Here is a 144,179-nt window from a genome sequence, read left to right as displayed (position 1 = left end):
TAATTTTCCATTGTCCCTTTCTAGAAGTTTTTTCTTAGTTTCCTATCTATATTGTGTTTGACTTCCTTTTGTAGAGGGAGACATGATAATTGGTAAGTCGATATGGCTGTTAAAACTAATTTAATTTCAGTGACTCCACCTACTTTGGTTAGCCATTTACTTTTCTATCTTTTGATTTTCCTTTCCATTCTTTCAAAAATGGGATCCTGGGATTTTCTATCTCTAACCCCTTCATCCATATGAATACCCAGAGATTTATAGGAGAAGGATCCCTTCCTGAATCCTATCAAATGGTAGATTTTTCTTTCCAATTCTGGGTTAGTGTTTAAAAAGATTTTTATTTTTATTTTTCAATGTTGACCTTTTGCCCTGAAGCTTCCATATATGTATTACTAATCTATTTGTGATTTTGGGCTTCTTCTAATGTACTCTCTCTAGGTAGGATTGTATCATCCATTAAGTGTTGATGTGTGATATTAGATATATCTTTGATTATTGAAACTCTTTAATCTTACCATCGACCTAGACCTTATTTATGGCTTTACCAAATGATTCTTCCATAATAATAAATAAAATGGAGGAAATGGGATCTCCTTGTCTAATACCCCTAGATGTGTTGAAAAAACCTTCAGGTATACCATTGATTAAAAGTGAAAATTTAGGGGCTGACATACAATTAAAGATGAGGTTAGTTTATTGACAAGAAAAATTGAAAGCTTCTAGAGATTTACATAAAAATCTTCAGTCCACTTTGTCATATGTCTTTTGAATGTCTAGTTGCATTAGCATGCGTGCTTCTTTTTTTGTTTGGATTGAGTGAATCAATTCTTGAATAATGATAATTTTGTCTAAATTTGACCTATTCAAGACAAATCATGTTTGTTCTTCTAAGATTAATTTGGGTAGTACCTTTTAAAGCCTATTGGCTAAAGCTTTAGTCAATATTTTGTAAATAGTGTTACATAGTGTTATTGGGTGAAAATCACCTAGATCTTCATGTTCAACTTTCTTAGGTATTAGTGATATGAAGGTATAATTTATTTCAGCTAGGAGTGAACCTAAGTTTTTGGTTACTTCTAGGGCTTACCAAAGGTCCTCTCCCATAAATGACCCACATTTTTTAATGAAGAATGCTTGGAAGCCATTAGGCCTCGATAATTGGTCTTGATTCATGCTAAATAGGGCCTCTTTAATTTCTTTTATTGAGAAACCCTTATTTAGAAATTTTTTATACTCCTCTGTTATAATCTTAGGAATTGTGCTTAACATAAGTTTTTGTGTTGTTAAGTTCGAGTATTCATAATTGTTGAGTATATTTATATAGTAGTTACCAAATACTTCTACTATTTGTAACAAAATATCTATCACTACTCCCTCATTGCTTTTTATTTTTGTTATTCTATTAATGTTTCTATTATTAATCATGCAATTATGGAAAAACGTTGTGCTTCAATCCCCTTCCAGGAGCTAATCTTCTTGTGATTTTTATTTCTAGAATACTTCTTCTCTTGTTAGGATGGTTCCATGTTTTGACATAAGCTATTTTTATTTTATATATTTATTATTATCCATTCCATGTTTAATGACTTCTTCATTGAGGTTTTTTAGTTCTTCTTCTTTATCTAATTTTTCTTTAAAGATGTTGTTGAAGTGTTTTTTGTTCCATTTAAGTAATTTTTCTTTCAATAATTTGAGTTTAGATACAAAACAATACATACTTGAACCCTCAAAGTCACCTTCTTGCCACCATTGTTTAATATTTTCCATAATTTTTTCATCCAAGAACCACACCTTTTCACATTTGAAGGGGTTACTTGATGGTTTTTGTTGTTCTATTATTTCCAAACTGACTGAAAAGTGGTATGAACTAGCATTGGGGACAATGGTAAACTGCACCATATGATTTAAAGTTGGTAGGTCTCCCTTGAAGATAAATTTGTCTAATCGTTCTACAATCTGATTAAAAACCTTTCTTCTATTAAACCAAGTAAATAACCCATTAGTTGGTGAGATATCAATTAAGTTGTTATGAAGAAACTAATCTCTGAAATATGTCATTGTTTGTGAAATAGTGTGCATTCTGCTACTCTTTTCCTCTAATTCTAAGATGGCCTTGAAGTCTCCCCTAATCCAAAAGTTCTTTGTATGGTTTGAATTGATAAATATTCTTATATAATTCCAAAGTGTTTTTGTTTTTTTTTCTTTTGTCTGACTTGGGCCATATACACTAATAATGATGAATTGAATATATGGTTTGTAGCACTTGATGCTCCCCCATCCAATTGTTATTAGTGACCAAACTATTAATTTCTATCTTCATGGGGTCCTAGATAATTCCAATGCCTCCTGAGGCCCTTGCAGATTCTACCAAAAGTGTTTTCCAATAACCCAATTTTTTACTCAATTTATTTCCCTTTGATTTTCTTAGTTTGGTTTCTTGAATCAAGATAAGTTCTAAATTAAATAAAGATATATTTCACTTCAATAAGTGCTTCTTGTAAGAGGTGTTTAGACCCCTAACATTCCATTTGGTAAGCCTCATTGTGCACTGGGAAGGACCTTCACCTTCCCTACTTTAAGGATATATTGTATCTTTCTCTGATCTTCAGCTTTACTTGTTACTATTCTTAATTCTACTAGGGATTTTCTCCCTCTTTTCTTTTTTGTTATTTTCCACATCTTGGCTCTATTATTCCTTCAAAGTTTCATGCTAAGTCTAATTTATCCAAGTGCTCACTTTCTCGATGTGTGCTACCCCTAACCGATTCTTCATTAGGTTCCTCATTGTCTTGTGTAATTTCTTCTAAAATTCTTTAACTAATACATGTTTCCTCTTTCTCTGGTGTTATACTTTCCCTTTCGAGTTCTTTAGTGGTGATTTTTTTGCTTAAGTTCATAATCTTTTCCATTAGGTCTAAAACCCCAAATTCTTCCCAAAATTCTTTGGAGGGTATCTATAATTTGTCCTTGTTATCCAACTCTTTTGTTGTTGAAGGTTCTGCTATTCAAATATCATTCAAAAAAGTGTCTACATCTATAGGGATATGACTTATGCTATGATCTTTAAATTTCACCTATTCAAATTCATTTGCTTCAAAAGGATCCTTCCCACTAAGTGGTGTTTGCCAAACTTTGTGTGATTTCTTCATGTTTTCCTTTGCTCTTTTCCTAATGGTGATGAACTCTATTTTTATAGTTATTGTAGGAGGGGGGAATTTTTTACTCAACTCTATTTAACTAAAATTATTATCCTTTTTCTATATTTTTGTAGATTCCTTATTTTCCTTATTCATGGTTGTTTCTCTTGTCCCTTTTGGACTTGCTCCATATACTTTATGTAGACTATGTTCAAGACCATCCTTATACCCTTCTAGTTGACTCTCATTCCCAAGTATTGATCAAAAGAATAGTCTTGACGATTGAGTGTCAACACACTTAACTATTTTCACTATATATGTTGAGTACACAATGTATGCCGAGTGATCCAAAATAGTTCAAATGCCAAGTGATCCAAGAACATTCATGTGTCGAGCAATACAAGATATAACAGGTGTCGAGAAAAACAAAATATAACAAGTGTCGAGCAAACCAGAAATGTAGTAGATGCCAAGCAATCTAGAAATAGTATGTGCCAAGCATCAGGAATACAATATGTGCTAAGTAACTCAGGATTAGCATAAGAGTTTGTGCCATGACAAACTAAGATGTGAAACAATTTTTGCATGACTCACGAGAGGATAAGAAGATAAGATTGAATCCTTGCAATTACGTATGAAATCAACATGCAACTAATCAAAAAATTAGAGACAACATGAAACCAATAGGTGAAAACAAAGGATTTGAACGGGAATTTCAAGTTTGTGAATGCATAGCAAACCCTAAGTCCACAATATCTTTATAAGGAGACCACGACACCATATTGAAAGAGTTGAAGAAGTTGTTGAGATTGCTAAGATAAGAGTTGAGAAGGTTATTGATGGAGTTGTCAAACTGCAAAATAGAGCAATTAGCAAAGGTGTCAAGGACTTAGTGAAATGGACTACAAATATACATCCAGTTGATCAGAATAGAGCAGGGGATACATTCAGAGATCAAATCAAGCAGGGATGAGAATGAGAAGAGTAGATCTAGTACCTAAATCTAGCAATTTGAGATTGCATTCAATCAGGTCAAATGTTCTAATACTCTCTCACAATTGTATTAGAGGTTGAAATCCTATGTTGATAGGTTAGCTTAACAACTAGGTAGGAGAACCTTTGGAGAAGGTCATGAAAGTCCTATTAAATTAGGTGGGTTTAACAACCTATTTTAAATCCTTTACCAGGGTGGCACTTCATGTAAGTGTTTGTAAATCCTCTAACCAGGTCACTATTGACACAATGTATAGCCTTTAACAGGGTAGGCCTTTCACAGGGCGGACCATTAGAAGTGGTTGAACATTGATTGCTACAATGATTTTTGTGGGTATCATCCCCACCCCAATTTTACCTTCTTATTCATGGAGGGTTTATGGGTTATCAATTCTGGTGTTGTGTTATTGCATGTGATTGACTTTATGTTCTTTTATATGTTTACATGCACGCAATTTATTTTTTCAGTTATATGTTTAAATGATTAAAAAATAGGTTAAAAAGGTGTGGTACTTCTGATTCATTCCCCCCCCCCCCCCCCTTCCCCCACCTCAGAAGTACTCGTCCCATTTGAATATTCCAACACCAAGTGCATTATCCAAATTTTCTATTTCTATATTTTCTTCTTCAATGTTTGGATTTATGGTCTCTCCCTTTAAGGTGTTCTTCTACTCAAACTCTATGGTTTTTGGTTTCTCCTCTAAGCTTTTCAATACCAACATGGAAGCTAGATTGAGATCATCTTTTTCTATTTCATGTTCTAAATATAATGTGCTTTCTGGCCTGTTTACCTCTACTAATTATTTTCTCTTTGGATCTCTTATGCATGATGGAACCTTATGTGCTCCTCTCGATTCAACATCTTCTTTGTTTCCTCCCTATCATCTTGGATATAATTATTTTGTTGCATTATGAAGCTGGTTCCAATGAGCCTCTTCCCATAAAGAAAATTGATCATTGATATCACTCTTTTTCAGCATGATGTCATGAGTTAATTTGTCTATAGTGATCATGTTTCTCTTTATGTCATCCGTAAATAGATTATGATGTTTAGATTGGTTACACCATTGTAAACATGCAATTTTTCGTTCTATATTGACTCTTTCCTTGGCAACTATTTCAATCATTATTTGAAACTCATTTCCTTCTCTTGACAAATCATGTTTTGTTTGTGGGTCCTTTGTCTATTTCCTTACCTTATTTGATCCTTCCTCCATAATTATATCCCTATTATCCATAGCTATTCTTGAGTCAGGTTTCTTTTTTGGTGCCCTTCTTTCCTTTTGCTCTGATTATGGTTGTGCTTTATCTTTTTTTGCCACCTTCTTTTTTTAATATATGCTAGCGAAAATATTTCCTTCAAGGATGAATTATTCTTAATTTATATAGGTTTTATGGTTATGAGTGAATTTGTTTTTATAATATATTTGATTTGTCCATCAAATTTTGATATTTTTAGTTCATAAATTGATATGTTTGTTATTAGTTTAAGAGGTTTGATCTCTTGTATTATTAACTCCATGTTAATGAGAAATTTGATGTCATTAGAGCATTTCAAATCTACTTCTATACCAATTAATCCACTTATAGAGGAACCTATATGGTTTAGAATTTGAATTTGATTTAGTTTTGAAGGTAGAAATTTAATGGCTACCCATGTTGGTGCTTGTATATTTTTAACCCTATCTTCATTGAAATTCGGTTCCTATTTTACAAATAGTATTGGGTATCCTTTAAAAAAACATTGAGACACTGAAAAAAATAATCTCTAATATATTTGTTTTGACAATGAATGTAAATTAAATGATCAGTAAAGTTAGAGATACTTACCTGGTCTCCCTATAAGTCTTTCAACCATTTGATTAATTTGGGGATTTTTTCTTTACGTCTATTCCAATATGCATATAGACCTTGCTCTTGACATTCCTTCCATCTACTTTTAGTGTGAATATCACTAATGATAAGAAAATTCTTAGAATTTACTAGAGTCTGCCTTGATGAGAGGTTTCTTTTGTTGATAAACTATTGGTTGTTGGATTGATTCAAAATGATTCTATTAGTAGCTGATGAATCAACATATTGCTTTTGATTAGGGTTTAAAGGTTTGATTTTTTGAGGGGTTGGAGGCTAAGATTCCATTCTATGGGGGGATATAAGCATTGGTCATAGTGTTTATATTGAGGGGCTTGGATTTGAAAGGTCAAGGAGATATGGTTTCTAGAGCGGTTGATTCTTCAATTGGATTTATAAAGGATTTTACTTCAAATAGAGTCCTATGGGTGACTAGTAAGTTAGGGCAAGTATTATATTGTGTCTTGGTAGGGCAATAATAATAGTCTCTTCGCCATTTCTACTTGTTACTTTGGTCCATTTGTCCCTTATGGGCTAGTTTTTATTGATTTGCATATTTCTTTCTCGAGACAGATCTTGATCTTACCTTTCATAGCGAGAAAGTCTGCCTACTACATGTTTTGGATGCTCTCTTGCATTCTTCCATTCTTCTTTCTTAGTAGAAGCTTGGAGAGAATGAGGAAGCAAAGGAACAAAGTTTTCCAGAGTGTGTGGACAGAGCACTAAATGTGAGGTAGTTTACACTTAGGTCTTGGATAATGTTTGAGAAGGGCTAGTAGTTGTGGCTTGGGAAACAAGGAGATTGCTTGGTGGGCTTGCGAGCACAAGTTTAGATCTGCCTTGGAGGTTTCTACCAGAGTGTGCATCTAGACTAGTTAGTATTTGGGTTGGATCTTGAGGGATCTTGTAGAACTGTTATTATAATTACTATTGTATTTGACCATAACCTGGAAGGCCTTACAGTAGGGCACATTGCATGTAAATAGATATTTTATGAATAAAGAGTTACATTTGGTATTAGATTGTGTATCTTGTGTTGTGTTTCCATTGTGTGGTTATTTTTTGGGGGCTAGGAGATCTCCTTTGGGGTTTCTCCTACCCTGCACTACATCAAATGGTATTAGAGCCTAGTTGTTCCTGAGTATATAGACAAATTGCCAAATTTGAGGCAGTTTACACCAGGACCTTGGGAGGACATGCAAATGGATCTATGGTTGCAAGGATGGAAGGTTGATCTTGTTTGGGAAGACTGATCTATTGGTGATTTGTTGTAGAGGGTTTTTGAATATCGTAGAAGATGGCTCTGAGAGGAATGAACCCTGGGATGATTACGAATCTCCATGATATAGTGGAGAGGAGGATTAACGAGACAATGGCTTAGGTGGATGTTATTGTGGATGCTAATTTTTCTAAAAGAGTTGAGAAATAGAAGAAGGAAGTTCTATGCTATTGGAGTTGGAGTCTACCAATTTAGAAGAAATTTGTCTGTCCAGTTAGAAGACTTGTTTGATAGAGAAGATGGCATCACAAGGTTGAGGTGGAAGAGTTTAGTTTTGTTGATCAATTTGTGGAGCCTAATATAAAACTTGTAGAGCAACTAGAGGTTGTTGTTGAGGATATTCCTAACCTTGGTGATGTTGAGATAGAGATTGGTTTTCATGATCATTTGGTTGAGTCTAACATGGAGATTATAGAGCACTAAGTCATGGATGATCCGATTGTTGTTGGTGGTGACTTGTGTGTTGCAAAGCATCTTGTTGTGAGCAATGAGATTGCTAGAGTTGAGAGTTTGGAATGTGTCGAGGGAGATCTACATATTGTTGCTAATATATAGTTTGTTGCTACTAGTGTGGATTCATTAGTTGTTGATGTGAATGATGTTTTGTTGATGAGGCATTATGTTCAGTTTGTTCTTGGAAGTGAGTATGCTGATTGGATGATTGAAATTCTAGTGTTTGACAAATGGATGTAGATGTGGATGATTCGCATGTTGTTTTTCTTGTCCCTAATGGAGTGGAAGTTGTTGATATATGATTGAAAAGATCATTTGAGTTAGAAAATTGTTGTAAGAAGTATTTTCAATCATTATTTGGTCATTGATGTCAAACCTATTACATGTTGGTAATATAATTGCTTATATGTTTTAAGCACTATCACTTAGTTGATTAATGAAGAGAATTTGATTAACAATATGTAACAAAAGTACCTAGAGGAAAGGTTGAGTTATGATTATGTATTGAAGTGCAAGAATTAATTAAGATAGTGATAACATAATGTATTGATGATCTACTTGGGGTTACAAAATGATTAACTACACTTAGAAAGTTCAGATGAAAAAGGTTGGACAAAGTTCATTTGCTAAGCTTGACCAAGTTGATAGAAGGTGCTGAGTAAAGTTAGTGCAAGCTGAGCAAAAAGTTAGTTGGAGCCAAGTGAAAGTGTTTTCTAGTGGATGTCGAGCAAACTAATAGGTGTTGAGCAAGTTAGTAGATGCCAAGTGATTTTCAATATCTGTCGAGCACTAATAAAATCCAATTGATATTGAGTGATTTTATAGTAGATGCTGAGTAACACAGTATGTGCCGAGCATTAGTAAATTGATAATATCGAGCTATTGCATTATGAATAAGATCAAAGATTTTCCTAATAAAAGCTGACAAGTTTTTTTTGTTGAAACTTGTGAACCAGGAGGAAGATAAGATTGATTAAACCATTTTGGAGGCAAATTCAAATGGATTCTAGGAGAAATTTCTAGAGAAGACAAGATATGGGGTAGATACATTGTATCCTACCTAATCCATCGAAAACCCTAATTTTTGAGATGGATAATGAGCGGGAAAAAGAATTATAATTCCCTATATCTAGGGATGCCTAGTCATGAAGCAAGGTTGGTGAGAGGTAAGAGATTTTTTGGATGTGAAAATCTAACAAGGTGAAGGAAGAAGGGTTTGTTTCATTAAGTGACCTAAAGTGAAGAAGTTTGCAATGGAGAGCTAAGAAAGAAGGCTTACTGAAGGTGAATGCTTAAAGGGTGAACAAGCTATCAGAACTGCAAAGATTGGAAGCCAAGAAAAGATGAGGATTGGATAGTGATCTGTAATCTGCAATCAAACCCTACTGTTACTTTCTACCAATTATATCAGATTAGGATAAAATTCTTTGGAGAAAGGTTGACTTAATAGTCATTGGAAAATCCTTTAATAGGATGGCATTCCAAGTGAATGACCTAAAGTCCTCTAACAAGGCTCACTTTTAACAAGGTGATTGAAATCCCTTAACCGGATCACATTTAATAGTGTGTGTTGTAACCTTTAACAAGGCATCACTTTAGAAGAGTAAGAAAGGAGTAGCATGTTACTAGTGGTTTTCCCCAAATTGGGTTTCCATGATAAATCATTATGTCATGTATACTGATGGATGTGTTGTGTTTTATGCTTTACATTTATGCATGTTAGTTCAATGGTAACATATCAGTTTTGGTTTACACACAATGAATGCATGCATGGTTAAGAAAGTTTTATGGGTTCACTAAATTGTAAAAGTTTTATTTGGACATCTAGACCTTGAATAACTGATTCACCCCCTCCCCCTCTTAGTTATTCTAAAAGAATTTCAATAGAATCCTTTGGTGAAGATGAAGATGGATGCAGATATTTCTTTTGGGGTCAAAGTGTGAGACGCACTTTTCTATCTACCTGGGGAGTCTGATGTAGGAACATCTTGTGTCGAGAAAAAAAATTGTAAGGAGAGATAAAGTGATGAAAATTAGAGGAAAAATAATAATAAAATAAAAAATGGGGAAAAGGGAGAAAAAGAGGAATTTCTATTTTCAAGGTGCATAGGTGGAATAAATAAAAATGGTTGTCATTCCATTTATTGAGGTGTGTAGGTGGAATTTTAGAAGTTTGTGGATATTTCCTTAAATCATGCATTTAATATTTGTTGGGCCACATGGTGGTGCTTAGTTGTATTTGGGTGGGAATTAAATATTTGTTGTAAGGTAATTGTAATTACCTTTTTATCCCACAATGGTTGTGTTTGCAACATCTTGGGTGGTAAGTGTCTATTTAAATAAGGCATATGAGCATTTGTAATGAAGCTTCAAGGTGTGATCTCTTCTTAGTAGAAGCTTGGAGAGAAGGAGGAAATAGAGGAGCAATTTTTTCTAGAGTGTGTGGATAGAGCACTGAATATGAGGCAATTTACAATTGGGTCTTAGATAATGTTTGAGAAGGGCTAATAGTTGAGGCTTGCAAAATAAGGAGATTGCTTGGTGGGCTTGTGAGAACAATTTTAGATCTTCCTTGGAGATTTCTACCAGAGTGTGGATCTGAACTAGCTAGTGTTTGGATTGGATCTTGAGAGATCTTGGAGAATTATTATTGTAATCTCTATTGTATTTGGTTGTAACCTGGAAGGCCTTGCAGCCAGGCACATTGCATGTAAATAGTTATTTTATGAATAAAGAGTTGCATTTGGTATCAAATTGTGTATCTTGTGTTTTGTTTCCACTATGTGGTTATTTGTTGGGTGATAGGACATCTCCTTTGAGGATTCTCCTACCTTGCACTACATCAAAATATGATATCATCAACAAAAATTTCAGCTAGTAAAATGCCTTTACCTCCTTCTGTCTTTGAGTACAGATTATTGTTATCATCAGTCTTCTCAAAACCAATCTTCACAAGATAATTGTGAAGCCTTTCATACCATGCTCTTGGGGCTTGCTTTAAACCATATAAAGCTTTGTGCAATCTACATACCATGTTCTTGTTGTTTAGATCAACAAATCCTTCAAGTTTATCTATGTAAACCTCTTCTTCTAATATACCATTCAGAAATGTTGACTTCACATCCAGTTGATAAACTTTGAAACCTTTGTATGCAAAGTAAGAAAGCAAAGTTCTTACTCCTTCCAATCTTGTAACTAGGGCAAATGATTCTCCATACTCTATTCCTTCTTCCTGTGTATACCCTTTGCAAACTAATATTGTCTTATTCCTTGTGAATTCCCCATTCTCATCTTATTTGTTTCTGTACACCCACTTGGTTCCAATCACATCTTGTCCTCTGGTCTAGGTATTAGAGTTGATTTCTTGTTCTTCTCAATCTAATTAATCTCTTCTTTCATGGTTTTACTCTAGTTCTCAATTTGTAAGGCATCTTTCACTGACTTAGGCTCATGCATGCTCAACAAACATGTATTGTTTCTTAGCTTGTTCCTTGTCATTGCTCTAGCTTCTTTATCTCCAATAATTTGTTCAGTAGAGTGATGTCTTTTGAGATACTTTGACAATCTTGGTTATGCTCTTCTTTCTTCAATGGTTCAGTCAACTTTAGAATCACTATGTACTTCTCTATCAAGTAGATTGGCATTCCTTTCATGTACGCTTATCTCATAATTAGAATGTACCTCAACTTTTGTTTGCAATTCAGCTCCTAACTATAACTTAGTTCCTGAATGCAACTCAACATTCATTGCATGTGACTTGGAAAATATTGAAACTTTTTGATGATTTACAACTTGGTTTACAACACCTTCATCAATAGGCATACCTTCATAAATATATATAAAGGATGTGTACTCTTCAGGTTCCTTCATAAGTTCAGCTTCATGTATATCTGTATATTCATCAAACTTCACATTTGCACTTTCCATTGTAGACACCTAAATCTGATTACATTACTAGGTAATCTTATTTAAGCCATCTCCTAGGACATTACTAATTAAATATTTATTATTTAATTAATTAATCATCATCCCCTAGTTAATTAATTAATTTAATTAACTACAATCCAATTGATAAAATTAAATGATAACCCAAAATCAAATTATCAATTAAATCCCTATTCCTCTATTAAATTAAATAAATTCTCAAATAGTTCACTAGGGTATGCCCCTTTTATATTGTAATAATAAAGGACCTCAGTCCTAGGCTAGACTAGAGGTTTTCTTCTTCGTGCTTTCCTACCAATGCCCATTTGAGATACTCTGTTGTATACTATTTAGTTTATATTATATAATCAAGGCTCTGGTCATTTATTGATCAATTTTTTTTTCTCAAATACATTTAACTTAATTCCATATCCCCATTTTATTAAATAAATCATTTAATAAAATATCTAAACCCCTAAAACATCCCTAAACCCAACCTTTACTCGTAATCCAACCCATTCACCTATACTAACCTCACTTAGCCACCTAACTAACCCATCCCATCAAAGATAAGCCACTTGCCCCCTAACCCCCTTCCTAAGCTAATCATAATCCCCCTCCTAAACATGTGCACAACTTTAAGCAAGGGTTAAGACTTACTAAACTGAGCCAAAGTCAACAAGTCTCCTTTATGACTCTTACATCCCTCTTATATACTCAACCTCCCTCATTACTCCCTTGACCAACCCTTATCCCATCCCCTCACACTCATCCTCCTTGTGACAAGTGGCACTCCCCTATTGGCTCCAAACAAGCACAATCCATGTGCTTCCCTTTGAATGCATCTTAACCCTCCCTCACCATTCTTCCATCCTTGCATCTTGACCATCCATCTCTCTACCCCTTAGCCTATAAATGAGACCCTCTCCCTTCATAAATATCATCCACTTTTCATGCAAAGGTATAATGTTATTTTGAGAGCCTAAAAACTACCAAAATACCATCATAATGTTGAAATACATCCACACCTCTATTGCTAAAACCCTCACCCATCTACACACTTGATAATCACCCATCCACTTGAAGCATGAGCACACTGTGAGCACACATCTCTACCCATCAGGGACACAACTACGTGATCATAGATTATACCACAAGGAGCCTACCATTCTTGGCTTGCCTTCTTTTGTGGTGATAACCCAGTCCTATCATAAGTGTTAACTATTTTAGTATTGTTAATACTCTCATTATTGGTTAGTATTCCTTTATTACACTACTAGATTAGGTGATACATCCACAACTTTGTTAGTATTAGTATTCAAACACTTATAAGCTTTACTTCTTGTGGAATAGCCCAGGAATATACCTTCTTCACTTTTAGAATCTAATTTACTATTCCTGGAATCCTTAAGAATGTAGCACTTGCTTCCAAATACCTTAAAATAGTTTACATTGGGTGAGTATCCATACCATAGCTCAAAAGGTGCTGAATGAGTACCTTTCCTGACTTGTACTTGGTTCATGGTATAGATAGTTGTACTTACATCTTCTCTCTAGTATTTTAAAGCAATGTTGTTCTCAATTATGAGTGTTCTAGCATATTCCATTACATATTTGTTCCTCCTTTCAGCAATCCCATTTTGTGGAGGGATCCTAGGTGCATAAGTTTGTCTTTTGATTCCTCTATTATTATAGAACATCTCAAACTCATTTTATGTAAATTCTCCACCTCTATCAGATCTTAGACATTTCAAGCTTTTGTCTGTCTTCTTTTCAACTATAGCTAAGTACCACTTAAACATTTGGAAAGCATCAATTTTTTTTTTTTCAGAAACATAATTGTCATCATCCTAGAATAATCATCAACAAATAGGATAATGTACTTGTCATCTCTGTAGCTTTGCACATCAATTGGTCCACACAAATCAATATGAACTAATTCTAGAATTTCTTTAAAGGTGTGAGTCTTACTTTTGAAACTAGATTTTATCATCTTGTCTAATTGACATTATTTACAAATCATATTGTCATGTTTCTTTAGTTTAGGCAAACCTCTGACTCTTTTCATGTTACTAATACTAATTAAGTTATCAAAGTTAACATGACATAACCTCTTGTGCCATAGCCACACATCATCAAATTCTACAAGACAAGAAACATCATTTATGTCAAGATAATATAGATTACCTCTAGTCTTCTCATCTTTTCCAATTAGTTTCCCATCAATGTCATAGATCTTGTTATCTTGTTCTCAAACTTGACTTTGAAACTTAAACTATTCGGTTGTGACACACTTAACAAGTTATAGTTATGTCCTTCTACATAATAAGCATTGTCACACATGATCTTTTATGTGAGTTTGATTGATCCTTTACCTTTTATCAAACATGGTGCATGATTACCAAAACTTACACTATTTCCATTGTAATAATCAAGGGTAATGAACTTACTTTTATCTCTAGTCATGTGATGCAAACACCCACTGTCAATGATCCATCTATCACTTTTGCTCACATAAGATACTAGTGCAGTTGCCTCATCCCCATCTAAATCATCCTTCATAGCAACATACACCACTTCATTATCATGATCATTAGATCCATCTTTGCTTTCATCTTCAACAATGCAACAAGACTTCTTTCCTTTATCTTTATAATCTTTGTTGTCCTTGTCTCTTTTTCTTCTGTATTTGTCTCCACTTATATTTTTCTTCTTCTCTAGACATCTAGCAGCAATATGACCAACCTTATTACAATTAAAGCACATGATAGGTAGATTACCTTTGAATTTCCCTTTGCCTCTGTGAAATCTCCTAGCCAACAATGCTTCAAATTGTTCTACATCCTCTTCATCTATATCACTGTCACTAGAAACATATTTGACATTTTTCTTTTCTCTTTAGGTTCCTTTAGCTTTGAAAGAAGATTCAACATTATCAGATTTGAAATTATCAAAATTAGAGAGTTCAAAGGCAATGATTCTACCTATCAATCCTTCAAGGTTCTGATCATTGCTAGGTGTGCATCTTAGTTCTTGTATAACAGAAACTCTAATTGCATAAATAGGCAATAGGATTCTTAGTACTTTGCTAATCACAATCTCATCTTTAATTTTACCAGTTGCTCCTCTAATAGCATTAACAACTTCTTTTACTTTGGCACAATATTGAACTATATTATCACCTTCCTGCATTCTCATATCATCAAACATACCTCTAAGACTTTCATATTTGTCTCTCAACATATATTTTTCTCCTCCGTGGATATTTTCCATAGCATCCCACATCTTCTTAGTGTAATTACATTCCTTGATGTCATCAAACTTAGTGTATCTTAGGGCGGATGCAATCTCTAACATAGCCTAATTGTGTGCTTTCTTCTTTTTTAGATCATCAATAGTAAGGACTCCAACAGGGTCAACAAGTTCAGTGGTGATGGTAGATTGTACATGATCTCCAAGTCCTCCTAGATGTAGCTTCAAAAAACTTGCCATGTAGGTAATTTCTCCTTGTTAAACTTGGGTACCTTTCTTTTCGACATCTTGATCTTTTACTTCTAGTGCCTTCAAACTAATTCTCTCAAGCACTACGGCTCTGATACCAATTGTTGAAATTCTTTAGAATAACTAAGAGGCTGGGTGAGAATCAGTTATCCAAGGTCGAGATATACAAATAAAACTTTTCAATGCTTAGTAGGGCCATATTCATAGAATCTCATCATGCATGCATCCATTAGATCGTACAATACTTAAACTTTGTAGGTTACCATCCTAGGTCAAAACAACTTTGCAGAAATGTAAAAATGAAACACCATAAGAACATTCACACAATTTGACACAAGGATTTTATGTGGAAACCCAATTTGGGAAAAACTGCTAGTAACATGCTACTAATTCTCACTCTTCTGAAGTGATGCCTTGTGAAAGACCAACCATATTAAAGGTTACAATACACACTGTTAAATGTGACTTGGTTAAAGGATTTCAATCACCTTGTTAGGAGTAAGCCTTGTTAGAGGACTTTAGACCATTCCATTAGAATATCACCCAATTAAAGGATTTATAATGACTGTTAGGTCAACCTTAATCCAAAAGATTTACCCTAGATTAATACAATGATTAGAAAGTAACAATAAGGCTTGATCTGATAACAAATCACAACTCACTTGCAGATTACATATCTTTGTTTCATTCCTCCATTTTGTTTGGCTTTCACACTTCACCTCTGATAGACTTTTCATCCTTCAACCATTCATACTCTTCGTCCTTCTTGTTTTGTATGCCAACTAAAGTCTCTTCTATTTGGCCATTGAACGAAGCAATACCCTAAACTCCTTGTCTTCCTTAGGTTCTCATACATGACAACATTTGCTTCTGAGCAACTATCTCTATAAATAAAGAATTTAGATCTTTTTTCACTTAACCATAATCATCCATTTTAGGGTTAGGTAGGATTAGGTATGATTTAATGAATCTACCCACTTTTCCATTTGGTTCCTCTAGAAACTTCCTCTTCAATCTTCCTTGAATTTGCCTCAAAATGGTTTACCTTGAATTCTGTGCCACCATCTCATCATGGTTATCTTCCACACACTTCACATAATTCAAGAAATCAAATTAATTGGTTTCATCAAATATTTGATTTAACACTATTTATTATCACTTGACATCTATATTATTCTATCACTCGACCTACACTAGTTCACTCAGCAAAAACTAAAGTTTATTGATGCTCAATACCAATTAATCTCTACTCAGCATATACTAACATTCACTTGACTTGCACTATTTTTCATCTTTGCTTGACACCTCTTGATTTTGACTCGACTTCTACTGAAATTCTTCTTGACTTGCAATGACTACTCAGCAAGACTTAGTAGACATTTTTCTTACTTGATCTTCTTCCAGTCTTGACTTGAGTAATCTTTCATTATAAACTTTAGGTAGATAAACAATACACTATAGTATCAATGTCTTACTTGGTCTTAGTGCTTCTTTTACATACCAAATAACTTAACCTTTCTCTAGGTGCTCTTATTATCTCCTTTTTTCAAATCCTCTTCATCAATCAAAAAAATGATAGCTTTTAGACCAAAAAGCAATTGTCCTACTAGTAGGTAGCAGGTTTGACATCATTGAAAAAATAATGATTGTTCCATTATTGGTTCTTTGCTTTAAAATAATCTCATATCAACAATCTTCTACATTCCTTTTCATGATTCTTTTAGAAGAATGAGTTAAATTTCTAATAAGTTACCCTTTATATAGTCTATTATGGTGACCAACATCAACTGATGGTATATTTCCATCTAATGCATGGACTCCAAATGCTAATTCATGTTTTATCATTTCTTGATCAATACTAGGAAAGGCAAAGAAGACATGCATATCTTTATTTTTTAAATAAAAGGCTCCAAGATCAATCCATCATTTACCTTTCCTATGAACAAGTTGTCTTTATCATCTACTTCTTCTATGACACCACCATAACAAGTGTCAATTGTCTTTCTTTCTTTCACTAACATCCTTTTCAAATTTATAGTCAGCTACATAAAAGACATCTTTTTCACGTAAAAAATCATATTCATTAATTATTATCACATATTTGATCAGCTAATTCATTCTCCATACTGACACAAGATGTTCCAATTTTTATAATATCTAGTGATGCAACTTTAGCTTCTTTAGGAACACTAAAATTTTGAGCAAGAAAATTATTCTCACCATTGGTCATTTTCTCAATATCTTGAAAAGTCTTGAATATAGATGAGTGCACTTTATGAGGCTGAAAACACATGCAAACATAAATAATTTTTAGGAAATCAGTTTGTACCAGTTCAAGCATGCTACTCTTTTGAGAATAAAAACATGCTAATATATTTAAGGTCCAATATTAATGAGAGACATAGGGAATTAGTAATATAACATATTCAAACTTTTTCCAACTTATTATAAACATCAACCAACATATATCTAAATCATTTGATCATTTGCCACATGCATATGATATAAATTTATGAAACTATGAGTAAGACATCAAAATAAAATCATCCACACAAGTAACACATAGACACCAATATTTTTGAAGTGGAAACCCTTGGCCAGAGGGAAAAACCATAATGGGAATTAATGCCCACAAGTATTTTCACTCTTCTAAAATGTGCCCTATTAAAGCCTTATTCTTGTTAGGATTGTACAATAATGCCCTCTTAGGAGTCACCTGGTTAATGGATCTTCCTCTATCCTTATCAGGGGCTTTACCCTATTAGGAGTAAGCTCATTGGAGGATTTCTAATTCAAGATAATGAGCCACCCAATTAAGGGAATTAATCTTCAAACCTATTAGGATCTCACTCACCCTATTAAGAGTGACCCAATTAAGGGATTTAGACTTGAGAACTATTACGATTCAACACGGAAAGTGATTTGAGTATAAAAAAATCTTAGCCATTGTGCCACTGACAAAATCCATCATGCCACCAATGGTGCCTCATGTATGCCACCATTGTGCCCCCTCACTTTTCTTGGTAGATGGTATGTGCTCTTTCTAACATTTTTGTTTTGTTTTTGCAACCCATTTGCAGACAAGGTACAACCTACTTTTCTGACCATATGGAATTTTTTGATGAACACGTCCTTTTCTGACCACATTGGATATTTTGTAGCATTTTTTTTCTGGCTGGGGTATTTATTCTAGCGATGGCCATACGACTATCAAATTTAATCTTGTTGTCTACTGGCATCATCACTCCATCAACACGTATGTTAGCCCTTCTGACCTTATTTGGAGCATGCGATGGTTTTTTTATTGTATCTTTGGCATGCATACTCTATTTTCACAAACAAGATGACGTTGAAAATCTAGTTACGAGACTGTCATAATGGTGCAAGTTTGATTTGTTAATTTTTCTATTTTGATGGATTTTTTTTTTGTTATCAAAGCTAGGGGCTCTATTTTATAGTTTGGGAGACATATCTTGAACATTCAAACTCTAATTTTTTAAAAGATTATATCATTGGAAAGTTTTTTTTGTGCTCTTTCAAGTGATATGGGCACTTTTCTTAATTTTAGTTTAGGTACATTTTATTCAATTTTTTACATTTTTGCACTTTAGTGAATATTTTGGTTACTTTAGCTATGGGGATTAGTTTCGTTGCATGGGATGACTCATCTTGGTTTATTTTTTATGTTGTATCATCCTTTTGTCTCTTTTGATCTTTTTTGACATCTTTTATATGCATTTATGCAAACACACTGAGATAAAGTTTCATTTTCATTTGTATCTTTGACTTCAATTATTTGCCTTATTTTACCTCTTGATTTGAGTAGTGTCATTAGGGCACTCATATAGATTATTGTCTTCTCGGGATCGACCACATCTTAGGATCTAATTGTTGGATCATTTTAATGGGTTTTATTCTCGTCATTTGTTTTTTTGTAATCCCATCAGGAGATGGTTTGTTCAAGATCTTTAAAGCAGACACAAAAGTAATATAAATTTGAAATTACTTCCATCGGTCATTATTTGCAAAAATTTAATAAGGTGGCAAATCAACATGGAAATAAAAGAATTATGAACACTTTTTGTGCAAGTATTAGTTATCTCCCAAAGGAATTAAGATATTTTGTTCCCATATGCATGAAGATTCATGTTTTTCCTTCCTATGGAGGTACCCAATTCAATTGTATCAACTCTTAAATTTTTTGGAGGACTTCTAAAGGGAAAAAAGTATTTGACCTTCAACTTGAAGGTGTTGAGACAAATCAAAGTAAAATAATGTCGATCACTTAAAAATGAGGGTTTAAAAAGATGGATTATGAGCTTTGGACTGACTACTTGGATGCTATAGAGAGACAAAGTTATTTGCACCATTCATATTCCCAATTTGATACAATTTTACTTGTTAGCCTCTCTTGTTTGATAAATCAAAGTAAAACAATGCAAATCATTAGAAAGTTGTGATTTAAAGAGATGAATGATGAGCTTTGGGTTGTCTGCTTGGCTATTGCAGAGATACAACATTCTTTGAACTCTTCTCAGTTCCAGTTTGATGCAATTTTATTTCTCTACCCCTCTTTTTTATATATAAACTATTATAGATATGAGCTAACCCTGAATGACCTAATTTTATTATCTATAAATGATGTGGGAGCATCCTTGGTTGGCTTGCTATCTTACAGGATGGTGTGGTTTGGCTTTGGAGTTTGGGAACTCGGTCAAAGAATGAAGTGTGACTCAGTTGATATTGAGTTGGTTTGGTTGTTGTGTTAACCAAGTGAATCAATTAATGAAGATGTTTGGCAAAGCTTGGGGAACTCAACAGATACTAGGAGCTCAGTTTGCACTAGGAGCTCTTCAATAGCATTGTCTAAGTTAGCTTGATCATTGAAGGGAGCTCAAAAGGTAAGAGGAGCTTGGCATACTTTGTGGTGCTCGACATACTAGGAGCTTGGCATACACTGTGGTGCTCAGCATGCTTTGGGAGCTCGACATTGCTTATGGTTTGGCTAATGCTTGACTTGGTTTTCTTTGGCACTCAGCTTGGTCTTGGTTCCTATTGGTGTCAAGTTGTCTGTGAGCCAACTTTTGGCATTCAATTTATGTATGGGTATTTAGTTTGTGTTGTAATTGACTTGTGGCTCAACATATATTTAATGTAAGGGATTTAATTTAATTTGTAATGAACTGGGCCAACTTGTGGCATAGTTGGGTACAGGTAGGGGGTATTGTGGAGTCTTTAGGCATTATTATCATGTAGCTTGGAGAAGAGGATGAAAGGTAAATGCAAATTTTGAAGAGCTAGTAGCTATGGCCTGAGAATTGGAGAAATGCTTGGTGGACCTAAGGGTACAAGTGTGGTTCTTCTTCGTGTTCTTATCTAGCTGTGGATCTGGATTAGCTAGGATTGAGATTGTAAGTTGGATCTTGTGGGATCTTGTAGAATTGATATTGTAATTGTTATTTGTATTTAGCCCTAACCCAGAAGGCCTTACAACCAGGCACATTGCATGTAATCAGTTATTTTATGAATAAAGAGTTGTGCTTTGGTACCAGATATTGCATTGTTGTTGTGTTTCTATTATATGATTATTTGTTGGGGGCTTGTACATCTCCTTTTGGGATTCTCCTACCTTGCATTACATCAGGTGGTATCAGAGATATGTTTTTCCTGAGTGTGTAGATAGATTGCTGAAGTTGAGGTAGTTTACACCAAGACTTGGGTGAAGGTTGGAAGAGAAAGTTGATCTGGTGGAGCTAATTGATCTTTTGGATTGGTGGATCAATTGCTTTGGGTTTGCAAAATTTTTGGAAGATGCCTCCAAGAAGATTGGACCCTAGGGCAATTGATGATCTTAGTGATGTTGTGGAGGAAAGGATCTCAAAGAAGATTAGAGCATAATTCATATCTAATATTGCATTGGTGAAGAGTGACATGATTGCTGAAATTGTGAGTGCTTTAGGTGGTGTACCTAGGGATGTGGGTACCAATGATGGCTATGAGAAATTTTTTGAAGACTTTGAAGTTGTTGGATTTAGTGGCAAGGAAAAAATTGATTATGTGGAGAGACATATTAGAACTAGGGTTGGTTAGTTTGCTAGACCTAGATCTCAATTGAAGCTAAAGCATAAGATGGAGGTTTCTAATTTCTCAAGAACTTTGACTCTTGAAGACCTAATTGATTGGATTGGTGAATTGGAAGATTACTTTGAGCTTGAGGATATTAAGGATCCACTCAAAGTGAGGTTGGCTCAAACTAAGTTGAAAGGACATGCTGCTCTTTGGTGGAAAGAACTATAAAGAGACTTAGAGGAGGAAGGTGAAATGAAGATCACTAGATGGAGGTTGAAGGTGACTAAATTAAAGGCTAAGTTCATTCTTGTTGATCATGAACTTGAGTTGTTTAAGAAGTTGTAAAATTTGAAGCTAAAGAATATGTCTGTCAAAGATTATACCAAGGAGTTCTACAAGTTGACTATTTAGTCTGGACATAGAGAATTGTCAAAGGAGAAGGTAGCTTGATACATTAATGGTTTGAGATTCAATATTCAAGATGTGGTTGGTATGTTGAATATTTCTTTAGTTGAGGATGCTTATCACTATGCTTTGAAGGAAAAAGATAAGTTAAAGAGGAAAAGTCAAGGTAATGCTAGAGGGAAGGAGAAGCAAGATAATTGGACAAAGGTTAAACTAAGTGTTGAAGGTGAACCAAAACCTGTTGAACAGAGGAGGAGGGCAGGTGGAGGTGGAGGTGGGTTTAGTGGTAATTATTTCAGATGTGATGAAGAAGGGCATAGATCTTTTGAATGTCCTAATGGTATGAAAGTTGTTGTTGTGAATGATGTTGCAATCCAAGACAGTCAACCTGAGCAAGGAGAGAGTTTGCTAGCTTGAGGAGTACTAGCTGGTCAGAGGACATTGGACTCTTGTCAGAGGACTAGTTTGTTTAGGACTTTTTGTAAGTCTAGTGGTAAAGTTTGCAAGGTGGTTGTGGATGGTGGTAGTACTGATAATCTCGTTATTGAGGAGATGGTTCAAAAACTTGGTTTGAACAGAATGAGACACCCTTATCCTTATAGGATCGGCTAGTTGCAAGGTGAGCATGCTTTGGAAGTGAAGGAGCAATTCCTTGTTGATTTCCAAATTGGGTAGTATAAGGATCAAGTTTTGTGTGATATTGTGGACATGAATAGTTTTAATGTGTTTCTTGATAGACCCTGGCAGTATGATTGTAGGGCTATGCATGATTGTGTCAAAAATTTATTTACTGTTGAGAAAGGTGGCAAGAAGTATTCCTCGATTTCTTTACAAAATGAAGAACTCGATAGGAGGAACCTGAGTATTGGCAAACAAGTTGAGTTGGAAGATTCTGAGAAGGTTGGAGATCAATATCAAAATCAGACCTATAGGACATCAAGGATGGATATGAAGAAGCATAAGAAGAACAAGGCAAATAGTGTACAAGTTGAAGACTTGGAGGATATGTATGTGAAGAACCAATTTGGGATTTATGTGTTAGAAGATGTTCTTCTAGCTATTAAGAACATCTTTTTCAACCTGGGGTGTCTAATGAAGGAGCATCCCTAGTTGGCTTGCTATCCTACAGGATGATGTGGTTTGGCTTTGGATTTGGGAACTCGGTCGAATAATGAAGTGTGACTCGGTCGATACTAAGTTGGTTTGGTTGTTGTGTTAACCGAGTGACATGGTTAATGAAGACGATTGACAAAGCTTGGAGTTTTAGAAAAATATTGGGAGCTAGTCAATAGTGTTGCCTGAGTCAGCTCAATCATTGAAGGGAGCCACTATGCCCTTAATATTGGTGTATATAGGGTTATGAATAGTGAACTTGTGGCTATCTTAATCCATAATTAAGTCATGATATCATTATTATATTGTTATTTAGGTAGGTAGGTCGACCTAGGTGTTATGTAGGGTTGTGTCTATTTAGCCTAAATATAATTAGGTATATGTAGGAGGTTGTGAGTCTTATTTTAAGATCATATTGTGAAGTGTGTTCTCATTGGAGATATTTGGAGGTTTCCCCCTTGAAGTGGCCTATTACTCTCAGTTGTTATCAAGTATTTGTATAATATTTTAAATTATTTCTTCTATTGTGCAAGTTATTTCATTACAAGTGGTATAAGAGCATGATCTTGACACCATAGAGGCAAGATTTTTTCTCAACATTGGAGCGATTTTGAGAAGAACATTACTTTTAGATTTTAGCAAAATTTTCAAATATTTTTAAAGGGTTTTGGAAGACCATATTAAAGAAGCTATAATCCAAAATTTAGAGGAATTGGAGCAAACTTGAGCAAATTATTACAGAATTACTATTTCTACACATTTTATTGAGATCTTCATATCTCTCACATCCTACTGAATTGGAGTATAACTTGTATTGGGTTTTTAAATACATAGTAGAGGAGCCTATATTTCAAAGCTTGGAGAAATTAAAGAAAAAATAAGTGATATATTGCAAAATTAGGAAAATTTTCTCTCAAGGCAACAAATTTGCTAATTTTTTTGCATTCTTTTTCGAGTAAGGGTATCTTGGCCCTAGTATGTTATAGTAATAAATAAATAAATAAATTAGAAAATTTACATTTTATTTGTTTGATTTATTTCAAAAATATTGGTTTCCATCATGACGAGGCCTTCAACAAGAGGCAAAAAGAATGCTACCACACTGGGAAAATCCTCTGATCAAGATTGTGAAACAATAGAGGATAGTAATCCCAATAAGGAACTAAGTAAGTTCAAGGAAGAGGTTAAGAGGGACATGTGTGACCTACGAGGAGATATATCAGATATATGAAGCATGTTAAGCACCTATATGAATGAAACAAAGAAGGAGCTCTCAAGCCATCAAGGTGAAACCTTCAAGTTGACTAATAATGACACAAATTTTAATAATCCTATGGGATCTATAATTTTATTTCCAAAAGTGGATATGTGCAAATTTGATGTCAAGGATCCTCTAACATGGATAAAGAAAATGGAGATTTTTTTTGAAGTACATCAAACTCCATATGGACAAAAGGTCACAATGGCTTCCTTATATCTAGAACCAATTTGGTATCATTGGCTTTGTACTCATAGGAGGAAAAAGGGTCTCACTGTATCATGGTCTATTTTTACAAAAGAACTCCAAGAACAATATAGCAATAGTGTGATAGAAAACTTCTTTAGTCAACTTGCTAAGATTCAACAAATAGGATCAGTTAAGGATTATATTAAAAAATTCCAAAATCTATCCTTAAGAGTGGATACAATTGCAGAGGAGAACTTGAATGATTTATTCTTTGGTGGTCTCAAGGATCACATTCAACATGAGGTACACATGTTTTGTCCCATCTCAATAAACGAGTCTTTTATATTGGCACGTAGAGGAGAAGTTCTTGATTCCTAGAAAGCAAGGGGCTAATGTGACAAGAGAAAAAGGATATTCAACACCTTCTCTTCCTCAACCTACTAGGTTGACTCCACAACAAATTGAGGAGAAAAGAGTAAAAGGGTTGTGTTTCAATTGTGATAGCAAATATAGTCGAGGACATAAATGTAGTAAAAAGAAATTGTTCTATATTGAAGGTCCAAGTGAGGAAGAAGAGGATGAACCCATTTTAGAGGATTATAGGGAGTTAGGTGAGGAATCACATGATTCTCAACCAATCATTTCTCATCATGAACTTTCAGGCTTTAGTGCACCACAAACTCTCAAGGTAGTGGGTTTCTTAAAGAAGTAGAAAGTAACTATGTTGATCGACTTAGGTAGTACTCATAATTTCATCAATAAAAAGTTGACAACTCTTCTAAATTGTTTTATATATCCAACCCCAGAGTTTCAAGTTTTGATTGCAGATGGGGGCATAATTAGTTGTTAAGGAAAGTGTTATAGCATCAAATTATCCATGGGAGATTATCAACTTGATACCCCAATGTATGTAATATCCATGGTCGTGACATATATTGTTTTGGGAGCACAATGGCGTACTACATTGGAAATAATTGAGATGAACTTCCAAGAACTATTCATGAGATTTCAATCAAAAGGAAAGGTAGTGGAGATAAGGGGGTTGAAGGAAAAATCCCCACAGATGGTAAGCTCTCATCAAATGCAAAAGTTTCTTAAGAAAGGAGTGGATAGATTTGTGGCCCAATTATGTTCATTAGAAGTCTCTCAATCTAATGCTCTTACTCATCCAAATTTACAGGCAATAATTGATCGTCACTACCTAATTCTTGGAGATATGCCTAAAGGACTTCCTCCTAAAAGGGATCATGACCAAGCCATACAACTAGTTCCAGGAAGCTAGCCACCAAACATAAGGCCTTATAGGTACCCGCACATACAAAAAAGTGAGATAGAAAAAATTGTTGAGGAAATGCTAGAGGCAGGAATTATCAGGCATAACCAAAGTGCTTACTCCTCACCTATGGTGATGGTGCGTAAGAAGGATGAAACTTGGTGCATGTGTCCAAATTATAGAGTGCTCAACAAGTACACCATTAAAGATAAGTTTCTTATTCCAGCCATTGATGGTTTTCTAGATGAATTAAATGAAACTATGTATTTTACCAAGTTAGATCTTAGATCAAGTTATCACCAAATTCAGATTAAGGAGGAAGATATTTGTAAGAAAACATTTCGAACTCATGATGTTCATTATGAATTTTTGGTGATGTTATTCAGTCTTACCAATGCACCATCTACATTCCAAATTTTGATGAATTCCATTTTTAAGAAGTTCTTGAGAAAGTTTGTGTTAGTGTTTTTTGATGATATATTAATTTATAGGATGACTTGGGAAGAAAATTTGCAGCATGTAGATCAAGCATTACAATTACTCGAAGATCATGAACTCTATACTAAGCTATCCAAGTGTGCTTTTGGTCTTAAGGAGGTGGAGTATTTGGGACACATAGTTTCACATTTAGTAAAGGTGGACCCTAACAAAATTAAGGCTATCATGGAATGGCATATTCCAAAAACCATTAAGAAGCTTAGGGGTTTCTTGGGATTGATAGGATACTATAGAAGATTTGTGAAGAATTATGGTTGTATAGTAGCACCCCTCACCACTCTATTGAAGAAGGATTCTTTTCATTGGAATGAATCTACTAATGTGGCATTTGAGCAATTGAAGAAGGGTATGTATACAACTCCAGTGCTTGCCATTTTGTACTTCAAGAAGGAATTCATTGTGGGATGTGATGCTTATGGAAATGGGATAGGAGTAGTTATCATGCAAGAAGGTCAACCAATTGCTTTTGAGATTTGTCAATTAAAAGGTAAAAATAAGCTAAAACGTATTTATGAGAAGGAAATGCTAGCAATCCTTCACGTAGTTAAAAAATGGAGGCCTTATTTAATGGGTCAACACTTCAAGGTTAAGATAGATAATGATAGCCTAAAATATTTTTTGGAACAAATACTATCTTTGAAAGACCAAAAAAAATGGGTCACTAAGATGGTGGGATATAAATTTGAAATTGTATACAAGAAACAAAAGGAAAATATTGTTGCCAATGCACTTTCCAAGAAGGATGAAAAAAATGAAGCCTTATTATGTGTTTTTTCAATATTACAAGCAAATTGGGTGTAAGAAGCCAAAGAAGAGTGGAAAAATGATGTTGCAACAAGTAATCTCATCCAACAAATAAAGAGTGACCCTAGTAGTTTAGATAAGTTTTGTTTTAAGGGGGTTATTCTTTGGTACGAAGAGTGGTTGTATCTTTGGAAGAATTCCATTCTTAAACACAAGATTCTCGTAGAACTACATGAGTCCCCAATTGGTGGTCATTCAAGATTTTTGAAGACATATCATCAGGTCAAGCAAGATTTTTTTTGGGAAGGGCTAAAAGGTGATGTTCAAAAATTTGTGGCCGAATGTTTGGTTTGTCAAAGAAATAAGGGGGAGACAATTAAGACACTAGGTCTCTTGCAGCCATTATCTATTCCTAGCCAATGTTGGGAAGAGGTATCCATGGACTTCATCACAGGGCTTCCCAAATCTAAAGTTCATAATGTCATTATGGTAGTAGTTGATCGCCTCATTAAATATGCACATTTATTACATTATCACATCCTTTTACAACAAGTATAGTGACAAAAGTTTTCTTGGAGAATATCCAAAAGCTACATGGTACATCTAACATTATTGTTAATGATCATGATCCTATCTTTACTAGTCACTTCTGGAAAGATTTATTCTCATGTTTGGGTACTCAATTGGCTCATAGTTCTTCATACCATCCTCAATCAGATGGGCAAACTGAGGTTGTTAATAAATGTTTGGAAGGATATCTACGTTATTTCACTTCAGAGAAACAATCTCAGTGGGTAAATTGGCTACCTCTTGCATAATGGTGGTACAATACTTCTTTTCATAACTCATAAAAAATGTCTCCATTTTTGGCACTTTATGGATATCATCCTCCTTCCATCACATCATCATCAAAGGTGTCACCAAGAGTTTAGGCAATAGAGGACCACTTGCTTCATCAACAAGAGGTACTTTCAAGACTCAAGGAGAATTTAGCTATGGCACAAAATTGAATGAAACAACAAGCGGACCAGCATCATAGTGAAAGAAATTTTGAACTTAGGGGATTGGGTCTTCTTGAGATTGCAGCCCTATAAACAAACCTCAATGAAGAAACAAAAAAAGAATAATAAGTTGTCTCCAAGATATTATGGACCATACCAAATCATGAAAAAGATTGGTAGTGTTGCCTACAAGCTAGAGTTGCCACCAACAACAAAGATACATCCAGTTTTTCATGTTTCTTGTTTGAAGAAGGTAATTGGGAAGATTATTCCTACTCAAATAGTACTACCAAAGCTTGATGAAGAAGGAAGAATAATTTTGGAACAAAAGTGCATTCTTCAAACACGCATGAAGAAGTTCAAGACTAGAACCCTCACCCAGTATCTCATCCAATGGAAGAACTTACTAGTTGAAGAGGCCACATGGGAGGATGAGGAGTTTGTTCAAAATAATCCACACTTGGTTAGCATTGAGGAAAATGCTTCTTTCAAGAAAGGGGGCATGCTACGCCCTTAATATTGGTGTATATAGGGTTATGAATATTAAACTTGTGGCTATCTTAATCCTTAATTAAGTCATGTTATCATTATTATATTGTTATTTAGGTAGGCAGGTCGGCCTAGGTGTTATGTAAGGTTGTGTCTATTCATCCTAAGTATGATTAGTTATATATAGGAGACTGTGATTCTTATTTCAAGATCATATTGTGAAGTGTGTTCTCATTGGAGATATTTAGAGGTTGCTGCCTCAAAGTGACCTATTACTCTCAGTTATTATCAAGTATTTATATAATATTTTATATTATTTCTTATATTGTGCAAGTTATTTCATTATAGGAGCTCATAAAGTACTAGGAGCTCAACATACTCTATGGTGCTTGGCATACACTATGGTGCTCGACATGCTTTGGGAGCTCAACATTGCATATGGTTTGGTTGACACTTGGCTTGATTTTCTCTAGCACTCAGCTTGGTCTTGGTTCCTGTTGGTGTCGAGTTGTTAGTGAGCCAAATTTTGACATTTAATTTATGTATGGGTATTTAATTTGTGTTGTGGTTGACTCATGGCTCAACATATATTAAATGTAAGGGATTTAATTTAATTTGTAATGAACTGACCAACTTGTGGTGTAGTGGTATAATTAGGGGGTTTTGTGAAGTCTTTAGGTATTATTATCATCTAGCTTGGAGAAGAGGATGAAAGGTAGATGCAAATTTGGAAGAGCTAGTAGTTGTATCCTGAGAACTACAGGATTGCTTGGTGGACCTGAGGGTACAAGTGTGGTTCTTCTTAATATTTTGATTCAGTTGTGGATTTGGACTAGTTGGGATCAAGATTGTGAATCTTGTGGGATCTTATAGAACTGATATTGTAATTGTTGTTTGTATTTGGCCCTAACCCAAAAGGCCTTACAACCGGACATATTGAATGTAATCAATTATTTTATGAATAAAGGGTTGTGATTTGGTATTAGATTTTGCATTATTTTTTGTGTTTTCGCTGTGTGGTTATTTGTTGGGGGCTAGGACATTTCCTTTGGGGATTCTGCTACCTTGCACTGTGTCAATAAATGATCTTTTGGAAATAATATTTCATTTTCTCTTAAAAATTTAATTTGCATGTAGCTATTTTATCGTATTTTTGTTAACGAATGAAAGATTTGAATTGTGTTTTACCAGTCTATTTAAGTAAACATATTTTTGTTGTTGAAAATCTAAAATTAACAAATCCATCAAAATTTAGAGTAATTTTCTATTGACAAATTTAAATAAACAAAACCATCAAATTTCAAATTAATTTTGACTAATTTTTGGTTCAAACAACTCCACTTTTTTCCCCCCATTTTATACAACTACTCTAAGGTTATTACATATTGAGTTGATCTTAAAATAGATAAGCCTCTACTTACTAATGTGAATTTAATGATGTTTTGATGTAAGGATCCATGCACTCATGTTCTCCTGTCATGGCTTTCTATGATTGCAAAATCTACATAATAATTTTGTTTAAAAGTGGTTGAGGACTTTCAATAAAATGTAATAATGCATAAAGGTAGTTCCAAAACTCTCTCTCAACATGTATAGATGAGCCTCTAATTATTAATGTGAATTTAATGATGTTTTGACGTAAGGATCCATGCACTTGTGTTGTCCTGTCATGACTTTCTATGATTGCAAAATCTACATAATAAATTTGTTGAAAAGTGGTTGAGAACTTTCAATAAAATGCAATCAACGTGTATAAAGGTAGTCCCAAAACTCTCTCTCTCTCTCTCTCTCTCTCTCTCTCTCTCTCTCTCTCTCTCTCTCTCTCTCTCTCTCTCTCTCTCCACACACACACACACACACACCAAGGTCTCATCACCGTAATGTTAGCTACTTGAGACCCAAATGACCACAAACACAATTGTTCATTAAGTACAATGCTTGTAACATAATGATTCAAGTAAAATTTAGCTGTATTATTTTATTTATTTATTAATCAACTAAAAAAATCATTATTGAGTGTTAAAAATAATTGAATATTATTGATTGTGTGTGTGTGTTAGAGAGAGAGAGAGAGAGAGAGAGAGAGAGAGAGAGAGAGAGAGAGAGAGAGAGATGTAACTCATACAAGATATAGAGGTGAGTGAGATGGAAGAAGAGAGGAGGATGGAGAGGTCAAGACATATAAAGATAGAGATAGTGTCATTTAGACAGAGAACTTGAGAGATGGGAAGGTAAAGATAAAGGGGTAAATAAGGTGAAGATAGAAGTAATAAAGAGAGGGGATAAATAGGTAGAGAAAGAGAGGTTTAAAGAGAAATATGATATTGTGTGAATAAAAAATAAGAGCAAAAGAAGAATGGAAAACATAAACAAATGATTTAATGACTACAAACATTGTAATAATCTTGTAATGTCTACTAGACTTCCTATATATTTTCTCTTCCATCTTTATCTGTCCCTCTTTCCTCTTTCTTTTTCTCCCCACAATCCTTCTTGAGCATCTTGGGTGCAAGGGCAATCTTGCATCACCCAAAAATATTTCTATTTCTAGTTTTGTGTTTTCAATAAGGGTTATTTTTGTACATAGTTGCTATTTGTGGAAGCTTGCTAATTTTAGTAAATTGGTCTTATGAGCTCAAACTATTCTAATTTCATATGTGTAGGTCATATTAGATATATAAGCCTACCATAAGAGTTGCATTGCCATATCATATGTATTAATGTAGTTATTGCTGTAGACACCTAAAATCCTTTAGAAAATAAAGTGTTTTTATTTTCTGAAAAAGTCCCTGATGACATCATCATTAATTAATTAATTAATTATTTAGTTAATTTATTTATTTTTATGCCATTAAATTCCTTTATCTTAATTAAAAATATTTAATTAAGGAATCCCTCTCAAAAATGTTTAAATCTTATTTAAACATTATTTCCTTATTTATTAATTATTTAATTAATAAATTGACCAAAAATCCCAAAATAAATAAATAATTTATTTTTTGCCCAAAACTTGGCCAATTTCCTCAAGACCACTAACCTCTTCCAAAATTTTCTACTCCTTAAATTTCGACTAAAGGCTAATCCCATCATTTCCTACCCCTAATCCCAACTCAAAATATTTAATTAAGATTAAATATTAATCCTCATGTTTATTAAAAATGTTTTAATAAATATCTCCTCAACCAAAACCCTTGAAATAAATAAAACTTTATTTATTTTCTAAAAAACCTTTTTTATCCTCATCCTAGGAAGTTCTAGACTCTTCTAGAAAGTCTTCATCCTCATCCAAAGCCTAGACTCTTCTAAAAGATGTCAATCCTTATCTTTAATCCTAATCCTAATCCCCTCCTAACCTTGTCACATTTCCTAAACATGGGTTAAGACTTGCTAACCCTTGCCAAAGTTAACAAATATCTCCTCCTTCACCCACCCTCATTTATTGCCATCCACTTGTCTATCCCTAAGCTAATCCTAAACCATCCTAATCCATCCTCTAATCATTTGCATAATCCTAAGCAAGCTTAAAACCTTCCTAATCCAACCCAAGTCGAAATTCCTCACCCTCCAACATAAATGACCCTCAAATATCTCTTACACTCTCCTTTAATGCTCTTACAAAGCACTTATGAAGGATCTTATGAAGATATTATCCCTTAAGCCTCCTTTGTTGACTCATCCTTGCCCTTTCCTCCATCCTCTCACCCTGTGACATGTGTCACTCCTTGATTGGCTGTAAGGAAGCACAATCCATGTGCTCTCCTCTCATTAAATCTGAGCCCTCCATAAGCTTTCTCCTTTCCTTCCATCTTAGCCCTCCATCCCTCAAGCCTCTTGCCTATAAATTGGATACTTGCCCTTTGCAAAAACAACACAATCTAGAAAGTAAAGCCATAATGCCATTTTGAGAAGCCATTTTTACATCAAATCCATTCACCAAAATCTATCAAAAATCCTCCATTGAAGCCCATTTGAGCATTTGAGCATACATACATAATCAAGCCATCTTAGCTATTAGACACACCTCTACATCAAGTGATCATCCTCATTGAGAGAGCCTATCCATGGCTCATATTCTCATTTGAGGACTTCACTTTGTCTCTCATGAAGTTATGTTAAATTAGTATGCAAATGCTTTTTGATTGTTTTAATTTAGTGTTTCTAACATACTAAAGTAGCATATACATTTTAGCACACTCGGTGGGACCCCGCATGAGTCATCTTCATTAGCTTTTTAAGTCAAGTTTTGTATGTCATTTCCTAATTTTGACTAATTTTTCTTGTTTTTGTGATTGGTAGGATTGTATAAATTGGTTTTGTAGGTCCACATGAGCATGAAGAAGACAAAGGAACTCATAGTCTATCTCATAGTGTTTGCAATTTTTTCAAGCTTATAGGTGGATGGAGCACTTGGAATTCTTCTTCCTCTTGTCTATATTCTTCTTCTATTCCGTCTACTTCTTCTTCTTCTTCTTGAGGGATCTTGGCCTTTTTTTTTTAAGGAAGCAAAATCATACACACTTTTTTTTAGTGCTTAAAATGAACCCCCAAATTATACTTAAATCCATTAAAAACTAAAAATTTGCAAAAAAAAAATCTTTTAACAAGTGAAACTAAACCAATCCAATCATTTGCATCCTTGCAACATCAAGGTTTTAGATGCATTCATGCAAAGTTAGGAACACTTCATTTTTGGGAATTTAAAAAGAACTTCAAGTTTCCATTTTAAAAGGTTCAAAATCAACACTAAGTGCACAGTAAAATCTAAATCAAACTCAAAGCATCAATCAAGGATAAAATGAACCTCATTTGCAAATATTTTAAAGTTCTTTTAAAAATCTCATGAAAACTAAGAGTCCTAAATGGTTTCCAAAATTGTCCTAAAAGCTTTGTTATTTGTTCCAAACAAATGTCTTGTTGCAAAATCTTGAATGTTTCCTGAGTTTTTCATGCATCAAAACAATCTAGGAATATCATTATTTTTTTAAGCTCAAAACATGCAAACTAGAACACAAAATCTTAAATGAAAACCAAAGTCCAAAGAGTCATTTTCACTTTTGAGTCCAAAACAATCTTGAATGATCTAAGGTTAAAACAAAGCACTTCAAAGTTCTTAAAACAACACGCAAAATCTCAATCTTGAATGCTCAAAGGAAAAAACTTGAATGTTTAATCACTTGTCTTTGAATGCATGTTGCTAAAATCACTCTTGAGTGCCATGGATTATAATCAAGTTTGTTTGTTTTTTTATGAATGCATAATTAAAACAACAAATCCAATCTTGAATGCCATAGATCAAATAATCATCTTTTGGGGCATAAAAAAAATCCACATTTTAGAAACTTTATAAGTTATAAAAACAAATAAAGACATTTTGAGTAAATTTGTTGTTGGACTCACCCTCTTTAATCACCCATCATTCTAACCATTGGTTGCAATATCAGCGCCATATATGGGGATGGGTCTACCTAAGAAGGTGTTAAGTGCTCCAAAAAAATCAAATTCCACTCACTTGAGTTTTTATTGATTTTTCTAAGATAGAAAATTTCTTGAATGCACATTAGTCTCGCTAACACTTCATTTGGGCATAAAAATTGAACAAATCTTGATGTGGAAGGCCTCTGGGCATGCGCTTGAAATCGAGCTTTACACACATCTTTGTTTTGGGCTAAAAACAAACTCACACTCAATCTTAAATGGCTTAAAGAAAATCAACCGATACTTGACGTGGAGGGCCTCCGGGCGTGCGAGTTTACTTTTTGTTGACCCTAAATCTTCAAGGTGTATTAATTCTTCGATCACTTCTCTTTTGTTGGTGCATTTCAAATTGGAATTGAACCTTTGCATCTTAAATCATGTGTGTTTTCAAAAGGTCTAGATCAAAAAACTTAAAGCGTCAGTTGGAAAAGAACTCTATCTTTTAGCCCAAGATCATCCAAGTCTTCTCTCCCCTTATCGTCTTTCGAGGCCATCTTGGGTGCATAAGATTAGGATCCAAAATCTTGTCTTAACTTTTAGGAGGCCTGCTTGAGGATTTCATCACCCCTTGGGACGACCTCAACTCCAGCATTCCGACGGAGTATAAAGATTAGGAGGTGAATCCAAAGACACCTCTCTTGGGATCAAAATTATGTCACTCGGGCTAAGCCTCAAGGAACTTTATACCCTTGAGAAGTGAAAGAGGAGAAGGGGGTTACCGCTCCTCTCGGCTGTGTGACATTGTTTTGGTTTCATCTACGGATTTGGGCCTCACGTACCTTGGGTATATCGAGGACTCCCTAGCTAAACCAACTGTCAGCCTTGTAGACAACCATCTAAGATGTTAATGTGTTTGAAGTGACTGATCGAAACATTTGTAGAATATGCACACTCCACGGCGCAGTTACTGTCTTCTGAGAATCAAAAATTCTATCTGGTTGTTCCTATCTATTGCTTGATCTTTTACTTGTTGAATGAATGTTTTCCAAACTCGGCCAATCCTAGCTTAGGGCACACTTAGCATAGTCACTGCCTATTTTAGAAGTTGAACAAAGTTGAAGCAAAACAACCACGATCTCTCAAAACCAAACAGATTCAAGAATTTATGTTAGAACAACCCAAACCCAAACAGAAGTTTCACAAAGCCAAACTCAAGTCATCTCAAGTATACCAAGAAATTTCAGCCAAGAGAAAGGAAGTAACACCAAGCCTTTGAATTACCAAACTCCACAAAGCAGAACACAAAGCTATCGATGAAGACCTTCAAGACGCTTGGTTAGATCGCACTATCAGATTTAGCAAACATCCAGGAGTTAACCCTGCTTATGTCTTACCAACTAGGCATGATTTCTATAATTAGGCCCCCTTGTTTCTCCACATCTTTTTGCATAAGTTTCACTTTAGAGTCATCTTTGTAGGAAAGCCAACCATTCTAGGCTATCCCTTTAAGCATTTTAGCTCATCCATCTCATCTAGTTCCTTGCCTTAGAACCAAACCATCTAGCCAGCAATCAAAAATTTCACATCCAAGCCTTCAAAATTGTTGTCATATTGCCAGAACTTGCTTTTCCTATCATCTTGCAAATCCACTAGTCTCACCAAGGTTATCCCTCTAACAGATATTTGTCTAGGGTAATCTAGCCTTGTCACTTATCATCCCTCATCACCTTGAGCTAAAGGTTGGGGTCCACAAGTGGTCAATCTCATGTTTTTCCTAAGGGATCATCAGTCTATCCTTAAGTTGACACAATCACCACCAAGCTTGCACATAGGAAAGCAGACCTTTCATGTTTTGGCAACATATCTTTGAAGTTAGAATCCCCAACCCAGTCTTCCTTAGGTTTGTCATATAGCTTTGCCTCAGCATAGGAAATCATTTGCATAGAAAAGCCTCCCCCTTTGCATCCATCAACATTGTTGCACCTCATCCCTAGGAACATTTTCATGCCACCCGTCACTCGCTTAGCCAAGAAGAAGAAGGAAACAATGGAGCCCTATCATTTGGATTAGACAGCATCGCTCCCCTTGAGCACTCAATCATCCTTCAGCCCAGAGAACACTATACCATCACCTACTAACATTGAAGCTTTCATGAACCAACCAGGAAATGTAGTATTGGTGAACGCCATTATAGATAGGAACAAAGAAACAATCATGACAAACTTTCAGAGGGACAACGTAGGAGCCTTCAATTTTGGAAGACCTCCTCCCTTATTAGATCCTTCTCACCCTTTGTTTGGGCAGTTGCCACCACCCATAGGCTCTTACAATCCAAATCATCCTTTGTATATACCAAAAGAAGAGCCTCAACACACCTCATATGATCCAACAGACCCAAACATACCAGCCTCCACTCAAGTTGAAATCTCCATTCTGCAAGCCAATACAGCTACCACCACTCCACCATTGGTCCATACCACTCCATCCCAAACCCCCTTCGCCCAAAACACCTCATCATTCACTCCCTTCACTATTGTTGCTGCTGCTCTCCAACCCAACCTTCCAAATCCACCCATCTCCCAAATCAGTGCTAGCACCTTTGGCCAACCTCAACAATATACAATTGGGATGCCACCCATGGGGCCAAGTAATCAACCTTTCATCACCCCAGCTTGTTTACCTCAGCTCAGAGCACAATTCCATCATTTCCACTAGGTCCTTGGAGCTCAGTGCCATCAACCACAAATCCACAAGCTACTGCCCTCACTCCACAAAGCTATCAAACCCCATAAGCTACTACCAATGTTCTTCCATGCTCTCGAGTGACCCAAGCTCCTGCCACCACTCTACCAAGCTTTTAAATCTAGCCACCAAGCTATCAAACCCAATCAGTTCAATTTCCAAGCTTTCAATTCCCACCACCTCCACCACCAACTAATCCATTACCTCCTATTACTAACTATTTTTCTATGCCATTTCTAGGAGGAAATCCACCACCACCAACCACCAATTACTTGGCCTCTTTTTCTATGTAGATACCCTCCCAAATGGGGGCACAACCCACATATATTCAACAAACTCCTCAAATCCAAAGTCAAGTTCCACAAGCTCCCTGATCCTTTCCCCAAGCTTCACAACCATCTTATACCTTACCTCCATAAAACAATCCATTTATCCCACAGCCAACTTATGTTCCTCAATCCCAACCTCAAATCCAATATCAATAGCAAGCCTCACAACACATGTAGCAATATGTGCCACCTCCACCTCAGCAACCCATCATCCACCATTCAGTTTCCCAAGCCACGTACAATCCCTACCAGCCCATACCTCAAAGCCATCCATATTCAATTGCACCATTCAACACATATCTCCCTCAGAGTGCTCCTACAGTGGAGGAACCATAGCCATCACCCGTTAATTCAGAATGGGAAGCCATGAAGATAGCTTTGAAGAACATCTAGGAGGGAAATGACCCAAAAACCTTCAAGTTTGAGAATGTCTGTCCTTACCCATTTGACAGAGCCATTACCATGACACCATTTCCCAAACACTTTGAGATACCCAAGTTTGACAAATTTAGAGGAAAAGGAGACCCTATCACACATATCAAAGAATTTTACATGCACTGCCAAGAAGTGGCATATAGTGATGTCTTCCTTTTGCACCTCTTCCCCAAAAGTTTGGTCGGACTAGCTCTTGAATGGTTTTATAGAATCCCATATGGCACAATCAAAAACTTTGTTGAATTGTCTAAGGCATTTGTAGCCCAATATGCCCATCTTGTTGAGATAGAATTATCAGTGGTTGATCTTGTCCACAACAAGCAAAAAGGTGGAGAAAGTCTTGGTGAATATCTGCAAAGATGGCAAACCCTTACCACCCGCATATCTTGCACCCTGCCAGAGCGCCATTTGGTGAAAATGTTTATTGATAATGCCCATCCCAGCTTAGCTCACCACATGACCATGAACTATTTGCAGACCTACAAATATATCAAAGAAAAAGGAATGATCCTTGAGCAAGAACTCATTAAAGATGGTGTGGTCAAGATTTATAAGGAAGCCAACCAAAATCAAACACATTCAAATGACAAGTCTAGGTATTGGAACAAAAACAAGCATGTTGCAACAGATGGGGTCACTGACACCAGACATGTGAATATTGTTGGTCCTTCCCAAAATCAGTCCAACCCACCTTATCAACCAAACAATCAATAAGCTATCAACAACCAACGACAGAATCAATAAAGCTTTCAGAGCCACAATCCAAAGCCTAACTTTCAAGGGTCTAACAATCAAGCTAATGCCATCAATGTAGTTGCAGGACCAAGCCCAAGTTCCAACCTGCACCTCAAAACTATACACCCCTTAGTGAGCCATTGGATGTCATTTTTGAGAAATTAGTCAAGAAAACCTCATCAAATTTCCTCCTACCTAGCAAATCGACCTAGGCCAATCCAAAGTTGCATGGTATAGAGACAATGAGTATTGCAAGTTTCATAGGGTGAAAGGGCACACCACCCTCAGATGCATGAAGCTGAAAGATTATGTGCAAGACCTCATTGATCGGAAAGAAATCACAGTTGGAGCACAAACCTCTCCCAATGCAGGCTTGCAGATCTATCAAAATGCTTTTCCTCCTCACAACAACCAAAATCCTCGAAAAGCACCCATCCAAACCAACAACAACAACACCAACAACCGCTAGCCAAACCAACAACATGGGAAGAACAATGACCACACTTCATCCTACATAGACTATGGTAGCCTCATAGGTTGTATATCTGAGAAAGAGCCTTCTGTCAATGTTATCAATATCCAAGGCCCAAACAATGAGTGTGCAGTCACCACTCGAAGAGTGCGATTGAACATCGCAGCCCCATCAATCCCATCAACACTATCAACCCCAACAACATCATCAGCTCCATCAAAAAGCCAGTATAATATCTTGGAACACCTTGGGAACATGCTAGCCCAAATCTCCATTTTAGACCTTCTCCGCACTAGTCCTGTGTATAAAGACATCCTTGATAGTGCTCTCATAGAATCTTGTGTCCCTTCGGATATCAATGCGACTAATTTTTTAATCTTGTTGGACACCTTTCATCCTCATGTGCCTTATCATTCAAGCCCACTGACATACCTGTGGTCGAGCCAGATCACACCCTTCCACTTCGCATAGCCATTATGGTATCCAATTTCGTCGTAAAAAGAGTAATGATAGATAATGGATCAGCCTTGAATATTTGCACCCTAAAATTCATAAAACAAGATGGGTATACTAAGGTAGATATCATCAATGAGGTTATCACCATTAAAGCTTATGATAATCTGGAGAGAACCACAGAGGGCACAGCTTTGCTACCCATCAAGGTTGGGCCGGTCATCCAAGAGACAGTTTGCCATGTTGTTGATCTAAACCTACCATTTAACATCCTCCTCGGTTGCCCATGGATTCATGCCATGAAGGTCGTTCCATCCACATATCATTAGTGCCTCAAATTTCTGCATCAGGGCATTGAAGTGACCATCCATGCCGATCTAGAACCCTTTGCTTATTGCAATGTAGTTGAAGCCTCATATACAAACCATTGCCCTAGCATTGAAATCGGCCAATCCATCGCCAATTCATCCAACACCTGTAATGACCCAAAAACCATCCTCGCCTCCACCCTATCTACCGTAAAGATCAACAACAAAGGTTGCGGAGAATATAGCCTATCTGATGCATTTGCAGTTGGTGCATTGCCACTTGATCCACACACCCATGGATGACCCACATATCATAACGCCAAGGAGACTCCACCTCCTCGATACACATAGCTTGGCCCAACAACCTTTGTATCCTCGAGAATCCCTCTTCATGAGGAGCTCACTCCAGATATCAACAATTAGTTACATAAGGATGCACCTCCAAGAAATCAAGCACGCCTTGATCACTTTAGCTAGAAGTATCCCAAAGCACATAAGCTCATCATTAAAAAATGGAACTATCAAGGTGGTGGTCTAGGACCAGAGGAAAGAGGCATGCAGTGCCCCATCGAAGCACACAAACGGGAAAAGAAGTTCGATCTAGGCTTTGGCATACCCACAACTAGGGGCACCAATATGGACGGTCATGCTTTTTTTGAACATCCACCATGACCTTGTAGAAATCAAAGACATTCTGGAGGAAGTTGAAAAGAGAGCCTATGACGATATCCCAGACCAAATCTTCTTGGGAGACTCTGTTCTCCAAGAACTATCCATCCATTTCATCGACCTACCACTCGCTCACCCTGAACTCATAGATTGGGACCAACCAAGTGTCATACACATTGATGAGTTCACATCAGAGGAAGTTCTTCTAAGATATATGGGAGCCGAAAATCCTCACAAGCAAACAAAGCCAGATTCTGCCTATATCTATAAGCTAGATCCCAAGGGGTATTTTGGAGAAAATCCCCAACCTAGTTCCAATACACCCAAAACTAGAACTAAGGCGAATCCGAGACTAGCTCAGGCAGTGAAGAGAGCCCCTTAGCAGGAAAATCTGGAGTCACAAGAAGAACATGAGGATTTAGCATTACCTCCTCAAGATATTCAACCAGAGGTGTCTTCTATTCTAATTGCGGATACTAGAGGAGTCAACATCGATTCTTCAGAGATCCCCAGACTTGTTCACATTGCTGCATCCCTATCGCAAGACCAAGTTGATCTCCTCTTTGAGGTCTTAAGAGAGAACATTGGCCGATTTTCATTGTCATATCAGGACATGCCAAGACTTGATCCAAAGCTTGTAGTTCATCATCTTGCAGTCGATCCAAAGATCAGGCCCGTCAGACAAAAGCTTAGAAAAATGCACCCCAAGGTGGCATTACTAGTCAAAGCTGAATTAAAAAGAATGTTAGCTGCTAAGGTTATTTGACCTATCGACTACTTAGAGTGGATCTCCAACATGGTCCCCGTCACTAAGCCTTCTAGTGACATCAGAATCTGCACTGATTTCAAAGATCTTAACAAAGCTTGTCCAAAAGATGATTTTCCCTTACCCAACATAGATATGATTGTAGACCTTACAATTGGACATGAAATTTTGTCCCTCATGGATGGATTTTTTGGGTATAATCAAATCAAGATTGCAAAAGAGGATCAACATAAGACAACATTCACTACCCCTCGGGGAACCTTTTGCTACAACATGATGCCTTTTGGCCTAAAGAATGCTGGGGCTACCTATCAAAGAGCTATGCTAGCCATTTTCCATGATCTTATCCATAGCATTTTGGAGGATTATGTGGATGATATCTTGGTTAAATCTCATAGCTTCATGGATCATCTTGCTGACCTGGAGAAAGTCTTTGATAGGTTAGCCAAATATCATCTCATGCTGAATCCCAAGAAATGTGTCTTTGGGGTCACATTTGGCAAGCTTCTAGGCTTTATAGTTTCTAAACGAGGTATAGAGATCGACCTCAAGAAGGTCAAGACTATCTTAGACATGCCTCCTCCCCAGACATTGCGACAACTTCGTACTCTTTAGAGAAAGCTTCAATCCGTCCAACGCTTCATCTCCCAGCTTGCAGATAAGTGTACGCCATTTGCACATCTACTAAAGAAAGATGAGAACTTCAAGTGGGATTCTTTATGTCAACACAGCTTTGATTAGCTCAAGCAGTATCTCGCCAATCCCCCTATCTTGGTTCCACCAGTTCCTAGTCATCCCTTCATCTTGTACATATTAGCAATGCCCATTGCTCTAGGGGTACTTCTAGCACAACACGATGACTACGACAGAGAAAGAGCCATCTACTCTATCAATAGAACCCTAGTTGGTTATGAACTCAATTACACTCTTATGGAAAAAGCTTGTTTGGTTGTTGTTTTCTCAACTCAAAAGCTTCGCCACTACATGCTAAGTCATACCATCCAACTAGTCTCCAAGATCGACCCTCTCAAGTATATGCTCTCAAGAACAACACTCACAAGTCACTTAGCGAAATGGGTCATGCTACTAAGTGAGTTTGACATTCAGTATGTTGATAGAAAGGCAATCAAAGGACAAGCTATAGCAGATCACCTAGCTGATGCACCCCTAGTAGATGCATATCCTTTGATCACAACATTTCCAGATGAGCATATCTGTCTAATTGAAGAACAACCCCCATGGAAACTTTATTTTGATGGCTCATACACATCTAATGGGTCAGGGGCAGGAATATTGTTGGTAACACCTCAAGGAGATTTCATTCCAAAAGCTTTTAAGCTACAATTCCCTAGCACCAACAATATAGCTGAATATGAGGCTCTCATCGCAGGATTAAAGATAGCCGCAAAATGGAACATCACTGAGTTACAAATCTTTGGCGATTCTCAGCTCATCATCAAGCAAGTCCTAAATGAATATCAAACCAAAGATGAAAAGCTATTACCCTACAAAGAGCTTGTTGATCAGCTGACTTAGCATTTTACAAAGCTTCAGTTTACACAAGTGCCTCGAATGTAGAACAAGGCAACGGACGCTATGGCTACTATCGGCTCGCTCTTGAAAATTCCCCAAGAGGCTATGTAGTATGAGTTTTTAGTCGAGCAGCTCCTCACACCCGCCTATGTGAATGAGGATTCAAATCGTGTTTGCATCTTGGTTGGTCCCCAATCCCCTTGGTACCATGAAATCCACGCTTACCTTAAAGATGGTATCATATCCCCTCACCTCACACGAACCCAACGCCAAAACCTCATCTGAAAATCCTCCTGCTATGTCATCATAGCCAATACCCTATATCGTCGGGGATATCACAATACTCTCTCTAGGTGTTTAGACCAAAACAAGGCCACGATGGCGTTAAAAGAAGTACACTCTGAACTTTTTATGAGTGGTATTGTCCTAGCGCGACAAATCCTTAGACAAGCTACTATTGGCCTACCATCGAAGAAGACTCCTGTGACTTTGTTAGAAAATGTCTCCCATGTCAGCAACACGCAAATCTTGTGCATGCTCCAGCACAAGATCTACAACCTATTGCACCACCTTGGCCCTTTGCATGTTGGGGCCTTGATCTAGTTGGAACTATCACACCTCTCTCATCTGATGGACATAAATGGATAATAATAGCTACAAACTATTTCACTAAATGGGTGGAAGTAGTCCCCCTAGTCTCGGCTACAAGAGTTTAGGTCTCCAAGTTCATCTTGTACCACATTGTTTGCCACTTCGGCATCCCATCCACCATCTTCACCGACCATAAAGGTAACTTTAAAAATCTCAACATGGAAGAATTATGCACTTCCCTCTGCATCCATCACCACTGTTCTAGCCCATATTTCCGACAAGGTAACGGCCAGACAAAGGAAACTAACAAAACCCTCCTCAAAATCCTAAAGAAAGTTGTCAATGATTCCGGCTGCGATTGGCACCTACAAATAAATCCATCCCTATGGGCCTATCGAACCTCCTTCTGTACATCCACAGGAACAACTCCATACTCCCTAGTCTATGGTGCCGAAGCGGTACTACCCATAGAGGTTGAACTTCCCTCCTTGTGCATATCTTTGCGAGGGCAAATATCAGGTGACGAATACATAGTAGCTCGGCTCACCCAGCTAGATCTCCTAGACGAGAAGTGACAACACGCCTATGATCACCTCACAGGCTATCAATCTCGTCTCAAAAGGAACTTCAATAAGAAGGTGCTTCTTGACAATTTTAGCTGAGCGACATGGTCCTCAAAGAAAATATGAAACTCCAAGCCGATCGAGAAAAGAAAGGCAAGTTTGAACCTACATGGCTTGGTCCTTATGTTGTCACTGCCTCCTTTGGCTCCGGAGCCTATCAGCTATCTACACCGGAAGGAGAACTCTTGAATGATCCTACTAACATCATTCATCTCAAGAAGTTCTATGCTTGAAGATCCTTGGTATACCCAGCTTTTGAAAAATACAAAAAAATAGTAAAGATAAATAAGCGTCCAATGGTGAAAACTTGGCAATTCAAGTGCCTTGGATAGGTACCTTGGTGAAAACTTGGTAACTCAGGCGCCTTGTGTACTAAGACTAATCCATTATCTATCACTATCCTATCCCTCATCCATCCACTCACCATCCCATAAAACACCTGCTTGTTCCCTTGGTGTTCCAACCAAATATCCAACATCTAATGAAGCTTGTAAATACCTCCTGTACAGCTTGTAAATCTTGTACCTCAGCTTGTAAATCTTGTACCAAAGCTTGTATTATACCTTGTAAATCTTGTACCATACCTTGTACATCCAAATCTTGTCCAAAACTTGTACCATATTCCAGCCTGTATTATATGCCAAAGCTTGTATCCTAGTTTGTATCCTATCACATGCACACAAAGAATCCCATTTTCCTTAAACTTTTCACAAAACCATCAAATTATCCAACTATCCATCCAACACACTCTAAAACATTTCCATCTCACAGAAACCAAAACATGAACAACCTTGTATATTTGTAACATATCTTGGTCTGTAAGCTTGTACATCCTCTTTAGCTTAGTACCATTGTATCTATCGAGCTTTCGTGTCAGTTCATCCTTGATCAACATCTTGCACACATCGCATAACCCTTGGTTAGCTATTCCAATGCATCCTTTAGCTAGATCTCCTATCACCAAAGTGTTATCCTTCTTAGTTCAGCTTGCCAGACACATCACTCATCCAGATCCATCAGCTTAGGTGCTCTCTGATAGATCTTTGTAGGATATAGCTTTCCTCATGTCTGATCTTGGCCGGTTAGTACCTTGTCCTACCCATCTCGTTGGAAAACGGTTCTCTTTTGGATTTTTGCTTTCTTTTGATTTGGAATCTTCCCTTTGGGTCTTGAAGTATCTTTTCCAAGCAACCTTTATGTTCCCTCCTCAAGGTTGCCACGATGTTCCATATCATGGTATACTTCAAATGGGGCAATCTGAGCATAAGGTTTTGATCAGGTCTTTTGCTTGTTTTTCTTTTCTGCTTGTGGGTTATCCAGTGTTAGTTCCACGCTACTTCCTCTGGGATTCATGTGTGCTACTGGGGCAATCCTAGCGTGTTTGTTTTGAGTCAAGTTTGTCAGTCCTTTGGACAGTTGGTGAAAAGGCCTTGATGTTCTTGGTCACCTTGGCAATTAACCAACATTCCTATAGCAAATCTAGTGCTCAACTACATGGTGGTACTTCTTTTTGAAGCATCCCCCCGCTCAAAAAGCTTCAATGGAATCCCTTCATCTCCATTATTCCCCCATCCATATCTAGCATCCGTCTCTCCTAACCTAGCTTGTGCAACCGTATCTCTCAAAATCAATCATCACTCTTAGCTTTAGGGATCCACAATCCTAGTCTTAGGGATCCACCTAACAAATCAATCCACCAAGCCTCATCTTTCAAGATCCACAATCCTAGTCCTAGGGATCTTTGACACCCATCTTCCATCAATCCGACTCTTTGAAATCCTGTTGCCTCAGCTTTATCTCATCCCATCATCCCTTCCCTTATCCTAGATTTCTTTTTATGGCGCTCCGCTCCTTCATCCTCCATCTTCCCTGAAGTCTTAAGCTTATTTACTCTTGTGCCTCTGATTCTCTCATTCTCATTCTCCTTTAGTGAGAGTTTGAGCTAATTCAACCCCTTCTCTTTGCTAATCTAAGTCTCCTTGCTCATCCTGGATTCTTGTATTTTTCAAAGAAATGTCGAGCCTCGTTTTCTCTCCCCGTTGCCTTCTTGAGGGGGCATCATGCAGTCCATTCTCTCTCTTCTACCCGAGACTAGGGCAATTGTGTTGCTCTATAAAGTCATCTCCATGTCATTTATATATGAACTTCTTTGAAATAGTGTTGTTTCAACACTATGTCAAAGAGGGGCAAAATGTAGACACCTAAAATTCTTTAGAAAATAAAGTATTTTTATTTTCTGAAAAAGTTCCTGATGACATCATCATTAATTAATTAATTTATTTTTATGCCATTAAATCCCTTTATCTTAATTAAAAATATTTAATTAAGGAATCCCTCTAAAAAATGTTTAAATCTTATTTAAACATTATTTTCTTATTTATTAATTATTTAATTAATAAATTGACCACAAATTCTAAAATAAATAAATAATTTATTTTTTGCCCAAAACTTGGCCAATTTCCTTAAGACCACTAACCTCTTCTAAAATCTTCTAATCCTTCTTAAATTTGATTAAAGGCCAATCCCATCATTTCCTACCCCTAATCCCAACTCAAAATATTTAATTAAGATTAAATATTAATCCTCATGTTTATTAAAAATGTTTTAATAAATATCTCCTCAACCAAAACCCTTGAAATAAATAAAACTTTATTTATTTTCTAAAAAACCTTTTTTATCCTCATCCTAGGAAGTTCTAGACTCTTCTAGAAAGTCTTCATCCTCATCCAAAGCCTAGACTCTTCTAAAAGATGTCAATCCTTATCTTTAATCCTAATCCTAATCCCCTCCTAACCTTGTCACATTCCCTAAACATGAGTTAAGACTTGCTAACCCAAGCCAAAGTTAACAAATATCTCCTCCTTCACCCACCCTCATTTATTGCCATCCACTTGTCTATCCCTAAGCTAATCTTAAACCATCCTAATCCATCCTCTAATCATTTGCACAATCTTAAGCAAGCTTAAAACTTTCCTAATCCAACCCAAGTCGAAATTCCTCACCCTCTAACATAAATGACCCTCAAATATCTCTTACACTCTCCTTTAATGCTCTTCAAAGCACTTATGAAGGGTCTTTATGAAGATATTATCCCTTGAGCCTCCTTTGTTGACTCATCCTTGCCCTTTCCTCCATCCTCTCACCCTGTGACATGTGTCACTCCTTGATTGGCTGTAAGGAAGCACAATCCATGTGCTCTCCTCTCATTCAATCTGAGCCTTCCATAAGCTTTCTCCTTTCCTTCCATCTTAGCCCTCCATCCCTCCAGCCTCTTGCCTATAAATTGGATCCTTCCCCTTTGCAAAAACAACACAATCTAGAAAGTAAAGCCATAATGCCATTTTGAGAAGCCATTTTTACATCAAATCCATTCACCAAAATCTATCAAAAATCCTCCATTGAAGCCCATTTGAGCATTTGAGCATACATACATAATGAAGCCATCTTAGCTATTAGACACACCTCTACATCAAGTGATCATCCTCATTGAGAGAGCCTATCCATGGCTCATATTCTCATTTGAGGACTTCACTTTGTCTCTCATAAAGTTATGTTAAATTAGTATGCAAATGCTTTTTGATTGTTTTAATTTAGTGTTTCTAACATACTAAAGTAGCATATACAATTGCAAGTTTTCAATATGAGAATTGACTATCCAAACTTTAGGCTTAATGATGAAGGCCTAAATGGCTCTAAAATGAGGTCAAACCTCAACTGATGGGCACTTTCACAATTGTTAGCTGTAGAACAAAAGCTATCATTTTCAAAAAGGGGTTATAATAGCCAATTGGGTCAATGGTTTGTTAGTTATGCTCTCCAAAAGTGGGCCATCTGAAAATGTAATTTGTAATTTGTTTTAAGTCGATCCTATGTAATGAAGTGTAATAAAATAATATAATATGAGGTTGGTCAACCTTAAGAGTTAGGGCTTAGTATCCAAAATGTTCCCGAGTGATGAAAAATGCCTATATAAGGAAGGCCCATAGGTTGTTTAGAGTAGTTCTGGGTGATCGTCACAACTCTATCTTATAAACTATTGTAAAGAAGGCGCCCATGTGGGTTTGCATATTGTAATTATGAATTATGTAATTCCACACTTGAGGAGATAATAAGAAGTCCATATTTTGTTCTCTCAAATTGTTTTTTTTGTTTTGTTTCTATTGTGTGTTTTTGTGGTATTAAGGGAAACACCCTTCATCACTTCTATCCGTGTACCTTCCCACTCTCTTTATTACAAAGAGAGTAGGGAGCTTATTTTTCTAAAGTCAATAAGGGAGACGATCCAGTAGTCACCCATGCCCCAATTACCGCTCATAAAAAGTCCCCAACAATGATAGCACATGTACTAATAGTTGATCAAACATGAACTAATAGTTGATAATTTTTTAGCTTTATTGGTTGTTGATTAGTCCATTTGTGCAATTTTTTTTTTTTTTGGTGAGCAACTATTGGGAGGTGACCATAACGGATTTTGGACAAATGTTTTAAAATGACACTTTTAGACCACCTCGCACAAATTCTAGGTGCCTAAAATTAGCCTAAGTGACTATTAGGTCATCTCTACTAAATAACTCCCTCCGGTTCAACTTTTTTTTATAAATATATATTAAGATCATTCAAAGTAGTCTTATAATTGATTTGAAAGTATTGGAGCAGACAAATTTTTTTTTATTGAAAATAAATCGAATTCCTTCTTAAGGGTAGTTTGTTCCACTTCAGCTGTATCCTCCGCGGCCATTTCTCCTATCTTTATTTGGATCTTTTCCACAGTCGCCGAAAGGAATGTGGGTGAATACTACACTTCGCCATTGCAGCTATAACAATAGCGGAACACCCCTGCGCAAATATAGGGAATGTCCCCGTCATCCAATTGTCTGTATCATTGATTTAAGTCCTTCCAACTGCTTATGAGTGTCTTTACATTTGAAGTTACACCTGCCGCTTAAGAACTCCTACTGAGCGTCGCAACATTTGCAACCATGAAGCTTGTACGGTATGCTCAATGACACTAGAGGCTTCATTCTTTGTGGGTTTCTTTTTCTCATTTTATCGTGGAAAAAATGATTTTGACGTGGTTTCTTGGAGGATATGCAATTCACTGTCTGATCGCCCCGTTTCATTTGGATTCCATTTTCGTAGGTTTCTGATGAAGTTGAACAACGAAACAGTCAACATTGAACTCAAGAACGGAACTGTAGTCCATGGGACCATTACAGGTTTGATGCCCAATCCTTTGCTTCCTTTTTAGGATAAGCTGTAGTGGTTTAATTATTTTTTGTTGCTGAGATATAGGGTTTAGGGTTTAGCAACAAAGCAAATTATATTTTGGGACCGCTTTTCTTCGTTTGCTTGAATTTATTTATACGAGTTTCATTTCAAAACTTCAAATTTAGAACCGGAACTTTCCGAAATATTTTGCTACGTCGTCAACTCAGGAAACCTAAGTCTTTCTTATGTTTTACAAAATGAATGTATTGAAGTTTATGTTGATTTCATTTCCTCGCTGCTTGTCTATGCCAGTTCCCATGGTACTAAATCTTATTACGGGGCGCATGAGGAGGAGTGATAAAAAAATAGTTGCAATTGATTTTGGTTCGTTTAGGTCTCATTCACTTTTTGCAAACTAAATTTTCTTCCAAGGGCTAGGTGCTTAACAGTGATAGAGTTCATGTTTGACACTGTCGCACCAGTGGACTGAACTCATGTTTGGCTTTATGCCACAACATTCTGGACTCGTTGCTTGGCTGAATGCAGCGACAGGGTCACCAGTTTTGTAAAATTCTCCCAGAACATGCAGGCGGTTTTTGTCATGTGAGCCCTAGTGAGGTTGAGATTTTCCTTAAGACTGGAAACCTTGCCTGATTTGACTTTGGGAAACTTAGTATTGTAAATTATACGACATTTGCCTTCTTTTCTTGTGTCTTTTGAAGGTTACAGGCCACAAGGAAGGTAGTCTTAACCTAACTTTAGAATTTAGGTTTTGTGGTCTAAAACTCTACTACTTTCATGATTCTACAGGGATGTGCCCATGGGGATCCAGGTGTTGGTTCAGAGATGGGGAATGGGAACAAAATGTTTCTCCGGTCCTTGATTTTTTTAAGTTTTTGGTGACATTCGAATAACATTTCTTTCAATTGGGGACTTCTTGTGGAGCACTACCTGTTTTTGGAAATACTGGGGATACCGTGCTACCCATGGTATGGCAGAGGAAGTGCTAGGATGTGTTTGGACCGTGTTGGGAACAGCAGGACATCCTTGGTTGCATCCTCTTTAGCAACACAAAAATATCAAAAAACAGCAAAAACAGAAACTTAAAAAAACACTACAGAAGATATAGAAAAACTTAAAAGGGTAGGTAGTGGGTACTGTAATGCTACCGTTGTTTCATTGTATCAGATATCAGTGGATAAATGGATTCTTAATATGGATATTCATTAACAGTTTTATTTTGATCTTTTTTCTTGAATTTACGATTTACGTTTACAGTTCTTATTTTACACACTTCTCCTTGCATTAATTTATTAATATTGCTTACGTAAAATAAATTTCAGCATCCTTCCATTCAGATAGTATATTTGATACAATTTTTCAGTAGCTGCTCCTTTCTTTCTCCAAAATCCAGGATTGTCTTTAGCTGTAACTGAAATTTGGAGAATATAACTTACTTTTTAAGTTGGTTGAGTGTTTCAGTTGTTTTGTTGCATTTATGATTGTTATGCCTTTTATTCAGGTAGAACATGTAATTAATGTATGTGATGTGCCCTTCATCTCTCTTGAATTAGATGTTTAGCATGTAGAACCCTCTTGTAGTGATTTGGAGTCTTCCATATTCCTGACTGACATGTGTGTTATGCCTGTTGGTTCTTGTTTGGTAAATGTTTGCTTCTATCTTTCAGCAAATGACACTACAAAGATAAAGTTGTGGACTCGAGTCTGAGGCAACATATCCTCATAATGATTGTGTAAAACAAGTTGGGCATCTAGGCCCTATGTTTTCATCGTGTTGATGATGTGAGAATTAGTACACTACTTACTGATCGTGCAAGCCAATGAACAAATGGTATCCAAGGTGACGTAAACATCAATGTCAACAAGTGGCACATTTACTGAGGCAGTGTGAAAATAATGGTGAAGGGCGGAAGCAATAAATTGAGGCGGAATGCATAAAAAAATGTGTGAAGAAGCACAAGCAATGAATTCAGGTGGAGTGCATGTAAATTATGTGAAGAAGCACAATTTGCAGAGTATCAAGTAATTGTTGTGAATATGTTTGAGAGTGATTGGGTATGTTTGGTCAAATGCGTGGATGCAAATGATAATTTTTGGAGATTTAGCGATTAACATACATTTTTTCTTCCCTTTGCTTATAAGAGAGAAAAGAAAGCTGTGTATGTCTTTTGTGTCATTAACAATTTGATATTAATCTTTCTCAAAATATCTCCGCTTAAAATTTGAATCTTTTTGCTTTTTCATCCTCCTTAGTCCTCGAGCGAATGATTACAAATGTGTTTTTATTCCATGTGCCCAAGTAAGGAGTCATGTAGGGAAATACGTGCTTTATGTCTCTTGTAATTGCACCACTTCCTTGCAATTGTATCCTTTATGGTTAACTGCTAATCCCCAACTCATTATATTTTGCCAGTTCATTCTATTAGAATATTGTAATGTTTCTTTAAAGGTCATCTTAGTATTTTATTTTTAGATAATAGTTAATTTGTAGATAACATAGAAACTTTTCTAATTAGCTTTTAAGAAAGCTTCTATTTCTTTCTTAGTTATTCTCTGTGTAACCATTTATAATTAGATAACATAGAAACTTTTCTAATTAGCTTTTAAGAAAGCTTCTATTTCTTTCTTAGTTATTCTCTATGTAACCATTTATAATTACTCATTTATGGATAATAAACTATTGTAACATGGTATCAAAGTGGGTTGATGGGCTGCTTTTTTGACAAATTTTTAAAAGTCAAATTTGCAGCTCCTTTTGTCTTGTAATTTATTCTAGAATTTTTTAAAACATTTTTATGAAAAGTTAACTTTGCAAATTTGTTGCCTGATTCAAAGATGCTTTGCTGAAAATTACAAACTTGGTTGAAGGTTTTGGTTGTGCAATGTCTTGGTTCGAGAAAATGTCTGCAAATTTTGTCGATTGCATGTACTTGCATCTTGCCTGCATGTGTTGTTTTACCATGCAAAGTTTGGTGTGTTGCCGCTTGTAGGTTTTTATGTGGGGTTTTATAATTTTTTTCCTGTTAAAAAATATTGGTGGGTTTATAATTTTGTCTCAAAAAAAAATTATTTGTAGGTTTTCATAAATTTTCTCATAAAAATTTCAAGAAAGGTTTCATTATTTTTTCTTGGAAAATTTTCTGGGGGAGTTTTATTTATTTTTGTTCTTAAAAAACTATGTTTGGTTTTTTGCTTTCATCCTCAATAATTGTTTCTAGGTTATGTAATTTACAAGTTTGTGTTGGATTCCTTTGAGGATTTTTATAGTTTTTTACTGATGTAATCTTGGGTTTGACCTTTGTCTTTTTTTTAAATTTTGATTTTTTGCAGTCTGTTTTGGGGCATCATGCTCATTTGCTTAAGTTTGGAGGGTTGCTGATTTTTTTCTTCAAAACTCATGACATTTTGTAATTTGTATTTGGGTGTCATGCTCATTTGCAAAAGTTTGGAGGGTATGCTGATTTTTCCTCAAAATCTTGGCAGCTATTTTCGGTGTGTGTTTGGCTATAGGGAGGGATAACTCTGTTATCCAACATTAGGTTGGACGTTTTGTGATGATTATTGGTCAATACTTTTTTTGGAAGGGTTAGTGGCAGACTCATCTTATTGGCAAAGTTAGTGATAAGCTCTTGTCTTTTGTTGCAAAGCATTGTGAAGAAAGGGGCAGCCTTCTTGTTTTTTTTGGACGAATTTTGGGTGCTCTTGATCAATGACATTCTATATATCTAGGGAGGGTCTCAACATTAGCATAATGTTTTGAAGAATTTGTGACCATAAGACATGTACAGTTTTCTGCAGGTAGTTAGAGGATGACCATTAAGGGAGGATATTATAATATTGTAATGTTTTAATTGTCATCTTAGTATTTAGTTTTTAGACTATGTTACCTAGGTTTTCGGAACCGGGGGATGGGGAATGGGTTTCTGAGATGAATTTTTTCCTTGAAGTAGGGTACGACAAGGGACAACGTTTGGGATAGCTATATTAAAAAAAGGGAAAACTTAAAATATATAGGGGAATTTAAATATTCATATTGAAACATGGATAAAGCATGCTTATATTCATTATAGAACCTTAACTTATAATGTTTTTGTTGATTAATTTAAAGTGAGAGTTCACTTGAGAGTCAAAGTCAAACACATTATCAAAATTCAAGTATTAATTTTATGGGCAGCTCGGGGTCATTTTTCCAAAAGTTTCCAAATTTCTGGGACGTCCTCGTTTCCAAGATGTCTTTGTTTTTGGGATGGGTCAAATAATGGAAAAAAATGGATCACGTAGAAACTTTCTTGTTAGCTTTTCAGAAAGTTTCTATTTCTGTATCAATTATTCTCTATATAAAGAGATTGCATCTCCATTTGTAATTATTCATTTATGAATAAAAAAATATTTTAACACATTCATGTTAATAGGTTGTCAACTCTTAATATTTTTTCTCACCTAGAGTTTTCTCTTTTGGTTGATGTGTTATGAAGTTCTATAATTTGTTATTATTTATTCACTTATTCGTTTTTATATTTGGATGTTACTATTTATTAGCATTGTTGTTATTATGTGTTATTTTTTTTATTAATTATTACTTATGTTTTAATGTTAACATTTAATTATAATTACAATTATTTGTATTTTTTATAATAATAATAATTATATTTTATCATATAATTTTATTAGTGTTATTTAACCCTAATTTAGTGAGGAGACATTAAAGAAGGGACAAAACCTCCATGAATCACCTCTTCTGTTTGGGTGAAGAGATGAAACCCTACAAGTAACCTTTGTTGTCTGGGTGGAGCGATGAAATTGCCACAAATCACCTCTAACAGTATTATAGTCCAAACTCAATACTGAGTTTTGTGCAATTTGTAAGCTCAACTACTATTGCTAAGAGAACATATGCCAGTTTTCTATGAATAAATTGGTTCCAGAAAATGCACCATCTAGTGGATCTGTGTAAGCGCTATTGAATTTTTGATTGATCCATAAGAAATTTGGAGTTTAGTATTATTACAAGGTAATTGGTAAATACTTGCTTATTAATAACAGAGACCGAAAGGTTAATTTATACAAAAGGAAGAGACGATGTTTCCTTAGGAAACGATCATAAAGAATACAAACATTCTATTCCAGAGAAAGCAAAAAACGAAAGCAAACTAAAGCTAAAGATATTTACAAGATAACCATTAACTAATAATAGACGTCTTATCTATTATTGTAATACCCTCCCTTAATGGTTAATCTATCTAACACACCAAGCTGTCCTCTGAATTTGACAAACTTATCAGGACCAAGAGGCTTGGTGAGAATGTCTGCAGTCTGATCTGAGGTAGGAACATACTGCAGATCTATAGTCTCGTCTTCAACCAGCTGTCGTATGTAATGACAATGAACATCCACATGCTTGGTTCGTTCATGGAAGACTGGATTCCGTGCTAACTTGATAACGCCTTCGTTATCGACAAACAGAGTAGTCGGTCCTGCTGGTGACATCTGCATATCCCCAAGCATCCAACGAAGCCAGACAGCTTCACATCCTGCCTTAACAGTCCCTCTATATTCAGCCTCTGTAGAAGAGAGAGAAACTGCCTGCTGCTTCTTGCTGGTCCATGTGACTGCACCGGATCCCAAACTGAACACATATCCAGATGTTGACTTTTTATCATCAACAGAGCCTGCCCAATCTGAATCTGTGAACCCATTGAGTTTAGGATTAGAACTTCGAGAATACAGAAGTCCATAATTAGAAGTGCCCTTCACATAACGAAGCACACGCTTTGCTGCCATCCAATGATCAGCCTTAGGAGCTGTCATAAAGCGTGAAATATAGCTGACTGCGAAGCTGATATCAGGCCTAGTAGCAGATAGGTAGATGAGGCTGCCTACTAGTTGCCTATACGTAGTATCATCAACGGAAGGAGAATCAGACTTGGCTGATAACTTGAGACCTTTCTCCATAGGTGTAGATGCAGGTTTGCAATCCTGCATTCGGAATTTGTCTAACAAGGCTCTGGCATATTTGGACTGAGAGATGAATATACCAGAAGACTGTTGCCAAACTTCAACACCTAAGCAATAATGCATGAGCCCAAGGTCAGTCATATCAAAAGATTGGCATAAGTGTTGTTTGATTCCCTGAATCAAAGATGCCGAACTGCCAGTGATGATCAGATCATCCACATAGATAACCAGAAGGATGATGTCACTGTCAGTAGTCTTGATGTACAGATTTGAGTCTGAAGAACTCCTCTTGAAGCCTTGATCACTGAGGTACGTATCAATCTTGATGTACCATGCCCGAGGGGCTTGCTTCAAACCATAGAGAGCTTTTACCAATCTGAGAACCTGATGGTCTTTACCAGCAACCTTGAAACCAGGAGGCTGCGTCATGTAGACCTCTTCATGGAGATCACCATTCAGGAAAGCACTCTTTACGTCCATCTGACGGACCTTCCAGCCAAACTGTGCTGCCATGGCTAAGACTAATCTGATGGTGCTCATCTTTGCAGTAGGAGCAAAGGTCTCCTCATAATCAATGCCCTGACGCTGAGAAAAGCCCTTTGCCACTAAACGAGCTTTGTACTTATCCAAAGTACCATCTGATTTGTATTTGATTTTGTAGACCCATTTGCAGCTAATGGGTTTCTTCCCTGGGGGAAGATCAGAAAGGACCCAAGTGTTGTTCTTCAGCAGGCTCTGGTGTTCAGATTGCATGGCCTATTCCCACTCTGGAATTCCTTTAGCCTCGGAATATGTTTGAGGTTCAAACACACTGTGAATGTTGGCCATAAGAGCAAAGTTAACAGAATCTATAGTTTTGCTCTTTTTTCGAGTAGTTCTCCCATCAATGAGCTCATCATCATGAAGATCAGCAAGTGTCTTAGCCCACCACTTAGGCCGGAGAGGAGAATGACCAACAGTAGTACTAGGAGATGCTTGATCAGCAGGATCCTGATCAGAAGAATCTGGATCAAACTCAGGTGAAGCATCTTCAAAACGAGGTGATCCTGCAGGAGAAGCCGGAGGTGGCTGTACAGGTATCACTGGCAGGACTGGAGCTGTAGGAGCTACTGGAGCCCTCCCATCAGGTGGACCTAATAGAAGCCGAACTCCCAAATCAGGAACCTGCATAGGCTGGTCTGCTGGATTAGGAACAGGAGAAACAGGCATGAATAGTCCTCGCTGCTCATCAAAGACTACATTGCGGCTATATATGAGACGAGATGTCTCAACATCAATAAGGCGGTAGGCTTTGTGAAGACTGCTATATCCAGCAAGCATCAGTTTCTGACTCTTGGCATCCAACTTGGTGCGTGAAGCATCAGGGATCCAAACAAAAGCAAGAGAGCCAAAAACCTTCAGGTGACTGATTCTGGGCTTGCGACCTGACCAGGCCTCTTCCAGAGTTTTACCTTTGATTGCCACTGTGGGTGACCGGTTCAACAGATAAACTGCAGTGTTAACTGCTTCTGCCCAAAAACGCTTCGGAACATGTCTGTGTTCGAGCATGGAACGAGCCATCTCGGTTATTGTCCTGTTTCGACGTTCAACTACACTGTTCTGTTGTGGCGTGTGGGGTGTGGTGAACTGGCGTTGGATGCCATGTGTATCCAAGAAGCTGGAGAAAACATTAGAACAAAATTCCCCCCCATTGTCTGATCTAAGAGTAATAATACATTTCCCAGACTCTTTTTCAACTAAGGGTTTAAACTTTTGAAATACAATAAATGCATCGGATTTCTTTTTAAGGAAATACACCCACATTTTTCTACTGAAATCATCTACAAACAACAGAAAATACCTGTACCCAAGAACAAAAGGAGTGGCCATAGGGCCGCAGATATCAGCATGAACAAGCTGAAGTACTTGAGAAGCTCGCCAAGAATCGCCACTGGGGAAAGGTGTGCGATGTTGCTTCCCAGCCTGACATGCGTCACAAACTCCAAAGTGTTGGGTTTGAATCTCTGGCAAACCAAGAACAAGCTCATCCCGAGCAAGTTGTGAGAGATAATGCACATTTAAGTGCCCATATCGCTGATACCAAAGTGAGTTGATGGAAGATCGCCGAGCAGCCATAGCTAAGTCCTGAGAATCACCAGAATCAGTAAGTCTGAAAAGACCATGATCCTCAAGACCAACTGCAATAGTAGACTTAGTCGCCCGATCAGTGATGGTGCACTGATGTGAACTGAAGGTGACTGCCAAGTGTGGAGAATGTTGCAGCAACTGACTGACCGAGAGTAGATTTAGTTCCATCCCTGGAACGTAGTACACATCAAGGAATATGAGCTTCCTCCCAACAGACTGAATTTGAATGTTGCCTTTACCAACAACCGTGTACTCTTCTCCACCACCAAAGATAACAGAATCTGAATAAGGCTGGTAGTTAGTAAACCAGTCTCTGCGGTGAGTGAAATGTCGAGAGGCACCTGAATCAATGTACCAGGCAGATGATTGTACATGATCTGAGGGTCTTTTAGCCATGAAGGCATAAGAGGCAGATTCCGCCTGCTCAGTGTGCTCTGCACTGTTCGCTTTGGGTTGCGAACTTGATTGCTTAGATTGGGCAGCTAAGCGTTTTCGACATGCAACCTTCATGTGACCATACTTGTGGCAATAGTTGCATTGAACGTTCTTCTTTTTGGTACCATCGGATGCTGGAGCAGAAGACTTCTGTTGAGATGGTTGCTGAAAGTTGCCCTTATCCTTTTGAAAGGATTTCGCAGCAAAGGCTTGCTCAGTGGAGGTGGAACTGGAGCTGCTACCGAACTCTTGTTTCCACCGATCTTGCTGAAGTAGCAGGGTGCAGAGATCAGTGAACTTTAGATCAACACCAGTAGATGTGATGTTGAGAGTCTCGATAAAATGCTCATAGGAATTTGGTAAACTCCGAAGAGTGATTACCACAATATCCTCTTCCTCCATCTTGCGACCGATGGCAAGTAACTGATCACGGATTTCCTGAATCCGATTCAGGTGTGCCTGGAGCGAGGTGCGCTCATCCATGACAATAGAAAACAGAGTGTTTTTCAGAAAGAAGGCTCTGCTCTTGTCGGAAGTCTCATGAAGACCTTTTAGATGTGTCCAGATTTCGGCCGCTGTCTTGCCGGATGGAATCTGAGAAAGCTGGTCATTAGCTACGGAGAGTTTGAGAAGCATTACTGCCTCTCGATTGTTCAGATCCCATGTATCTTGATCAGGACCCGGAGAAGTCGGACGCTGCTTAACACCCAGAACAAGTTGATCGGTGTTTCGATATTCGAAGATTGCGATGATGCGCTGCTTCCAGGTTCCATAATAGCGACCATTGAATTTGGAATTATGCTCGAGCAGAATATTTGTCAGAGATGCCATGGCACGTTTTTCAATGAAAAACTGTGAAAATCTGTGAAGGCACGTTCTTCGAGGCAAAAATACGAAAGACCCAGAAGAATCAGAGAATGACCCAAAAGAGAGCTCGAAAAACCCAAAAGGAATTTGCTATCGTTTTCTGAATCTGCTGGGTCGAAAATCGAGGCACAAAAATCGAGGCACCCAAAAAAAACGGACGACAACCCAGTTGAGCTCTCGAAAAACCCACCAAGAATCTGCAAACAAAAAGTTTTTTCGACCCCAAAAATTAGGGCTTCGAAAAAAAACGGCCCTAGCTGAAAAAAGCTTGAAAAAGCTTCAGATTTCTTGATGAAAAATGGTCGAATCTGCTTCCCAGAGCACGATGACAGACTGAGACGGCTAAGAGCATGAAGATTTGATACAGAAACATGCAGATTTTCACCCCAAAAACGCGAGTCTTCAAAAAATGGCCACAATTTCCACGCGATTTGCAGACCCGTAATTCGGGAATTTCTCCAAGCAGAAAAACCCTAGGTGGGTTTTGGAGAAATTAGCTGAAATAATTTTGGAAAAATTTAAACAAATAATTTCAAGAAGAAATTATAAATTTTTCCGAAAAAATTTAAGTATTTAGCTCTGATACCATATTACAAGGTAATTGGTAAATACTTGCTTATTAATAACAGAGACCGAAAGGTTAATTTATACAAAAGGAAGAGACGATGTTTCCTTAGGAAACGATCGTAAAGAATAGAAACATTCTATTCCAGAGAAAGCAAAAAACGAAAGCAAACTAAAGCTAAAGATATTTACAAGATAACCATTAACTAATAATAGACGTCTTATCTATTATTGTAATAAGTATAAGTGAATTTTATTTTCTTGAATCTATATTGTGTACACAATTTGTTTTTGAGTTTTATAGTTTAAGAAAAGTAGAGATTCAGAACATATAAACCTTAAGGTCATTATAGTGGTATCTAGACTTTAGTCTTACCAGTTGTGGGTTTGTTTTATGAATGAGAGGAAACAATGCTGCCATTAGAGAGAGAAAACAAAGAGTTCCACCATGGGTGACAATGATGATGAAGCAAAGGCCTTCTTTAAACATTTTGAAGCTTTAACTTGGGTTTAACAGAGAAAATAAAAGAAGCTGCCCAATTGCTAAGAGGGTTTAAGCAAAACCAAGATGGTAGAAACTTTATTAAAGAGACTAGTGAAGGAAGCGTTGCTAATAGAGGAAAGTTTAACAATCAAGGTGAAGGAAGCAATGCCAATGAAGTAAGATTTTTTCATGATGGCGAGAAGATTCCAACCAAAACATTTAGGGCAAAATTTTTGTCAAACGAAGAGGTCATGAATAAACAAAGAGATTGAACCAAGTATATGGACCGCCTTTTACCAAAATATAATGTGTTGAGTGAGGCAGTAAAGAATGACAAGTCTTATCTTGAGTATTGTGGTTTGAATCAAAAGTGGATAGAGGAGGGAGGAGTATAATGAAAGAAAAGACATTCAACATCAATTGGGAAAGATAACCTTATTTTGATGGAACAAGTGTTAAGTTTTGTACTTCATATTGATTATCGATAGTCATGTCTAAACTATTATGGCATATATAAGCAGGGTGCCCATGATGGGTGTGGGTAGGAAAAATGAAATTTTCATTGAATTCCATTTTTCCGGTGAACACCAAATGAGATCATGGTTATAGAAGTTGGATGCTTAGTAAATCCAATGATGAAAGAAGAAGCCCTCAAGTTTACCACCTTACACTTGTAAGGAGTAGCTCACAAGTGGTGGTACCATGGACTTGTAATTCAAGGACATGACTCCATCCCCACTATAGAAGATTTCAGTTAGAGGCTGGTTGAAAGATTCGATATAAATTACCTAGGCGTTTATTTCAATAACTTAGCCCTATTTAACCAAGAAGGTAGAGTAGAAGATTATGTACTAGAAATTCAAAAACTTGCAGTAATGGTGCTCGATGTGCTAGATAGGAGGCCGATAGTATTCGTTGTAGAAGGATAAGCTCAACCACTAAAAGGATTACTTAATGCCTAAAATTTGACAACATTTCTAAACACCATCAAAATAGCTTTCAACTTAGAGTATTTAGTGGTCAAGAAATTGAGATCTTCAAAAACATCCCAACCTAAAATTGCTTGAGGTCAAGCAACTAGGGGATGAGAGGATTGTGACGAACTTGTGAATTTGAGGCCACTTGTCTTAGACGACAATGTTGGCTGCCAACTATGCAAGCTTTGTCTTCTTGCAAAAAGGTCAGAGAAAAATCATATTGTTGCTAACTATGCAATTTTGTCTTCTTGCAAAAAATCAATTTATTATTATTTATTATTTATTTTTGTTTTGTATCTTTTACGGACTTCTAGTAAGGGGCCAAATCAAATAGTTTACTTGCCTTGTACGAAAAGTCAATGAACCCTTCTACTATCTTATAGAATGTGGCCAAATTAGATTTCAACTTAGAGTATTTAGTGGTCAAGAAATTGAGATCTTCAAAAACATCCCAACCTAAAATTGCTTGAGGTCAAGCATCTAGGGGATGAGAGGATTGTGATGAACTTGTGAATTTGAGGCCACTTGTCTTGGACGACAATTTTGGCTACCAACTATGCAAGCTTTGTCTTCTTGCAAAAAGGTCAGAGAAAAATCATATTGTTGCTAACTATGCAATTTTATCTTCTTGCGAAAATTCAAATTTTTATTATTTATTATTTATTTTTGTTTTGTATCTTTTACCGACTTCTAGGAAGGGCCCAAATCAAATAGTTTACTTGCCTTGTACAAAAAGTCAATGAACCCTTCTACTGGCTTATAGAATGTGGCCAAATTAGATTTTTTAGTTGCCTTGCACAAGATGTTAACAAATTGTCCAATATAAATAATACTTTGCTATGTTTTTTTGTTATGCTGAATATGGTTGTTGCTATTGAGTATGTTTGGGTGAAGAGATGAAATCCCCACAAATTACCTCTTCTTTTTTGTTGAAGGGGTGAAATCCCCACAAATCACCTCTGCTATTTCGGTGAAGGGACAAGACCCTTAAAATCATCTCTTTTGTTTGGGTGAAGGGACAAGACCCCCACAAATCACCTTTATGATTTGGTTGAAGGAACAAAACCCCCACAAAATCACCTCTATTGTGTAACTCAATATTGAGTTTTGTGAATCTATAAGTTCAATTGCTAATGTTAAGAGAATTTATGTCAATTTTCTATGAATAAACCGGTTCCGAAATTTTCAGCCCCTAGTGAATTTTTGTAAGCACCATTGAATGTTTGAATGATCTATATGAAATTTGGAGTTTAGTATAAGTGAATGTTTATTTTATGGAATCTATATTGTGTAAGCAATTTGTTTTTGAATTTTAAAGATAAAAACAAAGATTTAGATAATACAAATCTTAAGATCTTTACATAGAACTAAGTTGAAGTTTTGGAAAAGTGTCTTCTTTAATTTATTTATATACTTTCTTACAAGGTAACTATTATTTTGACTTGAGTCCTTTTTAAAGAAAGGAAGGGCTAAGATTATTCTTAGCTTGTAAGAAGAGGGCTTTTCTAGATGGAGTTGTGGAGGGAAATATGTTGACAAAAAAGGGAGCTACCATTTGAAAAGTTGAAGTACAATTTTAAAAGATATGTTGAGTATTAAGAGATATCACTCCTTTGCGATGCAGTACACAATATTACAAGCAATACATGTTGAGGTGGTGCCTAGTCATCTCTAGCCAATTAAATAATTCCAAGAAGACATGTCCAGGTTCATGCGAACTGACTTATACACAAGTGGATATGTGGAAGTCATTTAAAGCAATACTATGATTAATTTTCTTAATGGTTCATCCTTTTGGCAATGTGCTAGCATACCTGATAGGGTTTGTGACATCGTTTAACCACCTCCCTTGGATTCTATAAGCATAGTGGTTGTATTGGGCATTGAAATGTTGATATTTATGGTACAATGACAATCACTTCTTCCAACAAGTTGTATTAGAGCTTGGTCACAAGTTTGAATCAATGTAGGCTGCAATGAATGGAGCTGGGAGGGGTATTTTTGGTACTGTGCCAATATTCCTTGCAGAGTTTGTGACATGGTTTAACCACCTTTTGTGGATTCTATAACTATAGTGGTTGTATTGGGCATTGGAAGGTCAATATTTTGGTGCAACGACAATCACTACTTATAACACATTCTTGAAAGGATTTGTACTTAAAATTTGTAATCTACTCATTGAATGACATTTAATTAATGTAGGTGGTCGTTATAACTAACTTAAATAGGGTTTCCAATGAAATATGTTGGTCGTTGATTTGTAATTGGGAAGTTTATATAAATGCTTGGCCCTCTCATGTGTAAATCAATTAGTATTAGGAGGAAGCAAGTACTGGTAGTAGTGGGAAGAGGATAGCATAGATTGTTGCCAAGATTAAATTGAAGTTAATATATGATTTTCGTTGCAGATAAGGTAGAATTTTGTTTGCTGTTTCAACCATAGTTCAAATTCTTGTTCTTTGACACTTATTAGTGAGGCATAAAAATGTTTTTGCAGCAAATATTAGAGATGAATCGGTAACTTGTCAGAATTTTAAAAATGATTTAAATTTAATTAAAAATGCATTTTTTTTTGCAAAATTCAATAAGTAGATGCATCTAATGAGTCAGTAAATGAGTAAACAAACCAAACAAGCTGATCTAGATATATATAAATGCAATAAGTAACAAAATCGTATCCTCATGTGGAATGCCAAAGTATTTAGAGACTTTGAACTTTGAAGCAAACTACAAATAGCAAATTGTCTTTGTAAAAAAGATAAGCAAATACAAATTTCAAGTACAATATGAAACTAGTCTACGTCTTCCTCTTCCCCTTCCCAGTAGATCTAGTAAAAACTATAGGAGAGGAAGGGGGTCTAGTGGCTCTAGCCCTAGCTGTCCTTTGTGATGTAGCTTGTGTTGGCACTGACAATGACTCATGATGTGAATCCTCACTATCATTGTCCTCACTCTTACTGCCCTCCTACTGATTATCATCTAGTCTCAGTGCAAAACCCTCCTCCATAGCTTGCCTCTTCAAATCACATATGTCATCCTCTGTGAACAAGGGAGACTGCTCCTGTGCTGTCCAATTACCATAAGGATCTATGACATCCAGATCAAGTGGCTCAATTGGTGACGACTCTACCTTTCTTATGCGCAACTTAAGGTGATATTGCACAAAGACAAGGCTATTTAGGCATTTGTGCCAACTTGTTCCTCTTCTTTGTGTGAATGGCTTCGAATAAGCTCCAATTATGCTCACAATTGGATGAGCTACATGGCTGACATAAGATGTGAAGGGCAAGTTTTTGCAGATTTGGGACATTTCCACCCCAATTTTGCCACCAAGCATCTGCAAGATAAATATTAAAGAGTTAGAAAGCAAGGTGAAAACAAGTTTTTGTAGCTTAATATTTATCTACTTATCGTGCATGTGAAAGATTCCAAATTCCAAATATTGTAGTTGGGGTTTGAGTGTTTCTACCTCTCTTTTCCATGTCTGAGTAGAATAGCTTGCCTGTTGCATTTTGATACACTTCCATCTCGGCCAAAATGAGGTCTCTCACCTCAATGTATGTACCATCCTTAGCATGCATTAATTGAAGCTCTCCATGATCTCTCCATTAGAATCCTTGTAGGATGGAGAGAAGCGAAAATGAGGGTTGAGGAAATACCTCGCCGAATGAATGTGTTGGTGGAGCTGATTGCTCCACCTCCTATGAATAATTTTCTATACGAGCTCAAATTTTAGGCTATTCCCCCTGTATTGATTTCTTACAGCCTCTTTGGCTCTATCAATGGCCTCATAAAGGGACCCCTTTGGGGTTTGTTCCCCAACTACCAGGCAGAAAACTTTAACCAAGGGCTTTGCCACCTACTATTGAAACGTAGAAAACAATTATCATTAATTAGAGATTAGGGTTATAAAGTAATAATGGAAGACTTGATTATTGAATACAAAAAAAATTTAAATATTCAACTTTTAAAGTTTCTAAGTTACCTCCACAATTTTTGTAGCTAGATAAAAAAAATGGTTGACAAAGACAATGTGTGAAACACTTTGTCCATCGGGCTTCTTTGAATAACTTGACTCTAGCCATGGTGGACTCACAAAAATTTGCCTTAAAGGATTCATAGAAAGAAGAACACTTTGCTACGTTAAGAAAATTGTTGCAAACCTTGTGACTACGGGTCCAATCAACTCTTTCCCATGGGTGAAGTCTCTCATCAAGTGGAGGATCCAAGAGTGATTGTAGGTATATTTTGTTATCTTCCTTGCATCCTCTACAATTGGTCTCACCAATCCAATTTCCCTTTATCCTCCAAAAGAAGGTCAATAACATGCATTGACAAAGAGACCAAAAGAGTGTGCTATGCTTTTCTTGTAAGATTGCTGTTGCATTGTCAGTCATTATTTGCACCACGTTTTCAGCTCCAACCTCCATCACAAAATTTTCTAGCATTAGAGCCAAAGTTTTAGCCGTCTTTAGCTTGTTTGAGGCATCCAAGGATTTTAGAAAGACCATTTGATCCTTGCAAGAAACAAAAAAATTGATGATGATACAATTTCTTCCATTTTCCATCCATTTGAAAGTATGTTGCAGCCATACTGTTTCCTTTTTTTGTTCTTCACCCACATCTTTAACCCAAAAAACAACATCTTTGAGCAATCTACAAGCACAAAATAAAAAAATGACTTTAAACAAAAATAAGTAAATTGTAAAAAATAGTGACACAACTTTGATTTAACAAAAAATTACATTCAACAAAAAAAGTAAATTGTAGAAGTATTAAAATTTGAAACACGTAAATAACCTTCCACTCAAGTTTGCAACAGTAGATGCTTTGTAGCCCTTTCCCGCTACTATTCGACCAGTCACAAAATTTAGAAAATATGGACTTTCTGCAACATTTAAGGGCAAGGCACCTACTCTTGTAGAGTTGAGTGGAAGGTTAGTTTACTTGTTTCAAATTTTAATACTTTCACTTTTACAATTTACTTATTTTTGTTGAATGTAATTTTTTTAATCAAGGTTGTGTACTTATTTTTGTTTAAAGTCATTATTTATTTTGTGCTTGTAGATTGCTCAAAGATGTTTTTAGGGTTAAAGATGTGGTTGAAGAACAAAAAATAGGTGCCTTGTAGCCCTTTCCCGCTACCGTATGACCAATTACAAAAATTCAGAAAATATGGACTTTTTGCAACATTGAAGGTGATTTAAAAAAAAAAAAATAGACAATTTGAATGCCAACTTGCCAATGCACATCACTATTCCATCCAGTACTCTCCAGTGATGATTGTGCTCTAGGTGTGTTTCTATGCACAAAAAAACCATCAAGAGAAGATTTATGTGGTCTACTAGAACCAGTGGAAGTGGAAGTTGAGCAGATGGTAGGTGTGTGGATTCGTGGGCCACGAAGAGAGCCCACTATGCCCTCAATGGCTTCTTCCTCATCAAGGCTGGCTAGGATTCTTGGTCACAACCCACTTCATCTCATTATGATCATTGTTCTAGCACAATCCAAAGTCCAAACTAATAATGGTGATTAGAAAATAATAAGTGATTCTTAAAAAGGATATAGAACTTGCGATTTGGAAATGATTGACCTTAGCCAATTTTGCCCTTTCCCTTCTCAACTTTTTCTCTTCTTGGGTATCGAGCAAGGCAAGCATCTTTCTTTTAATTTCCTAAGGAGTCGCATCACAAATCTTTGTGCCACACTTTTAATTACCAACAAGATGGTACTTCAAACGGGATATCCCTCCACGATTTTGTTTTTCACATTTTAGCATATCACGCTATTATACTTGGTTCCTTCGAAGCCATATTCCATGCCTCGTCTCCAGCTCTTTTCGGGCGCGTGCCTACAAATCCAGATGGACATGAACCTATGGGGCCACTGGCAGATGTTGCAGTCGAGCCCGTTTTAGAAGAATCTATAGTTGCCATTTAATGTAAAATCAACTTGCACATAAAAAACACAAATTTAGACATTTAATAAACATATTTAGGAACAAACTAAATTAGATTAAAATTTCAAATAAGTTTTAACACAAGTTGAAACTTGAAACATAAGATAAGATAATAGTATTAATGTCCAACAAACGACCACAATGGGTCTATGGGATAAGCATACAAACAAGAGAGCTCGAAAAGATTGGGAACACCAAACGGTGTTTGAGAAGAAACGATAAAAAAAGCAAGGACAAGAAAGCCCAGACAAGAGCTAGGGGTCCTTCCTTAGCAAGAAGAAATTGATCACAGAAGGATATAGTTGTGGACAAACAATAGTCCTGGATCATCGTTGGGAACCACTGGAAGAGTGTTGTTGTCTGAAAAGACTGGTGCAATGTCTCACCGATCTGGAGTGAGTGATACTGGATGACCTTTTCACACCCCATGGAGGAGATGGGGGAGAAAAAGGCAACGATGAGCTGATCGGAGGAATGCCATTAAGGTAACAGTGATTGCAAGGTATGATCGCGGAGTTGGGTGGCTTCCCTAAAGTAAAGTCCAAGGCATCACTAATCAATGCAATTGAAGAATGTAGAAAGAGAGAAGCAATCCTTGAATAAGCAATGAAATCTCCCTTTGATCTTGTAGTAGATGGGACAACGAAAAATAAAGTGAATCTTAGTCTCAACCTCTGCTAAAGTACATAGCCGATATATTCAATCATCTTTATCCATATGGTGGTCGGTTTGGACTCGAAGATGGTGAGATCCAACTCTGAAAGAGCCCAGAGAAAAATGTAGGGCGTGACTCCAACATTGAGATAAATAGGTTGGGCAAACAATAACCCTTTCATGGCTCTTAAGAAAATGCTTAGCATAGAAGGCCATCTTTGGCTGTAATCCTCCGGGAAGATTACGCCAAGTAGTGATAATGTACTGTCTGTAAATATCCAGTCTAACATACTCATTCAACTCCTATCGCGAGGGAAGGAGGTGAGTCAAAACATCTAGCGAGAACTGATACGGAGGAAGGCGATCAGTCTCAATCCCAACTGAACTTAAGAGAGGTGGCCTAGGCATACCAACAACGAGATCTAGTGCTAGTGTCGGATCTCATAATTGTGACAGAGGAACAATATGCTAGGTAAGAATATTTGTGTTGGTCAACAGTCAAATCCGCAAAACCACGAAGGCAATGGAGAACCCAGATCAAATAAAAAATGACCGCAAGTTTGAATGGGTGAGCACCAAACTCGGCTAAGATAATGCTATGGGGGGTGAATATGTGATGTCGGATGATACACCGTAGAAGTAAGGTCTGAACCATAGTAACGAGACTCGCCGCGAGTCACCTGAGTCGGCGAGTCGGTTACCCTTGCGAGGTCATTTTGACCCATGAACCTAACCCGCCAAGTCATCAAATATTTTATATTTCTCTAAGGTATATCTATTAATATACCCTGACTCGTCGAGTCACTGCTAAGTCATGACCGAGTTCGAGCTGGGTCACAAGTCAAATTGACCTTGCCGAGTCAGAGCCAGGTTCGAGTCTCGTTACTTTGGTCTGAACGCGCTCAACAGAGGCCCAATCCGAGGCAAGAAGAGGTGGTCCCCAAATCACTGAGCCATAAAGAATGATTGACTGAACCAAGGAGTCTAGGAGGGACAACTTAGACGAAGTGTCCTGAAAATGATGTCTGAAACATTGCTTCTCAAGCGTGGCAAGAGAGCCCATGCCCTTACTGACTTTGGATTGGATAACAGGTCTCAAACTGAATCGGTGCCTCGAGAACTTCACCTCGAGGTACATATAAGAAGTAATTTCAATCTCTGTTCCTTGAAAAAAGAAATGAAGACAAGAGGTCTTTAAGCAATTAAAGATCATAACCCGAGTCTTACTAAGATTGACCATGAGCTACCGTTGATCGCAAAAAGAAGCCAAACCATCGAGGAATTGTTGTAAACTGTCAAGGGAAGAGGCCAGTAGTACATCGTTTGCAAATAAGAGAATGGAGATCAAAACCTGATATAAATAGCACCCATCATCGGGGTGCGAGGAGGTCACGAGGAAGTCCTCGAGCTCGTCAATATTTAGACCAAACAGAGTGGGCGAGAGGGGGCACCCATGTTTGACCTTGATAGTGCTCTCGATTGGAACGGAGAAGCCCTCAGGAGTCCTGAATCTACCAACCACAAACTCATAGAGTTTCATAATAGTAGTCAACAACATATTCGAAATCCCAATCTCACTAAGTCTTTGAAACAGGGCCATCCTGGGAACGAAATCAAAAGCCTTCTGAAAGTCTACAAAACAACAGTAGACTTTCTTGGATCTGTGCCTAGCCTTCGCGATAATAGCCCGTAGAGTGAAGATGTGATCCATAGTTTGGTAGTTAGCATGAAAACCAGCTTGGTCTCTTGCTCTACAACCTCTCCTGTCAAGTTCATTGGATAACATAGTGTTCAGAGCTATGGCATAAAGTTTGGCAAACGTATGGCTGATCATGATGGTCCTGTAGTTGCAAGGGTCAGAGATAGGCCCAAACTTATAAATAGGATAAATCACATGCCTTGACCAAGAGTTAGGAAAACCAGTGCAAGCCACTCTATTAAAGAGTGTAGGGAGGTAGGAGCCAAGGATTGAGGCATCAAGCTTGAAAAGTTTGGCCTCTAAACCTTCCTCGTTCTCTGCTCTGCTGCATCTCATGGATCTGATGGCCTCGTAAACATTGGAGGGGGTGAACAGATGGTAGTAAGGAGGCGGAGTGGGATGGAGAGATGTCTGGTTAGGAATGTCATAAAGTGTGATGGTGTGGGAGGTCAGGGAGTAGAAGTCAAGGATGGAGGGCAGGGGGGAACAACGAGGAAATAAGGTGCACCAGAAGATTTGGGGATTGCGAATAAGCGTGGCACGAAGGGATCTACACTGAAAAGAGACGAAGTAATGTTTCTTATAGAGAAGAAAATAGAGGTAAGAATAGCGCCAAAGGGTGAAATTAGGGGAATGGGTCTCAAAAGCGGAGCGAACGGAGCGATAGAACGATTTGCAGTTAGCATCGAACCATTGGTTCATAGGACAAGTATTTTGATGCTTAGATCTGTGAGAAATGGGAGAGCGATGGGGGATAGAAAGGATGACAGAGTCCTAAATGGCATCGGCAAGTGAGTCAAACATGGAGGAGGCCTCACACAAATCATTGAAGCAAGCAGGTGACAACAACCTCTGAAGATGGAAGGAAAAAAGCTCACCATCACCCTTGGGAAAGCGGAAATGAGTAGAAGGGCGTGTAACGATAGATGAGAGGCAAGGGGGTCGAGGAGAAGGTGATAGGTAGGGGGAACGCGGAGAACAATGCTAAGAAGGGCATGGTCGGCAAAGGGGAGACGTGAAATGGTGAAGCTATGAATGGAAGGAATGAATGAGGAAGAAGTGAGGGCATAGTCCACAACACTCGTGCCACTCCCATGGGGCCAACAAGTAAAGAGCTTAGACCCAGGGAAGGAAGATAGACCGTTTACAATGAACAAGCCATAGGACTCACAAAGCTGGCGGAGGTGGCTACCGTAATAGGAAAGCGGCCCAAGAGCATCATTTGAGGTACGTTGAAGTCCCATATTGGTTGGATCTATCTCAAAAGTGCAGATCGAATTAGAGCCATGGTCATTTATAGGAGTCTGGAGATTCCTAGTCCGTGCATTGAAATCCTCACAAATAATGATGTCCCCCAAAGCAGTAAACTATAAGACGCACTCCTAAAGGTCACAGAATGGGTTTCCATCCTCAGCCCCATGAATGGCGTATGAGGAAGAAGTCGGTGGAAAATAACACATAACAATGAAGATGTCCCTCCGTTGGTGATTCTGACGATCAATACGGACTTGCATGAATCTAGCAAAGGCATCAAAGTGGGCCACCAAGGTAGAGCTGAAAATATCATCCCTAATCAAACAGGTAACACCCCCAGAATTGTGGACCCCACCTAAAGTACGAACCTCCTCACAACAAACTGATAGCCACTGGTACTCAGCATACCCAAGAAGAGGACGGATGGGACTCTTGTGGGTCTCAATGACAACCAAAATATTAGCCAATCCCACCTCATAGTGAAAAAGACCAAGTAATGACCATAAAGAGCCATTACCATTCCAACAGTTGACAAGAAGAGAGCAAGTGGAGGACATCCTTTTGTTCGATTGCTGGTGAAATCGTCATGTGGTCTTAGAGGCCTGTCTTGCTTCCCATTTGCGGGGAGGTGAATCATGAATGATTGGTCTGAGGTTCCTCATAATAGTCCATTTTTCCGCACATCTAGCCTCTGCCACAATTACTTGAGCATGTTTTAGCTCTGTTACCTGTGCCTTTGTGAGATCCTCATCCAGTTTAATCTTAGAGGGGAGAGAGAACAACTTTCTCTTTGCCCTAAGAGCATGAAGCCCGTTAGAAAATGAGAGAAATTGAATGAAGAGGGTATCTCCAAGGTTGAACGAACATTTGTCCAATGTAATGTCAAAAATATCAAGCTGATTAGTGAGGAAAGAACGTCCAATAGAGAGAGGATGGGAAGTGGGAGCGAGACCACGGACACGCAAGTTGAGCTCACGAGCCCGTCTCACACGCTCATTATCAATAGGTGCAATAGTAGCTGTATTAGCGCAGAGAGAGGCCCATGATTTCACCTTCTGTTCAGTCTTAGAAATCAGAGAGGAATGTAGTAGCTGTATTAGCGTAGAGAGAGGCCCATGATTTCACCTTCTGTTCAGTCTTAGAAATCAAAGAGGAATGTATTGCAGCCATTTCCGTTTGCTATTCTTTAATCTTTTCCAGCTCCTCTAGTTGCTCAATGACAACTTCTAAGTTGGATTTCAAACCAACAGTTTTAGAGATGAAGGTAGCGGAGAAGTCTTGGATTTGGGAACTGTTCAATCCTGTTGCCTGCTTGAGGTCAGCAATTGCCTTTGTCAGTGATAAAACTTGTTCTCTAAGTAGAGTATTGTCTGTTTCAAACTTGCTAACATGGTCACACAACCTCTGACAGGTTAGAGGTTGGGTTTGTGACAAGCATATGTCACCTATAGCCATTTTGAAGAAGCAGAAAGGAGTTCTCCACATGAAGAAATGATTGCATAAATGAAAAAGACCAGTATTTGCCTCAACAGTGCCTCATACAAGTAACAGAGGGCCCGACCTGCAATCAAGGACATAGGATGTAGAATGAACAGAGAATGGAGGTGAAGACGATGACTGAACACAACACCCGAAAGTGGATAACAATTACACAAACGTCACACAACAACATTGCACTAAGAAAGTCTTCAAACGATCCGCGCAACTTGGAAGAGAGCAGCCCAGAAGACCACTGTTTGAGCAGATCCAACTCGAGCGAGTAGTGGCGTCCAAGATCCAGAAGGTAGGAGGAGGGAGGAGGAAAAGGGAAAGCACAATAGTTGACTTGAAAGTTGAGGCAAGCAGAGACACGCTCAAGAGAGAAAACAGAGACCAAGACCATGCGTAGAAACTAGAACATGGGAAGCACAGGAAACATGGCACCAGTAGAATAACTATAGCAGATCTAGCAGTTGAGACGGACACCATTGTCGTGTAGAGATACTTGACGTGCTGAATGCTGGGGTCAGGTGACAGGAGAACACCTCATGGGAGGACACATAGCTAGGGAGAAGGTTATGAAACAATGTTATTCTGCTGGAGAAAAACAAAATTTTTTTTGTTAGGTTATGAAATTATTGAGAAAATTATGATTTGTTTTGGAAAAATTGCAAAACCACGGTGTTAGATCTTAGTCATTACACTCTAAAACGTGTTAGAGAACATTGCAAATGGTATTCTAGATATTCAATAAAGTTACATGTAACTATGGCAAGACAAAACGATTTTTAACTCAAAAGAAAATGAATTTAGAAAACTTACTTGTGAATCTGGATTTGCTTGAAAAGACCTTCTAATCCACTTCAAATCCACTTGCAATCAATCTACAAGACTGCCAAACATTATTTCTCTCCTTCACAACCCTTCTCTCTTCCAAAGTGCTCTAGATTGGAAAAAAAAAATGAAATGCCATACCTTGCTAGGCGTCCAGTTTTGACTCTCAGTGCTTGGGAGAAGACAGTGAGTTATCATGGTAATTGGGCGATATATCAGTGAGAAAATGGCAACTTCTCTATGAGAGGTTGCAGAATTTTCAGCCAAGAATCTGGCTCAAAAACCTTAAGATTTCTCAGGACCTCCAACTTCTTGCAAGAAGTAGCTATATCGGCCACTTCTTGACGCTATTTTGAATTATGGTTCAACATTATTATGTTAAAGTCAATGTACAATTTTCATTGTAGATATGGTGAAATTTTGTATGTTGTTTCAACATTTTGCATGGTTTCTACTTCTCAAAGTTTATTCACAGTTCATTGGTTTTAATGGAAAAATGAGGAGATGCTTGATGAATTCCTTATCTCATGCCATTTGTTGTTTATTGATTATAAATTGCAGTGTATGGTTGGTTTGAACCCACTTAAGTGCTAGTTAGATTGTGGATGTTCATTTGGGTTGTGCTGACATTCTGTATTTGGGTAAATGTTACAATATGAAAATCCTTTGTTACCTTCGTAGATTGCATCAAATTAGTGTAGTTGTTTCCTTATGGAGAAAGAAAGCTTCTTTAAGGAATTCATTTGTCAAAGCATATCCATTTATCAACATCCTTGCATGTTAGATAAGATTTTACTAAATCCTCATCTTTTTTGAAATCTGATTTAGTTTTGTGTGCAAATTCCGAATGCTTTGGGGGGGAAAGAGTCGATGAAATCCAGGAACAATTACGTAAGTGTTTTTGTGTTTTACCAACAATATCAAATCAATTCACCGAGTCTATATTCCACACAAAGTCACACGATCAGTGTAAACCTTAGGATTGCCTTGTCTTATCTCACAATTTCACAGTACTTAGCATTTGAGGTTTCCTTGTTCAAGAGAGGATAGAATACCTTGTATTTTATTTTGTGTTGGTGAGTGTCACAAAACACACATCAAGGGGACCCATCATGTGTCTTCCTCTAAATTCTAATATGTTCATTAAGTACTATTGTATTATGAATATTCTATGAATATAATTTGGTGTCTAATCCTATTGTGTGTGTATATATATATATATATATATATATTGTTATGATTGCAGGATTCAAGTCTCAAGGCGCATTATCATAGAGATATTTAACTGGTGAGATGTAACCTTAATTTAAGGCAAATTAGGAAGGCGACATTAGAGACAATTGGTTATATATGTAATAACATTGTTTGGGGGTAATATAAATTTGGACATTGATTAATTCAAAATTATTTTTGAGGAGTTATGTTGTTGATGTACAAACCTCATGTTTTAGGGATATATCACATTTCTAATGAGTTTTACTCCATTTGAGGAAAAGGGCAGGTGTTTGTATCTATTCTCATAGGCTGAGATACATGGAAGGTAGAACTACACAAGAGCATCTGTTCTTATCTTATGCCCATCTCTAGCCATTTTTTGGTTTTGGGGTCGTTCTCTCTCTAATGGCCAAAAATAATTCTGGGTCTTGCAAATTCGGAATCAAGAACATGGTGGCTGGATTTGTTTGGGATTGTAATATTTCCTATAAAAAAAATGTGGCACGAAGAGTGCTTTCAAGATGCCTTCAACTGTTAAATATTTCTCAAATGAAATGAGGGGGTTACCTTGAATTCACAGTATGAAATTTTCTTGGAGTGCTAAGTGTATTTTTGAGTGTTGGAAATATAAGAGTAACTGAGAGGGGAGGGGTGAATCAGTTACTACAAAATAAATCCCAGATCCCTTAGATGTTAATACAAATAAAAACATAAACTCTGATTAAATCGTATTCTGCTATTACTCGGCAAACACACAAGCACTCGGTTTACACTAGCAAATGCTGTAACTCGATAAACATTGAAATAGCAGCAGTAACTCGACAAATGCAAATCTTAAGACAATTTCTGTGATTAGCCTTATTTAACTTAGTTGCATACACAAAAGAAATAACATGAATATAAGTGACACCAAGACTTAACGTGGAAACCCAATTTGGGAAAAACCAACAATTGCAACTAGTTACTGATTTTCACTCTTCTGAAGTGAGCTCTGTTAGGAGCCAACCCTGTTAAAGGTTACAAAACACATTGTTAGGTGTGACCCTGTTAGATAATTTAATCACCATGGTAGGAGTGGCATTGTTAGAGGATTTACAAATAGCTGTTAAGCCAACTCTGTTAAGATATTTAGATCATTGCTACAATGGTTAGAGATTAACAATGAGATGACTTGATTTTTGATGCAACTGAATTGCTGATTACAGATCTCAATTCTGGCTTGTATACTTGATCCTTCCTGATCTAATGTATCTTTGTAGCTCAACAAGGATATTCTGCTTATCCTTCTAATTTTTTTCTTCTAAGCATCTTCAAATCTTCTATTATGTTCCACACATTCAATTCTCAACTTGACCTTATAATTATATCTTATACATTGTCAAGTCAGCTTGAATACAACTTAGAATATTTAATATTCATCTCCTTAGTCGGTTAGAACCAACAAACAAATCAATTGAAATCAATATGCCAAAACAAGAAAATCCTTTGTTAGCAGACTCTGCTTGGCAGACACTAACTCAGAAACGATTTTTTTGTGTTAATCAAGTAAATTCGGTTAACACTGCATATTCACAAAGTTCATTTGGTCACTGAGTGAGCTCCGTTAACACTGGTTCTATCCAACTTTTCCTTAATTAACCGAGTGAGCTCGATTAACACTCAACTTCTCAATCTTCTCTTTGACGCTCGAGGGAACTCGGTAGATACAAAATTTCTAAACTTGCCAAACTCTGGAATGCTCGGTAGACACAGGAAACTATCTTCATCACCCGAGTGAGCTCAACATACATTGATTGGCAATGATATGACATTTTGTGTAACATCAAAGACAATATACAATTAGTGATATCAGGATTTAACTGTGTGATTTTTGAGTCAAACTCATTAACCCATGTTTCATGAGCAGCGATTCAACATGAATTCATCTCTCATGAGAATAAATGGAACACTTAGCACTCATTGGATTTAGGTGATGCTCACAGGGGTGAAGCATTGGGACTTCTCGGGAGGTCACCCATCCCAGTATTACTCTAGCCTGAGTGCGCTTAACTATGAAGTTTCCTCCATGGTTAAACCTAAAGCTTGCCATTTGCAAAACCTTCACCAAGTGTTGTGCCTTATGAACCATTCATTAGAAAGCCCCTTAAGCTCATCAATTGATAAGTAGGAGATAATTTCCACAGCAAGTCAAATTTTGATATTAATATTAGGATTTAACTGTGTGATTTTTGAGTCAAATTTGACCCATGTTTCATAAGTAGTGATTCAACATGAATCCATCTCTCATGAGAATAAATGGAACACTTAGCACTCATTGGATCTAGGTGATGCTCACAGGGGTGAAACATTGGGACTTGGAGGTCACCCATCCTAGTACTACTCCAGCCTGAGCGCGCTTAACTATGACGTTTCCTCCATGGTTAAACCCAAAGCTTGCAACCGCATTTGCAAAACCTTCACCAAGTGTTGTGCCTTATGAACCATTCATTAGAAAGCCCCTTAAGCTCATCAATTGACAAGTATACAATTAATCAATTATTTTCAACAATCTCCCTCTTTGGAATTGATGGCAACACAACATCTCTCATGAGAATAAATGGAACACTTAGCACTCATTGGATCTAGGTGATGCTCACAGGGGTGAAGCACTGAGACTTCCCGGGAGGTCGCCCATCCCATTATTACTCCAGCCTGAGTGCGCTTAACTATGGAGTTCCCTCCATGGTTAAACCCAAAGCTCGCAACCCCATTTGCAAAACCTTCACCAAGTGTTGTGCCTTATGAACCATTCATTAGAAAGCCCCTTAAGCTCATCAATTGATAAGTAGGAGATTATTTCCACAGCAAGTCAAATTGTGATATTAATATCAGGATTTAACTTTGTGATTTTTTAGTCAAACTTGACCCATGTTTCACGAGTAGTGATTCAACATGAATCCATCTCTCATGAGAATAAATGGAACACTTAGCACTCATTTGATCTAGGTGATGCTCACAGAGGTGAAGCACTGGAACTTCCCGGGAGGTCACCCATCCCAGTACTACTCCAGCCTGAGCGCGCTTAACTACGACATTTCCTCCATGGTTAGACCCAAAGCTTGCAACCCCATTTGCAAAACCTTCACCAAGTGTTGTGTCTTATGAACCATTCATTAGAAAGCCCCTTAAGCTCATCAAGTGATAAGTATACAATTAATCAATTATTTTCAACAATCTCCCTCTTTGGAATTGATGGCAACACAGCATGTCATAATGCAATGAAATTTTTAGAGCAAGAATAAAGTAAGGAATATATCCTTAGTTTCATTCTGATTCTCATTCATGAGAACTCCCTCTATCAGTGTGAACTCCTTTTGCCTTTAGTTTCTCCCTTTGTCTGCAAACTCTCTTCTTTTGATAGCAAACTTTCCTTCTTTGATATCATACCAAGTTCTCCCTTTTTGACATCTCTAGAAGTAATAATTTTTTTTTGAAATATGTACTTTCCCTCTTTATAATTTGTTTTTGTAATATGACAACAAACTCTCCCTCTTTGACATCTCATGCTAAAGACAACATTCAGATAATATCAGTGTACCTTATGTACTGATTTATATGCAATGTGCCCTTTTCAATACTGCATCAATTGACTGATCTTCAACATGCTCTAGTTGATGCATCACTAAACATCATTTAGTGAGCTTCTGATAGGGGAATGACCCTTAACTTACCTCTTAGATACAAAAATGCATCTTTAGGTAATGGTTTAGTAAAGATGTCTGCAATTTGTTCTTTAGTATTCACATATTCCAATCTTACCTCTATCTTGTACCAATTCTCTCAAAAAATGATATTTTATAGCAATGTGCTTGGTTTTGGTAAGCATCACAGGATTCTTTGATATATTAATTGCATTGGTGTTATCACATAAAATAACCAATGGATCTTTGATTTCTACCTTCATACTTGCCGACCGTTGCTTGAACCAAACAATATTGGAACAATTAACTACTGCTGCCACATATTCTGCCTCTGCTGTTGACTGAGAAATACAATTCTGCTTCTTGCTTGTCTAAGACACTAGTCTCTTACCAAGAAAGAACGCTCCACCACTGATGCTCTTTCTGTCATCAACACTTCTTGCCCAATCAACATTTGTGAATGCTTTCAAATCAAATTGCCTCCTTTTTTGTATCATAATCCATAGTCTTCAGTACTCTTCAAATACCTCATGATTCTCTTGATTGCCATCATGTGATTTTCTTTGGGATTTGCTGAGAATCTTGCCACATACCCACTGCTAATGCAATATCAGGGCTTGTGTGCACTACATATTACAATTTTTTAATCATTGATCTGTATGTGGTCTAATCTACCTTTTTGGAATTATTATTTTTAGAAAGCTTATGTCCAGTAGACATAGGTATCCCAACTGGTCTTGAATTTTTCATTCCAAACTTTTTTCGTATCTCTTTGATATATTTGGATTGAGTAATGTAGATACCATCTTTCTTCTGCTAGATTTGCAATCCAACAAAGAATTTTATCACTCCAAACATGGACATCTCAAATTCTTTACTCATCTCTTCTGAAAATGCCTTGCATAAATCATCATTTCCTGTAAATAAAGTGTCATCCACAAAGATTTCAGCCAACACAATCTTCTTGTCTGGTCCTTTTTTGATATATAGATTGCTGTTATCATTTGTTCTTTGAAAACCAATCTTTATCAAGTAGTTATGAAGTCTTTCATACCAAGCTCTAGGAGCTTGTTTGAGACCATACAATGCTTTGTGTAATTTGCAAACTATATCCTTTTTGCTAGGATCCACAAAACCTTCAGGTTATTCTATATAAAATTCCTCTTCAAGAATGCAGATTTTACATCCATTTGATAAACTTTAAATCCTTTATGTGCAACATAAGCAAGTAAAATTCTAACTCCTACTCTTGCAACAGGAGCAAAAGTTTCATCATAATCAATACCATCTTCTTCAGAATAACCTTTACAAACTAACTTTGCTTTGTTTCTTGAAACTTTTCCATTTTCATTCACTTTATTTCTAAAAACCCATTTTGTGCCAATCACATTTTTATCTTTGGGTCTAGGAACAAGTCGAAGTCTTATTCCTTTCTATTTGATCTATTTCTTCATTCATAGCTTCAGTCCAACTTTCATTTTCCAAAGCATCTTTAACATTTCTAGGTTCAAATTTATCAGCGAGCAAACATGTACTTTTCAATTTGCTTCTTGTCATTGTTCCATTTGATTTGTCTCCAATGATCTGATTAGGTGCATGATGTCTTTTGACGTATCTTGCTAACAAAGGTACTTTGGATTTAGAACATGTTCCACTAACCTCTTCATGATCTTCTATATCAAGCTTGGGTTGCACTGTCTGTGACTCGAGTTCATCAGACTCGACTTGTTCTGACAATAGCTTGGTAGCTTCTAACTATGACTCGGGTCCTTCAAACAGTGACTTGAGTTGCATTGGTTGCAACTCGGTAGCTTTTGGAGATTTTGGGGACTCTGGAGGTGAAGTCTATTGACTTCCAATTTGATTTGACATTGTATCAGGTTCATAGTAGACAAATGTAAATTCATCAATTCTCACATGTGCACTTTTTATGATCTTATGAGTTGACAAGTTCAAACATTTGTATGCTTTACTTCTACAAGAGTATCCTATGAATATGCTTTCATCATTGTTGACATCAAATTCACCTTTCTTAGATTTCTTCAAGATATAACATTTGCTACCAAATACTTTCAAATAATTTACATTAGGTTTGCAACCATAACATAGTTCATAAGGAGTTTGATTTGAGTCTTTCTTCAACTGTACTCTGTTCAAGGTATGCACTGTAGTACTGATTGCTTCCTTCTAGTATTTGATTACAACATTCTTTTCTATCATTAAAGTTCTTGCACAATCTATGATGAATTTGTTCTACTGTGGTGTACCAGGGCTGATACTTGTCTCTTAATTCCTCTTTCAATGTAGAATTCATTGAACTCATTGGAAATGAATTCACCACTTTTGTCTGATCTCAAACACTTTAGCTTCTTTCCAGTTTCTTTCTCTACTATTGCTAAACACCACTTAAATTTTTGAAATGTTTTAGATTTTTCTTTCAGATACATTACAGTCATCATTCTAGAATAATCATCAACAAAAAGAATAAAGTACTTATCTCCACTATAACTCTCAATTACAATAGGTCCACATAAGTCTGTATGACCTAGCTCCAAGATTTCTTCAGAATGATAGTCCTTGCGTTTGAAACTTTTTTTTTCCCATCTTACCAATTTGACAATTTTTGCATAGGCCCATATCAGGTTCCCTCAGGCTAGGAATGCCTCTTACTCTTTTCTTTTTGCTTATCTTAATTAGATTATCAAGGTTCACATGACATAACCTTTTGTGCCATAACCAACTTTTTTCTACTTGAGCAATAAAACATGAACTTTCACTGAAATCTAGGTAGAATAGGTTACCTTTTATTTGTTTACCAGACCTAACCAAATTTCCTTTTCCATCCAACATTTGGCCTTCCCATTCATCAATTCTACCTTTAATCCAATGTTATTCAACTGTGCCACACTCAGTAGATTGTGCTTTAGTCTTTCAACCCAATAAGCATTATCACATCTAAGCTCATTGGTTAGTAAATACAACCTTTTCCCTTTATGCAACATGGTTCATTGTTTCCAAGCCTCACACTTCCACCATCATAATGTTCCATATGTTCAAATTTTGTTTTGTCACCAATCATATGATGTGAGCAACCACTATCAATAATCTATGTATCATTTTTGCTAACATGAGAGACAAGTGCGATTTTATCTCCATCATCAGATTCATCTTTTATAGCAATATATACCATTTCATCATCTTCACTACTATTTGAATCTCTAGCTATGAGACAAGATTTCTTACCTTTGTCCATGTAGTTCTCGAAATCCTTCTTGCTTTTGTACTTGTGCTTTTTTTCATCTTTGTTTTCTTTGTTTGGACATTTTGCAACAATATGTCCAACTTCTTCACAAGAGAAATAGATTAAAGGAATTTTTCCTTTGAACTTTCCTTTGCCTTTGGGATATCTTCTTGCAAGCAATGCCTCAATAGTTTCAAGATCACTGTCAGAACTATCTTCCTCTTTACTTTTAGATTGTTTGGCTTTTGACCTTTTGGCTTTCTTCTTAAGTGACAACTTGGCTTTAAATGCAAACTCAAGATTGCTAGAACTAAGAACATAATTATCATGGTTATCTAACTCAAATGCTGTTAATCTTCCAACTATTGCATCCAATGTTATGTTGTTCTTTGGATTGCATCTCATTTCTTGAATTGCTGATACTCTAATTGCATATATAGAAAGAAGTGTTCTGAGAAATTTACTTACCACTATTTCATCTTCAATCTTTCCTTCGAAAGCTTTGATAGCGCAAACATTGGCTTTGATTCTTTCACTGTATTTTGCAATGTTCTTATCTTCTCTCATCTTTATTTGATCAAATTGTTCTTTGAGACTTTTGGCCTTAGCTTTTCTTACATTATCATCTCCTCCATAGATAGCTTTCAGCTTGATCCACATTTCATTAGCAGTTTCACAGTCTTTGACCTCATCAAATTCGGCATAGTTGAGAGATGAAGCAATATCAATCATGATGATGTTATGGCTCTTCTTCTCTGCAATTTCTTCAACAGTTATAGTTCCAACAGGTGTTGTGTATTTGGTGTCTAGATACTTTATCCTTGAATTTCCAATGGTTGCCAAGTGTAGTCTCATGAGTTCCTGACATGCCTTGAAGTTATCTTTGTTTAGCTTTGGGATCTCCCTTTTGTAAGACATCCTAATCTTTAGCTTATGTCCTTGAAACCTTTTCTGCAAGCACCAAGAAGCTTTGATACCAATTGTTGGAAATATAAGAGGAGTAACTCAGAGGGGAGGGGTGAATTAGTTGCTACAAAATAAATCCCAGAGCCCTTAGATGTCAGTACAGATCAAAGCATAAACTTTGATTAAACTGTATTCTGCTGTTACTCAACAAACACATAGGCACTCGGTTTACACTAGCAAATGTTGTAACTCGGTAAACACTGAAATAACAACAGTAACTTGGCAAATGCAAATCTTAAGATAATTTTTGTGATTAGCCTTATTTAACTTAGTTGCATACACATAAAAGAAATAACAGGAACACAAGTGACACCAAGATTTAATGTGGAAACCCAATTTGGAAAAAACCACCAATTGCAACTAGTTATTGATTTTTACTCTTTTGAAGTGAGCCATATTAGGAGCCAACCCTGTTAAAGATTACAAAACATACTGTTAGGTGTGACCCTATTAGATGATTTAATCACCCTATTAAGAGTGGCTTTGGTAGAGGTCTTTAAATAGTTCACTCTAGAAATGCCACCTTGTAAGAGGATTTACAAATAGCTATTAAGCCAACTCTATTAAGAGATTTAGATCACTGCTACAATGGTTAGAGAGTAACACTAAGATGACCTGATTTCTGATGCAACTGAATTGCTGATTACAGATATCGATTCTGGCTTGTATACTGGTTCCTTCTTGATCGATTGTATTTTTGCAGTTCAACAAGGATATTTTGCTTATCTTTCTAATTCGCTAGCTCTAAGCATCTTCAAATCTTCTATTATGCTCCACACATTCAATCCTCAACTTGACCTTATATTTATATCTTACACATTGTCAAGTCGGCTTAAATACAACTTAGAATACTTAATATTCATCTCTTCAGTCGGCTAGAACCAACAAACAAATCAATTGAACTCAATATGCCAAAACAAGAAAATCCTTTGTTAGTCGACTTTGCTCAACAAACACTAACTCAGAAACAATTTTCTTGTGTTAACCAAGTGAACTTGATTAATACTGCATATTCACAAAGTTCCTTTGGCAATCGAGTGAGCTCGATTAACACTGATTCCATTCAACTTTTCCTTCATTAACCGAGTGAGCTCGGTTAACACTTAAGTTCTGCAATCTTTTCTTTGACGCTCGAGTGAACTTGGTAGATACAAAACTTCTAAACTTGACAAACTCTGGAATGCTTGGCAGACACAGGAAACTGTCTTCATCACCCAAGTGAGCTCGACATACATTGACTTGCAATAATATGACATTTGTGTGTAACATCAAAGACAATACACAACTAATTAATTGTTTTCAACACAAATGTTTCCATTTTTAAAATTATTTCATAATAGACAAGGAAATAATAGTCACCAATAAAAGTTTGTCCTTCCCGCTCCATTCTGAACAATTAAAATTGAATTTACCATTAACATTTGTCCGATGATGGTAAGGTTTACGAATTGTGCTTTATAAATTCTCTCTGGAAAAGTGTCAGAATTTTCTTAAGCTTTACCTGCATGGCTTATCACTCACTCTCACACACACATATAGGGATTGTTGTTAGAAATGAATGGTAGTATTATTCAACATTTCAAGGTATTGATTCAATACTGACATCCTTATGATATGCATAGATGTTACCATCAACAATTTGGCTAAGAGTATGTCATATCCCTATTTTGAGATAGAATTTTAATAATAATTAGATTATACAATGTTAGTAAATTAATAATGATAATAGAGTTATATTAAAACTAATACTAAAATATAAAATAGGAGATAATTATTATTTAATCTATATTATGAATGAAATCATATTTAGTATGATATATTAAATAATCAAAAATAATAAAATCAAAATGAATAAATAAAGAAATTAAATTAAATACAAGAGACAATATTGTAGAAAGTATGTTAATTTTCTAAATAGAAATAAATAATATATTCATAATAAACACAAATAAGTAAGAAAATAAATAATATAACATAGATAGTATAAATTAACTAAAGCTAATGAAAAGTCAAGAGAGATTTAATAATTCGACACGACTCCTTAAAATTAAGATATAAAAGGGAAGAGATTTTATTTTAGAGAGGAAAAAAAGGAAGAGGAGAAGATAGGAGTTCAAATAAGAAAAATGAAAGAGAAATATAATATGAAGAAAATAAGAAAGTGACTTTTTGAAAAGGTATCAATGATATTGAAAGGATGTGAACCTTCAAAAGGGTCATAATTATGAATAGTTGTGACTCTTTAAAAATAGTTTAATTATAAACTATTTGGACTTTTCTAAAGGATCTTGATTATGAAATGTTTCGACTTTTTGAAAGGATTATAACTATGAAGTGTTGTGACTTCTCAAAATATTTCTACTATGAAAGGTTGTGATTTTTGAGAAAGAAGAAACAAAAAAGGCCAAATAAGGATCCAAATGGACCACGCAAAGAGGAAGGTAAGAGAGGTATGTTTATGGATTATATTTTTTTAATTATAGTTATGAGCTTATTTATATTAATTAATCATACTTGTAGATTATATATATATACAAAGGTGGAATCTAAAATGGATAACACACATGACTTAATAGTTAAAGATTTAAGATCAAGAGAGTCCCTTTTGAGGGAAGAGAGTGATCTTAATATGGTTAATTGTTTAAGATCAAGAGAGTCCTTTTGGGAAGAGTGATCTTAATAGCTTAAGATCAAGAGAGTCCTATTAGGAAGAGTGTGATCTTAATTCAATTATAAGGCCGGAATATTCCATAGATGTTAACATATGCATATGTGTCAAAGGCCCTAGATAGAGAAAGTCTCTTCTAGGAAGGACCTTAAAGGGAGCACTTCATAGAAGACAGAGAAGTACCCGAGGATCTGAGTATCCTCAAGAGGGTTGTTGATCTTGATGTGGAGACGTCTTTAAGGTTGGGTTAAGATAGAGGGTAGAATAGTGAAATATATTTTATTATTGTATAAATGCTAACATTGGTTTTGCAGATATTATTGTCCTTGCTATTGGGGATATTACAGAGTAGGTAGATAGGCTAAATGTGATGTTCCCTTTTCAAAACAGGATAATAATAATAAAAATTTAAAAGGTAAGGGGCATGTGAAGAATTATGACCATCAAAGGAAAAATTATATACAAGGGGGGCCAAATATTGGTAATTAACCACCATACGAAGAATACATCTTTTATTATCTTATTATTACTACTTTGGAGCATTGAACTGCAGTTCTTTTCAGTATGATGGCAGGAGTTTAATACAATGAATAAATCCTGAATTATCTGATTGCTACTCTTTTGGAGCATGATGCTGCCATTCATCTAACCTGAGGATGAAACCCCTCATGGCAGTAATTGAAGGAGGGAAACTGTAATTTTTCATGAGCGATTTCACATCGAAGTCATCATTTTGCTAAGTTGACTGATCTTCTAGTGGACATTATATTCCCTCTGGGATGTTAAAAATTCAAATGGGACATTACACTAAAATGGTTACATGCCTTTTTTAATGGCCTTAATGTGTGTTTCCTTTGCTAATATGTTTAGGAAGCATTTGTATTCCATTCAGTCCCAGGACTAAGAAGTGGAATAACATGGTTGAAGTGGAATGACATGGTTTCTATTTTTGTGCACCCTGTCTCTTGAAATGCCATCAAATTAGCTGATTCTAAGCTTAACAATGAGTGTCTGAGTTGATGGACATAGAAGTAATGGTAGCACACTGCTTCAATGGCTACAATCCAAACTCACTTCAAATGATATGTTTCTGAACGTATAGCATAGTGGTGAGTGTCTGTGGCAACCCAGGCACAATAGCATTGGAAGCTTGGGCCAGCTTCAACACCTGAGTGACCTCTAGAGAATGCTGGTTAGTATCTTCTTTACTCTAATGCTAATCCTTAATGAACATCCACTGAGAAAAAGTGTATGTATAAAAACAAAAGAGGTGTTGCATCAATATAGAGATCAGGAAACTCCGTATAGAAAACCAGAACACACAAGAACACAGCCTACAGAAAATGTAGAATCACAAGCTCGTCTGACATCTGATATTGTTCTGGGGGCTCCGTTGTGCGCTTGTTGTGTCCAGAGATTTCACTCAATCACAATAATGTGACTCTAGTGAAGGGCAAGTAGAAAGTGTGGGTCTTTAGATATGACTATTGGATGCCTGCAGAGCATGCTTAATTTCTGCAAGGAAATTGGGACTTAAAATGTGCAGAAAAATAAGGTCAAGGGCACCTAATATTTCTTTAAAGAGCACACCCTTCCCCAAAGTGTAAATGCACATTTATAGTCCACCCAAACTGTGGAGGCTAATCTATAGTCATCGATTTTACAAAGAGAGCCAAATGCTACATTAATTTGATAGAGGCCCCTACAAAATGATTCCCACTCGACATTGTGTGTGTTCCATGTTATTTTACTGAAATCCAAGAGAATTGAAATATTCACTATGCATATAATGACAATGTGTCCTTTCTATTTGCATAAAGCTTGCTAACTTTCTATAGACTACCTGTGTCTGTGAAGTTGTGGTAGCATCAGAAATTTATACAATGAAGTCTGATATTTCTCCCTATAAGAAATATGTCACAGAAGCTAACAATTTTATCCATTAATACAATGCTTCTATCTTCTAGTTCGTTCAATATGCGTTACATATTTATAGGATTTCATATCCTATTTTATAGGAAACTCCCTAAACAACTTTCCTAATTATATTGAGTTGTTTTACTTTAAACAACTCAATATCTGTACCCCTAGCATAATAAGCTATTAAACAAACTTTAACAAACCTAAGAAATTTTTAATATATGCACCCTATAGAATATTGCATCATTCTCTAAATGCGGAAAATGGTCAAACAGAATTTGATGTCCATGCTCAATAATTCATCATAGGTATGAGTATGGACAGTCATCTACTCATGACAAGCAAGAGGGGAAATAGCCTCACTATGCTCACTATACTTTCGTCCAAGGATAGGGCATACCCATGCTCCCAATGGAATTGAGGATAGGGACTAAAAAATCTGCCCAAGGTATTACATTATGTTTGGATAGGGGCAAACACATCTGTTCAAAATCAAGGTTTTGAATGTTGAGACACACATCTGTTCCCAACAAATATGATTGGGGACAAACACCTCCAATCATAATCGCCAACTCCTGTGACTGGGGAAAAACTCTTCTAATCACTTGGACCATTTTATGAATGGGGACAAACACATCTATTCACACACAACCAAGAGTTGTGGCTGGGGACTTACACATCTAACCACAAATACAAAGTTTGAGGACAAACACATCTATTCATACACAACCAAGAGTTGTGATTGGGGACATACACATCCAACCACATACAAAGTTTGAGAACAACATGCCCTCATTGTCGCATATGCAGCCACCATTATAGATCATTGACACATTGATCACAAATGATATGAGACGGTTGTTGCTGCCTCTTGGTAACTGATCCTGGCTTTAGTTCTTTTGGCACAAATAGTTTTGTCACTAATGCAATTTTACTACCCCTTCAGTAGTGCTTGATGAGAGGTCTTTGAATGTCCTCCAACCTCTAGTGTGTTGGTGTGTGTTTTATGAGACAACTCATAATAAAATATCTTCTAGTGAACAAAGTCTCTAGTGTGCTGTTGTGAGGTTTTCACACATTGCCCAAATCTTGGGGACCCCCTTTTTCTTTTAATCACCTCGGCAAATTTTTGGATTGCCCAAAATTTTTGAATTTTGAAAATGTCACGCCTTGGCACCTTCAGGACAGATATGGGGGGGCTTGGCTTATTTTCACCCAGTTTTCTTAACTTGATTTTCCAGAGCTATCAATTTTATCCCTAGGCTGAATAATTTTCTAACTTGGCAGGATAAAATTGTGAATTTTGTACTTAGACGTTTTCTTTTGAAAATTTGGTTTTAACTCTGTAAATTTGGATAATTTTCAAAAGAGAAATTTTTATTAGACTTAAGTTTTTGGAAAAATCTCAAATTTTTTATTTGGTGAAATTTTTTTAATTTTGTTGAAATGAGGAAAATTGCAAAAAATTGATTTTTGGTTCTAGATGCAATTTTATTTTATTTTTAGCTTTGCAAAATCGATTTGGTGGAAAATTACAAAAATTGGCTTTAAAGTTTTTTAGTTTTTAATGAATTTGGTAATTTAATATTGAAAAAATGGCTTTTGGTTAGCCAAAATCCAAATTTAATGACGTGTTAATTACTAAACCCTCATTAAATGGAAATATTTAACACCCTCAAGGCCATTTAATTTCGTTTTGCAATTGGAGCTAATTGGTAAATTTAAAAGTGCAATTTTCTTTTGGCAAAATTAATTTTTTTGAGCTAAGTGTTTAATTGTGGGCCTTAACTTGATTTTAATTTTTGTTTTTTTGTTTTCTCCTAGACCATGTAGGCCAGCTTTATGGAAAAAGAAAATTGGCTATAAAGGGAGTCTCCTCCCCATTTCATTTTCACAAATCATTTCTTCCTCTCCATGTGGGCGAATTTTGTGGAGGAGCAGATTTTTTTTAGACTTGGGCGAATTTTGTGGAGGTGAATTTTGTGGAGGCGAATTTAGTGGAGGGCAGTTTTTTGCATGCTTGGGCAATTTTTGCTTGCATTTCTCCAGTTTTAGACCTTGGCGATTTTTCTTGTGGACAGATTTTTGCATATTTTGGTGGTTTTCTCTTCTATTTGTGGGCTGCGATTTGTGCCCTAGGTAGCATTTTGGGCAGATTTCAGAGTTCATGCTTGGGCGAATTTGAGACAAAGGCAAAATTATCCATTCTTGGCATTTTATTGAGGCAGATCTGATTCTGATTTTTGGGCAATTCATGGTGAAGGTCTGATTTTTTTTTCCTATTTAGGACTGCATTTTTAGACCAAATTTTGGCAATTTTGTTGGGAGAAGAGATACATATGAAAGTTTGATTTTTGCATAGAAGGCAAGTGTTGGATAGTTTTAGGAGTGTAAATTTCTAATTTGCAAAGGGATTTGAACTTCTTGAAAGTCATATCCTAGGTTCCGAAAAGTCGCTGTAAGTTTATCAGTTAAGGTGAATTTTCATCATCTAGAGTTGCAAGGAGTGCTTAAGTTGACATCCATCTTTCATTCTAGTCTAAGGATTGCTCTGCTTGGTTCTTCTTGCCTTTTGGTCCACCACTCTATCATCCCGTAATAGGGCGACGAGCATGGAGGATAATAGTGCAAGTAAGAATCCCAAGCAGGCGAACACTAAGGAAGACAAAGAGGATATGATGCCCAAAACTTCCTTCTTCTCGAAAATGAAGAGAATAACCGACACCAATATCTGTACAGTGGACATGATACGAATGAGGGACAGACTGAAGGAAGGACAATCCCCCTTGGCAAAAAAGATTTACAAGAGTGGAATTGTACACGCAACAACCTTTCCTCCCACATTGCCTTGTCCAGAATTGATTATGGAATGTGCATCCAGATTTGATCTAAATAGTAATTCCATCATTTTTGGTGAAGGGAAGAGAGTGTTGGCTAGCATCGACGAACAAGCAATTGAAGAAACATTTAACATTCCCCAGTACAAGGGCATGACAATTGTAATGATGGATCAAGCAGCTAAATCATTTCAAGATAACCAAGATGACTATTACACGCATCTAAAGCAGAATTGGACACGCGAGGGAAGAAAATGAGTTAATAGATCATCGAGGCTTACAATGGCAAATTTCAAGCCAGAATATGGTGATCTCGTTGTTCTGCCAGTGGAATCATTGGCCTAGCTCAAGGAACGAGATTTGAAAACTGGATGTACTTCTTCATTGATGAGATTGAGAAGGGCAAAAAAAGGTTTGATTTGGCCAAGATCATAAGCGAGAACTTAGAATTGCAACTCAGAACCGTGCAAAACCAAAGGCAATTCTACATGAGCTCCTATCTGTTCTACCTAATTGCTAGATTGTACAAAAGTCCGGGACTTAAGGCCTTAGGAGAAGTTGGTAGCGGACTGGGGCAATATTTGGTACATAAATGCTATTCGTAGCTCCATTTGCACAATAACAAAGATTACAAGATATTTTGCAATGCCTTCGCCACGAAGACAGTAAGGGTGTCACAAGGGACACCTGCTAAGAGACTTTCATCGGAAGCAGAGACAAGAATTAAGAAGTTTGGGAGTTGGTTCATCCAATTTCTGCAGTTTACATACATTAGAGTGGTAGGAAGTACAGTTTGTCCCAAGAAGCTTCCAAGGTACTCACCCGACAAGGTAGTTTTGTTAGAATTGGCTAGACAACTTGAGCACTATGATAGAATATTGAGAGACGAAGAAAAAATAGGAATTTCATTCTCAATCATAATTGGCAATGATAGTTGCCCAAATTGGGCCTCCTTTGAAGCTGCAAAAAAGGAATTGGAATGGTATCATCTAGGATGGTATAGAGCAAGGCAAGGGTTTGACCCTAATGGTCTTATCAAGGCATCTCATGGAAACGAATTCAAGCATGTTCCCACCATAGAAGACTTTTGGGCCAACGCCAAAGATGACTTTCATGTGAGAAAGCTAGCTTTCTCAAGGCTATCGGTGAACATGATGGGGGCTATTAGATGGAGAGGCCTTGATATTCCAGATCAACTGGGGGATGATGGAAATGTGTTGAGAGAAGACTATGATACAGTAGAAGAAACATAATTGAATCCAGTGGATTGGGATGACCATCAGGATCCTTCCTTGGAAGCAGTTACAAGGGTAGTGGATTTACATACCGAGTCATGGTATAATGAAGGACTAAGGAAGCTACAAAGGCAAAGGATTCCCCTTACCTATGAGATGATGAAATAGAAAGAAAGACAAACAAAATCAGTTGGGCACAAGAATGAAGGAAATGGCCGGTGACAGGAAATAATTAGAAATGGCAAGAAGAAGATTTTGGAGGTAGAGAAGGGAAAAGAACATCCAGAGCCTCCAGCCAAGAGACAACATGCAACGCCATCAAGAGAGAGTATAATTGAGGCTAGAGGCCAAGCGGTCAATTCGAATGATAAAGGGGCCACGGTGGAGGTGAGCTCTGATTCGAAATCAAGTGGCTATAGTGAAAGCATCGAATACTCCCCTCTCTCGGAGAACCAGCAAGGAAATGATATGGAAGAAACTAGTAGAGAAGAAGATAGACCAATCGACATCGAGGCAATAAGTCAAGAACCCGAGGCCGTTGGTGATGCTTTGTTAGTCGAACCAAATCCAGATTTGGGGAGATGCACTGCACCACTATGGTTAAGACAAATGCTTATGCCAAGAGGCGAGGTGGTAACAACCCATACAGCTGAGGACATACAAGGGTTAATAGAAAAGGGCGATAGTGAGAACCAAAAACAAATAGCAAGAACAGTGGCAAGGGTAATCAGGAATGACAATGATGATCACCGAAAGGTTCAGATTGCTATTCCAACAGTCAACAAGGCAGTGAATGAGATTGTGGCCCAAGAATACAAGATAGTAGAACATAACTTGGGAAAGAATACAGATGATATGGAGTGTGAGGAGGTCCAGGAAGGTATAACATTGATCAGAGAGAGGTTAAGGAAGGCAAATGAAAGGATAGTAAAGTTGGAGGCCGAGAACAAATATTGGAGAGATAGCCAGCCCATTCAACAGCTGCACCAGGCAGCCCTTCCTCAAGACAGCGGGAGCAATTCAGGAGAGATATCAACTCAGTTACACGAAGCTAGGGATTGGATCCATGATACAATCCAAGATGGGCGAAATTTCTTGCCTTCCTTCATCTCGACATTCCAGTCATTAGTGGCCGTTAGAGACAAGTTCAGGTTATTTGAAGAGGAGTGGAAAGGTTTCCTTCCTATCAAAGATTTGGCTATTCCTTGGCTACATGCGTTCATTGGGCTACCAGAGGCACATTTGCAAAGGGCCAGGTTGGTTGATGAGAGAGGATTGAGTATAGTTGAATCTTGATTTGTTGCATTGACTACCAGATTTAGAACACTTGAAGAGATACATAATGAAATTGCACGACAAAGTCCAAGCGTCGACACTTCTATTTCAACCATGATGAGAGATGTTGGAGTGGCATTGGATTTTGAGGATATTAGAGAAGAGGATGTCAATGAAACAGATTTCGGATCGAGATTGGATAAGTTGGGGAAAGGTTGCTATCAAGAAGAAGCATTTGGGCACCCTTTCCTCTCTTAGTGCTTTTATTGGATTTGCGAAGGAATATGAGAAGGATCATGAAAGGATACTACAAGCAGCGAATAACGTGGTGAAATCAGTGGAATTCAAGGCGAAGCACACACCTTGTCCTCCTATGGAAGAAGTTAACGAAAGGCTAGCTAAGTTCATTTCCTTAGCTAAGAAGATGAAAGAAAAAGGAAGAGTTATATTAGAAGATCATTTGATGTAAGCCCAAGAGGCAAATTTCCCTTTCTTCTAGAATAGGACACGTGTCTATTTCTGATTGGCCACCATTTTGGTGCCTTCTCATTGGTTGCCACTTGTTGCACTTTTTTCATTGGTCCATTGATGAGGTGGCGTCTTCTCATTGGCTGATGGGGTGGCAACCCTAATTAGGGTTTTGAGGATCCAATTTGGATCGTTGATCTTGTTTTGATCTCCACCGTCCATTGTATTTCTGGCTCCTATAAAAGGCCATTTGCTCTCATTTGTAAAGTGTTGGAGAAATTGTTGCGAAGATAATACCAAAATGCTCTCTTTTTCATTGTTGCAATTGGCATGTTGATCAAGAACATTGGGTGTTATTGCATGTTTTCTACTTCCACTTAGATTTTCTTTCAAGTTGTTAAAGTTGGTTACATTTGAAGTTGTTTAAGTGAAGTTGAAGTAGATGGATAGTTGTATGGTAGCATTGGTAAATGTTTGATAGGGATCAATACTAGGCGACTAGCATCCTAGCGGCTGGTTGGGAAGCTTTGTGTGGTAAACTAGTTTATTATTCCTTCAAATCTTTGCACCTGTGGAAGTGAGGCCGCTGGTCAGCTCTCATTAGGTTCGGTCCCTGTCCATTTGCTAACCTTCCATTCATAGGAATAGGAGTAGAATAGTGAGTAGTTGGGTAGTTGAAGTTTAGAGAGAAGAAAGTTAGAGTAGATCAAGTGATAGAACTCATCCATTCACCTTCCACAACCATCGCTTTCCCATCAACATCATCATCGGCAGACACACCCTCCATCATCGAGACCATCAACATTATCTGCTTCTGCACATTTCACAAACCGAGCCACCATCACCTTCATCCCACCAAAGTCCAAGTCATCCTCAACAATTTACGTAAGGCCACCTACGTGATTATCAGCGAATCACATCGATAAAACTGAGCGAGTATCCAACGGTGTAAGGAACATTGGAGTTATACTCATATCTCATGAGTATTAACTTTTCAAGAGAGGAGTTGCATGTTTAATATCTCGTATTGAATATTCAAATCCTACTATGTTATGTAAGTGGTAGAAAACTCGCATCAACATGTGCTAAACTATGTGATCACAAAGTTGACTCCAAAGTTCCAAATGTGTGTGATTTTTTTGTTCAGATTAGACTCTCGTGGTAGGATGATTTACGGAAAACTTCCTAGGGGACTTAAATGGTATGATTGGAATGTTTTTGAATGATTTTTCCTTTGAGCTTCTAGATTCTACTTCTATTGAGATTAAAACAATAGTAAAAAGATTAAGGGTTGAGGAAGATTATTCTATTTGTAAACTAGAGCTATGAACTAATCCTATGAAATTTGGAGACAAGGCTGCAAAAAAGTGGAATTTGAAACCTATTCTTGCTTCGCCAAATCCAACAACTCTACAAGAATGGTGCAATATGCTAAGGATTTTCATTTCACAAATATTCACCAACATTTGAACAATGAATATAGTAATAGGAGTAAGTTTTCTATCTCAAGTTCAAACTAACTTTGCACAATAGCTGGAAATATCCAATTATCAAAAGTATGAACATATTGATTTCACAATAAACATTTTCATCAAATCCTTCATTCAATTTAACAATTTGAAAATAAATTCTACTCCAAGTGAGACGAGAAACCATGCAACTTGCAAAAGATATTAAATTCACCAACAATTCAACAATGAATTTACTTAAGAAGTGTTTATGCAACAATCTCTTTGAGTCTCTCCTTTGGATTATAACTCAAATTTTCTCTCTTTTGATCGCTCTTCATCTTCCATTAGGATCTGGGATTTCTTAGTGTGAACATTGAAATTTGGAAGATGTCTTTGAAATCTTCCTCTGTCCATCCATCCTTCTTCCTGTCTTGAAATTCTTCATAGATAAAGAATTCCTTGGTTGTGTATGTTTTCCTAATTTGTGAATGTCATCTTTCCTTTTACCATTTGAATTCCTTCCTTGATCTTTGATCTTTCCAAATCCAAGGTTGTAGCATCTCCTTCATATTTGTATGCCCTTGATTGTCCATTCCTCATCACAAGCTTGCATTAGAGCTGTAAAACAACATAGATAAAATTGTCAGACTCATTAAAATGATTTCACCAATCTTTCACTTTTTTCTATGTATAAAATTGATATTTTCCCTTTGAGACTTGGCCTTTTCCTTTCTCTCACCCAGAATTTTATCTAGATATTGGGCGATTTTAACCTCAAATGGCTTTGGACTCCACAAGTTTTCAACTTTTCTCTTGCTCCAAAAAGTGAATTTCATCTCTTGGTCTACATTCTTCACGTAGTTTGTCAACACTTCGCCAAATTTTCATCATGAGAGGGCAGACATTATGACAGTGGAAGAACTTGGAACTCTTAGAACAATTTTCTTCCGCCTTGCTATAGTGGGTTTCATCACAGGTTAAGATTTTCCTTGTTTTCCCTTGGGGGGACATCAACATGGATTAAGGATTTTTCTTGTTTTTCCTTGAGAAGATTTCATATAGAGTTGTGTAATTTCCCAACACTTGACAATACTTGGCCAAATTTTTAGTCATCCTAGGTTGGGCGGACTTGGGTTAGAAACGAGAATTTTCCATGAGCAAACTTTATTTAGAAACATGAATTTTCATGAATTCTTGAGCGGTGGATTTCTTCCCTTGATGAGGATTTTTGCATGCCTTAGCCAAATTTCTCATCTTTTCATGGCAAACTTCATCTTTGTTTGAGCAATTTCTTCACTGCATTTTCTTCATTGTATTGACATCCATCTCCTAAAAACATAAAATAATTTTAAGTTAGGAGAGGATATGAAATATATAAATTAAAAGTATGACTTTATAAGTTTAATTAAATCTTATTCTAATTTCACTTTTTATTCCAGTGTCCAAAAGACATCTTCAATCCTAAAAAATAAAAAATTTCAATAAAAAATTAGGACTTGAAGCAAGGATATAAACATTGAAATTGCCCCAATTTTGAGAATTTTCAGATTGAAATTCTGAATATGGAATGAAAATATCTTTCATGTCTGTATAAACTTCTTGGAACCTGTCAATTCAGAAAATTCCCAAGAAATTCTGAAAATTGTCTCTAAACTTGAGAGAATTCAGAATTTTAAATGAGAAATCCCCAGCAAACATGGAAATTCTAAGAAATGATCACATTCATAATCATGAAATTCAATCTGTAAGTCATCCAAAGACTTCACCTTATTCTGAAATCGGGAAAATATTGCTAGCTTCAGAGCTACAATTTCTTTTTTGTGATTAAATACAATGCCTAGCTCTTTTGTTTATGGGAAACTATGATATCAAGAAGGGATCGGCCTCTTCTTTGTTCCTTTGTTTTATTATTTTGATTTTCTTTCTATTATTGAACTTGGTTGATTTCTTTTGAAGAAGCTTTACTAAAAAAACTTTGTTTTTTCCCTTCCATTGAGATTTTGGCTTTCTTTTGCTTTGTTCTAGAAGCTCTTGCAAATCGATTCTTTATGCTTTCTTCTAGAAGTTCCTTAAGTTGACCCCTTTTGCTTTCTTCTAGAATTTCCATGTATAGGTGGACTTGATCACGCCTCGAGGAACTTCCTTCTTGGGCAAACATGGGTATGTGACAATGAATTTTCCAAATTTCAATGCCTTACCAAACTTGGTCATGTTGATGTGTGTTGTGACCTACTAACAATAGAATAAAATTTTGAGCTATTCTATCGTCTTTTGGTCAAAATCGTGTGTATGCTAAGATTGTGAAAGATCATACAATTGATTCCAATGTTCCTTTTCAGTCTGTTCTTGTCCATGGATAAGCTCAATGGTTGATGTGATATACTAGTATCTAGAGGGGCCTCACATTGTGTTTCTCAAGTGGACTTCAAAGAATATTGACAATAGGAGCTTTCAAATGACATTGCAGTAAGAGTACTTTTTATGGGGTTTTTCAGAAATTTGTAGAAATTTAAAGAGAGTAGTGTTGAGGAATTCTAATATACCCTTAAGAACTTGAAAGATAAACACTACTACAATGAAGTCCACCAAACTTTGTTTTGCCAAATTCAATAACTACACAAAGTTGGTCCAATTTTCAAGGGGTGCGCGAAGGGTTTTCATATCCCGATGAATACCATCATAACAAACAATATGCATCAAAGACACAAGTATCCACATAAAGGGAAAGAACTAACCTTACATTGTGCTTAAGCATTACTAATGAATAAAAGGTATGAGCAAAGCCACTTCACCACAACAATATTATCAATCACATTAATCTAATCACTTGAAAGCAAATCTATTCTAAGTGAAGGAATAAAGAGAACATGCAAGCACTAAGATAGATCGAGAAATCACAAAACTTAAATGACAATTTGATCAGCTTAGTAGCTCTTAAGCAACAGTCTCCTTTATTGCATGGGAAAAATCTTTAAATTCTTTAATGACCTGCTCCCTAGAGGCATGCTCGAGATCCAATTTTGTCACATTGCATTCGTCTACAACAATCTAGTCCTTATTTTATCAAGTATAGGTACTGCAATCTGTGAAGTCCTGGATCTAGATTCACCCTTGATGAACTTTGCAAACTTTTTGGCTTGCCTTTCTCTTTTGGCCTATTGATCCGGTTTAAGATTTCCTTTATGGCAGCACACTGATAAACCTAGTAATTTGATCTTCTTGTGGCATTCTTCTCCTATTGGTTTCAACTTCTCCCCGTGTGAAAGGGTCAACCTTATATAAGCTTTAGTCTGAATGGTTGATGAAGGACTTGACACTAATCTTTGCCTCTTTTGTTGAGGTTGCTCAATGTAAGGGTCAGGGCTACCTCTCGGGTGCACCTCTTGGCAATGCTCTGTACCTTTTCTTTGTTTAACATTTTTTTTCCAAACTTCCTCCTCTTTACCTTGGTATAGTATCCTGCAATGACAAATGCTCCATCTATTTATAAGTCAAGCTATTCGTAGACACCTCCAGTTTGCTAATTTGATGCTCAACCCTCCATTTTATGAATTTCTCAACTGATGTAGATAATGAATCAAGATTCAATATTTTCTTCTTGGACCAATCATACAATTTAATGTTCTCTCTATCCACCTCATATCTACAATAGATCACATTTGTATTCTCCTCCACTTGATTTGGTACTTGGGTGATTTTGAACCCTTTGATCATGTTAAGTGGTAATCTTGAAAACATTCTCCTTTTGATCTTGTACTTATCTACAATGTTGACCCAAAAGTCTTCAAGGTATACCTTGTGTTTGTATTTCACTTGAGCCACCACTTTGATCCTATTGTAGGGATCATAATCTAGTCTTGTTGAGTAAAGTGCGAAACGGTAGAAATGTAGCTCATTTGCTGATTTTTGGTTGCCTGTAGGCAAGGAACATTTAAACTTCATCTCCTATGGTGATTGGGAATACAAGTCCCAACTTTCTCTTTCTCTTTTGAATCTTATCATATATTGTAGTTGCTTGGTGAATTCCAACAAGAGCTTGTTAGTTGGATATCTTGGGAGTCTATATGGTTCTAAAGAAAACCCCTATAGCTTGATGTAGAAGGTCAAGAATTGGATGAACCATGTTTCATACTTCTCTATCACCTCATCACCTCGGCTAACAGCCTCATGTATAAACTACCTTGTAGAGTCCTAACAATCAACTTTGCATGCTGGAAGATCAAGATAAATCTAGCTGCAGTACAATCCCTCTTTTGACAATTTAATTGGTTAAGTATGTGGGATCATTGTCCTTATATCCAACCATTCTTTTCTTGAATTCACTCATGTCAAGACCTCCTAAATTTGTGTCACCGACATTTTTCCATTTTGAAACAATCTTTGAATCTGGATAAATCCCCCTCCACTAGTTCTTGATTAGGGCCACTTTGGACAAACTTGCTCCTGAGCTTAGCCTTTTCTCCTTGCAAAACAATTGAAGAACATAAGAACATTGGGAAAATAAAAAGTAGATCAAATTTCGTACTTCATAGAATGAATAAACTTGGAAATTTAGCATAGGATTCCTTTGTCCCTAGAAAGAGATTAAATCCATGCCTTTTCCGTGACTTACTACGAAACTACCCCTCGGTGAATTTCATAGCCTCTTTTTTGATTCTTCAAACTCTCTTCAAGTGCACCTCTCCCTAGAAAGAGACTCACTCTTCAAAATTCCTCTCTCTCTCTCTCTCTCTCTTTAAAAACTTATACTTTGAAATCACCCGCCTCTTCACAAATTTTGCAAAATCCTTAGCTTGGCTCTTGGTTTTCCAATTCTCAAATTTGAGAATGAAATGAAAATCCATGTCATATAGAGACATGCGTCCCCAAAGCTACTTAATTGGCAAAGAGTTAATTGGGCAATTGCATTAAATTTCCTCCCATGTTGCCATTCTAGGAGAATTTTTCTTACAAAGAGTGCCACTTGTCTCTAGGCTTCTAATATGTTTTGAAAGATGCCATTTTGAGCATTTTAGCTTCATTAAGTTGTACATGGGTGTGTACTTGAATGAGTTGGAATTAATATTTTTTGGCAATTAAATATTCATAATGATTTATTTATTAAATACAATTCAATATTTAATTAATATCCAAAATGATGCGAAAAATCCAATTTCAATCCATTGTCCCATTTTATAGTTTCTAATGTTTGTAAAATTCATTATTTAATTAATTTCCACTTTATTTCTTGATTTGAACCCTTTTATAGACTTGATTAAATCCACCTAGCCATTTCTCCATTGAATTTCCAATTTTCTCATCACAAATTAAATTTCGACTTTGAGTGCACTTCTAATGTACCCTTTTAACATTTTATCCAACTTTAACTTTCAAGATTTAATCATATGTCTCAATCTCTTTCATGGGCATGATTTAGAAAAAATGAATCACTTTTGCAAGAAATCAACTTTAGGGCTTCCTCCTTAAGCATATATACTGTCACTTGCCTATACCCATTTGTACTTGGGGCACATATTCACCTTGGTTGAAGATTAAACTATACAAAAATTCACAACTCCATAGCATTTGCGCCTTGAGCACATAGTCACCTTGGCTGAGGATTAATAATTTTAAAAATCTTCCAAAGTCATGTGATATGTGCTCGAGTGCATCTTGACCCTTGTAGCGGGTTTTCAAATAGTCATAATTTTCTTTCATTATGCTCGATATGTGCAGAGGGCACAAATTAAGCCTCCACACATTCTAATTTCTCTTACAATAATTCCTTGAGATTGTTAAAATCGCCCTCTGAGCATGTTTGAAACCCCTTGTGCATTTTTTTCGTTGCATGATAATTCCTTGACCCATGCATATTGGCACCCTGGGCATGTTTGGGGCTTTTTGGCAAACTTTCTATTTAGAGCGGGGTTTTCTTTCCATGCCAGACTTGTGCTCTAAGTGCATTTTGGAGGCCCCTACAAGTATTTTTCCTTGATCGCGTTTCCTTGTTTATGTGAAAAATGTGCTCGTAAGCGCAAATAAGAACTCCTTACAAATTTTACTTTCCCTGACTTGCTAAATATTGTGCCCTATGAGCCCTATTTTGATCATGCGGAAAATTCTCCACTTGGAGCGTGATTCATTTCTTGTGGAGAAGTTGCACTCAAGAGCCCGTATGGATCAGGCTTGTGGAGTTAAGCATTTCGAAGGGTTTTTTTGTGAGTAAAATTCAAAAGCTCCACCACTTCGAATGTGCATGAGAATTGGCAAACATACTTCATATCCACAATGACTTACCATCTACAGGCACTCTTTCACTAGGCTCGTGGAGTTCATGCCATGGCACATTTGAGGGAACGACAAGGATCTTCGCTTTAGACTTATTTCTTGAGAGGATATGATCTCCATCACCGAGTGTTAGTGGGGCCTCTTTGGAGGATTCAAGCATCTGCAATTTATTGATTAGCACATATGAGTGCATATGTACCTTTACAATAGATTTCCTTTGCAACATTTTTGTTGGTTGCCATTAAATGGCACTCCTAAGCGTAAGTGAATGCAAGACGTAGATTTTGTATTCTTTGAAGATTCCATCTCTAGATGCACTTGAAGGTACACCCTCTAAGTTTTCAAAAGCTTTTGAGCAGTCTTTGGTGTGTATATACTGTTGAGTAACATTGATTGTTTTTGCAAATGTAGAATCATGGCCATTGTATTGACGATCTTCAAATGCAGATTTGGATCTCATATAAATATGAGAGTAGACATGTTCCATGAAGAGACATGTCTCTATGGTGTAATCATCATTTAAATAATATTATATTAACATGAATAATAACAATATGTATAACAATATATATATATATATATATATATATATATATATATATATATATATATATATACAATTATATATATTATTAACATGGATAAGTATATATAGGAAATGATAATTACCAATAACAATAATGTATATCAGATCAAATCAATCTAACTGAAGCGACAATTTTAACACTCCCTCTTAGTTAGGGAGGATTGATATAGAATACATTATACTCTTGAGTATATGAAGAGATATCATCTCAGTATGATATTCCTAGAATGATATATTTAAGGATATCAACATAAATCCATCAACACACACATATATTAACATATATCACATATGAAATTTGCTTCAATTCACTATGAGGTTAAATTTCTCGACACTTCCTCTTTAGCAAAGAGAGAAATAAAGCAATTATAAAACAAGATTTGAACACCACCTTAAGTGTGGTCTATGATAGATTTAAGTTATGGTGTTCAACAAGATCTAGCCCAAAGAACCATAACAAATTGATTTTCATGGCGTCTAGCAAAATCCGGCCTGAAGAACCATGATGAGTTGATTATCAAGCTGTCTGGCAAAATCCGGCCCAAAGAACCATGATAACACTTGCTCCTAGACATCCAACACATTTTGGTGCTACAGGTTAATGTAGTGTAACTAGGAGATAGGTCAAACTATCGATAAGATCATCATCTTACAATAGTTACCTTTTGTATGAAATGTTCGTAATCATAACTTTCGACACTCTAAGACAACAACTTAATGTTGTTTGTTATGATAACAAGTCTAGCTATTGATAAGATCGTCACGTTTCAATAGCTTCCCTCTAAATATATACATCAACGAAAGATCGTCACCTTTCATGACATAATCACAACAACATCACGTAGTAACTCACATGATATCCACCATGAACCAAGTCAAAGGGTGGACCCACCATAGCTGCTACTAGAGGGTGGAACAAGGGTTTTCACCTCAGACTTCTCTCTCATAGAGGAGAGCCCATTACAAAGAATTTCACTTAGAACTTCTCCTCATAGAAAAGATATCATCTACAAAGGATTGCATCTCAAAATTTTTCCCTCTAAACAATGATCATGGGAAGTCAGGTCCTGTAGCTACTCCCTTTAAGACTCTCTTCACCCAAGGATGCCTCTCAGACTCTCTCTAAATCTGATATTAATCTTTCAACCTTCAGGTGACAAATCATTACTTCCTCATGATGTATACTAGAGTAGGCCCATAAAAAATTTATGCAATCACACACATGTATTTTAGACTCCCTCTGAATATCAATCTTCTGAACTCCTACATTACCTTTGGAGAAGTGTTAGACTCCCTCTTAATGGAAGAATACAAGAATATTCAATTCAAGAACCTCACTGATCATCAGATGAATAATGAATTTTACATCATAGTTTCTTTTGAGCTACTATCATTAGATTGAGTCTGCACAATATTAGGTAGCATATGTAAAGTACCAACTTTCTTTTCCTGTAAGAATATCCTCAAACATAAAGGAAAAGATAAGGCAAATAATCCTTATGGTATGTATAGAATTACAAATAAGAGAGAGACTGCAAACTACAAAGAGTAGATAAATGTAAAAGGATAAGAATACTTATTTGCACATGAAGGTTCAAAAATTGTCTTTTTAGATTATTTTGAGAATGGAACATCTCCCCTCTAAATAAGGTTCAAGTGTGGAACATTGACTATTATTCCCCCCACAATGTAAAATTTCCACTCATTCTTATATTGTTGAACAATTTGGTATCAAATATGACAACTCCTTTCTAAGTTCCAACTTGCTCTTTTCATCCATTGAAGGTCCAAACATTCATTGAGCTGAACAGTAGAAGCGAACATGTCCTTCCATTTTCTTAAACTTGTCCACAATATGCCAATATCTTGATTGAGTATGATTGTGCCACATGTATGAATCAACAACTCATACGTTGAGTTTCATTCATCAAATAGAGACTCTTAGATGGTTCAAATGAATTCTTAAAAGCTTCATTAATGTCTCAGAACAACTCAAATTTCCTTTGTTCATGCAAAGGTATTTGTTTTATCTTTTGATTAAACCTCTATTATGCACATCTCGCAATCTGCGTATTCCAAATTTATATCATTGGTGAATCTATCGCAACATGGTTTACTCCCTCTGAATTAATATGATCAAGATCACCAAAGGTTGGCTGAATCATAGCCTCTATATGCTCCCTCTCTTTTAAGGTTGCCTCAAATGTTAGTCTCCCTCTGAATTTCAATCTTTCTCTTTCTGTAATAACATTCTCAAAGAAAAGATCAAGGCACATAGCTCTTATGGTATGTATAGAAATACAAATAAGAATATTAACATTAGTTAGGATATTAGTAATTTAACTCATGCTTATTACTAACAATAACATAAATTAACTCTTTATATTTCCAATAATAGAAATAAGATAACATAATGCTCAATCTTAACCTTTCATACTCCCATATTATATCAAATTATCAAATATCATTTTGAATTAATATGTCATCATTTCCTTACACTATCAATTGTCTACCATAATATGTTAATAATGCATGAATAATATATTTATGCTATCAATTATCTACCATAATATGTTAATAATACAAGAATTATATATATATATGATCACTTTGGACTATGTAACATATTATATAAGAAAACATTTATGTGCATACCTCTTGAATTAAAATTAAAGATACACTGAATATGTTGTTACTCGCATTGATGTTCATATGCATCATTCGTGGAACATGTGTACTTTCAAAAGGTTCTGCCCATCCTATTAAATCACACACAAACCTTTGGCACTAATACCCATTTGCTTAACTATGTGGCCAAAATGCATTTCTAGACGTATCTAATGGTGGGACTCATCTTATCGATGTGGCATCTAAACAAATAAGAAGGATGGTTTCTTTTTGATGCTTCTTCCTTTCTTTTAGTGGACCCCATCGTGCTAACATAGGAGAGTTTGATGTTTATTTTAAATGGTCATTGCTATGATCGTGCCCACTTCCACTGTGCCTTTCGTGGACCTTGTCTTATAGTTTGTATGCAGTTCTAATGGCCATGTGCACTCCTTAGTTATTGCACGGATATTTATACTTAGGAACAAGCATTCCTCCATTCCATCCCCACTTAAGTCGACTTCTAATGCTAATATATTGGGGCTCTGTAAATAGATATCTATTAATATATTTTGCAACCGTAAACTTTGTAAGATTGGCGTCCTTGCGGCTTATAAAACCGATGCAATACCTATGGAACACCGCACAAGAGTTTACTAGATATCCAAGCTTGTGTCAAATGCTTATGTTCCATTCATTGATGCTTTGACATCATTAATTGACGTCCTTGTAGTCATGGCAATGCATTTGTTCTCTTTTACTTATGCGCAAATGTCTTACTATATCTTTGTCAATGCTAGAAGACTTAACCGAAATATTCAGCATGCCATGTGGTGAGTGATTGGTTTGGTCATTGTTTATGTTTGACTTACATGCATGCATGTAACCTTTAAGAAGATTCCCTTGGTTCTTATTACTTGGTACAACGTGTGCAATTTGTATTTATCCACTGCCTAGTCACGTTGGTAGATTGACTCTCCATGCTGAATTTGAACCCCCCCTTTTTATGTGCATTCAACATATTATCAATGGATGAGTGACATGTTTGATGCCCAAAACAATTTATCTTGTCCACATGTGAATAATGAATAATCCAAAATTAGAAAGGATGACATATCAAGAATAATAAAAGATGCTGAAACAAGACTGCAGCAGGAAATTCTTTAGTTTCATATAAGACAAGCTCCTTCCAATGATAAATACGTATGCAAACTGAATATCCACCCATGACAATAAGAGAAATATCGATAGAAAATACTTCTTCATTTGCAACTAGGCTCTGATACCATGTTGAGTAACATGGATTGTTTCTGCAAATGTAGAATCATGGCCATTGTTATTGACGATCTCCAACTGCAGATTTGGATCTCATATAAATATGAAAGGAGGAGACAAGTCTCATGAAGAGACATGTCTCTATGGTGTAATCATCATTTAAATAATATTATATTAACATGAATAATAATATGTATAACAATATATATAATATAATATATATATTACATACAATAATATATATATTACATACAATAATATATATATGTATTATATTATATATATACAATAATATATATCTATATATATTATATACTATAATATGTATGTATTATATTATATATACAATAATATGTATGTATTATATTATATATACAATAATATATATTATTAACATGGATAACAATATATAGGAAATGATGATTACCAATAACAATAATGTATATCAGGTTGAATTAATCCAACTGAAGCTACAACTTTAACATATATTGAATTGAAAGATTCCATGCTTTGAAGATCATGTCAATGGGTATCATTGTCATGTGTGACAAAGATTTCAAATATTTGCAATAATTGTTAGACTTAAGTGTTTTCTCCCTTTATTGAGTTGCACTTATGTTTGCATTCCAAACATAATGATTTCCTCACTTCTAATGCAACCTTGGCCTTGGACTTTCGAGTGCCTTTTATCTTCTTTTTGAACATGTTATATCGATTGAGGCCATTAGTAGATTCTACTTTTTTATGGAATTGGTGTTGATTAGTGTATTTGCTCTTGAAGATAGATTTTCATGTTTCAAGATTTTTTGGTTAGCTTCATCAACATTTCACTTCTAATGCTTTCTTCTTTCGATGAACTTGCATAGCTCTCTCATCTTGGCTCATTGCATTGCTTTCCCAACTCAACTCATTGCATTTGCTCGCAATGTTGGAGCTCACCCAATAATTGAACATGTCCCCCTATATAAGTTATTTGACCAATTCTCAAACCTTCGTGGAAATGGGCAATGCACTGTGCTTAAGCCCCATTTCAATATTTTCCACTCTTTGAATTGCCCTTTAGCTTTTTGATCTTATTTTGGGATATCCATTTTCTCATTCTCGACCAGTGTTCACTTGTCCTACTAGAAATAGTATATTTGTTCAAAAGTGGAATTAGGGCAATTTCAAGCTTACTAAAAAGTTAAAAACAAATGTCTTAAAAAAATAGGAAACCCTAAAAATAGGAATCACTTTATAACTCAAATTTAAGCGAATTGGAAACCTACTAAAAATAGAAATTCTTAAAAAATAGTAATTGCACTAAGCAACCTGGAATTTCATTGGCTCATTATTGAAAGGGCTCTCAATGCAATAGTTATCCAAAATCATAATTCTCAATGGAGAAAGTTGTTAAAATTAAAGCATTAAAAGGCTAGGAACCAAACTCATTGCTTCTCACTTGGATCACAAGGAACTGAAGAAATTGACAATGGAGCTATCGAGAAAACAAAGCCCACAAGGGCCAAGTGAACTGAAGAAGGCAAGGAGTCCCATTTCTAATGGGCGATGTGTGAAAAGGTCAGAACAGGTTGGAGTTCAATTGGCAGCGAGGATACTTCCAAATCATAATGTAGGATTGAGAATTTCCAAGCTTGACACGACGAACTTGGTGTTGACTTAAGGAGTTTTCAGTTTGGAGAGCAGAGTATATACATAAAATAACATTTAAGTCACATGATTTTTTTTCTTATATATATATGTATGTATGTATTGGTAGGATGTTTGAGATTGGTTTCATATCTCTAGAAGTTATAATGGAGATTCTAGATTTGACAAATTTCTAAAAGTTTTCAAACAGGAATTCAGTAATCAATATGCTTCCATCGACATTCTTTTCCATAGGTTTTCTTAACTTTTCCAAGATTTCTAATAAATTCGATATTGTATCAAGCACTTCCAAAAGTTTTCACAACTTTTCCTATATTGGAATCAAGAATCTTCTTTCCATTCTTTTTCCATGAAGGCCCAGATGAATTTGGTGTTGAAAACAAGAATTTCACACTTGGGCGATTTCTCACTTTTCTTAGTTACATACACAACCTTTGGCCTTTACAAAATAAGAACTTGTAAAAATAGAAAGTTTAAAAAAAGCAAAAAGCAGGTGAGGTAGTTAGAGTCTACCTCAAGTAGTGTCGATCTTCATCCCTTGGACCTTTTGAACACCTCCGTGGCATCAAAATACACATTTACTCATGCTTTCTCCCCTTTACTTTGTAAGGACACTCCTGAACTTGGCAAAACTCCAAGCAATGATTGAATACCTAAACTTTGGAGTGGCAAGTGATTGGAGTTTGAGATTGAAACACTCAAGCAAAACGTCAAAAAGCAAAAAACTAAGGGTCCCCATTGTGTGATTACATCACAATATAGTGCCTCCATCCTCTAGCTATTTTTCTACATTGCAATTTTTTCTTTTGAGGCTCATTTTTTCAGTTGCGAGGAAAGGATATACATCCCCTCCCCCCCAACCTGAATGAACTCTTCTACAAACTATAGGAGTGTTTGGTACCACCATTCATGCACTCCAAATATAGTTTTAAATTTTCATCATACTTTCTTTTGGTGACACCACAATTAAAGACTCATTCTGATTAAGGGTGCTCCCTTTATTACCGCAACAAACAATAAAAACAAAGAAAACACAAAGTGAGAGCAAAATATGAGCTTATTATTGCCGCAAATGTGGAATCACAGAATTACAATATGCAAACCCACATGGGTGCCTTCCTTACAACAGTTTGCAAGACAAAGCTGCGACTATCACCTAGAACTGCCCTAGACAACCTATGAGCCTTCCTTATCTAGGCACTTTTAGTGCTCGAGAAGGTTCTAGACACTCAGCCCTAACCCTTGAGGCCGACCAACCTCATATTATAACTATGTTCCCCCAATTTTCCGGGACGGGGACGGCATGGGACAGTGGGGGATGGCAAACAGGGATGGTAAAAGTGACATTTTTTAGTTTTTTAAATTTTTTGTGTTAAAAAATTGGGGACGGATGCAAGTCCCCAATGTAGTTTCTGGGAGGGGGACGTCCCCGTCCTCGAAATGTTGGCTTTTTTGGGGGGACGCGTCCTTGGGGAACATAGTATTATAACATTTCATTACACTTTATTACATAAGTTCGACTCGACAATTTACAAATAACATTTTTGGATGGATCCACTTCTGGAGACCATAATTAGCAAACCATTGACCTAATGGGCTATTATAACCCCGTTCGGGAATCCTTGGCTAGTGATCTACAACGACTGATGGCTGATGGCTACGACTGATGGTGTCCATCAGCCGAGATTTCACCTCGTTTCAAAGCCATTTAGGCTTCATCACTGGACCTGAAGTTTGGATAGCCAAAATTCATACCGAAAATCTGCAGTAACTGCACCAAGACATATGATATGACAATAAAACTCATCCAACAGGCTGATATGTCAAAGATGAACCTCCATATATGAGATTAGAACAACCTGAGCACATAATACGAACTTACTAAAACTAGCCAGCTCCCACAGATAGCAACTCTGTACAGGGATAACCCTTATTAAAAAACAAAAACCGGAAAACTTGAAATTGAAATATTTTTGGGTGATGCAAGATTGCCCTTGCACTCAGGATGCTCCTGCATCACATTCATTAGAGATGGAAAAATGGTCCCTGCAATGATACATCTTGACTTTGAGTTGCTTTGACAGCATCAATATTTTGAAACACCAAACTAACAATAAGTAACTTATAGTATCCTACCACTCTAAAACAATCAAAACTTAACTAAATAAAAAAACTATCATATTTGTTTTATATGATGTCTAGGAAATTCTGAGTCATATGCATAACTGCTATTATAACCTCCCACATGGATCAAAAGGTCTTCTTGGGCACGCATAGTGGCATAATATGAATGTTTTGCAGAGCAAGCACCATTGTCATCATCACAAACCCACATTTATCAGAATAAGCTCCAAACTTTGTGTTGTGTTTGGAGTTGTAATCAGGGTTGTCCATAAAATACTGGTGGTGAACTATGGGTTCATTGAAGGCACATCCAACAGGGAAATAATTGCTTAAGACAGCCCATTGAGGCTCAGCTTCCAAACGAGGATGTCATAGCACTTTACCCAGATTATGAATGAGTCCGGTCAAATGAATCTAATTCTCATAATTATAATTTTTCTGGATGACTTCTACTGTTTGGAGGAGATGCTTTATTTGGGGCTTGTCAAGGTCAGGATAGACTAATCTACAAATACATTCAGTAATTCAGAGCACTCACAAATAGTCATCGCAGCTTTGGAAAGCTTACCATATTCCTCATGCTTGAGTAAAAGAAAATCATAAGTTTGGTCAATTTGTTGACTCCTGCACATGCTCGTTTTACAAACATTTTGACAAGTACATTAATGAGTGTCACTATCATAAATAGGGGTATGTTATAATTTATCAAAGGCATATTGGAGGAGAGGTACAAATGCTGGAGACTGTAGACTTTGCTTGCTTCTGTTTGCGGCAGTGAGGACAGTACTCCGCCAATCGTGATTTAGCTTCTGCATGCTTCTTCTTTGCAGTCATTGTGTTGAGATGTGTAGCTTCGCAATTGCTCATCTTTTGCTTTCATATATATTATCTCCAAAGGCATGGCCATATGCTTTGCTGTCTGGTGTCACAAGCCTACCGTTTAAATGCTCTGCTTTTGTAGTTTCCTCAGCATTAACACCATTACACTCCATTGCTAATAGTAATAGCTGATAAGGGCATGCTTATCTCAATGTAATTGAGTTTCTTTAGATGAGTGCTTGCATTCTCTGTGGCTTAACTGTTTTATGCTGTGTACACCATACTGCGTACGGTAACAAATGAAAATAAATATGAATGCATATTCTTCCTAATGGTACTGCATGAGTCTTGCTAATCCTTTGCAATGCCTCTTCACATCTCAGATTATTACCAAACAGAAAACAAATAAACATAAAATACAGATGTATATAACCTCACATACACAAGCTCATAATAATTTTCTCATATTCGGGTGAGAGAACAGTCTCACCTGTTGAAATTGAACCAGAAATATAACTATCTTTAAATGAAACTCTGAAGGCAAATTTACCCTGGGAAAAACCCTCTTCACAGAGGGAAACGACCCAGCCCACAAAACTGAAATTTCGTTACTCAAATAGGGATTACAATGCTTCAGAGTTTGGTTGTTCAAATCCTACACAATAGTGTATTGATCAAGAACAACTATTCTTAGTGATCATTCAACCATATGCTTACAGAACAAGCAGCGATGAAATTATACTCAAATAATAAGCCAGATGCAAACTGAAAATAATAGAAACTCTGAAAAAATCATTTGAGCATCTATATAAAGTTATAAACACATATATTTACGTAATCTGCTTAACTAATAATGCTGCATACAAAACACACTTCATTCTGAGCAAAATCTGCATCAGAAGAGGGCCCCGGAAAAATCCATTCAACTTGTCCTGACTTCTTTTTCTGTATCGCCTGTATCATGCAACTGAGTGGACACGTGCTAGAGATACCACTGAAACGATTACATTTCAAGGCTGGGAGTAGAAGAAGTTTTCTCCCGCAAGATGGTTGCCCAGCGTTTTGCCTTTCACGATGCCAACGTAAAACCATGTGTTGTAAATTGCATGACACAGGGATAATAATAATCCCGTCATGACATTACAAGCGATAGCCAGCGGTTACAATGAATGGTGAGTTGGAAAGCCATGCTAGCATAGCTGTTTGAAGTGACTGGCCAAACAACGGAAATGACAACCCCTTCGTATCATTTACACTTTGACCAATTGTAAATGCTCTGCAATGAAAAGCATATAACCAAATTTCTATTCCATCGGTTTAAACAGTTGGAGTGAGTACTGAAGTATAAATGAATGAATATTCAGCATTTCATATGAAGCTATAAATCTAACATCACCAACCCATTTCATTAAACCTGCTCTGATACCATATAAGAAATATGGCAGTCATAGAAGCTAACAAATTTATCCATGAATGATAATGCTTCAATCTTCTAACAATTTGATTCATGAATACCAATGCTTCAATCTTCTATTGTGGTTAATACACATCACATAATTATAGGATTTCCCTATTCTATATAAGGAACTCCCTGTACAACTTCCCTAATAATATTGAGTTGTTTTATTTTTAACAAGTCAAAATTTGTAATACATATAATAAGCTATTAAACAATCTTTAACAAACCTAAGAAATAATTATTATGTAAACCCTATAAATGATGCAATATTCTTAACATCGCATCTTTCATTAGATATTGAGATGATGTCTTCAATCTGCCATGGGCATTGGCAGCTTTCCGTTGTGTCAGGTGGTGCTGTCTTATATCAGTCAAACAAATAGTTATGCAATCCTGGCTTTCTATTACTTTTTATTGGGCCGGAGGTGGGGAAACAGTAATGCTTGTAAATGATTTACTGAAAGGGTTCCTTGTTACTAATTAGTTTGATTCCATCTTCCTGAAAGCTGTATTTTTTAATCTCTACATTTTGTGTAGCCTATTTCATTGCAGTCATTTAATCTTTGACTTAATTATTCTGACAATATTTGAAAGAGTTGTTTAGAAACCCAGTAATTCCAGATCATTGAAATTATTGTTCTGCATGCTTGAATTAGTTTAGACTGCAAAATATGATTTCAAGCCATGGCATAGACAGAAGATATTTATTTTTTCTCTTTTGGTTCCTTGAACCAATGATAGTCTTAAATTGGGAATGACGCCCTGTAGTAGCTTATGCTGCATTTGTGTAATGAACAGGGGTTGACATAAGCATGAACACACACCTGAAGACAGTTAAACTAACGCTCAAGGGGAAAGCTCCTGTAACACTTGACCATCTCAGTCTCAGGGGAAATAATATTCGGTACTACATTTTGCCTGACAGCTTGAACTTGGAAGCACTGCTGGTGGAGGATACACCGAGAATCAAGGCAAAGAAGGCAACTGCTGGTATGATTTTATTTTCAATTAGGATCGAGTACATTTTTTAATGATTTATGTTGTCTTTAGTTTTTTGTGATCCTTTATATTGTTTTCAGGCAAACCTATTGGTCGTGGGCGTGGACGAGGAAGGGGCCGCGGGCGCGGCCGTGGCCGGTAAATTGTATATGTATTTGAGAGTTTCGATGTAGTTCTTGTACAATATTTGGGCAAACACCCTATAGCATTTTTGAGCTAATGTGTAGCACTCTATGTTGTTGCTGTTTGAGTATATTCTTGGGGTGTGGAAATTTCTAGGAATTGAGGTTTTTCGACTTTCTTCGTCCTTAGATCACAATGATGAGTTGAAGTTTCTTGCATGCTGTTATTAATGTTTTGGGAGGCAATTTTCTTCTGATGACAATTTTTTATTCTGCCAGTTTTTGCTGAAGTGAAGTCTTGCAATTTTTTTTTGTTTGGTTATTTATATATATTTTTAATTAATATGTAATAATAAGTACATTACATTCAAAATTTGTGACTGTTCAGAATGGCTATTTTGTCACTAATGGCCTGCTAGATCAATTCATCTACTACCTCTTCCTACACTTACCTGCTATCCCATATACATGATTAATAATGATTTCATACAAACAAAATGGGCTATACACATAACAAGATATATCATGACCGAAGATCTAAATAAGCCCTTACTGTTATGAAATTTAGGGTGAATACAACTATACTTTGCAAATTCTAAACTAGTCCTCAAAGACCATCATGGTGTCTCTGCCTCTTGACTGGGATAAACATGCCGCCCCTTGTGTTCAGTCGCTGCTTCCTGGGCTTCCTTTCCTTTGGGCAGCTTCTTCTCTGTGGACTGGCCCTTCCCAACCTTTTTCTTCCTGCCTCTCTTCTCCACCTTCGGCTTCTCATTGTGAAGACTTTGCTCTGCCTCTGTTGATCTCAGAAAAAAGAGTAATTCTTCCCATTCTCCATGAGCCTCTGCAATTCTCTTCTCCTTAGCGTGCTGTTACTCCAAACCAAAAAGGGTTTGAAGCTGTGATTTGTGCCTTCCACTGCCTTCCATTGCCCATTCCCTGCTCAGCTTCTAGTTCTGCGATCCCAATAATTGAGATCATTCCACCAACCCACTGTGGTTTTGCATATTGTCTCATCACTTGAAACACTTCCTCCCTGGTTCCCAATTGCAATGCTCAAGCAAGAAAAGTAGAGGAATTATCTAAATTTGTTCTTGGTTGGAAATTTGTGGCCACAAATTTTTCTCCAAACATAACCTCCACACAGTGCCAAAAACAGGGGTCCTCTATCCTGAAAATCCCTCTTATCCGCGTAAGGCTCACGTTGCCTCTGAACGCTTGAAGTTGGTTGCACGTGTTAAGGGAAAAAATTGCCTCCATTTCCCCTATCTTTCTAACTCCTGCAGCAACACTGAATGACTCTCAAGCAAAGGCCCTCTCAAACCCAACTGTCCTGCTATAAACAACACACACACACCAGCCTCTCTCCTTTCTAGATTTATCCAGTTCCGGTAAGCCTTTAATCTTCTGGCGTCACACTCACTTTTGAACAATTGATGAAATCAATGAAGCTTCAAAGTTCACCTGGTCTCAGTCCTTTAGTCTCCATCAAATTGCCGCTTCCTCATTACTATCTGCCTTCCAAAATGGGTCTTTTTCTATTAAAGGCCTGTTAGTTCTATTTGCCTACCCCTTCCTACATTTATCTGCTACCCGATATACATGATTAATCATGATTCCATACAAACAAAATGAGCTGTACCCATAACAAGACATATCATTGCTGGAGAGCTAAGCTGGAGAGCTAAATAAGCCCTTACTGTTACCAAAGTTTGGGCTGAATACAACTGTAATTTGCAAATCTAATTATCAGGCTACAAATCAGACCAACCCCAATTTCCAAACTAGTCCTCCAAGACCTTCATCATGGTGTCTATGCTCTCAACCAGGATACACATGCTGCTCCTCGTGTTGAGTCACAGCTTCCTGGGCTTCCTTTCCTTCGACAGTTTTTCCTCTTCGGACTGACCCTTCCCATCCTTTTTCTTCCCGGCTCTATTCTCCACCTCCGGCTTCTCATTGTGAAGACTTTTCTTTGCCTCTGTTGATCTTAGAAAAACCAGTAATTCTCCCCATCCTCCACGAGCCTCTGCAACTCTCTTCTCTTCTCCTTGAGCGTTCTAGTACTCCAATCCAAAAAAGGCTTTGATGTTGTGATTTGTGCCTTCCACTACTGTGATGTCCTCACTATTAGGGTTAGCTCGGGGCAAATTTTACTTGCAACATTAATGTCTGAATTAAATAATAAGTCTAGATATACTATTGTACTCTCTATCATAACCCCAAACCTTAAAGATGTCTCAAGATCAGGATTAATAACCCTTCTGAGGATCTCTAGGCCTTGAACGATATATCATCGATTCGAGTACCATCCTCGGTTATTTCTCTGTCTTCTCTAGAGTGCTTCCTGTAAGGTTCTTCTTGGAAGAGGTAACCTTTGTCCAGGGTCCTTATCACATATACATATGTTGATATCAACATAATATTCCAGCTATAATATCTTCCTTATCTAGCCATTTATACAGGTGTTATATTGACCTTTCATATTGACACTATTAGCCATTTATACGAAGGTTGTACTAACCTCCTGTACCGACATTACGAGGTACTATTCTTATCTATCCATTTATAAGAGTATTGTGTTCTCTCTCGTAGACACTATTAGCCATTTGTATGGAGGATATACAAATCTCCCGCACTAGCACTATGAGACTTCATTAATCTTTATAGAGATGATTCCAATCCCTACATTGATAGTTAGCCATTTATTTAGAATTGAGCATAATCTCTTCATTGGTACTATGGGAATTTAATCTATTATTTCTTTATATTCATTTAATGATCACATCAAATTTTTAATATTCATCCAATTATTATTCTTTTTGGATATATATATATATAGAGAGAGAGAGAGAGAGAGAGAGAGAGAGAGAGAGAGAGAGAGCGCACTTTAAATATATAACATATCTTATGTACATACCTTTTAGAGCTGCCTTGCACTCAAGTTAAATGTATGCCAAGAGGTATGTGATTATATCTCTTTTGTTACCTTGTTCTATTTTCTCCTTTTGATACCATTCTTCTCCCTTTTTCTTATTCAATAGTAATTTATAAATCTTGTTTTATTTGTCATCTATGTCCTTTTGAAAAGTGACAACCCTTCATAATCACAATCCTTTTGAAAAGTCACAACCCTTCACAATCACATTCCTTTCGAAAAGTCACAACACTTCATAATTATAATCTTTTCGTAGAGTCACAACCACTCATAATTACAACTCTTTCGAAGAGTTGCATCCTTTCATCATTGCAACCATTTGAAAAACTCACTTGTTTTATTCTCGTTCCTTTCCGCTTCCATTAATTCTCCTTTAACTTATATCTTCTCCTATTCTCTACTCCTATTTAAAATGAACTCTCCTCCCTTTTACATATTCATTTGAAGGAGTTGCATCTTTTCATTACATCTATTGACTTTTCATTAGATTTGGTTAATTTATATTATTCTATTTTATATTATTTATTTATTTATTTATTTTGTATCTATTATACTTTATTATTAAATCCTATTTTGAAAGTTGACATACATTCTACAATATTCGTTCTTGTACATTTATCCATTCATTGTAATTTTATTATTATTATTTAATAGTTCTAAATCTTATACTAAATATTATTTTGTTGATAATGGATTATATATTTTAAACTATTATTATTATTTTTAAAATTATTTTAATATGATTTTATTATCATTATTCTTTTAATAATATAGAATTATCTTTTAATAAAAGTCTATCTTAAAACATGGACATAACAACTACCTTGCATAGTTTGTACCTTGCTAACAAACCAACTACCAACTCCTAGTTCTACTATCCTAATAATTGAGATCATCCCACCAGCCCATTGTGGTTTCACACATTGTCTTATCAACCAAAACGCCTCCTCCTTGGAAAAGTAGAGGAAATGTCTAAATTTGTTCTTGTTTGGAAGTTGGTGGTCACAAATTCCTCTCCAAAAATGACCTCCACATAGTGCCAAAAGATAGAATCATCTATCTTGAAAATCCCTCTTATCTGCCAAAGGCTCACATGCCTTCAAACACTCTTAGTTGGTTGCACATGATCATGGAAAAATTTGCCTATGTTTCCCCTTTCTTTCTTCTTCTTGCACCAACACTGAATGACACTCAACCAAATGCCCTGTTAGATCCAATAGTCCTGCTATAAACATCACACAGATCAACCTCCCTCCTATCTAGATTCATCTAGTTCCTTCTGGTAAACCTTTAGTCTTCTGGCATCACATTTACTTGTAAATCATTGATGAAATCAATTAAGCTTCAAAGATCACGTGGCCTCAGTCCTCTACTCTCCATCAAACTGCTGCTTCATTAGTACTATCTATCTTTCACTAAAACTTCTTACCATGTGTTAGTGAATAGTTTTTTCCATGCATGTTCATATATCAAAACTAAGAAAAGAATGTAAACTAACAAATGAATTCCTACTCGAAGAACTTAGGAATTCTCTGCTTAAAATTTCTTCAAATGAAACAAGTGCAACTACCTTTATTGCATTGAAAGTTTTAACTAAATAAACTCAACAGAATAACTTTCTAAGAATGTAATCTGCTGGAGATGTTGAAACAACTTATTTTATCTCATCAATATGAAACAAACTTTAATGCAGAAGAACCACTCGACTTTAATTATCAAAATGATCTACATAGCTGAATAATTAAATTATCGAGCGGGCAAATTTCATGAACTAATTTCCCACAGAATTTCCAAATTCAGAGTTCACAGTTTCAAAATCAATAACAGGTGCAGCTAAAAGCTTAAATAGTATCTATAGAAATACCAAAAATAAGTAGACAATAGTACCCACTTACAAAGCTTTCAACCCAAAATCAAACTATAGAGTTTCAAGTATCTGCTGAAGTTTTGAAATGTTACTTTTAAATTGGAAATAAAACCGTAAACAAAAGTAGTTCTATCTACCAGTCTACTGGAGAAATTCGAACCCCCTAAAACAATACTAATTATTACATTTATAGGCATGGGGCTGGACTTAAGCCAAAATTACCCCGCTAGGAGTTAATTGTCTTTTGGAATAACTGATAACTAAAATTGCAAGAAAACCAAACGGTAAAGAAACTACAGCTAAGCAGTTCTTGATCAGTTTGTACTGTCGCCACCAACCGCTCCTCTTGCCAACTTCCACGTTTCGTAGGCAGCTGAAAAGGTGGAAATAACAGATTGATGTGGAAGACCAATGTAGGCGAGCCGTTGTTTCCAAATTTCCTTCATCTTCTTCAATTCAACAGCCTTTTCCTCGTGCATCTCCAAGTGCTTCAAGTTGATAATCAACATAGCTTCAGTGTGAGCCACGTTGGAGAAATCCTGCTTGGCTGGTGTCCTCTTGTCCTGCCATTCTTGAAATTTCTTTTGGACTTATTTGATTATTTCGTCTGATTGGGCAACGGAGTCATCTTCTCTTTCCATGAACTGTTTTACAAACCACTTAAGGTCATTCTGAATAATCTGATGTATAACCTTAAGTTCTTGCAATGCTTCTTTGATTTCAGATACCCCTTGTGCCAGTGCTTCATTTCGCCATTCAATGCAATCTTTTATGACATATAGAGTTTTTTCATCAAGACCCGCTACAGGACATTCAGCTTGAAATTTCTGCAACCCGAATTCTTGCACATCTTCTAGCAATATTACCACTTTTGCCCAGTTATTCTTCTCTTTTTCATATCCATCATTAGTCGCCTCCACCTTTTTAGTAATATTTAATATCTCCTTTGAGGCGTGATCTAAATGTCCAATGTGTTTTACAGTATTAAGCATAACATCTTGTACCCATTCACTTGCTACTTTGGCTACTGCTTTGCACTTGTGTAGATTCTCCAACGATTGTTGATTGGTTGCAGAGGATACGTCAACAATGGCTGACATCTCATGGATCGGCTTTGCTTTAGGATGCAAGATAGCGTTAATATACTGCGCCATGTTCTTTATTGTCTCCTTCATTTCTTGTTTGTCTTGCCCATCTTTCCACACTCTCTTCGCAATCTTCTTATTGGATACCTCAAAGAATCTCATATCAACCTCACGATTTCCTTTTCCCAAATCGACATTTGTTATTTGAAAATCTTGAGGCACTACAGAATCGCGAGAACTCCCATCAGGTGGTGTAGCTATCTTTGTTGCCCATCGACCTGAACTTTTGTCAAAATTGATTCTTGCTTCAGTCCTTGCTTTTTTTACTTTGGGCGCTTTATCAAGGCATTTGCTAACCAGGTTGTCAATAGGCATGGATATTGGGACCATACTTCTCTTCTTCTCCATTGAATTCTCAAGCCATTTAGGAGTAGTTTGATCCTTTGCAGCAGCAGGGGAACATTTAACTAAGGGGAGATTACTTTCCTGATTTCCTGTATCCATTGGAGAATTCCGGGATTCAGGTATATTATCCACCATAGGTAGGTCTTCTGCTGTCTCCAAGTCCACCGTTATGGTGCTTTAACTTTTGACGGCTAATGCCTTCTTCGTGCTTGAGCGGGTTACTCTCCTTCCTTTTGGAGTTTCTTCTTGAACTTGAAGTTGAAGTGTTTCTGGAACGGCTTCAAGTTCAACTTCAAGTGGACCTACAACAGAATCAGGGACACTTCGATTAGTTTGCTTATGAGCAGTCCTTTTACCCTTGCTTTTTGAAGACTTCTCAGAAAAGTTTGGAGTAGCTGCTGCTTTTGATTTTATCCATTTGGCAGTTCTTACTATTACATCCTTGGTACGAGCATATACATCATTTTCCTCCCTTTTCTCCCAATCGATTTCAGGGATAGGCATGCATTCAATCTGATCCATGTAAAATTGATCAAGCACACCTTCAGAATCATCATCTTTCAGCTCATAGGTGTCTAATTCCACATTGAACATGGTGACTTGTTTAATGGTCAAGCGCGACCATAGTCTCTTCCTTACTTCAAATTCATCATGACAATTTGCCCAAAAATCCTCTAGTTGCGGGGAATGAAAGAGAGAAGCTGCATTTTTGACAATGTTTCTAATATAGCTGGTGTAGTCAAAATCTAACCGAGAGGTGAAAGATTTAAGACACAAGCGGGTTAAAGATTTAGCTGACAATATGGCTTCTTTCAAACTGGGGCATCTATAATATCCAATTTCAATCGGGAAGAATACTGAAGAGGATTTTTTGGAAATTTGAAAGGACTCAACAAGGGAAGCAAACTGCCGACACATTTCTGACAACACTAGAGAATTTGAGCAGTAGCGTGGTAATTTCAAAGGTTCACCAGGAAAACCACCCACTCTGATATAGGTAAATCTGGGAAATTGGATGAAATAACAACCATAAATTTGCACAACCTGCATGGCCTCCTTTGACATCCTATCATTTTCTTGACCTTGTAGTTCAAAAACCAGTTTCCCTAGAAAAACATCATTGACCTTCTTGAACTCTTTGCATGATATATCTTCTTGAAGATCTCTGTAATACTGGTAGATAGGCATGTCATCTACCCAAGGTATATGTGGAAGATAATCCCAATCTTTGGACGTGGCTAGGGTGTAAATCAAGTAAGGTGACAAGAAAAATGGGCCGCAATTGGTAACATCTATCAAGCCCTTATGTAGGTTTTCTGCCATTAGGTCTGACCAATCGATGAATTTGACACCTTCAACTATCTTCTGTATGAAGAAGTACATCCAAGACTCCCAATGGAAAGCATGTTCATTTCCCTTAATCCTATTAAGCAAGAATACAATATCTGCAATCTTCTTGATGAAGTGCTCGATGGTCAATGGTTTAGGCAACCTAGAACCTCCTTCTACAGGCTTCAAGAGCCAGGACTGAGCAATCTTGGTGTCGTAGCTGTTTTTGTTTGCAGCATACAGGTGTTCAACTTCTTTGAACGTCCATGGCTCCTAGGGTTCTTTATGAGGAATCCTGAGGGCGGAATTGACACTGGTCATGTTAATTTTGACAACTATTTCCCTTTAGGCTTTCTTAATGCATCTTGAAACAGGGTCATAGTGGTTTGCACATTCGAGGATGAGCTCTGGGCATGGGATTGCAGCGGGAAAAGCGACGGCTTCTAATAAACCACTATCAACTAGCCTCTGGTAAATGAGACTTGACAGAGAAGCTTTGGCTCTTTCAACGACTTCAGACAAACTTCTATTAACCAAAAACGTATCACGAATTTCAGGCAAGGAACTGAGTAATGGAGGTTTCTCTAATTTGGGCATTTTTGGCCGAAAAAGCATCATGATTATTATGACAGCAAATCTACAGGACCAGGTTTTAAAATACTTTCAAAATGAAGCAAAGCACAACCAAAATGCAAAGGGGAAATGGAGATGCACTTACAGTTTGACAATGACACAGCCCGAAATTCGCCTTTCTTACCCAAAAGCGCCGAGATTTTTCTGGAGAAAATGAGATGAGTGGGAAAGGGTAATTGCATGCATTTAAGGAATGACATGGACAGAGAATTGCACGACAGATTTAGCAAGTAAAAATCATGATTGCTCATTCATGTGACATTCATCGAAAAAGGTGCCGCGGGTGTTCTTGTTTTAAATACCCTGTCAAATCCGCACGCATCTTCCCATAACAAGTAATCATGAAATGACACCATTAATACTCCATTAAGTATTTCTCAAACTGAATACTTGCTGCTTTAAATTTCTTTGCATATGACTTCAGGTGCTTTGGGAAAATATTATGCTGGGACCCACCTTGGAATGGCTCGACAATCTTTAATCTTCATACAAAAATCGTTAGCGGACAAAATCAACACTGAAATTGAAGTTGAAGTTTTGAGTGATTGACTTCAACATCAACTTGGACTTCAAGCTTACAAAGGTTGACTCGATAAAACTAGTGCGCTTATCACATGGCAAACCAACAAGACTTTGAACCTGAAGTTGAAGTAAATTACGACTTCAAGTTCAACTTCAAAGGGGTGACTTGGGACCAAAATTTGTTAGGTGACAACCAAGATTACAAGCTCTAACACCATGCACTAGCTTGATTATGCAATTGCCTTTAATGTTCATAATTCCAAGAATCAAATCACCCTCCATTAATAATATCTCTGAAATTCTCCACTACTTCCTACTTATCCTGATCCATAAAAGAAATCTCCACCTTTGACAATGTGTTAACCTCATTGGCCTCCCTCTTAATACGAGTGATTTTGAAATCTTTGGACGAATTTCACAAAGTCTTGATCTTATAGATAAACGAATATGCTCATTTAAGTACAATACACTCAACTTCTCTTTGATAATGTCATTGACAATTCTCTGTAAGTCCTATTCCAAATGGAGCTTCATCACTTTAATTTGATTGTTGTCTTTATAGTTGATAGTTAAGAGTGCAGGCTCGACATTTGCCTCATTTTTTATTCCTTCTAGCAGACATCTCACTTGTAACATTTGAGTGTTACCTCTGTAGTCACTCACAAAAAATCTTGCCCTTGATGGGCTTGGGTTTCCCTTTGATGCCCCATCAAAATTAATATTCATCCATCCATCCTCTGGGGTTTCCAAGATTCACGTTTAATCTTTTGTAGAGGAGTTTGAGCTCTATAAGGCCCATTAACCAGCCTAAATTTTCATCGGCCATATGGATTGCTTCAAGGAGTCACCTTGACAAGAAGGAATCTTTGTCACATTGATGTGTGTTGCAACATTATTCAGTGTCCACCAACCTTGATATTGTTTGTTGGTAAACAGATTGTTCCTTTTCAATTAAATCTTTAAATGCCCAATATCTTGTGAACAAAGACTGATTACTAGAGTTGGGAAATTGTAAGTGACTAATTTCCCTCTGAATTTTTAGGTACAACTCCCTTGAGTTTATGATTTGCAATGAATTTGTTTGCTTCTAATCCTAAGATGGGGTTTGTTCTTGACCAGAGAACAGGAGAGGAAAACCAAGTTAGGCCTAGATAGGAACTAACTTAGGCTAAATTTTGAGTCTTAATACTAACCAAATCTATGACTCTTCACACATCTTATGAACTTGCAAACTCGGTGATGCAATAGTGAATTCTATTTATATGAATAGGATGTTTAACAGAATGATATTAACTTTAAATGCATAGGAATCTAACTTAAGAAACAACACAGGAAAAGTCTCTTTTTTAACTTCTAACAATACAATGATTACCTTCAGTTTACTGTATTAGAATCGAGGAAAAAAGCTTTGTTTATTCATTAGTTTAATTCAACTCAAAGAGATGTTTCTAACTCATGCATGCAATGGAAAAATAAATAATTGATACAAAACACATTCAAGTTGTCTCTGTAATTTGAAGTATTTCACACCAAAATTTAGCCGACCTCTTCATTAATTTTCAATTGAGTACATAGGATTTCTGAACCATTACAGAAAGTATCTGAATCGGTTCATCTTCTTCTCAAAAAATGTCAAATTGCAAGAATCCAATTTTTAGTTATGAAATCATATCAAAATACAAAAAGAGCAGGAGCAATATCATTTTACTTATTCTCCTTTCCCAATTTCTCTTTATAGGACTTGGCAACAATGAAGATTGGAATGAGCTCCTCGTGTTTGTTGACGTGGACGTTAGTGTATCTGATAAGCCACTTGGAGTGTTCTTTGGCCTAGTCTTTGATCGTGCTCAATCGCTCTTGTACTTCTTTTGTTGCCACATGTATATATCTGCTGAGCTGTTGGAGATCCGACATTGCCTTGACAGTTCAAAGATCTTTCTGTTAACTTATCCAAGTAGTCAGAGAAAGCCTTTTGCATAATGGCCACTCCTACTACTTTCCCATGCCCACTTGTTTGGGATTTAGTGTGTAGGCCTTTTAACAACTCATAATCCCTGTCTTGTTCCTCTTTAACTTTGCTTTCCATCTTTTGTAGTCCTTCTGCCAAGGAGATCATGTCAGCTTTGAATTGCAAGCTTTGTTGCCATTCAAACAAAGGCTCGTCTCCCTTTTATAAAATCTTGGCTTTGACTGCTTCTTTGGCCTTCATTTAGATGATCATATGTAGAACTTTTTCGCGGACAGAGTTCCCTAGTTAGCTGGGATGGCCTTCATTTAGATGATCATATGTAGAACTTTTTCGCGGACAGAGTTCCCTAGTTAGCTGGGATGCTATTCTTTTATGTCTCGAGCCTTAACACTGCATTACCTAATTGCTCTATAATTGCAAGTCCTTCAGACTTGAGTTTTTCACTACAACCTCTGTCAATTTGTCCAAAATGCTTGTCCTCCTGCAGCTGAGAGATAATAGCTTGAATATATGTAGCTATGGGATCACTAGTAGATGGTATCCCCAAAATGCTTGCTAATGGGGAAACCAATTGCCTGATGAAGCTGTTGAGCTCATGGGTCTCCGCTTTCAACTTGAACTCAACAAGTTTGAGATCTTCCAACTCTTCTTGTATCACTCTGGTAGTTGCTCTCCATAAGCCCACCTTGGTGTCATGCCTAGCCTCCCCTAGATCCAAAGACTGTAATTCAAAGTTGGCTGCAGTCAGATCCTCAATACTGCCTTCTTTGGTGCGCTTGGTGATCTCCATGGTGAGGTGTCTTGTGTTTAGATCTCGGTCGAGGATAGACAAAGTCTTTGGCTTCTTTACTTTACTTAATGCTGACCCAGAGTAGATGGCCAAAGACAAAGTCTCTTTATTAGGAGCCCCATATTCTATCCTCTTCCTCTTCTTGTCCAAAGTGCTTTCGAGTCATGACTTGGTGTCGATCACTTTGGATGCAATTCCCAATGTCTCCACATTGAACATCTTTCTCTTAATGGGAGTCAAGACCTTCGAAGACGAAGAGAAGGGATTCCTTGAAACAGAGGAAGTGAATTTTGAAGCCTTACTAGTCTTCACCACTTCAGATGCTCTCTTTACTGCTTCATCTGATTTGGTGGATTCACTTTCACCACTCTCCCCATCTCTGAGGTCAACTACCTGAATGGAGGGACTATTCGAGGAGACTAGTGGTGCTCATGTAGATGGAATGGGACTGGCCTAGGGCTACTGAACTACTAGAATTGGAGTGTCCTTTGGTTCCTCAAACTTCTTTTCAACCTCTACTTCGACCTTGGTCATGGGGATTGAACCATCCTGACAAGTTTTGTTTAGAGGAATGTTTTTGTCAGGAAGTTGATCGCCTCCACCTGCTAGTTGAGCTAGGCCTTGAGTGAGTGATGGAGTTGTGCTTGAAGTACCACTAGGGGAAGATGATGCTATAGCTACATCTGGGGTGGATTGGGTAGACACACCTTTACTTCTTTTCTTTCGTGCCATAGTCCACTCGATCCACTTCTCGGTAATCTTATAAATTTTTTCCATCATCATGTTCAGGTCTTCCACGACCTCTCCAACTGGTTCAAAGCTTATAGGAGTATTTCTTATTTTGGTCAAGTAAGTTGTGTTGTACGTATTCTAACCATCATCTTCTATTCCCTCCACATTGATGTTCACTTTGTATAGCTTAATCTCATCTACTATCAACCTTGGAAAGGCATGATCACAGCTTTCAAATTCATCTTGGCAGTTGGCCCAATAGTCTTCAATTGTGTCTATGCTTTATCACACTTCCAATTTGCAAGACATCTTTAGCATACTCGTTGGGGTCGAACATAGGTCTCAAGACCTTGTACATATCCCGCTTGTACTTCTCAAAAATCTTCGTCATATTTTTAGCATTAGATCGGGTGCTACAGCTGAATGCTTCAACCTTCATGGAGAACTCATACCCTTTCTTTCGTATACTCCTGCTTAGGATCTTCACTTCCAAAGCTTGGTGGATGATCTCAATCAGCACGATCATGTCGCTCAAGTATCTTGGTAGCTTCAGGGGAAATCCATTGAAAGCTGCAAGATGCAAGTAAGAGGAAGAAGAAAATTGAATGAAACAAAAACCAAACTGGCTAATGGCAGCCATCGCTTCCAGGGAGAATCTCCGTTTTGGGCACCTCTGCAATTCCCTGCAAATTCTCATGGTAAATACATCATTTACTCTTACATATTCTGCATAACTATTTTGCATCTGAAGGCAAGGATAAAATTCATATGACTTAACATCATCCAGGAAATTGTCTAAACATGGGAGACCAAGCCATAATTGCAAGGAAGCCAACATATATATCGAGAACGAGGACATCTAGAATGAATTATAGAATTTGGCCATTTGGAGAGTGTTGGACAGAATTTCGCTTAACTTTTGTGCCCAATCAATATACTGCGTATCCACACATATAACTTGAACCAAAAAGAAGTATTGTTCAACAAAATTTAGGGCTTCGGTTTCACTTTTCAATCTGTGTAGAAGAACCATAATATCAATTATTTTTGGCTTGAGGTTAGACCCTGGGGACTTTTCTTTTGTCACTTTGTGGCTTTTGAAACCATGTCTGCATAATCTCCTCGCTCTAGATTAGCTTCTTTGCTCAAAATTCTGAAATAGCCTTGCTGATCGCTAGGTCAGAAAATTCCTCCCATTCTGGCATGCAAAGGCAATTTACCACTTTCTCTCTGTTAATGAAAATCAAGATAGTATTATTGGGCAGAATGATCTGTTTTTTTTCTGGGTTGTAATGATGGACACACTTGTATATGAGTCCTGGGGCTTGAATTGCAACCGGGAAACCAACGACTTCAACCAAACCACTTCCTCGAAGAACAACGGTAAAGATCAAGTTGGTACAGACAAATAGTTGAGTACTCTCACTAGCAAGGTTAAATGGAGATACTACTAAGTGTCTAGTATATGTAGCTAACCTTTGAAGCATAAGATATTAAGTCTAGAAGAAGTTATGCAAGTTTCAGTGAAGACTGTTCTGAGATAGAGTTTATAGAGGCATGTTCTGGTAAACTTGTTATATCTCTTAGCAGAGTTATTATTCTGAGAAGACAAAGTTAAAGATGTACAGAAGACATGTTGGTGATGACATCGCTAAGCTTGCTCGTCATAATATTACATGTACAAAAGTTATTCAAGTTACAAGACGAAAGCTTATTGTTATCGCTAAGTGTAACGTGTTCTTAATGTGGTCCTATAATAATTAATTGAGGTGTAATAGTCGACTCAGGGAATTGTTTAATGGATTTGGTATAAAGGAAGGACATTTTCTTTTATCATGTAAGGAGGAATGCGATTAATTGTAAGCATCATAAAGAGAGGGATGTGAAGTTAAGAAGAGTAGAGAAAAAGTGAAGAAAACTTTGTTGCTGAGGTTTTATTGTGTGATCCGAAGTTTGATACTTGGATTTGAGGTTGGTGACTTGGTCTACAAGGTCTCATAGTGATTGGTCCGGTTGACAGGACAAAGGAAGAAGTTAAAGTATAGTACATACAATTATTCTGCAAAGAATAGTTGAGAGATCAGTTGGACAATGAGTTCGGTGATCTTGCCCCAGTAGTTGTTTGAACAGTGGGTCCTTCTGTCTTCTACAACTCTTAATAGGGTTGGAATCTTCTAACAAGGATTCAAAGTCTCCTAATAGGGACTCATATGTACTAAATGTTGTAATAGACTCTAAACAGGGTCCATCCTTTAATAAGGAATATTTATATTAGTACATCATCTTGTGGGCACCATTCCCACTGAGGTTTTCCCTCTGATCAAGGGCTTCCCTGGTTAACATATCTGATGTAATTTTCTATGTGCATCTTGTTATGGTTGCTATTTACTTTGGTTGAAGGGTTAAGATTGTTTAAGGTTGATAAATGTTTTAATTATTGGATAACTAATTCACCACCCCTCTTAGTTATCTTGGTGGACTATTGTTTCTAACAGTTGGTATCAGAGCATTAGGTCCTTGAGGATAACACTTAACAACTTTGGGAGATTCATGGAAAACATATTCAGAAAGGATAGTCCGAAGTTCAATGGAACAAATTATGACATTTGGAAGGAAAAGAAGAAGACACATCTATTGTGTATAGGTCTAGGATATTGGATCTTGACAAAATCAACAAAGACAATAATTGCTGAAAAGGATTTGGAAACTTGTACCAAGGAAGAAAGAAAACTTTTCATGTGTAACATGAGAGCTAGAGAACCACTATTGTCTGCACTTCCTGAAATAGAGTACAACCAGGTAAAATCACTTGATACTTCTCATATGATTTGGAAAGCTTTGGAAAATAGTTTTGAAGGTGATGAACATTCTAAGAAATTAAGGCTACAAAGTTAGATTTGTGCATTTCAAGATGCTAAAATGATGGAAGATGAATCTATAAGAAGATATGTAGGCAAGATATCATAAATTATTGTAGGTATTAGATCTCAAGGAGGAACCAAAGAAGATGATGAGGTGATCTAAAAGATATTGAAGAGCTTAACACTATTGTTTAAGCCATCAATTCAAATGATACAGTTGTTGATATCTTGTACCAAAGATTTCACAAAGTAGACATTGCTTGGGAGACTTGAAACAATTGAGAATAAACTTAGACAATCCGCAAAATTGACCAGAATAGAAACAACTTTCAGTGCCTTGAATATTCAACCTAGTTTATCAAGGAGCACAAGTGCTAGAGGAGACTTTGCTAGTATTAGCAGATCTGATGAGGACAAAAAGATAGGAGTAGCCGTTCTGGTAAGAATAGAAAAGGATGGTAGGAAAATCTTTAAATATTGGACTTGTAATAAATTTGGTCATTATGCATCTAAGTGCCCTAAAAGAGAGAAAAAGTATAAGGGAAATCACAAACCTAGAAAAGGTAGAGAATGTTTGTATGTAAATGAAGATAATGATTCTGATGAACAAGCATTAAGTGCTAGTGATGATGAAACTGGATTTGTGGCAATTAAAGAAGAAATTCCAGAGAATGTAGCTTTGGCATGATAGGTTGAGAAGAAATCTAATTAGATAATTGATAGTGGTTGTTCACATCATCTGACTGGTGACATGAACGAGTTTTTTGACTTCAAAAGTCAGGACAAAGGAATTGTCAGAGTTGGAAACATGCAACATGCCAAGTTAAAGGTATTGGATCTATAACTCTTGATGGTAAAACTAACAGTGATGATGTATACTTTGTTGATGGTTTAAAACACAATCTTTTGAGTGTTGGACAACTAGTAGACAAAGGTTATCAATTGCAGTTCATAGAAAAGACATGCATGATCAAAGATAAAGATTGAAAGGTAATTGGAATAGGAACCGGATCTAGAGGTAATGTATTTCAATTGAATCCTATTGAAATGACATGTATGGCTGTAAAGGTAGGTGACAATTGGTTATGACATAAGAAATTTTGTCATATAAACTTTGATAGTATTGTGAGGATTAGCAAAGTGTTTGCGGTTAGAGATTTGCCAAAGATTGTAAAGCCTACTAACACAATTTGCAAGGAATGTGTTTTAGCTAAGCATAACGGGACTTCTTTTCCCAACAAGAAGTTTACTGCTACAACAAAATTGGAGATTTTACATATAGATCTTAGTGATCCTATGAAGACTAAAGGATTCTATGGTGAAAATAATTTCATGATTTTAGTTGATTTTTTTAGAATGATGTGGGTTGTATTTCTTAAAGAAAAATATGAGGCATTTGAAAAGTTCAAGATATTGAAGGATAGAGTTGAGAATGAATCAAGTATGAAGATTAAATGTTTAAGATCAGATAGAGGACGAGAATTTACTTCAAATGAGTTTAACATCTTTTGTGAAACTAATGGAATCAAAAGACAGTTATCAGCTCCGAAAACCTCTGAACAAAATGGCATTGCAGTGAGAAGAAATAGGTCAGTAATAGAAGCAAAAAGAGCTATATTAGCTGAGAATGATGTATCCAAGATGTTTTGGAGAGAAGCTGTGAATACAATAGTATACATTGTGAATAGAGTGCACGTCAGGAAAGACACAAACAAGACCCCTTATGAACTATGGTTTGGTCTCTCACCTATAGTTAAGTATTTCATAATTTTTGGTAGTAAATGTTATATCAAAAGAGATGTGATATTGGTAAGTTTGATGCCAGAAGTGATGAAGGTATGTTTCTTGGTTATTCATTGAAAAGTAAGGCTTATAAATGTTACAATTTGAGAATTAAGACTATAATGGAAAGTGCAAATGTAAGAGTTGATGAAAAATTTAGGATACAAGAAATAATAGTTGACTACAATTCAAATGATGAGAATGTTGTTACTAAACCAATGAATGATGAAGTATTCTTTGAGATTGATTTGCAGAATGAAGGAGAGTTGAGGTTGGCACAAAGTTTGAAACCTTCAAGAGAGCTAAGAGTTGAGATAACAACTCCTATTTCGGGTAACAATATGACAAAGAATCATCCACCTGAGAAGATCATCAGAAGCAGAGATAAAGGTGTGATGAAAAGAAGAATCAATGGAGAACTATGTTTGATATCTCAAGTTGAATGAAAAAATGCATATGAAGCATGTAATGATGACTATTGGAAGCAAGCTATGAAAGAGGAATTGGATTAGATAGTAAATAATGAGAAATGAGAGTTGGTCCCTAGACTAGCAGACAAGAATGTGATAGAAACTAAATGGGTATTCATAAACAAGATGAATGAACAAGGTGAAGTTGTAAGGAATAAGGAAAGATTGTTATGTAAAGGTTACTCACAATAAGAAGAAATAGACTATGATGAAACCTATGCTCCTGTGGCAAGAATAAAAGCAGTAAGGTTATTTTTAGTGTATGTAATATATAAGAAATTCAAAGTATATCAGATGGATGTCAAGTCAACATTTTTGAATGGAGAACTTGAAGAAGAGGTATACATAGAACAACCTGAAGGTTGTCCTTTAATAGATGATAGTGACATAATATGCAGATTGAAGAAAGCATTGTATGGCTTGAAGTAAGCACCCAAAACCTGGTATGCAAGGTTGGACAAGCATTTGACAAAGCTTGGATATAGAAAAGGTATGGAAGATAATAATATCTATTAGAAAGAAATTGATGATGGATTAATGATTTTGGTAATATTTTTTGATGATATCATATTTGAAGGTAATGATGATGAAAGTGACAAGTTTGCAGAAGAAATGAAGAAAGAATTTGAAATGAGCATGATAGGAGAATTTGAAATCAAGTTGTTTGGATGAAGTAGATGCAAAAGGATATAAGGATAAAATTTAGTGAACCTGTTGTCATACATTGTGACAACACAAGCACAATGAATTTGTCAAATAATCTAGTGTTGCATTATAAGACTAAGCACATTTCTATCAAGTATCACATGTTGAGAGAGAATGCTACATAAAAAGAAATTAGATTGGAATATATAAACACCAAAGAGAAGATTGCAGATATTTTCACTAAGCCTCTTCCCAAAGAGACTTTTGAGTATTTGTAAGGTATGTTAGGGGTTATGCCCTTTCCTACATCAGAGTAGATGATGCAAGAGTGCATTAGTCTAGTGTAACAGAGCACTATTGTTTGTCTAGACTAAATGCTGATGCTTCCTGTATGGGAGAGTATCTGTGATGGACAAAGTCATCTAGGACTCTTATTGGATTATTTTTTAATAGTTTCTTTGGACACTTGAGCAAGTCAGAGATAATTGTTACAAAGAATGATGGTTGCTGAAACCTTTGACATTGATGTCAATGGGGGAGAAGTACAGTATGAAAAATAGTTTGGTAGAAGAAAAAAAAATTAAGGAGAAGTATAATAGGAAAAGTACAAGGAACAATTTGGAAGAAGTACAACATGGAAGAGTGATTGATGAAGAGGATTTGAAAAGAAAGATTAATAGTCTTTTGCAGTTGGTATTTGTGGAACTAGATATTTTTCAACTATGTTTCCATCAATGTCAAAGGGGAGTTTGTTGAAAGCATGAATACTGATGATATTTCTATGGTGGATTATTGTAGAAACACGATTAGATCATTATCATATGATATGTTACATTCATGGCCGTGTTTGTTATTGATGTCAACATAATAGTTTTCTGTGGTATTTGATAGAAGAACAACGATAAAGATCAAGTTGGTATGGATAGATTGTTGAGTACTCTCAGCGAGGTTAAAGGGAGATACTACTAAGTGTCTAGTATATACTACTAAGTGTCTAGTATATACTACTAACCTTGGAAGCATAAGATATTAAGTCTGGAAGAAGTTATGCAAGTTTCAGTGAAGACTATTTTGAGATAGAGTTTATAGAGACATGTTTTGGTAAACTTGTTATATCTCTTAGCAGAGTTATTATTTTGAGAATCCAAAGTTAAAGATGTACAAAAGACATGTTGGTGAGGATGTGGCTAAGCTTGCTCATCATAATATTACATGTACAAAAAGTTATTCAAATTACAAGGCAAAATATTATTGTTATGGCTAAGTGTAATGTGTTTTTAATGTGGTCCTATAATAATTAATTGAGAAGGTGTAATAGCCGACTCATGGAATTGTTTTATGGATTTGGTATAAAGGAAGGATATTTTCCTTTATCATGTAAGGAGGAATGGGATTGATTGTAAGCAATACAAAGAGTGGAATGTGAAGTTAAGCAGAGAAAAGTAAAAGTGAAGGAAACTTCGTTGCCAAGATTTTATTGTGTGATCTAAAGTTTTATACTTGGATCCGAGGTTCCTGACTTGGTCTACAAGGTCTGACAATGATTGGTCTAGTTGACAGGACATAGGAAAGAAGTTAAAGTACATTATATACAATTATTCTACAAGGAATAGTTGAGAGATCAGTTGGACAGTGAGTTCGATGATCTTTCCCTAGAAGCTGTTTGGACATTGGGTCCTTCTGTCTTCCACAACTCCTACCAGGGTTGGCACAACTCCTAACTGGGTTGGCACAACTCCTAACTAGGTTGAAATCTTCTAACAAGGATTCAAAGTCTCCTAATAGGGACTCATATGTACTAAATGTTGTAATAGACTCCTAATAGGGTCCATCCTCTAACAAGGAATATTTATATTAGTGCATCATCTTGTGGGCATCATTCCCACTAGGGTTTTCCCTCTAATCAAGGGTTTCCTTAGTTAACATATCTTGTGTAATTGTCTATGTGCATCTTGTTATAGTTGCTGTTTACTTTGGTTGAATGGTAAAGTTTTTAAAGGTTGCTAAATGTTTTAATTATTGGATAACTAATTCACACCCCTAGCTTAGTTAACATGGTGGACTGTTGTTTCTAATAGCACTCGTATATGAATTCTGGGGCTTGAACTGCAATCGAGAAACCAACGACTTCAACCAAACCACTTCCTCAAAGCTTCTCGGTGATAGGATGGATGCGTTTGACCTTTACCCTCTTTTGGAAGTTTGCTATATCAAAGAAACAGAGGGATGCAATTGTGAAATTTTGCAGTTTAGACTTGATCCCAGTCAAACCATCAAAACCCGCAAACTTAGTGGTCATAGCTTACAAATAGGATTTTGAATTGAAAGGTGAAAAGACAATAGACTTCCATAATTGCTAGATTTTAAAAGCTATGCGCATTGGTAGAAGTGAGGCGTGCCACACAAGTGATAATTTGAAGAAATATCCGTTAAAAGTAAATGCAAAGGTTCAACGGATATTTAAAAGTCCTTTCACCATTCCATTGGTTGTAACGATAACTTTGCATTAACCCATTATTCACTTTTCTATTTTCCCCTTAGCTTCAAAAAATTGTCTTTGGAGTACTCTGTCAATGAAAATCTGTAGAGTGAGATCCGAATCACATCTTTCATTTGTGACAGTCCATTTTGTTCCATTATCATCCTATCATGTATTAGGTTCTTCATTTGAACTAAATCTTCTTCATTGCCTTGATTTCCTTGATGAGGCAGAAAATTGCTTTCATGGGTTGAAAACCCATTGAGGAGAAGGCGATTTTGAATTTTCCACCAATGTTTCTATATTGTCTAATATTTGATAAAGCTCGACTTTTATTGTTCAAGATGCTTAAACAAGGTATAATTGTTCACTCAGAGGTTACTTAGCATCTTGAATTTCGGTTATATTAGTTTTGCAAAAAATCAACTTCATGGGTTGAAAACCTGTCGAGGAGAAGACAATATGACATTTTTCTACCAAAGGTTATTTCATTGGCCATCGATATAGCTTGAAATTACTTAACTTGACCACCGATAAGTCATTGAAGTCATAGCAATAGACTCTTTCTTTGCAGTTGCTACAAAGATATGAAATCTTTGAGAATTACAAAGCATTAGAAACAATCTTGTGAACTTGATTTGTTAGGATTGAGAAAATCCTGGTTTTCACTGAGTTGGGTACTAAACCTACCCGACGTATTACATGAATTTTGACAACTCGCCTGATTTGCAAAATTGAGGAAGGATTTAGGGAAAACTCGATGAAGACCGCCTACCTATCAGGATTATACCTAAACTTGAACACGTATAAGGAAAAACTTTAATTTCTGCTAGGATATATAGAACTCACTTTTGAAACAAATTTGAAGAACAAAAGTGGGGCAACATTGTCCTCTATAGTCTTGCCAGGGATTTTTTAGTTCTCCTTTCTCCTCAAATATCCTTCTATTCCATTTTTTCCAAATCTTCCAAATAACTGATGACGGACAAATGTGCCAAATGCTCGAGAATGTTGACTATTCATATGGAATGAACTAAGCATTAGCCAACTCACTAATTTGAATGAGGTAAAAGACCAAACCATCCTAAGCTTGATTGAGAACAAATTTCTAGCACTTGTGTGAAAATTTATAATTGAGGAGAAGGTGATCCAAAATCTCCTCTTCCTTTTTATATAGGAAGCATTTTAAAAGGTCCAACAAATCCAATCCTCTTTAGCCTGTCCCTTGTTAAAATTATGCCTCTGCATGCTAGCCAAGTAAACGCTCATGCTTTTGGTAAACAATGATTGGTTCAACTTAATCTCTCTGGCCAATCCTCCATTCTAGCTTAGTTCTACAATAATTTGTATTCAACCTTCATCGAGTAGTCCCCTCTAATTGAACCACACCATATTATCTTAGCTAAGACACTAGGAAGGGATAATGATTTACTCTTGAATATTTCTCTAAGCAACTGTAAATCTTCATAATCTAGCCCCAAATCAAATAGGTCTTTCCAACACTTATCACCTCCCAAAATTTATCCCTTTAGTTATTAAATTGATTTACTTTTATTACCAAACCTTACTTTGTGGTATGCATCGGTTGATGATAAATACCTTAGTTACTTGGGTTCGCCCTCCCCAACTAGCCCCAATACAATTAGATACTAGGTTGGGTACAATTCATTGTCTGGTTTGACCAGGGTTTGATTTTGGGGGCCCCAATTCGAACTTGGTGCCACGATGGATGGACTCGGGAAAATTGGTCTAACATCGTTCAAACCAAGGTCAAACCTGGGCGAATTGGTCATCCCACGAATGACCAAAAAGTGACTTTTTTTTTTGCAAATTTTATAAAGTTTTTACATCATTAACCCTAAAAAGTGTAAGTGAAATACATATGTTGGATTTTAATTCTTATTTGTGGTATACATGTAGGTTATTTTGGATTGAATGAAACCAAATGCAATGGAAAATTAATTCACTACTCTAACATCCTCAAACACGTGCAAAACATTACATGAAGGTACAATTTGTAGAAAAGTAAGAAATCAGACTACAATGTGTGAAAAGACAGAGTGATAAGAGGCCAACTAACTATTTCTTCCTTCTCCAATATGTGCATTCAAGTTTGGACTACATATTTATGCATTTACAAGCATTTCCAACCACTCAACTTAGTATTAGTTCCCCATAATAAAATAAAATAAAATGCAACTCTAACACGACAACATTGCAATTTTTAATCCATGAGTTGAACTTGAATTAGTGATACTTTAACTTCTTGTTATGATTTAATTTTAATGTTTTGAATCTTTGATGTTAAATGGTGTAGGAGCACCCACATAAAGTATTTAGGTCAAGTTTTATGCATGTGTCGACTTGAGAAATTTATTTCGATTTTGTCATTAGGATAAGATATTTTCTTGGAATTTGTTCAGATCATTGTGGGGTCATTCTTCCACATTCTATATCAATCTAGAGTATTCTATAGATTGTTTTTCCTATTTTGTAATAATCTAGAATTTTTCGTAGACCATCTTAGCAAGTATAAATAGAGTTTTAGGTTGAGGTTTAGGGAAAGTATTTGGAATATGAAATTACGAGAAGAAATCTGTAAGAGAGAAAATCTATTTACTATTCATTTGAAGAATTAATTAAGAAGAAATTTCAATATATATTTCTTGCTGGTGCTGGTTCCTTTTTGATATTGCTTCTGTTGAATTTATCTCTACATCATTTTTGGTATCAAAGCTTGGGGAAAGCTCTTGAGGAAATTAGATTTTATGTCTGGATCAGAGTCAAAAGCTGAAATATCAAACATGGTCACCAATGCTGAACTGGCAAATAAGATGCAAGAACAGGAGAAAATCAATAAGTGGTTATTAGATGAATTTGAGAAGATGAAGGGCTGGATAGAAAAGAAAGCAAAGGTTTCCTCAGAGCAAGAGGAAGAAGGGGAAGAAGAGGATACCCCTGAGTAGGAGGTGGTTAACTTACCTGCAGACCAGAGATACTTTATAGAAGCCCTTGAAAGAGTTGGTAAGAAGGATGCCAAAGGTGACCTACCCATCTTCTCAGGAAAAATGGATGCTGATGTTGTTGTAGATTGGATAGAAGCCTTGAACAACCATTTTGAATGTGAAAATATAGCAAAGAAGGATAAAGTAAAAATTGCCAAGTCAAAGTTGAAGGGACTAGCTCTCACTTGGTGGAATTTCATTCAAGGAGAAAGGGTCAAAGAAGGTAAGAACACGATAACTTCATGGGAAAGGATGTGTGCCAAGGTGAGAGAAACATACTTACTTGAGGATTATGAAATCCAACTTCATCAAAGGAGACAAAGTTTAAGACAAAAGGAGCTAGATGTCATTGCCTATACTGAAGAATTCCAAAAACTAAGCCTCAGGGAAAAGCATAGTGAATGTGAAAGTGTAAAAGTTGCTAGATATCTCAATGGGTTGAGGTTGAACATTCAAGAAGAACTTAATTTATTATGTACAGATACAATACATAAATGTTATCAACTAGCAAATTGAAAAGAAGGCAAGAACAAAATAGTAGAGGAAGAAGAAGAAATCAAAGGGGAAGAGGAAATTTCCAAGGAAGAGGAAAAAACTAGGAAGATCATAAGGAGATAAAGCAAGAAACTAGTCAAAGCGAAGAAAATTTTAGAGGTAACTTCCAAGGTAGAAGAGGTAATTCAAGTGGTGGATTTGGTGCAGAAGGGCGAGTCCAATTGTTTGTTTCAATTGCAATAAAGAGGGACATTATGCATCTAGGTGTCCAGATAGAGCTAGTTCAAGTTCACAAGGTGAAAGAAGAACACATTTGGTACAAGATGATGAATACCAAGAGAAGGAGATAGCTGACTCAGATAGTGTACCTAAAAGAGGAGAAAGTTTAATGATGAGAAGAACACTTTTGAAAGTGCCTACTACCATGGAACCACCGCAAAGGAAAACTATCTTTAGGACTGCTTGCAAATTTGGAGGTAAGGTATGTAAAGTCATTATTGATTCAGGATCTATTGAGAATTTAGTTTCTCTTGAGATGGTTGAGAAGTTAAAACTTAGGAGAATACCTCATCCTTTTCCTTACAAGGTTTCATGGCTAACAAAGGGTCAACAGACTCTGGTAAATGAGCAAGCATGGGTTGATTTTCAGGTTGGAAAGTATAAGGACAAAATTTTGTGTGATATAGTTGACATGGATGCATGCCACCTATTATTTGGTAGGCCCTGACAGTATGATTTGTAGGCACAACATGATGAAAAACTCAATATATACACAATCAAGAAGGATGGAAAGGTGATTGGATTGATTCCATTTGTTGATCATGAGGAAGTGGAGGAAAATAAAGAGAGGGAAGCCAAAATTATGATGGTTGATAAAAAGAAATTCTTATGGAACATCAAGGATGAACCTAAGCCTTTTTTTCTTTTGATGCCGAACCCACAACCACAAGAACCTGTTGGCAATGACAGAAAGGAGGGTAAAACAAAAAAGGCAGTTCCTAATGAAGTGAAAGAACTTTTGGATAAATATGAAGGTTTGATTTCAAAAGGTATGCCAAAGTCTTTACCACCTATATGAGACATTAGTCATTGTATTGATTTCATTCCTGGAGCTACTTTACCCAATAAGGCTGCATACAAGATGACACCACAACAAAATGAAGAGATTGCTAGACAAGTAAAGGAGTTACTCGATTTTGGCTTGATTACGAAAAGCTTAAGCCCATGTCCTATACTTGTTGTTTTGGCACCCAAGAAGGAAGGAACTTGGAGGTTGTGCATTGATTCTAAAGCCATTAATAAGATTACAATCAGATATAGGTTTCCAATGCCAAGAATTGAAGATTTGTTTGATTGTTTGAGAGGTGCAAAGTATTTCTCCAAGATTGACTTAAAAAGTGGGTACCATCAAATAAGGATAAGAGATGGAGATGAGTGGAAGAAAACATTCAAAACCAATGATGGATTATATGAATGGAAGGTAATGTCATTTGGACTCTCTAATGCTTCTAGTACCTTCATGAGACTTATGAATGAAATACTCAAAGACTTCAATGGCAAGTTCGTCATAGTATATTTAGATGACATATTAATTTTTAGCAAGACAAAGAAAGAACACCTAGAGCACATTGACATGGTTTTGAGAAGACTTCATGAGGAGAAATTAGTAATAAATTTGATAAAGTGTTTGTTTATGCAAGAGGAGCTGACATATCTAGGTTTTCTGATCTTCCAAGGTAGCTTGAAGATGGATAAAGAAAAGGTAAGTGCTATACTATGCTGGCCACCCCCGAGAATAGTTGGAGATGTTAGAAGCTTTCATGGTCTTGCTACATTTTATAGGAAATTCATAAGAAATTTTAGTCATATATGTGCTCCTATGTTAGAAACTATTAAAGGAGGAAGGAAGTGTAAGTTTGCATGGAGTCAATCAGCAAATGAAGCTTTCAAATTGCTTAAGAAAAATGTTAGTGAGTAGCCAATTCTTTCTTTACCCGATTTTAACAAAGTTTTCCAAGTAGAATGTGATGCTAGCAAGGTTGCTATAGGAGCAGTTCTTAGTCAAGAAGGAAAACCAGTGGCTTTCTCAAGTGAAAAATTCAATGAAGCCAAGCAGAAATATTCTTCCTATGACCTAGAAATGTATGCATTGATTCAAGCTCTCAAAAGGTGGAGACACTACTTGTTGCCAAAGGAGTTTTTTGTGTATACTGATAACCAAGCACTTAGTTTTATAAATAGCCAAGACAAATTAAGTCACATGCACATGAAATCGATGGAGTATTTACAAGCATATACCTTCACCATCAAGCATAATAAGGGCATATCAAACAAGGTTGCTGATGCTCTTAGTAGAAGGAATCTGATTGTCTCCCAGATATAGCTAGAAAGTGTGGGAATTGAAGCACTCAAGGACATGTATGTAGCAAATCTAGATTTTGGTGACATCTACAAGGTATGTATGGAGTTTGGTGAAAAGTACCATGCTGATTTTCCTAATTTTTTGATACAAGACAGACTTTTCAAAAAAGGACAACTACGTGTACCCAGGTGCTCTATGAGAACAAACATTATCAAAGAGAAGCATAGTGGAACAATGGATAGACATTTTGGTTTGGATAAAATCTTAGAAATGGTTAGAAGGTACTACTATTGGCTTAAACTTCAGACTGATGTTAGAAACTTTGTGGAAACATGTATGATTTGTCAAAGGGCCAAAGGAAGGACTACAAATGCAGGGCTTTATCAACCTTTTCCAATACCATTTAGACCCTGGGAAAGCATAACGATGGATTTTATAATGGGGCTGCCACGAACACAAAAGGGACATGATAGTGTATTTTTTTGTAGTAGATAGGTTCAACAAAATGGCTCACTTCTTACCATGTAAGTCGACCAATGATGCTTCTCATATAGCAGATCTCTTTTTCAAGGAAGTTATAAGGATTCATGGGATACCTCTCAACATAGTTTCAAACAGGGATGTGAAGTTTGTAGGACACTTTTGGAGAACTTTATGGAGGAAACTTGGAACCAATTTATCATTCTCATCAGCCTACCACCCTCAAACTGATGGCCAAACATAGGTAGTTAATAGAACTTTGAGCAATTTGTTAAGAACACTCACAAGACAACATGCAACAAAATGGAATGTAATCCTTCCCCAAGCTGAATTTTCATATAATGACTCCATCAATAGAAGTACAAGAAAGTCACCATTTCAAGTGGTATATGGAATTAATCCTAGAGGGATTTTTGAGTTAAGAGATATGAGTTCACAGAAACAAGTTAGTGCCCAAGGAGAAGAATTTTCTACTGCCATAAAAGAAATTCGTGATGAAGTCAAAACACAACTCCAACAAACTTTTGACAAGTATAAGAAGCATGTAGATAAGAAACAGAGACACTTAGAATTTGAAGTGGGTGATTTAGTATGGGCAAATCTCAAGAAGGAGAGGCTACCAAAAGGTAAATATACCAAACTTATGTTGAGAAAACTAGGTCCTTGTCAAATATTAAAGAAGTTTGGACCAAATGCTTATGAGATTCAATTGCTACCTAAGATTGGCATTTCTCCCATCTTCAACATAGCAGACCTCACACCATTCAAAACTCCCATTGAAGAAATTGATACATGACAGATTGCTGATATAGAAGACATTCGACGTCTACCATTTAAGCATACACCACAACTAGAAAGGATACTTGACACCAAAGTCATTAAGCAGAGAAGAGGAAAGGAGTCCAAGCAGTATTTGGTACAACTCAAAGGTTATTCAGATGTTGATGCTGTGCGGATGACCGAACAAGATATCAAGAAGCAAGGTACCACTCTACACGAGCTCATCTCAAGTGGACTTGAGATCCATTTTCTTGGGGAGTATGGTGTAGGAGCACCCACATAAAGTATTTAGGTCAAGTTATATGCACATGCCAACTCGAGAAATTTATTCCGATTTTTTCATTAGGATAAGATATTTTCTTGGAATTTTTTCAGATCATTGTGGGGTCATTCTTGCACATTCTATATCAATCTAGAGTATTCTATAGACTATTTTCCTATTTTGTAATAATCTAGAATTTTCCATAGACCGTCTTAGCAAGTATAAATAGAGTTTTAGGTTTAGGTTTAGGGCAAGTCTTTGGAATATGAAATTATGGGAAGAAATATGTAAGAGAGCAAATGTATTTACTATTCATTTGAAGAATTAATTAAGAAGAAATTTCAATATATATTTCTTGCTAGTGCTGGTTCCTTTTTGATATTGCTTTCGTTGAATTTATCTCTACATCATTAAACTTGAAATATATGACGGTACAATCATGATTCATGATGCTATGATTACAAGTTCTAAAGTTTATGGTGTTTTTGTTGTTTAAATCATATGATTTTATGATACTATGTGACATTCTATTTTTAACTCATGTTTCTAGGCTTCATATATATATATATATATATATATATATATATATATATATATATATATATATATATATATATATATATATATAAACAAATAAATAAAGACACACACACACATATATAGTTTTTACATGTTTTTGTACAAACAAACCCAAACCCTTTCAATTTTTTTTTTGTACTTCAAACTTTGAATAAAACGTGAACTAGTAACTTAGATGAATACCATGGTTTGTGAGGACCTCTTTACCATCCCATGAGTTAGTCCAAAAGTTCGCCCTTCTCCCATCCCCCAATTGTTGCCGTGAAATATGGTTTATTATTATAATTGGCCTACAATTGATAATGAAGTTCCACAATGAAGAACCTCTTGAAGGATCCTCCACCATCAATCATCTTTCCCTTTCATCACTCTCCAAGTATTTAGTTCCTAATATTTCAGCCCATTTTTTTATTGAAAAACTTATATACATGCTAGGCCAATTGGGCCCCCATCGTCTCATTCAAGATTTTCCAATTTCCCCAGGCCGCTCCCCCACTCACTTTAGGCTTATAGATTTGATCCCATGTCAAAGAGGGGAATTTTAAATTGATTTTGAATACCACTCCAATTTTTTTTCCTCATTCTTTGTTTTGTAATTATGATCAGTTTCCCTGGTATCCCCAAATAGATCATTGAGAAGAGAGGCATTGGTGCTACAACTAATTTCATCATGCAAATCCTCCTTGCTAAGGTAAGCCAATGACTTTTCCACCCTTCCATATTGCATACACACTCATCTGGGTGTCTCCCTTGCCTCACACCAAATTCTTGGTAGTCTTTTTCTAAATATTTTAATCCAAGCTGAAGAAGATTATCTGTGATTTTCTCTAATTGATTATTTGACTAGATGCCTTGCTATAGCTATAAAAAACCTTCTTCATTAGCATTGCCTCCCCCATTAGCAGTCATCTACAAATTGTAGATATGATATTGGATCCACACCTCCACTTTATACATGAAGCCCCTATGCACTCTATCATGTGCTTTATGAATGTCAAGCTTTACAAAAATCTTCTACCGTTTAGCAACTCTTATCAAGTGTATTGCTTCATGGGCTATAATAATCCCCTCCATAGTTGATTGGTTAGGACCGAATGGACTTTTCTCCCTAGATACAAGTCTTTCTGAATTCTTCTTTAATCTATTGGCTGCCACCTTAGTTATAATTTTGCAGACAACTTTGCATGGAGAAATGGGGCAATAATCTTCAAAGGACTCCATATCTCCTTCTTGGGAATTAAAGCCACCATTGTGCTATTAAAACACTTTAGAACAAATCCTTTCCGTTGTCATTCCTCTACCATCTCCCACAAATTCATCTTTATCATTTCCTATACATTTTGAAGGAGGCTTGGAAATCATTCGAGCTAGGTGCCTAGTCACATTTGAAAGAGAAACTGCCACTTTGACTTCCTTTAGCTAAATATTAGCCATCAACATTTCATTATTTGCTTCAGACACAATTAAAGGAATCACTCCAAGCACCTCTTCATATTCCTTAGGGGAAGACACATTGTTTGAAGACCAAAGCCAAGAGTAAAAAGATGCAACCTTCCTATTGATACTTCCATTTCAAAGAGACACTGGCCTTCTCATTAACTACAAATGGTATTCTATTGATTTCTCATCTTGGCTTTATGGAACTACATATTTTTGTGTGTGTTGTTATCCCTGCCCTTAAACTAGTTCTCCCGAGATTTTTGGTGCCAATAAGTTTCTTCTCTAGCTAAGAGATGTCTTCATAATGTAACTCAAATATTTTTCCATTAAGAAGTTTGTTTAATTCATACCTTCCCCTATCACCTTTCTTTAGAAAGTCTCAAACTGATCTTTAAGGATACTCTTCTCTGTGAAAATATCTTTAAAATGAACCCGTTTCCAACTCTTCAAATTATTCTTGATGAATTGTAGTTTTTTGAAACAACTGGAAAGTTTTATTGCCCTCTATGGGGGTAGCTATTTTTCACCAATCTACTACCATATCCAAAAGCCCACATCTTGTAACCATGGCCTCTCCATGTTGAAAAGGCATCTTAACAAGACTGAGTATTTTTGCACCATTAAAGCAAATGAGAAGTGATATGATCCTACCATAGGAAGGATAACGACTTCAAAAATCAAAGAAAGAGAATCCCAATCTCTTGTTAGGAAAAACCGATCAAACTTTTCAGCTATGTGTGAGAACCTTTTCCTTCTGTTCATCCAAGTGAACAAATTGTTCTTGGTGTTCACTTCCCATAGTCCATTCCTTATCATAAAGCTCTGAAAATCATATTGGACTCTACACAATGACCCTTTTTCCCTTTCTTATTAACTAGTTCTAAAGTTGCATTAAAATCTTCCCCTATAATAAAGATCTCCCCCATGTCATTCATTTCATTTGAGATACTATTCCAAACCCCCCTTTTTACTGTCCTTGTTGGTCTATAAATATTATATTAGATACATAGAATTCTACAACATCTTCATATTTACTTTCACTAATTTCCAATTCTTAGTTTGAGGAGCTATGAAATCTACCTTGATTGTTCCTAGGTTCTATAAAACCCATAGCCCACTCAAAGCCTCTTCAGGATTCACAAAAGATCCTGACCATAATTTCCTTGCATCTAAACACCTTGCTGCTTTCTCTTGCTCAAGTTTAGTTTCTTGCAAACAGACTACGTCCGACTTCGTTTGATCAAAACACATTTTGATCAGACGCCTTTTGTTAGGGGCATTGCAGCCCCTTTAACATTTTGTGTTATGAACATTATTTCTTCCTAAGAGAGAACAAGTCTCTCCTGGATCTCAACTTACTTTGGTCTTTCTTACCCTCTTTCCTCCTATATTGATCTTCTGAGATTTGGCTTTTGACTATCTTATGATTCTCTTTTTTGTGATCCCCTCCCCATCTAAAATACCAACAATATCCCCTCCACCATCTTGGCTAGCCTCACCATCCTCCCCAATGGTTTCCTCTTCTTGGTTTGGGGATATATATATATATGTATATATATGTATATATGTATATATATATGTATATATATGTATATATATATCTATATATGTATATGTATATGTATATATATGTATATGTATATATATATATGTATATGTATCTATATATATGTATATATATGTATATGTATATATACGTATATATATGTATACGTATATATATATATATATATATATATATATATATATATATATATATATATGAATGTCCTTGAAGACCTGCTCAGTCTCCCTAATGCTGCCCTCTTTTGATTCTTCCTACCTCAAGGTCCTAAATTAAACCTTCAACCTCTACCAAAGATCTTGGACTTTCCTCTAATCTCTTTCTATTCTCTATTTACACTTGCAAAATGCTCTTGTCTGGCATGTCTCCTTTTGGATGCTCTGCAACTCCCAATCCTTCTAAGGTGAAGGGATTTTGTTTTCCCTTCTCACTATGAACTCCCTATTTTTCACAATGGGATTTTAGATTTGGCTTCGCCTCCATCAAGGGATCACTATTCCTATTCTGGGAATCCTTCTCCCCCCAAAGCACCATCCATCTAGGCTAGACTCAAAGTTCATCTAACACTTTTATGTCTTTCAAATCCTTCAAATTGCCTAACCCTTCTATCATCAGAGGCTTTCTTCAGTACATCACCACTTTATTTATGATTTTTCTTATGCTCTATATGTTCATCCATTCTTTCTTTCCCATTAGAGATTTCCACTCCCAACCTCAACTCTGAGGGACCTTCTTCCCACCCTTTCCCTTTTTTGTCACTTAAGCATTCTTCTATCTTGTGTTCCTAAGACTTGCGCTTACTACATTTTTCCATTATCTCCACCTCAACCTTGTGCCACCATGTTCCTTCACTTATCCAAATCTGAACCATTTAAGGGTGTGGTTAACAAGGCTTTCATGCAATGCAAATTCTTTCATACATACTAAAATCCTTTTTTTTCAACAATTTTATCTACTTTCAGGAACTTACCAATATTATTATCCAATATTTTCAAAGTTTTTTCATTCTAGTGCTCATAGGGTAATTTATAGAGCTTGATGTCAATCTTAGATTGGTTTTGACAAGTGAGTGTCTATCATGTTGAATAAGCAATACATGTCGAGCACAACCTGTATAAGATAGTGTATGCCAAGTGATTCGAGAATTGAGCCATTTAGATAGTGTATGCCAAGTGATTCGGGAACTAAGCCATTTACATGCCGAGTCACAATATAGAAATCAGTATATGCCAAGCATCAGAGAATTCAGATGTCGAGTAACACAATTTTGACATAGTTGTTTGTAATGACACAAACTACTATGTAAACTACTTTTGAGCCGACTTAAAGATTGAATTACAATATTTTGTGATAAGGACGAATCTTAAGTTGGAATCCCTATGAATTACATGCATCCAATTAGGTAAAGGGAAGGTTTAAGTAGAAAAATGGATGAACCACAACCGTTGACTCATACCTAACCTTAAGTCACCTAAGTCTTCTTAAGGAGGACAAATCATAAACTTCATATGTGCATGGAAGGAGCAACGAGAGAAGTTTTGCATGCACAAATAGAGCATTCATGGTGGCTAAGGAATTGTGAAGTGAAATTGCATTGAAAATTAGTTAAAGGAGAATAGAGGAAGGAAATAGTATATAATAGAGAGACATTTGATCAAGAAGGATCAAGAATACATCAATTTAGAGGTGATCTATCATCAAGAAACAAAGTGCTAACCGCAAGATCAATGCGGAGTCATTCTAATAGGTGAATCAGTTAAATCTCTTAATAGAGTAGTCCTAACAGGCTATATTGAAATCTTCTAATAAGGCGCTTTCTTAATTATGAGTTAAAGTCCTTTAACAAGGTACACTTCTAATAGGGTGTTGAAGTCCTTTAACAGGGTGTTGAAATCCTTTAGCAAGGTGAGACCTAATAGTGTTTGAAAGCCTTTAATAGGGTAGACCTTTCATAGGGTAGATTATGTTTCATGTTCAAACATTGTAACCTTTATTAGATAAACTTTATTACTATAGTAGTGAAGATTTGTGGGTATCATCCCCACCCCAGTTTTACATTCTCATTGGAGGGTTTTT

The 144,179-nt window shown here is 36.5% G+C and overlaps 1 protein-coding gene across 2 annotated transcripts; it reads left to right on the top strand.

Annotated features, from left to right (window-relative positions):
• Positions 1-47,882: 47,882 nt before the first annotated feature.
• LOC149531763 (small nuclear ribonucleoprotein SmD1a-like) lies at positions 47,883-110,907 on the top strand. Of its 2 annotated transcripts, none has more exons than XM_089810213.1 (4): positions 47,883-48,241; positions 48,388-48,464; positions 110,307-110,498; positions 110,588-110,907. In XM_089810213.1, the coding sequence occupies exons 1-4, from the start codon at positions 48,228-48,230 to the stop codon at positions 110,647-110,649; spliced, it is 345 nt and encodes a 114-aa protein (XP_089666339.1). In that variant the 5' UTR covers positions 47,883-48,227; the 3' UTR covers positions 110,650-110,907. The 2 variants fall into 2 exon arrangements, with proteins under 2 accessions (XP_089666339.1, XP_089666340.1); XM_089810214.1 differs by having other exon boundaries at positions 47,957-48,274.
• Positions 110,908-144,179: the final 33,272 nt, after the last annotated feature.

This window comes from Cupressus sempervirens, chromosome 11 (assembly GCF_028749045.1).
Source record: "Cupressus sempervirens isolate cs-2001-9-10 chromosome 11, ASM2874904v1, whole genome shotgun sequence".
Taxonomy (NCBI): domain Eukaryota; kingdom Viridiplantae; phylum Streptophyta; class Pinopsida; order Cupressales; family Cupressaceae; genus Cupressus; species Cupressus sempervirens.
This window is presented reverse-complemented; position numbering and strand designations above follow the sequence as displayed.

Coding starts and splice junctions, on each gene's coding strand:
- LOC149531763 (XM_089810213.1), top strand. Junction 48,465..110,306: donor AGTCCATGGGACCATTACAG/GTTTGATGCCCA, acceptor TGTAATGAACAG/GGGTTGACATAAGCATGAAC. Junction 110,499..110,587: donor GGCAAAGAAGGCAACTGCTG/GTATGATTTTAT, acceptor TATTGTTTTCAG/GCAAACCTATTGGTCGTGGG.